Genomic DNA, 139,012 nt, shown 5'->3' on the forward strand with positions numbered 1-139,012 from the left:
CACTCCAGTTTGTCTGTCTGTCCCCTCTGAAAGTAAGTTATTACAGAGTACTGTTTTACCCCAGCATTGCACAAAGATTCTTCCAAGCAAAAAAAAAAAGAAAAAAAGCCCCATTTCTCAAAGCATCCTTTTGGTACTTAAATTAAAAGGACCAGTTACACCATGGAAGCATAGACACAACTCCTGTACACAGGCTCTCCCTCACCCCAGCACTTTCAGACACATCACTTGAGCCAGGCTGAAGATTGTTTTAACAGTCAAAAATTAATGTGGTTTTAAAAAAAAAAAAAAAAACCAAAAAAAAAAACCAAAAAAAAAACAACTAACCAAACCCCAAATTTCTGCACAGTTCTGATCCCACCCACAGACCCTCCCTGTCACCATCAGCCACAGATGTTCCAAGACTCTGCCCTACCCCAGTGACTCTGTGCACTTCTGCCCATGGGAAAAGAGGTGAAACCAGCAGAGAAAAAACTTACCAGCAAATTCCTCCTGGTGATGAGTGGAGGGAACACCAAGCCCACCACGGTTCTGCTGAGGAGAAGCTCTCATGGAGAATGCTCTCCCTGGGACAAAGAGCTCCAGCCCTCCCATCTCCCCGGGCTCCAGCAGTTCCACCTCTGGCAGCCCTTGGAGCTGTCACCAGCCCCTTCCAGCTGTGTCCTGCAGTGATTGCTCTCCAAGGGATTTGGGTGCAGCCCCATGTGGGAAGTGCCCTGTGCTGCTCAGAGCTCCAGTCTCCTCTGGCAGCACCGAGGTGCCACAGCTGCAGAGCCCCAGCCACAGGCCCTGGAGAGCCTTTGGGAGAACCACAAATCTCCTTATTCCTCAGGCTTCTGGCTAAATGCAGGTGGAAGCAGCTGAAGGGAGTCCACCCAGAGCAGAGCTTGCTGTGGCCACCAGCCTGGGCCGTGCAGAGGAGCTCCCTGTGGGCCACAGAGGAGGTCACTGTGGCCACCAGCCTGGGCAGTGAGGGAAGGTCTCTGCTTTGTTGCAGCTGGGCAGGGTTGGCAGGAGAAGCTGCCCCAAACCTTTGCTTCCTGTGTGAACCCTCCATTCCTGCCCCTGACAAGTCCCAGATTGTGCCTTCAATTCTTCATGCATTCAACCTGCAAATAATTTCAGCTTTGGAAAAGCTTTGCAAAAATCTTGGAAAATATTTTTTTTCCTTTTTTTCCTTTTCTTTTTCTTTTTTTTTTTCTTTTTGGTGTAACATTTCAACCTCTCTCCTCCCTCCAAACCTGAACAGACAAGAATCACCACAGCTTCTGCACTGCTTCTTTGGAAGGTGATTATTTCTTGGCTAGGAGAACCCAGTGATGCAGCGTGGATTCAGAGGGAAATAAAACTGCATTTCAAAATCTCTAAAAACACCAACATTTAATTTTATAACATAACCAGGGGTTTATTCCACAATATAAACTGCAACATTTGATACAAGCTACCCAAAAAAGGAGAAAGCCAAAATACAGCTGTGGCAATTACTTTACAGATTTTTTTTTCCTGTCTTCTACATCACAGGGCCCTCAGTGACACTAGGATCTAACATTTGCTGTCTGTACATCAACCAATGCTAGAAGCAACACGCTGTTCAGTTGTCATTCCAGTCACTGAAACCAGACATAGAAGTTATTGCTCAGATAAATAAACCTAGTCTACGAAAAACGAAGTGGAAAAAAACTAAAGTCTCCAAAGAGTTAACAGAGTAAACAGGGATTTCCTCAAAAGAGGATTATTGGAAAATTCATGGTGCAGGGGTTTTTTTGTTTGTTTGTTTTTGCACCCAAACCAAGCTGAATTAAATACGTCGGTAAATCCCAGAGGTACCTGAATGCTGTACAATAAAGGTGCGTTTGTCAAATGCCTTCCCAATCGGTGGAAACCCCTGCAAACAGTCAGCATCTCAAACCTCAACAACCACAAACAGATCAAGGGAAAATACAAAAGTGTCAAAAATTGTTCTGAGTTCTGGAAAATGATCCCATAAGGATAGAAGTAGCACCATTTGCAATCTGGTTCTAAAACCAGCCCCTGTGGCTTAACTGGAAAACTGGGAACCTTCTTTACTCGAGTCCTGAAGGGTTGGTGGGGTTTCACTTGCGGCACTGGGCGTCCTTGCCGGCGCAGCTGGCGCAGATGTAATCCTCCTTCTCTGCCATCTCTGGGGAGATGCCCACACACACCTGGTGGAACCACTGGTTGCAGCTGCCGTCACACTGGACCCAGTCGACCTGGTGAAGAGCAGACACAGGGGTCAGAGCAGGGCTGGGCAGTGTCCCACACTCGTGGGTCATCCTGGGGCTCCTGGTCTATTCACATGAGAAATGTCTGATCCACAGCTGCCTGGTGCTGGATATTCACTGTGCTCCCTGCTCTCCTGGGCTACGGGCAGGGTACACCCTCCTTTATCTCCCCACTGCTCTCCCACCTATCAGAGACTCAGCATCCCTCTTCTCCATTTCCAGCCTGAGCAGAGCCCCAGGCACTGCCCCCACGACAGAGCCCATCCACATCTGTATCCCAAGAGCAGCCAGGACACAGTGTCTGCACAGCAACCACCTGCCCCCTCCCATGGTGTGCAGATGTTCTGATGCCACACGGCTGCCCCAGGGCAGGTGGGGTCGGTCCTGCCCATCCCAGCTGCACAGACACAGCCCTGGCTTAGCCAGGGCCTCTCAGCCCCCTCATGAACAGCTTTTCAGCAGTCAAACAGTCCCAGGGCAGTTCCCTGCCCTAGACCACAGCACTAGGAACACCATGGTGGGTCTGCCCCTCCTGACCTCGTCGCCCTCGGGCTGGAGGCAGTTCACAGCTGGGCAGATGGCATCCTCATCCTCAGAGTCCTCCTGCTCCGAGAAGGACGTGTCTGAGGGCAGCAAGTGGCTGTCGCTGCAACGCTGCAGCTCCAGGAGCCGCTCCCGCTCTCTCTCCAGTTTGTTACTGCACAGATCCTTTGAGTGACTCAGTTTCAGTTTCTTCTTTTTGGGTGTTCTCATCTTTTTTACTCTCGCTCTCTTCTCCCCACAGAAGGTCTCTCTCTCGAAACGCCGCTTCAGTTTTCTCTCCATGTAACTAATCCCATCCTTCTTCCCTCGGCAACACTCATTCTATGGGAAAGACATTTGGCAAGGTTGGATCTATGCAGCTAACACCCATTATCCTGTTATTTCATACCCTGATTTTAGGAATAGGTTTAAGTACAAGTGCAGTGTTTTGACAGTGCTGCATTTTCAGTAGCATGAGATGTGTAAGAGGAGCCAAGGGCAGGGTCAGGCACCAGGGACAGAACTCAGAGAGAAAACCATCCTCATTTCCTGCCTGTGAGCCCACAGCTTCCACAGCAGCTCCCTTGGAAAGCCTCAACATAGGACAAGAGTCAAGTGTTCAAGGCCAGGATGGGACTTGGAACAATCTGATCTAGTGGAAGTTGTCCCTGCCCATGGCAAGGGGTGGAACAAAATGAGCTTTAAGGTCCCTTCCAACCCAAGCCAGTGTGGGATTCTGCAATTCTATGAAATCAGGACAGATGTATGTAAAGTACAGAGACTGATCATAAACACATATCTAAATTTCAAAAATGTATTAGGCCACAAATTGTATTCATTATTTTGTAACTAATTTATTACCAACTTCTTGACTCCTTTTGCACAAGGAAAATGTATTTTCATGGAAGTGCAGCCACACTCACAAAGCCCAGTAAAGCCCAAGGGCTGAGGCAGAGCCCTTCCCCAGGGTGCCCCAGCCCAGTGCTGCTGTTGGACACTTGCCTTGTCACTTGTGGCTGTGCTGGGTGACCTCTGCTCTGGCTGCAGGGCCGGGCTCTGCTTCGTGAACAGGGCCTGGTACAGCTCCTGGATCTCGGGCAGAGAAACCTGCAGCAGCTGGGCTTCCATCATCAGCTCGTCCAGCTCGGTGCTAACCACTAGTGAGAAACATAAGAGACACAGCAGCAATTCTTCAGTGACAAGAACTGCACAGATAATGAAAAATCTCTGGTATCACAACAAAAAATTGTGAAAGACTTTAAATCTGCAACTGCGTGAATTAGTTCTTATCTGCTCCCTCTTGACTGCTCATTTTTAACAGCAGGGGTAAAAGGAAAGATAAAGGCTTGCACAGAAGCTCCTGCACTGTGGCTCAGCACCCTGCCATGCTTCCATTCCCTGCTGATTCAAGGATAAGGCATTGCCATAATTCCTGGCAAATTCTCCTGTTTCAGGAGCTGCAGGAGTGTGACAATCCCCTCAGGACCTAAGGAGAGGGTAAATGAACAAACTGAGTGAGGCCTGCACAGGGAGCCATGAGAGGAGAGGAAGGAAGGCTGAAGACAAGCCTGATGACAAGGTCCTGCTCTATGGTCACTACCCACTGCTGCTACTGGCTCCAAAGACCCAAAGCTCATGCAGGGCTCTGAAACAGTCCCAGCTGGAGAGGCCAAAATCTTTGCATAAGTAACAGCTTATTAATACGCTACACCTCAAATATGAAAAATAAACCTGGTGACACAAAGAACTGCCTTGTTTGATGTGAACTGTAACATTCCACTGAAATGGCTTTTCTAACATGGTATGGACTGAGCTGCACAGACATGAAGGTAAGTCTAGACTTGTATCCCTGGAGCATTATGCATGAGGAGGGAAGAAATGATAAATAATTTCTGTCACAGTCATAAAATGATGCACAGCTTGTCTGTTAGAGTCTGAGGTGAGGATGGCCCAGAGTTGAATGACCCCAGCAGAGCAGAGCAGCCCCATGTCCAGTCTCTGGACAGCTGTGCTGCAGCAAAGCTCACATGGACTCATGTCCTGTGCATTATCCCATGGGCTCCAGCACCTCATCCCTGCTGTTCCCATCCACCTCCTGCACTTCCAGGGCCCCTCCTCTTTCCTTCCCCCTTCTGCAGCTGGGCTGGGGCACAGTCTGGGGGAGCTGTTCTTGTGGGAAGGGGCCAGCTCTCCTGATTCCTCATCCCATTGTGCCACAGCTTTTCATTACACATGGGAAATTTCCATCCTTGAGCAATGCACCCCTCTGCCAAGGCTGGACACTGAGGTCCAAAGCTGCTGAGGAGATGGAGGAACAGCCACCAGGGCTATGCAGTCACAGGCCTGCTCAGCCATTTCCTGGTGACCAGGACACCCTCCCTGCCCCACCAAACATGGGGAAAAAAGGAAGGGGCAGGGGGAAATCTCCCAAACCAAAGTGAAGATTACAAACCATGAAGTGGGATGCAGTGCTGTCCTGTAGAGAATGGAGAATGCAAATACATGGTTCTGTTATCCCAGTCATGAGGCATGGAGAATGACATTGCCCCAATTGTCTGTGACACCTAGAAAACAAAACACAGATAGTTTCACTAAATGTGGAGTTTGAAATGCAGAATAACTGTGATAGGATCAACACTTGTTTCTCTTACAGCTACTGAAATCTTGTATCTAGTCCAAAAGACTGCAGGGACATGCCAACAGCAATCTCTGCACCTCCTGACACTGCCAGGGGCATCTCACCAGGAACCTTCCACACCTCTGCCTCACTAGCCAAGTGCCTGGGCCCCTTGCAGAATAAGGCTCTCCTCAATCCCCACTGCTGCTCTCAAGGGAATTTCCAAACTCACCCACATTCTCACTTTGGCCAGTGTCAAAGCAGCCCAACTCCAGTGGTTACTGAAGAGCTTCTTGTGTGGAAGTGAGTGCTGAATTAGCCCAGGTGACAGGGAGAACAGGACTGGGACAGGACAGGACAGCCATGGTGAGACACCAGATTCACCAGAAAACCACCTCAAATCCATGGAGACTGAAGTTTCAGCTCACACCTGCTGGGCCCTGGCTCAGGGGGGTCCCTGAGGGACACTGAGGCACACTGAGGGACCCAGGCAGGGGGACCTGGTCAGAGGCTCTTCCACTGAGCTTCCCAGGGACCTCTGACTTGGGAAATGTAGTCACAAGGACCTGGACAAGCTCAGCCAGAAACACCCTGATTTGGAAGGTTTACTGACTTAAGGTCCAGACCCCTCAAAAATGGTTACACTGCTCTGGGTGGGAGGAACCTCACAGATCCACTCTGAGCTAACACCATCAGCCAATAAAACAAAACTGTTTCAATTTCTTGCCAAAACATCAACTTCTACTTCCAAAATCTTGGCCAGATCTTTTCAGCTGCACTAGCTAACCTAGCAAAATTATACTTTCAGACCTAAATGACCAAAAAATATCTCTTAAATACCTAAACACATTTTAATTTCTGTATCTTGACTTGTCTGTTTGAAAAATTTGGTCCACTAGCCACTGGCACAGTTGGGTGAATGAGAAGCAGCTGCAATGCTCTTGTCAGGTGCTGTGGAGGCTTGTGCTTTAATTTAAGTTTGTGTTTTAACGTAAGAAACACAGCCTAACTGTAGCTGGACTGGACTAGCTAAACTAAGGTGTTTCAAAATGTAAAACCAACAGAGCACGTTCCATTTTGGGGTGTTTCATGTTCTTCATACAGCAAAGAACATTGATTTCTGCTATTTTTCTGCATTTGTTATTCTCGGGAAAATTCTTTACCTCCTTTCCTTCTTTATTTGGGTTTTTGCTGAAAGATCTTCACTGAAAAAAGACAAACTCGCTCACTACCCCACCTGAACAGCTGCTGTGTCTAAACCCAGCAATATGAGCAGGATATTCAGCTTGGGAGGTCTAGCAGAAATGAGGAGAGGCAGCAAAGGATAAAGACACTTTGTTGAAAACAACTTTGTCTGAGAGCCAAGCTGGTAATGCACAGGACAGTTTGTGCCTCTGTCAGTAATTCTCAACACTGATTTGAATACCTGTACGAGCAGAATATAAAGACCCACTGAATAGTAAGCACTCCAGAAACAATAACTCAGCAGCTCTGTCATTAGTGGTGTCACAGCAGAACACAGGAGCTGGAAGAAGAGAGGGGAAAGCAGGCTCTTTGGGAGGAGCTGTCCCTGGACTCCAGCAGAAGGGAGCACCAAGCTGCTGCTGGGGCACACACACACCCTGACTGAGGAGCACAGCAGGACCCAGCTCCTGACAGCCACAACGCAGGAACAACCCCTCTGCCTTGTGGGGATTTACTGTAGGGAGGTACAGCAGACTGAAACCCAGAGCAGCCACCCTGTCCTCACGACCCCGTGCTCCCAGTGCCACAAGCCCATCCCCGGCCCGGCCTCACCTTGTTTGTCTCTGGCAGCTGGCCCGCCGAGGCTTGCCACCTGCTGTACAGTAATCCTGAGCCAACTTTGTCCTGGATGCGTTTTAGATTCCCTGAATACAACATTTGTTGTGCTCTGTGCTGCCAGTTCACAGTTCTCTCGATCATGTAGCGCAGGGCGTCCCCCTCGGGCAGGCGCACGCGGATGCGCTGCAGGGCCGCCAGCAGCGGCAGGATCCTCTCCAGCGGCGGCTTCTCGGAGCGCCGGCACTGCGGGCACAGCCACACGCGCGGCCCCGGCGCCGCGCCGGCCGCCGGCACGCAGCCCGTGTGGAAGAAGCCCCTGCAGAGCTCACACTGGATCATGGGAGCAGCCGGCTCCTTCTGGCACAGACACACCTTGAGCTCGGCGTCCTCCTCGCCCGACAGCGCCTTCACCTCGTTGGCGGCTCGCAGGGCGCGCAGCGCCTCCATCTCTCTCAGCCGCGCCTCTCCCAGCGTGGCCATCTGAAAGGGAGGCAAAGGATGGCATCTCCAATGGAGCACTGCTTGTCACAAACAAACAGGGTGCCCTCTGCTCCGTCACTCCACACACACATCAGTCTCCAGGGCTTTAAATGTTAGAATGAAGCAAGGATGGGGATGTGCGGTGGGGCAGCAAATGGGATTGGAGGGGCAGCACTGGGGATCTGCCATGGTGTGACTTCAATTCCCTTCCATTTTCTCATGAGGCCCTGAGAGAAAAAGCTTAACCCTTCATAAAAAAATAGCTCCTAACCCCTTCTCTCTTCCAAGCTTTTGTGTTTTGTAATACAAAAACACAGTCTGCCTTCAAGCAGCTCAAATCCTGAAGTGCAAGTTTGGATTGCAAACACTGCTCTGGGAATGTGTCTCAACTGTCTGACTTTGGATACTCAGAAAAGCTTCCTGGGCAGTTTTCACAAATGCAAACGTACCTCTCACCCTCACTTTGTACATGCTTCCCAGTGCTCAAGGCCATGCCCTGACCTATGAACTTGCTCTGGGGATTGTGAACAGCAGACAAAGTTCAGGTGTGCTGTTTACCCTCTCTGAAGATGTTCATGATCCTTTTTTCAGGAATCTTTAGCACTAGCTCCTATAAAGGCAGCTCCTATATATTTCAGTTCCATAAAGGCTGTGCAAACTAGCTGCAACTAACTATAATGTATATAAATGTACCAAAGAGGGTTTATAGATATATACAAAGTGGTTATTTCTCACACCATAGCTTTCAAGCATAATTCCTGGACTAAAATAATCTCTGGAAAAATTAGACAGCTGTGTCCACCCTGGGCAGACATGGGACTGGGGCACAGCACATTCCAATGTGCACACAGGTGCTGAGCTGGGCTGGGAGTGTGGGAAGGTTCTGGTTCCCCTCATGTGCCAGAAGCAAACCCTGTCACACTGAATGACCCCTCTCTCCTGGATGCAGCCCCTGGGACTGCCCTGGGTCTCCCTGGCTAGAGGTACCAGTCACAGAGGGCTGAGTGTGACCCAGGGCCCAGCCTGTCCCCACATTACCATGACAGAGACACCACTGCAGCTCTGGGGATCAGACAAGACAGGCCAACACCAAAGCACTGAAAGCACAAGTTTCAAGTAGTTGCCATAGGCTAAAACTTAAACGTCCCACATTAAATTACATTCAAGCCCCATGCAATGAGCCCCTACTGCATCTCATGAGCCACAGGACATCATTACCTGGCCCAGGTGGAGGCTCTGCACTAGGTCTGCTGCAATGAAGCCCTTCCCCACCAGCAACTGAGTCTGGTCCACCCAGAGCAGTGTTTCAGTGACTCCATAACTCATGAGGTTTTCTTTAATTATGTATAATGTTTGTTTTAATCATAAATGGTGCTAGATTATTGTGTTCTTTGAAAGGATCACACTTGGCCAAACCCTATCCCATTTTTAATAAGGTTTAGGTATGGGAGGGGAAAACAGGTGTCCATTTTTTGTTTTCCTGTGCTTTGCTCAGCTACAGGCACTGCCTAGCAAACCATGAGGCTGCTTAATGCACAAAGCAACAGATGTTGTTTCCACTGAAGGCAATTTTGGGAAGTCTGAAGCAAACACAGCAAAGTGCAGCCTGCAGAGCAACACAGCAAAAACAGGGTGGAAGCCACACTCCTGCACAGGAGGCAAACAGAAACAAGGATTCAAAGAACTCAGAAGAAATCCCAGTTAGGAGAGATGTGACCACATACCGCGGATGCAGTGTCCTTGCTTTCAGAGAGTGCCCGCTCCAGGTCGCTCAGCGTCTCCAGCTTAGTGCTTTTCTTCTTGCCACTTGGCACTGGCTCCTTCAGCTTCTTCTGCTTCCTCTTCAGGCTGAGCATCCCGATGTCACACCAGGGACACAGCACCTGAGGGACAGAACAGCAGTGTCCCACATGCAGCAGTGTTACACCTGCACTGCTCCTAACGCACCTTCCTGCCTGGATGCAGCCACAGGCAACTGGTGAGAACTAGAGTTCCTGCAGTTATTCCATCAAATCTAAGGGATTAGGATGAGGTTATCTGGAAGGTAGGGAGAGCTGGAAAGTTGGAACTTCAGTTTTGTAAAAGGCCCAGACCTAAACAACCCTTGTGTTTCACCCAGACTGCTGGGAGAGAGAGGGAGAGAGAGAGCGAGTGCAAATCCTGGGAAAGAGCAGAGATTCCAGGGGCTGCCCTATGCTCCTGTCTGTCCCAACAGGAGGGGGCTCAGAGGGCCTCAGTGCTGGGCAGAGTGTACATTGCTCATGGACTGCAGCTGTGACACAGCCACAGCTCCAGAGGGGCAGCACACACAGCCCCAGCTTCACCCTGGCACACCTGAACCTGAGGAGGATTGAGCAGGCAGGAACCTGCTCACCTGCAGCTCGGCCTGATGCACTGGAGTTAATCCAGTGCCACAGATTTGTCACTATTGCCACATTCATATGGAAAATGTTAGACACTGGCACTGCCTGCTCTTGTTGGCCACTGATTAAGAAGAACAGAGAAAACATAGCTAAATCTTAAGCATTTTAGAAGTTTAAAACTATTATTTAGAAGTATAGGTCACTAACAAAAGTTCTTATTAAAACAGTGTAATCCTAAAGCAATTCTGCAAATATACTTAATATTTACTGCTCTGCCCACACAGACTCCCTGCACCATGCATGAGCGAGCAGGCTGATCCCCATCCAGGCCTCTCACCTCCAGCAGGGAATACGGAGAGTTCTCACACAGGAACGTGTTTGCTGCACACTCCTTCCACGCCTGCACTTCGGCCACCAGGGCCTCCAGCCTGGGCAGCTGATCCAGGTGCACTGGGATGGAGCGGCCCCTGGTGACCAGCTCCACCAGCGTGTCCAGCACGGGCACGCGGCCGCCAGCCTGCGGGGGAAATGGAGATGCTGGATGCACAGCACACAGCACTGCCAGGGCACAGCAGGCACTCAAGCAGTTCAGGGCACAGCTTGTAAAAATGAATTTAATGCTCAGACAGCTCAGTGACCTGCACAATCAGTCCAACATTTGTGCTGCTTGTGCACTTAGTCATTGACTACCAGACAAAACTAACAACGCATTTGGGGGTTGGGAAGCAAGAGTACACTTGCCTAGTGACCCTTTAAAAAGAAAATAGAACAAAACCAGAGACTGCCAACAATACAAGCAGTGTCCCAGTCTCACACTGCATTCATAACAGAAAATCAAAATAATTCTGAAGTAAAAAAAATTCTACAGTTGTATTAACATTGAAAAAAGATCTCCAAGATCAATTTCAGCAATTAACCCAGCATTGCCAAAGCCATCACTTGTCCCCAGGTGTCACATCCACATACCTTTTAAATCCCTCCAGAGATGGTGACTCTACCCTGGACAGGCTGTGCCGGGTCCTGACCACTCCTTTCAGCTAAGAAATTTTCCCCAACATCCAACCTGAACCTCCCTAGGTGCAACTTGAGGCAGTTTCCTCTCATCCTGTCCCTTGTTCCCTGGGAGGAAACTCTTGATTCCCTGGCTCCAGCCTCCTTTCAGGTACTGCAGGGAGCTCCAGCACCAGAAGACAAGTTTAACCCAGGCTGAGCCATGCCAAGAGTGAGAACCACCCCCAGTATCCCGTGTGCCACTTGGGAGCAAGCTCTGACCTTGGCACATTCCCTTGGCACCACACAGCTCAGGCAATGCAGGTACCACACACCCAGAGGTAAAGCAGCACAAGAGTAACTCTAGAGGTAATTTCTAGAACAGGCAGTTGATGTGGGACTGGGGAAATATTCAGCAAAATAACCCCAACCTCTCTAGCAACTTCAAAGTCCTGATGCCAAGAGCTTCCTGCAAGTCACAGTGATTGCTGGCATTTAACAAAACATTCACAGAACCAAAGCAGAAGTTCTTGGCACAGACAAAACTAGTTTTCCATATTCAGGAGGCAGAATTTCAGAGTCCAGACCAAGAGATTAGCAAATGCCAAGAAAAAAAAAAATCACTCAAATTCTTTCAAGACAGCCCTCAAATGAAAGTTAGTATTACATGAATTTTATTCCTTAAAAATATTTAAATCCAAGAAAATTAGTTTTTAAATAAGAGCTCAAAATAAATTTTTATTGGAACCTGAATTTAGGCCAGACAGGCCTGAAAATACCCCTAAGTTAGATAGAGCTCACTTTATAGGAAAAAAATGAGGACAAATGAAAATATTTGGCAATTTACACCAAAAAGTGAAACCAGAGCTATCCCAGTGCCACCCTAGTCTGATCTGGGCAGTCCCACTGACCCCTGGCTTGAACACTTGCAAGGCTGAGCCAGGAACTACTTCTGTATCACCACCCTATACCTCAGTGTGGCACAAAAACGTGATCAACGAGGAGTTGTTACTCAGCAACTCAGAAAAAGTGACCTCAAGGTGAAGTTCCGCAACCCAGTAACTTTTTAACCTTAGATTTTTGCTAATAGCTGTTTTATAGATTTTATTGCAGGCAGCTAGTTGCAAAGGTGAAGGAATACAGACCAGAAACAGAAGCAAAAATCAGGGCAGTGAGTAGATGCTCCATGGCTGAGGGAACCAATGTCCTGGACTGGTGCTCCGAGTCAGAGGGACACCGGAGCCCTGGAGCACACATGGGGTGTGGGGTGGCTCTGGTGACACGAGCAGGGTCATTGTCCCTGCCCAGCAGCCAGGCTCACATACCTGCAGAGCCTCCACCTCCTGCAGCCAGTCCTTGGCCTTCTGCACTGCATCCTTGAGTGCTGCTCCATTTGGGAGGTAGGCTGGGATCTCCTCCAGCTCCTTCACTGCTGCTGCCAGGCTGCTCAGGGACTGCCGGGGCCTGGGGGAACACAACAGCCCAGATGGGAGATGCTGCTCTCAGGGGGGCTCTTCAATCACCTGAGATGTTAAAATCAGAGGGCCACACCAACTGATGATGCTACTGATGATGTTCAGTACTGGTTGCACCCAGCAAAGCTGGGGTGTCAGGAGCAGGGGAGGTTTAGAAATGTCTGTTTGCTTACTCCAGCCTCCTACTAGAAATATTCTCACTTTTGGACTTAAAGAAGATGTACCTTTTATTAACTTTTGGATGACAAACCCCAGACCAGCACCAGCAGAGAGATTCTGCAATAGGAGGTTAAAACCCTGAAATGGGCTTTTCTGTATTTCCCAGTTTGATTCTGAGGTTTTAGAGAGGTACAAACACAACATAGCTCCCTATCAAATGTTGAACCCAAACTTAGTCAGTAATGTGCTATATGAAGCTGTTTTAAAATACTGTGGTTAGTAGTGGGTAAGAAATGTTCCAATACTTCAAGTATGACAAAATTTAAAAAAATAAAGGAATCTTGAGGGAAGAAACGTGGCACATAAGTTTGTGCCATGTTCCTAATTTTAAGTACACAGTGCTCTCACCTGTTTTACTTTATAAATCAGAAGGTAAAAACCACAAGAAAACTTTTCTTAGTATTTGGCTTATTTCCTTCTTCCCTGCACCAATTAATCTGGAAAAATCTCCTCCTTGTTACTTAGAAATAGTCCTACATGGACCTCTATAGACTATGAAGTTTTACCTGCTGGTGGTACCTATCTGAGCTTGATCTGAACACGTGTCCTCCAGCCTGAAACTGGGGAGGGGAGAAGGTGGAAAAGAGGAAAAGGCATCTTAAGCCCCTTTCCTGTGGCACAAGGAGAATTTACATAAGATGGTTGAGCAACACAAACACTACAAGGCAACCCCGACACCTGAAACTGCTCCATCCCTCACCCCCCCTCTCCAGCCCTGTCCCTTCTGGCTGGCACAAGCTTTGCCTTCATGCTGGGAACTTGATGAACAAAGGGGAGCTCCTCCAGGAGCCAGGGCACTTCCATCTGAAACAACTCTGAAACAACACGCAGCAGTGAGATTTAGCTCTACCTGGCCTTGATCAGGTTCCTGGCTTTGTCATCCCAGTGCTCGGACACGGTGAGGAGCTCCTGCAGCTTGGCCATCGCCTTCTCCACCGCCGGGTAGGGCGCGAGCCCCACGCCGGAGTCTATGAGGCGCCTCATGTCATCCAGGGTGAGGGAGCCCTGCTCGGCGCAGGCCAGCTGCACGTCCTCCAGCCAGCGCGCCTGCTCCAGCCGCGCCCGCAGCTCCGGCAGCTGCGGCAGCTCCACGTCGAAGTCAAAGCTGACGTCCAGCAGCTCCTGCAGCTCCGCAGCACTGGGCATCTCTTCAGAAAGGAGCTTTTGGCTTTGCTGTTGGAAAGCTTCCACACGGTCAAGGAGATCCTGAAATACACAAATGCAACGATAAATCAGATGAAAGTCCTCTGCCAGGTCACTTGACCATGGAAGCAGCAAAGTTAACCATGGAAGCACAGGGTCAACAATGGCAGCACAGGCTCCTGGCAAACCCCCTGCTGCAATGCCACAGTGCACATGGCAAATTATCCCAAGGGCTGAAACACTACAATAGTGTCTTCAACACACTGTGTTGCCACCACTTCCTCGTATGTAGCATGGCCACAAGCTTGGGAATCCCAGAACAAGGCAAACCCAGTGACAGGGTGTCAGAAAGAGGGCTCAGAAGAACAGAAAGGATGGAAAGGGAATTTGAGCACTCCATTGGTGTTGCTGTTTAGCTTTGTTTTGGAATGGCTCAGGCAGCTGAGGAACAGCAAGGTGAGGATTATGAAGGCTTTGCAAAGCACTGGGAAGGACACAGAAGTTCTGAAGTTCATTTCTGCTGCACCACTAAGGCCTTTGAGCTGCACCCCACAGTCCCAGTGAGCCACAGGCATTTTACTCTCTCATGCAGGGAAGCTCCTTCTCTCTCTCCATGCACTCAGCAGCTCATTACCCCAAAAGGTATTTCTGGGGCTGTTTGCACTTTCCCCAGGATAAAGGACAGTCATGCAGAGCTATCCCACAGTGAAGGATGGGATTATTCTGTATGAAGCAACCTGACCAGTACTCCCAGTACTGCCTGAAATGCTGTTCCTGCAGGAAGTTCTTCCCTCACAGCTGACACCTCGGCATTTTGCCAGTGAGGCTGTTTCCCAGGGTGGGCAACCTCCCTCAGCATGGAATCAAACATTTTTCAGAGATAGGCTGAATTATGAACCCATCTCCAGTAATGCTGGTCATTTATATTAACAGCCTAATTTGCACAATGACGTATAATTGAGGCTTGTTGAGGATGATACAAAGGAACACTCTGACCATATGTGTTTGTTATTCTCCTGTTCAGGAATGCCAGATGGAGAGGAACTGTTTGCATGTCTGGCATTTACAAATTTCTGCTTTTCAACCAGCAAGAAAACCTCACAGCTTCAGTGCTATAAACAAATAACTGTAAATAGGACTGCATCGAATCTGATCCACACACTGCAGGGCAGATAAAGCTTCCAAAGCAGCAGTCAAAGCTGAGTAGAACTGGTTTATTCCCATTCATTTTCATGGCACCATCTGGTGTCTCAGTGTTGTGTGGATACTTGAGGGATGGTTCAAGAGCTGGACATGGCATCTCCTGGTTTCAAGTGTCACAAATATGCAAAGCCCTTCTCCTTTAAGACAGGAATTGCAGCTGCACAGAGGTTGGTTTTTTGGTGGTTTTTTTTTGTTTTTGTTTTTTTTTTTTTTGTTTGTTTGTTTGGTTTTTTTTTAATTGCCCCTCAGTGTGATATGGAACATTTTGGCAAATTCTGAAACAAGATCTTGAATTACTTTCAGCTTGCCTTGAGGGCTTATCATCTGGGGAGCACAGAACCAGCACAGCTGGTGGTGGTGGTGGGATTCAAAGTGATCTGACTCCAGCCAGCAGCAGGTTCTCTGCTAGAGAGAGGAACTGGCCAGCCTGAGCTGGGTTTGGCTGGAGTTATCTGTGGGGTTTCCTGGAATGTGGGTTGAGAGCACAAAGAGGGATCTAATTACAAAACTGAGAAAGCTGATTCTGGATTAACAAAAAAGGAAAGTAGTAAGAACGAGAGAGCTGTCCCTCAGAGCACTGGGGAGTTTGAATGTTCTCAGATTAACCTGGCTTTACTCATAAGAGCAGGCCAGTTAACTGACCCCAAACTGTAACTTGTAGTTACCCAAGTCATCCTGCTCCTTCTCCTACAATCCTTCATACAACATGAATGGTTTGATTTGCCTGTGCACTATAAAACTCTGCTGACCACAAACAGCAGCTGGTCAGAGCTCCTTTCTTCAGCATCCCATGTGCTTAAGTCACCCCAGCCTGCCAGTGGCCAGGTATTAACAAACAGCAAGATGGGAGATGAATGCAGGGCAAACCCATCACTCTGCAAATGCTCCTGCTCCCTTCCCAAGGCTGCCCCAGCTACCTTCAGCAGTGGTGTCTGGCGGAGGACACAGGGCAGGGCGTAGAGCTGCCTCACGAAGAGCCGCAGCTCGTTGACCGTCAGCTGGTTCTGGCACTTCCCTCCCCCGGAGCGGTACCTGCAACGACACGTTCGAGTTCTGGTCATCACTGGGAAAACAAACACCCAGCACTCAGCTTCCAGGCCACGCCGGACAGGGCTTGGCAACCTGGTCTAGTGGAAGGTGTCCTGCAGGGAGTGGAACAACATGAGCTTTAAGTCCCTTCCCACACAAACATTCTGTGATTTATTGATTCCCTAACATCTGCTTATGATTTCATATCAGCCAGGCCTTCTTCAGGAACAGCAGAATATTCACAAGCATCCAAGCAGCCCAGGGCTCACACACGTGGGAAAACTCAGTCTGCCACTGCAGAACGAGCTATTGTTGAAACACTCATATTAAATAGGATTCTGGAACAACTACTCAGGCTTGGAAGGGCACTGGTTATTATGGAATAAAATTAAGCTCTTTTTTCCAGAACACAAAGCAACTGTGGATAAACTATTCAGTTATGTTGCAGTTGCTATTGTAGTCAGCTCTGCCCATGTCCACACCAAAAGAGAACAAATCCCAATTCTGAATGGGTTTTGTATTGACAGGTTGTGTAGGCACTTCTGAAAAATCCTCTCTACACTGAAATCAGCATTTTTATTTTTATCTAAAAGCTTTGTAGCAAATAAGTGGCTTATAAGTGTTAACAAATTGCCCAATATTAAAAGTCTCTCTAAACTCAAGCCAGTATTAATGAGATCTGAGAACCCTGAACAGAAAAGGAAAGAGATCCCTTACAATGCTGGCTCCAATTGAATCCACAGTGTGTTATTTATACAAAAGAGGAGAACAGCCCAGCAGGATATGCCAGCATGACTGGAATGTGAACACTATAAAATAAATTTTAATTTACCATTCTGGTGTAAAAATAGGTATTTTTAATGGATACACAGGATCACATTCAGAGTTCCAAACCCCACAGTCAGCTGAAGAATAAAATGAATTCAAAGCCTCAGGTACAACACAGGTTTCTTTACATGCTGCTTTGTTCTACTGGTTTTTGAGTAAGCTCCACAATGTCTTCCAAGAAAAAGCACAAGTTTTTAAATACATAAATATTTATATACATATACATACACATATCTAAATGGCATAGCTGTCACAAGATGTTTTTGAAAATCAGAAATTACATGAGCCTAAGAAAAACCATTGACAGAAGCCAAACCCATGTCCATGCAGGGTTATTAATCACAAAGGTCTCCAAGCACAAATCTTCAGAGACCCTAAGGAACAGAACAGGTTTCAGGAGACCTAGAGAAGGAAGGGGATATAGACAGGAAAAGCATGGCAGCAGGGCAGGAACACTGTTGCCTTCCAGTGCCAGGGGAACAAGGGCCACACTGTGCTCTGGCCCCATTCAGATGTTCACAGAACCTCTCCAAGCCAGCATCTGTGAGTGTTTAATCCCCAGCACCAAGAGAACCTGAGGAAATAGGGATGTACAGTCCATTTGCATCTCTTCAGGTACTGCAGAGGAGCTGGTGAGCAGGAGTCACAGGATTTACTATGATTTATTACCTTCTGTCCTGGTCTACTTCCCATGAACCGCTGTGTTTACTGCACTGGAGAAGATCCCCCAGTGTCACTGACTGCTGTGACTGACAGGGACAACCTTCCTGCAGGAGACAAGTCTCCTGCATGACTCCTCCAAACTCGGGATCAGACCAAAATGCCCAGTCCACAATAGAAAGTTTGCCAAAAACACACATAAAATTATAGGCAGAATAATAATAATCCTTCCTAACCAACACCTGGCACTAGGTGTGATGGAGGTTGTCAAGCATCCTGCAGATGTGAGCTCCAGGCATATGAATCTGCATGTGATGTAACATGTATTAAGATTTTAAGCAGGTAATTATCTTCTTTATATTTTCCTTCAAAAGCTGTGAGCATTCCCCACTTCAGCCTTTTAAGAAAAAAAAATAATCAAGTAACATGGGTTTTAAAACAACTAAAAACTATGAAAACATGAAACTGGACTTTTCACAGAAACATGTCAAAAAAGATTCAAGAAGAAATTTTGAGAGAAGGACTAAAACCTCTTCTAGAGCAAATAAGAACCTCAATGCAAGCACTGCCTCAACACTGTTTACAGCAGCAGCACAGGGTCAATTACTTGTCACAGTCTGGGATGCTGCAGGAGCTGGCAGACCCAGCTGTGTGGAAGGCTGAGAGCCTCTCATGGTGAGAAAAGAACAGACCTAGTCAAGCAGATGAAGATAAAATTTGCTCCCAGTTCCTCCCAGGCCAAACAAAGTCAGGGACACATTCAGTGCAGGAAGGACCCATCTGGCACAGAGGAGCTGGAAGGGCCTGGCTGCTGCTCCCAGTTCAGCCCTGGGAGACCTGAACAAGCACCAGGGATGGGAGAACACAGACTGGGGATGCCAGATGGCTCAACACCAAATGAAGGAGCAGATCAGAAGTGGACAAGTCCTTTGATGATGGTGCCTAAAATCTCTAGGTTGGAAGTTCCCTCTGTGGCAGAAATCATGCCTGTGGGAGTGCTGAATTTCTCATTCCCTGTTGCAGTGTTTTTATTTTGCTGTTACAGAGGCTTCATCCTCCTGTGTGTGCAGGACAGCAAAAGTGAATTTTTATCAAGTTCGTACTACAAAGGCTTACAGAGGGAACACCAGGAAGGAAGACAAGAATCACATCTAAGTGTGACAGAACATTCAGCAACAGACAGTGTGACAGAACATTCTGCCCCCAAGGTCCTTCCAAGCCAGTCTTCACTGTAGTGCAAGAGCACAAGAGTGAGGAGCTCCATGACCCTGCTGAGACAGGTGAAATGCAGGAACCACATGTGCACGTCTACCAGCACAAAAGGCAACTGCTCCAATAAACACCACGTTGTTCAAAGCAGCAGAAATGGGTGAAAATTCTCCAAATGGGACAAATAACAATCGATTTTTTCTGAAGTACATCACACCTAAGATTGGTGGACATGAGCCATACTGTTCTCCACATACATAAACCCAACATTTTCTTAGAAACCACCATCCTGCAAGACTCAGTGTGCCCATGGTGAGTCTGGGTGCCCTGATCAATGGCTTTAAGCTGAAGGAGGGCAGAATTAGATGGGATGTTGGGAAGGAATTATTCCCTGTGAGGGTAGTGAGGCCCTGGCACAGGTTGCCCAGAGAAGCTGCAGCTGGCCCTTCCCTGGAAGTGGCCAAGGCCAGGTTGGACAGGGTTTAGAGCAGCCTGGGATAGTGGAAGGTGTCCCTGCACATGGGGTAGAATAAGATGAGCTTTAAGGTCCCTTCCAACCCACACCAGTCTGGGATCTATGGGTGAAGAATGACACAACAGAAGATAGTAATTAGAGAATCCTGAGAGAAAGGCTCTTACATCAATACAGGCACAACTAGACTTGTGCAATGAGGAGAACTGGCCTTAAGCCCTCTGTTCTGGCTCTTTTCAGGTAATTTCAGACACGGAGTGCCAGCAGGACTAGGTAGGCAGCTCACAAAGAACATTGCCTTACTTCAAATCCCTTGAGCAAATAACCTGTCAAAGGATTCAATGTAAAGAGCAGGTATTTTTTCAGAGCTCTCATACAACATTCCCACCAGCAGCAGCTCAGGGAGTTAAGGCACTTTGTTTTTCCACAGCACAGAGAGTAGTGAATACAACAACACCTGCACTATGGACAGATTTACAGTGCCCACAGCACAAAGACAAGGGGACTGTATCTCGCTGAGTGTTACTCTGTCAGACATACCACACCATTCTTACTTTTCAGGGAACACTTGAATGAATTTACAGACTAACTGTCAAACACAGAGGAAGAAGAGATTTGAAAACTCAGGATGTTTAACTTATTACATATAGTAAAGCTGAATTTCCCTGTCAAAGATGACTCTGCTGAGGAGACAAAGATTCTTTTAATTTTTAAGTCTTGCAGAGCACTGGCACCCACCACTGGCCACTGACATCCCTCTCTGGTGGTCCAGTTTTGCTGCAGACATGGAGTGGCACTTACCTGGTCTGTCTCTTGCCATTCAACAGCTGCTGGGCCACCGAGGCACATTTGTCCGCGTCCTGCGTCACCAGCCGCAGGTGTCGCAGCAGGTCATTGTCTGGGAACTTTTTCATTTCTGATTCTTCTATCAAAGCCTTGAAACTGATGAGACCTGTTGGGAAAGGCATGAAGTTAAGAAGTCTCCCTTTGTGATGGATTTTCCATGATAAGGCTTAGAAACACAACACATTAAATGTATTTCTATTTCTACGTCAGTTACACTTTGTGTCAAAATGATTTACAGTCGTGTCACACAGAGACAGCTTAGCATCATTTCTGGGACTGTAACAGCTAAAATATTTACTTAAAAACATGAAGTGATAAATGATTTCTTTTGATTATCACATAAGAAAAAAGTTACTACAGTTTGCAAACTAAACACTGGAAAAATAGTCCTTTTAAATGATGTGCTACAGGCAGTAGGTAAAATCCTCACTTTTTTTGTTGTTGATCTTCGCCTCCAGGGCCTCGTTGACATTGGAAGCCCACTCGTTGTAGGACTCGGCGCGCATCTTGAGCGCGTTCATCATCGGGTACAGCTCCTCCAGGGTGTAGCGGTACCTGCGGGCAGCACACGACTCAGACCTGCAGCAACACCACGGCAGCAGGAGGGTGGAACGAGGGGCACCAGGATGAGGACCCAGGCTGGATGGGGCTCAGGGCAACCTGGACTGCTGGAAGGTGCCCTGCCCATGGCATGGATGGAATGAGATGAGCTTTAAGGTCCCTTCCAGACCAAACCATTTGGTAATTCTAAGATGTGTTGGTCCATACAACACAGAAATAAGCTTCTGTGCACTCAGGGTTACACAATTAAGACCTTACAACCACACCATGTTCCTTTTGAGATATTTCAGTGTTGTAATTGCTTCAAAAAGCAATTTCTACGGGACAATTAAGGAATTTGGACACTGTGTCAGAGTAAGCTACATTCATGTTGGACAAAAGATGTACTAAAGAGCACAGAAAAGTTAACAACGGGAAGGAAAGCTCCAAAAAGCAAAACAATACTCCTTGGCATGGACTGGATCTAAGGGACAATGACCTGGTTGCTATAAATAAAAATGCAAACTAACTTAGCCAGCAATTTTTGCCATTATAGAGCAAGAAGAGCTGAATGCTGAAGAGGCTTTGTGTGTGAAAACAAAACAGTCCCATTGTTGTGGGGGCACTGGATTTGCAAAGGACTGAAACAGAAACAGAGAGCAGCCCCACTGGCAGCAGAGATTACCAAATCACAGTACCTACGGACAATACTATCTCCAGATCATGGTGTTAGTTACCACCTCAAGCTTACCCCAGTTTATATTTGTAGGTGGGACAGGAGCAGAGGTCCTCAACGTGGTACAAGCACACCAACAACCCAGGTTTGCAGGGACAATAAACTGCTGACATGAAGCAGGTGGTTTTACACTTCAGGCACTGTCGCTCATCATCAGGGAACAGCTCAAACGTCACCCTCTCCGAGTCTGTCACTCCCTGCAAGAATGTCACATCAAAGCCTAATGAAGAAGTGACTGTTCCAAAGAGGAGGCTATTCCAAGCTAAAACACCAAAAGGTAACTTTATCAAAAGAATAATGAAGTTTAGATACAAGACACTCAGCCCAGGTAGACAGAAATCTTGGTTAATGAAAAAATCAGCTTTTCTGACCAAATGACTGGAAGTACAAATATTACCTTTAAAGTGACATTCTGAACAACATTAAAGGGTAGGTACTAAAATAAGGTGCATGATCAACGATTCTTTACCCAGGTTCTCCTCTAAAATCCACAACTTAGGAAGGGACTAAGTACCTCTAAGCCTCTGACACCCCAATACCAGAACCAGCATGTTCTCATATCACTGTTTCAACTGTTACTTCATTCATTGTAATGAATTCCATCCCTCCAAGTGCTGAAGCCCAGGTTGGATAGGGCTGGGAACAACCTGGTCTAGTGGAAAGTGTCCCTGCCCATGGCAGGGGATGGAACAAGATGACCTTTGAAGTCCCTTCCCACCCAAACCATTCTTTCCTACAACTCACCAGTTTATCAACCTTCTCACGCAACCTCTTCTCCTCTTCAATCATAATAGCCATATCTTTCTGGACTGTAGATGCCACCACAACGTCCAGGACATCTGCTTTGGAAGCCATTTTACAGATCATCTCGTCGTGGGAGAAGACGCAGTAGCGGTTGAGCAGCCGGTAATGCTCCACGCACTGCCGGCCCAGGGGCAGCTGCGGGGCAGACACGGCATCACAGGCTGCACTCAGGAAAGGACACCCAGAAACTGCCCCAAGGAGAGGCCAAGACAAGTCCTTCCAGCAACAATATTCATACTTCAGAGAGTAAAACTAGAGAAATCAAGACCCCAAGTTGTGCATACCAGGAATGCTCTTTCCCAGTGGACTCTATGGGTGTGAGCTGAGGGAGGTGCCTTCTCTTGCAGAGGTTGTAATTAAAGACTACTAAATCACTAAACCACAGTGGGCTCAGAAGATCCAAGATAAAAATGCACTGAGGCCAAGGAAGTATCCAAAGGACAAGTACATAAGCCTGGCCTGTACCCACACTCGAGGGATGCCCCATCCCACGCAGGGGCAGGGCACCCTGGGCCTTCTCCCTGCTGACATGAACTGTGCTGCAGCACGAGAAACTGCTGCCTCAGGGAGCACTGATGTCCCTAACTGGCTGCAGGCAGAGCAGCTCATCCTGAGCTGGGCAGGTCACTCAGCTCTATTTTAAGAGCAGGCAGACAGGGATGCTCAGAGTACAATGATGTTATGTGTTGGGTCCAGTGTGAAACTCATGGAAGGACAAGAGGAAAACCAAACCAAACCAACTGACATGTGAGCACAATCAAGTGCAGAAAGCTTTCTTGGCAATATTAGTCAACTCCCTCTTCTAAGTAATGTTTATTACATCTAGCAGTGTTTTAGTTGGGCTACACTTACAAATAGCCAAGACCTTTTTGGGGGGGAAAAAACAATCACAAGAAAAGTAACTGAAATATCAGAAGCTTAGAAGAACCTTTGTGAGATCAGACAGCACTATGTGTCTGAGTCACTTCCTGTGAAGGTAAAATTACTTGTAACTTAGGAGCAACTGTCCTCCATTTGTGTTTATTTTTAAAAAGACAAAGATCTTATTCAAAAACTCTGACCTAACAACTGTAATGTGTGCCCATCTCTGCCGGTTCAGTGAGCTGAGTGAAGCTTAGTGGGAATGATGCACTGCTCTGTAAACCTTCCATCTGAACTTAAGAACTTTCTGCTCTCTTCTCATTAAGGTGCTCTTCCCTAAAAACCTAGAGCACCTCTGCTACCTAAGAGGATGCTCTCACACTTGCAATTCCTACTTTTTCCCCCACAAGAGGACTATCAATGTCTTTAACTATTAGTAATGTGTTACATGTATTATCTAACTTTATCACAGAAGCTAAAGCAGAAAAGATATCCAAGTTTGATATGGTTTCCAGCTGCAGAAAGCACCTCTTAGAGAATTCCCAGTGCAATAAACCAGAAAATTTCATCATTACAGCTTTTGTTTTGAGATAGAATTTGGGGACACAAAAATAAGAAAACTCTAGCAACACTGATGCATCTCATACTCCAGGCATGCACAGGACTGTGCCTCCCTCCTGCTGCAACAGTACATCAGCCCTGATACATAATTCCAAACCAAATCTTCAGAACCAGAGGCAGCCTGCAGTTCAGTGCATGACAAACCTTCAGCAAACACCATGCTGCCAGTAACAGGCTCCTTCTGATCTGTGGCCTAGATGTGTGCATCAGCAATAAATCAGAGCTATACACCAGCTTTGGAACAGTTCACTTAGACAAAAAACTGGTTTGGAACATACCCAGTCCACGGTGCAGAAGTTCACAGCTTCAGCAAAGTTGAAGCCCTGGTTGAAGCCGCTGTGGTAAGCTCTGGGAAAGGTGATAACAAACTCCCCAGCACACTGGTTGGTTCTGTACACCTGGGGGGACAGACAGGCCAGTGTCAGCTCACACCCAAACACAGCTGGTGAGGACAACATGGATTTCCAACTCACAGTAACTTCTGTGAGGACTTCTGAGAGTTTTAAACCACAAGCCCAAGAATGACAACTGGCAGCTGACAAAGTGTCACATAAAACCCTGGAAAGCCAAGGGTTCCACTCAGGCACACCCCACTCTGAACAGTTCTAAGCTGGCTGCCTGGACCTTATGCTCCTCACACCTCAGGGTTAGGGTCTACACAGATCCAGCTCTCTCCAATGTGCAGCTGAAGGGGAAGAGAAATTGGGAACCTTAACATTCATATTATTGTTCATCTAAGACTGTTGGGGCCATACAGTCAGCATGAAAGCAGGCAGGTCTTCCTGCATTCTTCCATTTTGGAGGCTACCATAGGAGACACCACAAATTTTGCTACTTTTTCCAGATTTTCCTTTAAGTCCCAAGGTCAGCTCATCAAAAGCCAATTAACTTGTAAAGGGACATAATTCCCATGAATAACCTAGTATGGAATAAGATGAAATCTGATGAAAAAATGTTTTTTAAATACCTAAGGACTTATCCAGGAAAAATAAGAGAATGTGGATGACAAAATAAAGGAAGAATGGGGTTTGGGGCCTTGACAGAAACTCTATGCCAAAAAAACAGTGTCTGATTGAACAGACCTACAAGAGCTCCTGCCATTGTTCCAAAGGTAAAGCCTAAACCTTTCAGCTGAGACACAGAAATAGAAATATCCAAGATGGATGTCCAGAAAAGAGTCTGCCAGTAGATTCCAAAGGCAACAATTCCATTGCCCATCTGTTCACACTGGCACATTTTAGTGGATAAGGAAGATGCAACACACATGGAAACCACCACACCACCTCTGTAATAAAAGTGGCTTCAATTATCAGCTTTAAGTAGGGTTCCAATCAAAGGGGGTTGGTTGGGGGAGTAGCACAGGAGTCTGACACATACAGGCACCCCGTGGGCCATCAAAGTGTTCGGGTTCATTATGGTGACAAGTTGGTGCAAGAGATCTGGCTGGGACTCAAATAGCTCTGGAGCAAGTTTCTTCATTACATCCTCCAGCTGCTCAGCTGCGTACCCTGGGGCTCCATACCACGTTTTAGGCTCCCCCCTGCAAGATTATTAAAAAAAGTTAAATATAAGCAAACTTTAAGTTACATTTTTAGTCTTCTGCTTTAAAATACACCATGTCAAAGGAAGGGCATATCACCAGGAAGGAATGCAAAGGTTCTGTACATTCCTGAATCTTCACATTTTACACAGGTCCCTTTTCTCCAGACCTGTTTTTAAATGCCTACACTTCTGAGCAGGTACTTCAAATATTGTGGGGGAGGGAGAAAAAGTCTGAAGAAGTCCTCAGTGAAGTTCTGCTGATTCCAGTGCAACAACAACATAAGCTGCCTGTCGTTTCCCATGAACACAAACTCCCTCTTGGGTCCAACAACCAAAGCCAGTTCTTTCTCTCTTATGTATAACTGCCATAAAAGCAACACATAAGAAGTAGAAATCAAACTTCCAAATTATGCAAGACTTCAAGGGAAAAAAAAATCCATATCCAGAGTAGGAACAAAGAACTTTCAGCACTCAATGCAAGCCAGCTGAGAGAATTAAGGGGATGCAGATGTGTTCCAGCAGATACTGTTACAAGCTTACACTGACACTGGCTCACTGCAACACTGAGACAAAAATGCCTCCAGGGCCTTAGCAAGAATGAACTTAGAAAAGGTATTTAGAAAGGAAAACAGACAAATCACCTTATTCCAAGACTTCTGAAGAGTTGGCAGATTAAAACTGACCCAACAGTGTTATTTTCTTCCATCAATCTTGAAGCAATTGGCAGGATTCCAAAAGATAAGAGTGAGGTGTGAATCCAGAAGTCTATCTCTCATCCCTAGGAGCTCATTCCTGTACTTACACAGCCCCTGTGTCAGGGGAAGAGGACAGCCAGTAGGATGGGCTGTGGAGGGGCAGTTACAGGGAGTTACACACAAGGAGTTGTTACAGAGTATTAAATGACTTTGCAGCCTTGGACCTGGCCATCATCCTGGGACAACTCTGCAGCCTTGGACCTGGCCATCATTCTGGGACAACTCTAGGAATCCAGGAAGATCAGCCACAGATGCAACTAAAAACCATTCTGTTTCTGGACTGGGCTAGTCAAGAGTTCTGCTCCCTGATAGATGCCAGCACTGAGGAATGAGTAACATAACAGATAAGAACTATGCTAAACTTGAAGCAGGATATTGGAACTGGGGGTCTCTGGACCTCAGGGGAACAAGTAACAGACATTTCTAATGCAGGTGTTGAAGTGCCAGCAGCCTGAGGGAGCAGCAGTGGAGGTCACAGGTCTTTTTGCTCTGCTTCCTGACTGCTCCACATCCCTGCCTGTACAAACACTAGCAGCAACGATGGCAATTCATCCTCTGGCCAGGGCTGACATCTTATTTATTTCCACGCATCTTCAGAGCAAAGGTTTGGGGTTTTTTTTCCCTTTTACCATTTCTAGAACGAACACAGAATTCAGAGTTCCATAGGAGGACTACTGTCTTCAACCCTAGGGAAGCTCTGCTGCAGCCTGGGTCACTTGGGATTAGCTGCTCACAACACTGCACCAGGCAGGACACAGGCTCCTCTAAGGCACATGGGAATGCTGAAGACAGACATGCCATCCCTAGGACTCTCTCAGAGTCAGTCCAGCTTTTTGAAGAACCAGTCCTGATTTTTGGAGTCTTTGATTCAGAGTTTAGAGCACTGTCTCAGCAGAAGCAGGATGTTCAGACTGTTCTGGCCAAGAACAGCTTTAACCTCAACTGCACATTGCTCTCCAATGCAGACTCAAACCTCTGCATTGAAGAGAAATGAAGAAGAATATCTGCAAATGAAAGGATATCAAGGACTTTCCGGATGGAGGATAAATAAACTGAAAGCAGGTCAAGAAACTTTTTATGTCTGGATATATCTCGTGTATGGACAAGTACACATAGGCACACCTTTCTGGCCTCCTGCAGACAATAATGCAATTGGGGGCACACTATGGCTTTCTGTCCTCCATTCTAAGAACAGTGAGAGGAAACTCTCCTAGGAGAAATGAAATCTGTGCTGCAATCTCCTCTGCCAGCCACAGTTTTCAGTCTGACTGAAGACTCAGACAAAGAAAAAAAAACAGTAACACATGACAAGAAAGATTGTTTCTATCATGTAATACTGTCACTCCTTTGCTCATCCTCACTCAAACATTTGTTTTTTTAACAGTAAGCACCATGAAAGCAAGTGAATTAAGTTACTGGCTCTTGGGCTGCACTGCAGAAGCTGCTATTTCATGGAACAGCAACTGAATAACCAAGCAAAAAGGACTCACTGAACAGCAGCTGGGATTGGTTTTACCATTCTGCTTGAATACTCGCATGAACTAGGAAAGAGAAAGAACTTGACAGGCTTCAGGAAGAGTGACAACCATAATCCAGGCTGTAGAAAAGCTGTTGTAAGGTGAGAAGTTCAAGGAGTTCAGTCTATTTAGAATATCAAAGAGATGGCAAAGATCTGTCCTGATTACAGCTGACAGGTGTTGGCTTGATGAGAGGATTTATGACAGCATGATCCATCCAACAGACAAAACATGCCGGAACTGAGTGCTAGCTGAAGTTGGATGATTTTTAAAAGAAAACTCGCATGGTTTTTAGTTTACATTGAGTATAATAAAACATTTGATGGAGTATCTGCTGCATCTTTCATGGATTTTTTAAAACTGGGAATGGATGTCTCTTTCCAAAACATGACCTCTTGTCCAAAAGTAAATCAATGTAGGAATTACACTGTCAGATTTGACCCTGCTGCAACAGGACAGCAGGTTACTCTGGCTGAGCTCTGTGCATCTGCTTTTAGTCCACTAATTAAGGAGAATAGGGAAGGAAAGGGTGATTGTTTCCTAGACTGGGTTTATTCCTCAAACTCACCAATGCAGATAGTTAATGGAATAGCTCCAGTGGTCTTCTATATGCCAACAAAATGAGGAAAAGCACATTCCTACGTACAGCCAGGGCAGTTTCATCCCACAGATGTCCGCAGTGATGTGAGCAAGCACAGACTGCTCCATCACAGGCATGTTGTTTAAATTCCAGCCACTATCAAGGTATTCCTGAAAGTTGAACAGAACAGTCACAGGTTCATACAACAGGAAGGGAAAAACCCAAGAACATAAAACTGCTCAAGAGCAATAGAAGAGAAGCACTTTTCCCAACTGATGAATATAAGAAACAGGTCAATGACTCAAAGACTAAACCCTCCACTGTCTTTGCCTCTCTCACAACCCTGACCTGACCTGCTTTATTAAAATGAGACCTTTTTCATTTGGTTTGGAAGTTATTTATTAACTACTAGAATAATCCTATGAATGGCTTTGAATGGCTGATCACAACAAATTTTATTTATTCAAAATCCCAATGTAACTCTCCTATTCAAATACTCTGCCAGATACACAAAACAAACTCTTTGCAATCCAGTTCAATTATTGTGCTCTTATCCAAGGAGAGCTATTCCATGAAAAACTGCAATAAAAACATCCACAGTGAACTCAAAGACCTACCTCTTCTTCTGGTCTAACTTTAAACTTCCCACCTCTAACAGGGAAGCCACTGCCAAACTCCTTCGAAGCAATGTCAGCTCCATACTCCACTGTCACATCCTCCTCAATGGTACTGACAAGTCTCCAAAATTCTTTTTCAACCAGCTCAGTGGGGACCATCTAGGTATGAGAAGAAAAGGGAGTATGTACTGAGGAATCAGTAGATGAGAAGCACATGCATCAAAGCTGTCTCAGGGAGGAACCTCCATTAGCTTGAAGCTTTTCCCCATTTTAAAATTGTTTCAACAAGAGAAAAACAACTGCAGCAGACATGTGGTTCCAGCAGATGCTGCTGCCCTGTTCTCTCAAGAGTGCCTGACTGTCACCTTTCTCTTCCCTACAGACACTTCTTCTAAAGTGGGAAAAACAAATAAAAACACAAGCATGACACCAGCAAGAACCAGGACTTGGCGATGTAAATGAGAACCTCTGATTTGGGATTTCATCCCACTTGAAATCAGAATCCCTCCCTTCCTCCCTCCCTAGAGTTATCTATTTTAGCTAACCACACAAGATGAACTCTCCACAACACGAGGATAAAGCAGGAACATACGTGTACTGGCATGTTAAAATAGTCTGACTTGAAGGCATCAGCCATTTCCCCAAACGTGCGCAGGGTGTAGTCTCGTGCTGCTTGTTCAAACCCAAAGGCTTCTTGAGGCTTGTTACACTCCTGCAAGTGAAAAGGTAATGGTTTCTATAACCCATTAACAGAACACTGCTCAGATGTACACAAATGGGCTCCTGTAACAGTTTCTGAGCATAAGAAGGTAAGAAGGAAGGACACCACTGCAATGAAAACACTCTTAAACGCAGAGTCAGAAGAAGAAACTCTGCATGATTCACCAAATTACAAAATTTATTTATAAGTCTGCATAAATATTAATGAACTAATATGCCTAATTTCTCCTTACTCTAGTACAGCTAAGCAGCATAAGATCCAGAAATGACCATAGTGAAGCACCTAGTGAGACTCCAATTTTAAGTACACAGAAAAGGTGTCAGTCAAAATCCAAAATGTTCTTCAAAGGCACACCAATTTTTGGCTCAAAACATTAAGTGTCAGCTTTGCAATATTAAGCATTCCCAGTCTTCACTTTAGCCTTACCTCTATCACCTTGTTTGCCCAACCTTAAATAACAACAAATTGTATTTTCTATACCTGTGATCAGTTTAAAAAACCCAAAAAATACAAATTAGCCTTTGGCCTTACTGCAGTGATTTGTGAGATTACCTGAGCCAGACACTGGGGACACCTCCAGTCCCCTTTGGGAACATCATGGAGGGGTGGAATTAAACAGAAGGTGTGGTAACTGTCATCACAGCCATCACACAGCAGGAGTCGGTCCTCATCATTCCCACTGCCACACAGGAGACACACATACAGATCCACCTGCAACACAAAATTCCACAGCAGCAATGGGAGAGCTGAAGCTAACTCAGGGTGAAAGCAGTTTGGTAACTCCCATCTGTGACACTTCCCAAAGCTTATCCTTATTTTATCTCTGTAATGGAAATGAGATAAACACACCCTGAATATTCTTTTAGAAGTTTAAATACCTCCCTCTGTAATTTAAGTGCAGACCAAAAGAGCTGCAAGCCCTTCCATGCATTTTTTTTTCCCAAATGGCAGAAGACTTGACTGAGTGCCAGGACAGCTCACATCAGCAGCACTGTGGCCTTGGCAGGTATAACCCAACACCTGGGGCTGGGCAGGAATAACCCAACACCTGCTGGGGGCTCACAAACCCAGCACGGGATTTCCCACGTACAGCCTCAGGTGTTTCATTCCCCTCTGAAACCAATTGCACTGGAAGACAAATCTGGAGACAAAGGAGTTCCTCTTGCTGGGGATGTTCCTTATTTTCTCCAGAGAAGACTCCAGCCTCCCAGAGGAGCTTCGGGTAGGGGGGCAGTTCTTAATTCTGACAGAGCAGCTCCCAAGCCCCCAGGAACAGGTACAGGCACTCCAACCTGGGATGGGCTCTCTGCTGCCTGTCCTACCCAACATTCACCAGCAGCCTGGAAGGCTCTTCCCAAACACAGAACAGTCAAGAGGACAGGCAGAACCTCTTGCCTTAGGTTGTTAAATAGCAGCATCTCCTGCTCCTCCCCACAAACTTTTTTCATTTGGGGGGTGAGGGTGTCAGGCTTCTGGTATTTGCACCCTTCATTCTCAGGTACCAGCCACAGGTGTGGATTGAACGGGAACATGTCTGGATTTAGGAGGGACCCAACTTGTGGCATGGGCAGAAAGAATCTCAGCATTATCTTCTCAAAAGTGAGACAACTACCACTGCCTTCAGGTGGGGGTTTTGGGGGATGTTGGTGGCGTGTGGAGAGCTGGAGCAGGAACAGGAATAGTTTTTAAGATGCATTTGAACAACAAAGCTTCCAATTTAATGCTGTAATTGTGGAATTAGGGGCAGGTCTGTGAAGTGCCATGTGCCACAGCCTGCACGGAGGTTACAGAGCAGTGGGGAGGGATCAGCTCACAAGAACCACTTTCACTGACTATGCTTTCAAAATGCTTATTTTGAGACTGTACTCTGGAGACAGAAAACAAGTTACTTTAGTTATAGATAATGAAACTTAACCATCCTGTCATTTCCAGCTCTGTGAAGCAGGAAGCTTTGGCAGTGTGGATGTTCCAGCAGGCACAAACACTGCTGTGCTTCAGCCTGGGGCTCCAGGAAGAAGACAGGAGTCCTCCATGTGACAAAGTGACAGCAGGTTTTACTACACACCCTAGAGAAATCCAGACATGTCTGCAAAAAATGCAGCTGCAGGAAGGCAGGGGGTACTCACAGCACTGGTGGGTTTTTTAGATTTGACTTTGGATTTATCCTTCTCTGGCTCCCCAGAAAGTTCCTTCTTCTCAGGGAGTTTCACCACACTACGCATTTCCTTGTCTGGGCAAAGGAAAAAAAAAGAGAGTGATGCAAAATGTTTCAATGCTTAGCATTCTTTGTTATTATTTGTTTTGTTTATTGCTTGTTAGACTGCATCATACCAAGGTGTTTGCTGAATTGTTATCCCCCCAACACTTGTTTCAGTCAGTGTAGGGCAAGACTTGAACTCCTGCAATGCTTCCAGCAGCCAGTGATATCCAAAAATCCCCACACACCACCACAGGACAGCAGTGGCTATCACAGCCCACAGGCTTTCAGTACTTTATATGCCATTTCAATTCATTTAAATTGAATTATGAGCAGGTTTATCAGCTAAGGTTTTCTTTCCATGTGGTGTTAAAGAATGTTGTCAACAGCTTTTTCCTTCTAATCTTGGGGGAGGGAGGCTAGTGCTTAGAGACTCTTTGAAGAAGAAAAATTCAAATTACAAAACACCATAATCTAAAGAAATTGTTGAAATAAAGGTTCTGAAGGAACAAATGAGACTGACAGATTGCTCAGGTAATTTCAATTATTGAGTATTTGTAAATGGTTCCTGTATTTATTTGGCTAAATTATTTATCAACAAGTTTACTCTTCTGTTTGATGGCATTAAATATTGTTTCTCAGTCTCAAATAATTATTTCTTAAGGAGAGAACTGCTGAAGCAGCAATTTAATCATATTATGGAAACTTTATCATTAAACTCAAAACAGACTACCTTTTGCTTTCATGAGTTAAATTTCTGGATTTCAAATCTAAATTCCTTCCTAAAAGTATCTGATCTCTGATAGATTCTTAAAGGAGTTTCTTCTATTTAAACTTCATGTACTGATGTTATTTAAAATACAAAACAAAACCATTGCTCCAAACTAATTTCTGATTGTTTCAGAAGAGACAATCACATTTGAAAAAGTGTAAGTCTTTTCCAAATGAAAATATCATCTTCAAGAAAACTCAACCACTTACAACAAAATCCCCCCCAAAATACTTAAAACCCATAAAAGAACTTTTTATCAAAAATCCAATTTTAAAATTAACTGAAAGTTGGGATTTTTTATAAAATACTTTGAATAGCTCCAAATGCTGATTTTAGCTCTGTTTTAAAACACATTTGTGCAAAGTAACAGAAACTGCATTTAAGCTGTGCTTCACTCACCACCTTCACTCTTTGGAGGGGCACAGCCCATTCTGCGTCTCAGATTGTGAGTTCTGGCTTCTGGAGGGTCAGTCTCACTTTTAACATTGGTTGCCTTTAAAAAGGGAAAAAAATAAACAATGAAAAACCCTTCAGTAATGTCCCTAGCTGGAAGACTCTGGTTTGCCACTTGTGTTTGGGAAGATGCTCACTGCCAGCTGATCTGGCTGCTTGCCCAAGCACAGAGAGATGAGTTTGGAATCTCCATCTGGCTGTGGAAAGCCTGGCTCTGTGAGTCCCAACTAAACATTTCCTGAAGTCCCTTCCAATGCAAACCATTTCATGATTCCTTGGTGTGAGATACAAACACCTCTCTGAGTACCACAAGGGTTCAAGACTTGTGACCCGCCTTGTTCCACGAAAAAGGCAGACAGGTGAGAGTCAGAGAGACACTCCAAGGACTTCAGTTAAACTCAGAACCATTTGATACTTACAAACCACTAAATCTAAACAGACACCTGGAGTTCTGAAATACTTGTCTTCAATTATTTACAAGTAGTTCAGAGAGAAACGATGCAGGGAACAACAGGGAAGATTTGAAAGGAAATCCTCCAAAAATGTCCATGCCAATGATACAAGGATTCGGGTTTGCTTTCAGTGGGACCCATTAAGAAGCAAAGAACAAGGAACTCAGTGCTTTCACAGATTTTCTTGTACTCCTGAGGAGCAGAACCTGCTCCAGTCTTCAAAGCAGGGACCTTTGTTGGTACATCTTGGAAATTTCACCACAGAATAATGCCCTTCCATTTAATTCTTACATTTCTTCCCTGTCATTTTGAGATGGTGGGAGAATAATTCTCAAATCCCTCAGTGTTACAAGAGGTTTCTCCAACACTCTAAGGAAATGAGGTCATGCAACAAGACAGTCATTCTCAGCCACTCTCTGAAGCCCAGAAGATGGGATGTGGGGATCAGGACTAAGGCAGGACTGGACACAGCCCCATGTACTCCACAGGATGGGAACTGTTATTCAGTCTAGGGCACTTTGGTTGTTTGATTGACTTTGATTTTTACAGAGCTGGCTTTGACCTTATTTCCTAGTCACTTCTCGTGTTTTCTTTGCCCAAATGTCTCCATCAGACCACGCAGAGGTCCCACTGCTTAAGATGTCCACCAAGAGAAGTTGCTCATTATGTGCAGCAGTCCTGCCTCAGGGTCAGCATGCCCTGAACTCCAAGTGCAGGGACAGACACCCAGCTTCCACACCTTCAGCTGCTCTGAGGTGTGCCTTTTGTGCTTCAGCTGATACTGATCTCCACAAGAGCAGCTCTTGGTCTGCCCTTAGCCTTTTATCACATCAGGTCATCTCACTTTCACCTCCCCTCATTGTTGTGGTCTTTCACACTGAACTGTCTACATCAAGCACCTAAAGCTTTTGCATTTCAAAACCAGCCTAGACAGTCATTGCCCTTTTCCTTTCTCATTATGAACATTTTCTCCTGACTGTTTACTCACCAAGTAGGAAAGGGCAAGGAAAATCTGTGTGTGTCTCACAACTGCAAACTAATGCTTATCCTACAGGCCACAATAACTTACAGTACTTCCCTGTGGCTCACTTCTTCGAAGTGTTTATGGTCAGCCTTTGAAAAGCAGGAAACATCAAACTGGCAAACATGAGAATGAATTTAAGCCTCACAGTTTAAGACAGTGACAAATCGTTGTGTATCTCATTAAAGCAAAAAATTGAGATGTGAACCAAACATTACTCTTTTGCAACCAGGTCAGTGCAAATGCAAACTGCTTGAAACTTCAATGTTGAATAAAATGGATTTAATCACCTTCTCTGACTGCACTGACATGGAACAGCAAAATTCAAATTCACAAATCTTAATTTTAGGAAATTACTGTCTTAAAACACTACAGCTCCTGGCTAAGCCAGCCAGTCCCTCTTGCTCAGTTCAGCCTTAATGCTGTGTGTTCCAGTTATGTTCTTAATTATGGATTTTCTTTCCACAAAAATGGAGTACACAACATCAGTGGTGCTTGGGGCAAAAGCTGAGAGGGCAGCCTTGCTTTTTGGCTTAGGATGAGCAGTTGGTTTCCCCCAAAATGACAAAAATGTGCTCTCTCTGTCAGTGCCATCTGAAACCACTGCCAGAGAAACAGCTGCAATTTTAGGGTATATTTGTCCTACTGTCAATTCTTAAGGGATCCATGAGAACAAGTATCCTTCAACCACAGGCAGATATTTCAACTGGAAAGTTTCAGCCCAAACTACTGAAGTTTGCTCAGAATTATAAACCCACTTGTAACCAGTGGGAAAAATAACTGTAACTCATTAACCAAGCATAATTGCAGGCAGAATTTGCAACAGCTAAGCTGTACTATTAGTACTAATAAAGACCAAGGCCGGAACAATGGGAGTTAATAAGAGTCTGAAACAAACTGTGACCTTCCTAACTCATGATGTCACCACTAATCAGACCCTCTCCTGGGAATATCCTCCTCTACTCTTCATCTGCTCAAACAAAAGAAACAGGAACTCTCTGGAGAGAGGATCATCAGGCTAGAAAGGCTGGAGCCAAAGCATTGCTGTTTTCCAGCAACAAAGGAGACACATGATCTCCTAAAATACTGAGATATAACCAATATATTTCATGCTTATCCAAATAAACATTGCTTCTTAGAAACAAGTAAGATCATATAAAACCACATTGACTTGATGGTATACATTTTTTCCTTATATTGCAAGGGTAAATTAACACAAACTGATAGAACTTCAGAGTGAAAAATTAATTACAACAATGCTAACGTTATAACCAAAATCTTCCCCACTCTAATAGCTGCCTTCAACTCATGAGAGATGTACAGAAACCTCCTGGTACATTTAGAGAACAAGGATGAGGAACAACAGATCAAAGCTGCTTCATTTCCAGGATTTGCCAGCTGTATTTTAATCTAAGAGCCCCACAGTATCTACATCATGCTGAAAGCACAACCCTGCTGTACACCCTCACCAACAGCCCCCACAGCAGAGCGTCCCAGAACGCCGAACCTCAGTAACACGCTGGGTAAAGTATCAGACAATTCTTACCCGTTATTTACAATTTCTAAATGTTTAGTAGCTCTGACACAGCTGTTCCCAGGCACACACACACACACACACACACACACGGAGGGCCCTGCTCAGGGAGCCCTCTGCCCCAGCTCACCTCGGGCGTCAGGCGCTTGGCGCGGCGGGCGGGCGGGCAGCTCTCCGAGGGCGGCACCGACTGCCGCTGCGGGATGTCGTGGGGCTTGTACTCCTTGTCCTTCGTGTCGCTGCTCAGATCGGGCTTCTGCAAGCACTGAAGTGACAATTTGATTACTTTGTTTCTGCCTCTCCTTGCAATACAAACTGTGTAGAATAATTTCCTGGCTCGTGGAAAGAACATAGACAAGGCCCTAATAATTCCTGTGCTGAGTTAATAAGCAGCATGTATGACAATGGTAACATTACTTATCTGAACAGGGCACAACATCACTTTTTCTCATCAGTTTAATGGCTGCAATAGCCATAATAATGGATCTTAAATAAAGCTGAAGTCATCCTTTAAGTGTTAATGAGCACCAAACATTTCTCAGTGTGGAATACCAAGCCCAGCTCTTCTAGCAGATGGGGCTTTACAGAATGGGTCACCAGCACTCTGGAACTGCTGAAGTGTCCTGAGGTTGAGTGGCTGTCATGCTAACACACAGAACAATATAAAAGTAAATTACAACCTATCAAACATCCCTGTCCTAACTGAAATACAGCTCTGTACTACACACATTGCAGGAGCTCCCTTCTTTCCATGTTTTGGAGAGGACAACTGCTGCTTGAATTAAGGGCAGAAGGGAAAATATGCAAGAATAGTTTTAGTTCTTTCAAGCTGCTGAATGAACACACTTAATTGCTGAAAACTGTGCATACCTCTGGCAAGAAACAGAATAATTAGTGACAATTCCCCGTTTGTCAAGCCACACAACACTCAGTAACTGCAGACAAAATGTAACAGTTTTTAATGAGTAAACAACAAATCCTACAGACAGAAAAAAAATATCTCATGTTGCCAGGAAGTAATTCATGAAATTGCTGGATCCACATTTCCCCAGTTCTGTTAGTCTGTTCCCATCACAAGCATTTTCTCAGCAAGAGAGAGCAGTAAAGGACAGAGAGAACCACTGCAGTGGTGAGAGGATGATGATATTCTATAGACAGCACAGAAAACAGACTTTCAGAAACAAATGACAGCCAGAAGGGGGGAAGGGAAAAGGAGAAAGAAGTGTTATTTTAGACATGAGCCTGGTCCCTTAAAGCTCCCACTGGAACCAGAATCACAGGATTGCAGAAGGATTTGGGTTGGAAGGGACCCTAAAGATCACTTTGTCCCATGGGCAGGGACACCTTCCACTAGATGAGGTTGAGACCCATCCAACCTGGGCTTAAATGTTTCCATGGATGAGGCATCTACCAAAGGTGAAAGATGATGTGATATCAACATCAGTGGAAGATAGCAAAAAAAAAAAAAAAAACCAAAAAACAAAACAATTTCTCAGAACAGAAAATTGACAAGCAGAAAGAGCAAATGAGCAGGAAAAGGTTGTAAATAGGAGAACAGAAAAGAAATTCTATAAAATCTGGGTCCTTGAATCATTCATTTCCTCCTGTGAAAACCAAAATTATCAGAAAAAAAGTTTCTACTGCTTCTGGTAATAGAGGACATATGGTTCTTGAAAATAAAGATCTAGAAGGCAAACAGCTTTTCCTAAATAAAAGCGTAAGAAAACCTTGAAAACCAAGATATTGTGCCTCATTTCAGTGCAGTGCCCAAACAAACTGAAAACATAAAAAACCCCAAACCAACCAAACAAAAAAAAAGCCAAATAAACCAAAACATCCCCCAAAAATCCAAACTAAAAAACCCCCAAGCCCCAGCAAAAAAACCCCAACCCCCCAAAAAAACCAACAAAAAACCCACCCACAACCCCCCCCAAAATAAAACAAAGAAAAAAAACCACCCCAAACCCCACAAAAAAGAGCACTCACTGTTCCTTGAAAAACACCAGAAGACATTTCCTAAATAATGATCTTTCACCGCCTATTTAAGCACAAACACTTCCCAGTGCCTCTCTAACCCGAGGCAAAGGCAGTGGTATGGAATGGCTGTTAATTCACAGCATCAGCTGCACCAAGAGAACACCTGGAATTGTTAAATTGTAAGGATGAGAACTCCTCTGTCCCTCCTTTACTCCTACACTGACGATCAAGTGGCTCCAACCAAGGACACAGCTGCCATCTCTCCAGTCCTCCCCTCTTCCAGGCTTGGGTGAGGTTGTGCTTCTATCAACATTTCCCCAGAAGCTCATCCCACACACTCTGACCATGATCTCCTTATATTCCAACAAGATGGTTGCACACATGGTACTTGAAGCCTCAGCAGTGACAGAGAGCAAGTTAAAACCCCTCAGCTGAAGCCACAAAGGAGCAGCTCCTTTAGCAGGCAAAGGACAACTCAAGAATGGTCACAAGGCCTTCAGGAAGTCAAAAGATTGGGGGGGAGGGAAAGAGATACAATTGATCTCCTCCAGGTTTAGACATTTATTAGTAGTAATTAAACTGGTAGTAATTTACACAAAAGCCAGTCAGTCAGGCTCTCTGTACTTGCAGAACACAACTGGTTCACCCCTGCTACACATCCATGAAGGGTAACCCCCACCAAGCTCTGGAGGTGTCACTGCTCTCCAGGAACAATGAAGATGCCAGAGAAATGTCTTACACTGAAATATCTTTATCAGAGGCACACACATAAAAATCTTTGGAAATATGAATCTCACTAAAGCCACTAAAGCCTTAGTTTGGAAAAGAGACCAAATGCACAATTACTGAGTCAGCTGGATTCACTGAAAAACAGAAGTAAGACCACCTCCAGGCCCCCATAATGTAGCTGCACTTTAAATCATGAAACATCCGGGTAATGAACCACAGAAGATGCACTGACATAAGATTCTGGACACTTCAGTTCATGCAGGGGACACTTGTCCCTCTAGGCATCCAGTGTGACTCTGGGATGACACACAGTTACTACAGCTGGGAAGGAGAGGTACAGGTGGCAGGAACCAGTATCTGCCTACAGGTTCACTGCAACTACTCTAGAGACACCCAAGACCTGTCTAGTCCAATTTCAAAATAAGAGGAAAACAAATACCCCCTGTGGAGATCTGCTTTGGGTATTAGAAACTGGCTGGTTTAAGGAATTTTTGCTGTTGGACTGAACACGAGCTTTAATGAAAACATGCTATTCCGGTCTATTCCCCTCTGAACAGCTCCAGAGTGTTTCATTGTTTCACCATGTAGATAGAAATATCTCCAGCTGGAATATCTGTCAAAATAACTCCTGAAGCCAGTTTAACATGTGTTGAAGCCACACAAACAGATAATGCTATACACAGATCTAGAAGGGATTATGTTATGGCACAGTCATTAGTGGAAACTACATAATTTCATATTTTTGGCTTTTGCAGGAAAGAAGGCAATGACTATTTCAAGTATTACCAAATAAAGAAAAACAATATCAAAAGACTCAGTGAATACAAGCAGTAATCTTGTCTGGATGATCACCAGAGCTGACTGAAGAGCTTCTCTAACAGGCTGTTGAAGGAGGAAGCACATCTCCAACTGACAGCTGCCACATTGAGCAGCCACAGCTTCTCCAAAAACACAGCTCAGGTGCTTAGATTACCAGGAAAACACTGAATAGAAACACAGTAACAGACACCTACGCAAGAAGCATCTGGGTAAGCACCACTTAATAAGAACACGTGAAAGGAAGCCAAAAAGAATCTCATTTGACATGATACTCAAAAAACGTATTGTAAAACAAACTCACTTGAAAGACAACACTGTCAGGAAAATAAAAATCAAATTAAAGTGAAAAGTGAGCTAAACCCAACTTACTTCTGTGAATTCTCTCAGGTCATTAAAAAATCTGTGTCTGCCACATACAGGAGGGGAGTATTTTAACTGCCTGGGGAGGGGAGGAGCTAAAAAATAAGTTAACCTTACATGCATCACTTGTCTAGAACTGCCTCCACATCGGTTTGGACAGATGTCAAGTGCTCATTGCAAGACAGAGCTTGAAAAGTCATTTGAAATGAAGCATGTCCTCATCTAAGGAGGTTTTTCCTCTTCTAAAAGAGTTAAATACTGAGCAAACCATGAAGTGAGTGTTAAGTGTGTGACAGACACTCTCAGGAAATTTCTATTCCCAGGATACTATGGAACCATATTCGCTGTTTTACAATTTCAATCAGATCTTTCCCTGTGCAATGGCACCTCAAAAATACGGCAGCAAAGACGGGTGTAACAAACACAAAAGCTCAATAAAAACCCAAAAAGAAATCACAGTTTTCAGACCTAATGCAAATGCCAAGTTTTCAGTTAAATACCTTTAGAAAATGGTGCTGCTTTCCACTAATTAACATGAATGTTTGAGGGAAGCCAAATTATTTTTGATCCAGCAGTTTCCTTAGCATGAAGATTTTTATCTTCAACTCTATTTTGTTCTTATCCTGTTTGCAAAAGACCCCTTTTTTCTGAAGAGCCAGCAGAATTTAGCTGTTCTTCACTGAGAGGTGATTTTTTCTGTAGGTAGTGACAGTCTAATTCTAACCTCTCTGGACTTACATCAAATCCCTTCCTCATTTTGATAGCTTTGTGTAAAGGCCTGTGTTGATTTCTGTACACAGAGATATTGCTTGTAACAGGATTAGGGCATTTATTGCTTAAAAAAGGTCAGCGCTCCTGTCTTTGAAAGATCATCACGGAAAGAGCATTTCAAAGAAACAAAAACGGATGTTGGCAACTGCAACCAATTTTGGTTTTCCAAATAAATGACTGCTGCTCTAAAAGATCAGACCTATTCCTCATTAGACATTATGTGGCCTCCATTCTCAGTCAACCCTGAATTTTGGTTTAATGGCCAAATCAAAGATTGATGACTAGGAAGAATGAAGACTTAAGCTAGAAAAATATCCCAAGTCACGCTGTTAACATCACTACAGCAGCCAGGAAGCTTTCTGCAACTTGTCTCCCTTAGTGAACGTGCCACAACCCTGCCACGGCTTGGCACAGTCCCTCAGTCACTCTAGGCATGTGCCCACTCAGGCCCACAAGACTTTCTGTAGCAGAGAGATGACCTGGAATGTTCCAGAATGTAGCAGTACTTGGCCTTACAGAAATCATCACAGGAACATCCCTTATCATGAGGCTTTGGAAAACTGCAGAGAGACACTGATGCAAACAGGAATCAGAGGTTACCTGGGAGTACTAATGCTAAAAACTTCACTTCTAATGACAAGTTTGCCCATGGCTTTCTGAACTGCTGAGCACAGCATCTGGTCACCTGCATGACACCAGGCACAACATGCAGCTTCACAAACATTCCAGAAACAAAAAGAACCCTCCCAGACTGGCTGCTACACAAACTGAGCAGTTTCAGCACAGCTTACCAAGAGACTCGCCCCCGACTGGAACAAGTTGTAGGGGTAGAGAATTCGCTCGTAATGCGCGCGGATGTGTGAGCCCACGGCTTTGCCAGGAGCAAAGCCCATCCTCGTGGCTATTTTGGTCCATTTTCTCTCCTTGCAAACCACATCAAATCCTCCTTGTTCTGCAACTAGCTAAAAAGTGAAAATAAAATGGTCACATATTTAATGGTAAAACTACCAGTGTTCAAGGAAAAAAGCAGGACAACATCCCAATTGACATTTTAAACCACAAAAATATAGACTTAAAAAATCACACACAACATCAAAGTTGTTTTAAGGCAATAACTGGAATACATCACATATAACCTATTCAGGAATTACAGACTTGTTTAATTACTTTACAAAGAAATCAGCACCTATGTTCCACTCAGCATACTCTGAGAACTTATTTGGCTGCAATTTGTCACTTTGTATCCCAACACAATTTTCTAGCACAGGACACTCAAGTTCTTTTCACTGAACAAGTGCTATAAAATAAGCTCAAAAATTCCCAATAAAAACTGCCCTAAACATAAAAAAGAGATAGAATATATCTTATTGGAGAATCCTATCTCTTACTATCAGTATATATTAAGTTCTCCACAAGTTAAACAAGTTTCCTCCTAAAAGGAATTTGATTTATTTTCTTCCATATTTCTTATGGAAAATTTTTTTCTCTCACTTTTGTCATTGTTCAGGAACTTTCTCCAATTAAGCCTAAGTTTATTCTTGACCAGTACACCCAAGCTCAGTTTTAAAGAAGAGCAGCAAATTTAAGGTGATCTCCTAGCTCACAGGAAAACTTCCATAATAATGTATTACTTACAGTCTTTCCCTGACAATGTATTCTTATTCTTACTGTCCCATTAGCTATGTTAGCTTAAACAGAGGAATACTTTTTTCAGCTTAAATATACCCCAAAACCTCCCATGACCCCCTGTGGTACCATCCCAGGAATTGAAGTAACACAGCAGCTCTTCAGGAGCCATTTTTCCATAATGGTCTTACTCTGTTAAGCTGAAATAAATCCAAAATCTTCCTCTCCACATGTGGAATTTTCAGTGTGCATCCTTGAAGCTCCCAAAATTTTGCAATCTGGTCCAGAAAATTCAGCTTTACACGAGTTTGGGCCTGAAACCAATCAACCAAACAAGTGAACTGCATGCTAAAAGCAGATGCAGGTTTTGTATCAGATTTACAGCACTGCAGCTGGAGCTGCTTGCCCAGCTGTGCCCTCTGCAAGAGTCACTTTGCATTTTTCCCTCTCATCATCTGAAGAAAAATAAATTTGGATAATAATGCAGATATCATTGATGGTATCCGTATCTTTCCTTGAGTCACTTTTGTTACCTTTTACTGCACTGTGAAAAGTACTTTGGGAGAACAGCCAAACAGTAAATTATTACTGCTAAAAGCTCCCTAAACCAGCTGCATTGTCAGGATTTATTACATTTACTACATTAATCATTGCAATCGTTTATTACTATTTAGTTTATTTGCAATAAGCCAAAAATAAATAAGTTTTGGGTTTTTTTAATCATTACAAGTTTTTTTCTGTTACCCCTTCTCACTCACAACTGCATTTGTTTCACTTTTAAAGATACAAATGGGTCAGGGCAGGGAAAGTCTGGCTGGTTGCACAGCAATTACCACAGTCAGATCACTGCACTGCTGCTATGTAAGAGCAGTAACTTAAATTTGGACATATTTTATTTTCAGCACATTTTCTAATCTTAAGGTAAAAACTGGCCACGTCGGTACAGATTAGCTTGTCTGCAAACTCCAGGGAGCTCTGAACAGCTTGTGGTCACACAAATCACCCCCTTAGCATTCTAAGCCAGCAGCTGAGCCCTTCCCCAGCACTTCACATGATCACGTCAGGGCCTTAAAAACCAAGAATCCGGAGAATAATCAGGCACAGAGTCACCATCATCCCAAATGGCACCAGCACTGAGCCAAGCAGGACTCCTCACACTTCCCTTTAGTGTCAATTCATTGAAGCAATGAATGAAAGTGCTTGTGTACAGCAAATTTCCACAAACTGAATCCAGATTTTGCAATTGTTTCTTCCAAAAGGCTGGCTATTTTTAAAGCACTCCAAGTGTTTCATCTCTTTTCCTTTTGAAAGATGCTGTATGAGTACAAAATACAGACACAGATCTATGGCCCTGGACAGTTTAACTACTTTGAAGCACCTGTGTGGAAAAGTCCTAAATTATGTTCCTTTAATGAGCATTAACATTACTTTTATGCCTGGAATGTTTCTAACCAGGTTCTGAAACAGATGAATTTCCGTGCTAATTAAAAATTGCTGTTTGTGGTCCAAAGTACTGTCAGCTCACGGCCAACTCTGGCAAACATCACCTCCCAAAAACACAGACACATTTGGAAGCAGAAGTTCTGCTCAGCTTTCCCGTTTACCTCCAGTTCATTGAGCCTCTGGATCCTCGGTGTGAAGTGAAGCTTGTCGACATCGCACGCGAATGGAGGCTGCCAGTCCTGGAAAACAGAAGGGTTCCATCAAAAGATCAGGAAAAGGAAAGGAGTTTCTGTGACAGCCAGGGGAGCCCGAAGCATGAAGAGGCTCCAGTGGCCCCCAGAACCTCCTCAGCCCCGCCAGAAGATGGAACTTGGTGCAGAGGGGACTCAACAGTCACAGCCCAACCTGTCATGGAGCCAGGGCTGCACTGACACCCAAATCCCCTCACCAGAAACCAGTCCAGAGAGCAGCAACGGAGTGAGTGCCATGGTCTAACCCTCAAACACTTCACTGCGCCTCAAAAACAGACAATGGAACCACAAAATCTGTTACATTTTGGAACTGAAGACCTGCCCTGCTCTGTAAGCCTCCACAGAACAATGGAATCATTAAGGCTGGAGAAGCCCTTTAAGATCATTGAGTCTGACTTTCAACCCAGCAGCACCACCACGATCACCACTAACCCCTGTCCCCAAGTGCCACATCCAAACATCTGTTGAACACTTCCAGGGATGGTGACTCCACCACTGCCCTGGACAACCTGTGCCAATGCTTGACAATTTCCTTGGCTGCAAACATTCAGGAAGAGCTGGAATATGACCAATTTAACAAAAGATTATTATTACTTTGATAAAGTACCTGCAATTGAAGTGTTATTTATAAACACAACTACAAAGCTGTTCTTTATCTTTTAGATCTCTGACATCTACTGCACATGCTTGGTTTGGCAATACACAACTTCACAAAACCAAATTAGATTTGATTTAAACTTGACAGGAATTTATTATATATAAAGTTATCTTATTATCACTAATTACAGAATGAAGATAATGCACAAGTGAGCTACTGACACTGGAGTAAGACAGAGCTTTGCTTCAGGAAAATGAAAACCTTTCTTCAGTATTGGGTGACTGAGGTAACTGAAGTAAGACCAGCATTATAAACACAGTATTTTTTATTTTAGATTCACAGAGAACATGAAAACTGGAGTTAAAACCAATCACACATGATTTCCAAAGCAGTTATCTTACAAAAAACCAAGTAACAAGATTCACCAAGAGTGTGGAGAAGCTGAAGAGCAAAGAGGGCCACCAATCCATATATTTTACCAAGCTTGCATTGATTAATCCAGACCTCAAAATCAGTAATAGAATTTTTCTGATCCTGCAAGGGATTTGCAGCACATCACAACTTGACGACACCATTTGGAATTAACATTTGAATTGGAAATTAGACAATGGTAGGGGGGCAGGATGACAAATTATCCAGAGAATACTCAATCCTTGACCAGTGGGACACATTTCTCAATTATTTTCCTGCTTTTAACCACAAGACTGCCTGGTGCCCAAAGAGAAACTTGATAACACTAACCCTTCTTTGACTGCCTATTCTCTATGCCAGAAAACCAAATGCAATTAAACCACCACGTCTGAGGAAGAGAGCTGACATTCTTTTCTAATATCCTGCTGTCTGATGAGTCATTTAGGGCCCTCAAGCTGTAAGATGAGAAGTACAACTGGGAACAACTGGGCAGGATTTGAAGTATTGTACTTCAACAGGACAAATCTGACTCTCAAGCTGAACCAACTGGTTACATCATGAGTCACAACTCCAGAGTCTGCTCTGTACCAAAGACAGGGAGACAGGAGATAGGCACCAAGACCCTTGAGACACTGGGGACTGAATTAAACTGCCCAGGGAAGAACTGTAGGGAGCTTTGCTTAGGCTGAGAGTAAATGAAACCAAGAGGGCTGTGCTGCCTCCGGCTTTGCTAAGCAGTAAGCCAAGACTGTTCCCAGGTGGACTGTGCATTACCCCAAACCAGACCCTCTAACAAGGCTCTGCAAGGGGCAAGAACCAGGAATAAGATGAACAGGGGCAAGAATTCAGCTCATGTAGGCAGTGACACCATCTCTGAAACTGTCACCAGTCTAGGCTGTACTTCAGGCCCATCACCTGCAGTTACTGCGCTGGCAACACATCAGGGAAGCCAAGGAAGGGGAGGGCACAGCACAGGAGACTTCTGGTCAGGCCACATGTCTGCTGGCACAGGCTGCTGCTCTGGGCAGAGCCCAGAGGAAAGCCTGCATGCCACTGGGCACAACAGGAGGAACAGGATCTACCTGCTCCTACAGGCTCTGGCTCATGCTCAGACTAAAGAAATCCAGCTCCAAGGGTGCCTAGGGCAGACACAGACCCAGTCCATGTCAGACAGCACAGAGCTGGCTAGCCCCCTCTGCTTATGGAAGCAAATGAGGAAGTTTATGTGCATGATCTTACAGAAACACCTCGTTCACAGCTTGGCAAGCGAAACATCCTGCTCCAGAATTAGCTGATTATCTCCATGATCTCCATGTGTCTATTTATTACTGTCTGCTGCATGTTTGGGGACAGTCTTTCCTGTTTGGCCAAAGACAGTGGCTCTGGCAAAGCACCAGTCACCTACTGTGTTGGAAGAGTAACATGACTCCAGACCAGACAAGCTGCCACAACAGGCATTTCCTACTCCTGCAGTTCTGAAGTTCACCAATGACTGAATGACCAACGCACACACCAAGGCGCCCTGACGGCACGTCAGCTGCTTCTCAAGGAGAAGCTTTGGCAACTCCATTTATTCAACAGCACTTTCAGAAGTTGACCTGTCAGCCTATCAGGCAGAGGGGTTCATCAGCCAGAATCAAACATTTAACAGCCTTAAAAGTGTTTAATTTTCAGTAAGGAGAAAGTCATTGCAAGAGCTTTGGCTGGCTGATGGTAAATTGGCTTAATGAGAGGCAACACAGGATTAACTCCAGCTTCTGAGGTTTTTATGCAGGTATCATAGAATATGCTGAGTTGCAAGGGACCACCAAGTCCATCAGGATCATCACATCCAATTCCTGACCCTGCACAGACAACCCAACAATCCCACCCAGTGTCTGGGAGCATTGTCCAAACACTTCTTCAATTCAGACAGGCTCGGAGCTGTGCCCATTTCCTGGGGAGCCTGTTCAGTGCCCCAGCACCCTCTGGGGGAAGAACCTTTTCCTAACATCCAACCTAAATGTCTCTCAGCTCCAGCCATTTCCATGAGAGGAAATAGATCAGTACCTGCCCCTCTGCTGCCCCTCATGAGGACACTGAAGACCCCAGTGAGGTCTCCCCTCAGTCTCCTCAGCTGAACAAACCAAATGACCTCAGCTGCCCCTCATGAGGCTTCTCCTCCAGACCTTTCACCATTCTCATGGCCCTCCTTAGGATGCTCTCCAGTGACTTCGTGTCTTTTTTATACTGTGGTGCTCAAAGCTGCACCAAGGACTTGAGGTGAGGCCACAGCAGTGCAGGTAGAGCTGAGGGAAAGAATGCCATATATAATATATCACATTAGATTATTATAAAAACACTCCTGGCTTTACAAACACACTACAGCACATCCCACTGAACACAAACTGTGTCAGAAGACACTGTTGCAGACCCACAGCCATTCACCATCCGGTGAAATGACAGCAGGTATAGCAGACAGTCCATCCTGACTGTCACTGAGTCATTTAAAGTCACAACAAGTTTATTTTGGAACATCCAAACTACTCAAAGTTGATACAACAAATAAGACTAATATTTATCTTTCTCTATTCCACAGTATGGCAAGTTCCTCAAGTCCTAAACAAGATGCTTTCAACCCTTCTTTAATAAGTGTATTACTTACTCAACAAAAATCTTGGACACATTTTGAAGCACAAGTTACCAAGGCAAATGCGATGCTCACAGGCCCATGAAAAGACATTTCTGTGAGACAGAAACGCCTTTATGCACTGGAAAGGCAGCAGCACCACGAGAGGGAGCTTTATTGTGCAGAATTCACTTGCCAAGCTGCTGAGCCACATGAGCAGCTTTGCTGAGGAAGAGACCAGCTCCCACCCCCAACTCTCCAGGCCCTCTTCCCTAAAGCTCATGCCTGGGAATCAGTAAGACTTGCCCTCTCAACCCAGCTCCTCAAAGGAACTGGTTTGGATTTTCCTGTTTTAAAAAATGAATTTAAAAAGTTTAAGAAGTTCAGTTTGAAGTGTCTTCCAGCAGCCATGCTGAGTATTAAGATCGTTAAGATTAAGTATCTACAGAGAGCAAGAAAATTCCAATTTCCTAAAAAAATGAGGAGTTCTTACTCCACCAGGACTCTACATCTGAAATTACTTTATTGTATTCTCTTGTCCATCCCTGACTGTTACAGGCCTACAAGGGACAAACAAAATCCTGTGCTCACCTTAGCCTGCAATTGTTATAAACCTGTCATCAAATCCAGGTAAAAATGCGACTGACTTCAAATTTCCAAACTCTTCTATAAACTTAAAGGAGAAATCCAGCCATGCAGAAGGCACGCTGTAAGGATCACATAAATATTTCAAGCAGTAATGCAAACTACAAATGGTCAGCAGAATTATTTCTGAGATTTCCATATTCCAGCTCCAAACTGAGCTGTTCCAGGGATGTCAGGCTTCAGAGCACTGCATTTCAGCTGGCAAACCTGCACCTCACCCAAACTCACTAATTAAAATTTAACCACCCCCACGCCTATGAATTCAAGTGAACAAGAAATTACCAACCTCCCTGCTAAGCTGTTCTACAAGTTAGTTGGCTTCAGCTTTTCTCCTTCCCTTATCCTCATGTCCTTTATAACCAAATCCCTTGTCTACTGGCTGCCAAAGCAGCTATTCCTGAATCCTTCCCGGAAGAAATGTTTCAAGACATTTTTCAATAAACAAATACATTTTTCCTTCTCTTTATAGAACCAACCTTCCAGTCCTGCAAATAAAAGGTTTTTTTTTTTCCCTTGGGCTTTTTTCTGAAGTCTCTTATATTTTTTCAACATCTTTTGAGAACTGTAAGTAGTGTTTTACTTGCAGTCTCTCCCATGTCAGACACCAAAAAAAAAAAGACAGCTCTTTCATTATTTTGCTAGACAGCAGCTCATAGTAAGATCCAAGGGAATATCTTAGCAATTCTTGCCAGAGAAACACATTCATTCAGTAAACTGCAGCAATTCCCCCCTTCCTGGGATGCCCACCCTGTGAGCCTGACCTACATTCTTTGTTCCCACATCTATGATCTTGCCTTGCCAAAGGTGTTCCATGATTGCTGCCTCTGACAGGAAGGGAGCACACTCAGTGACTCAGGAGGTCCCTTTCAGTCTCCTGGTTAAAAACATTACCAGTGCCTACATTAAAAACACACTTGGAGCTCAGATGGCAGAATCCACACAAACCCATTACCAGGCAGCAGTGGGTCAGCCACAAAGCTCCTGTCTAACGGGAACTAATCCCTCTGTGACCCTGTTAAAGGCTAACATCAGCTGGGAACTCCAATCATCAGCTAACCCAGTTTGTGATGAACAGTCCTTCCTTGGTCGCTTTGAATGGTGCAGATTTTTTCATCAAACCCCCTGAATTCCTCCTTGTCAGTAAGGGACCCTGGGTGCACTAATCCACCTATGTGCAGAACTCTCCAAAAGGAGCCTGGTAGAGTATTTCTTATTTGAGACAAAATTGGGCTCTGTTATGTATTGCACACTAGCAAGGGAGAACAGACCCAATCACAGATCCTTCCCATCTGAGAACCACAGCCAACAAAAATGAGTGTACAGTGGGAATCACCTCTCCAGATTCCAGTGTTTCTGTGCCAGCTCCACACCTGGAGAGAAATAAAGGCTCAGGTAAGCTGGAGATGATTCTCAAGTGTCAGGGCAGGCTTCTCCTTGGGGCCCAAAGGCAGAGAGGACAGAAAAGACATACAGGGTTTGAACCTCTAAGCACAACAGGCAGCTGGGCTCACACACAAGAGATGCCAGGCACTTCTCCATGGAGGCACCTGCATGCAAGGAACAGATACCACTGAACCATCAGCACTGCAGGTACAGCTGGGGATGGATGGGGTGTTGGGATCAGCAAATCCCAGACCCCTAATTCACTTCAGAGCATTGACACAGAGCATCCATCAGGCTGGGCCAGACCCAGCTGTGGGTATGTGAGGCCACCAGACCCCAAGAGCTGCTGCCACCTCCCCTCAAGGCACAGTGTATACACAGAGGCCCCTCAAGGCCTCTGTGTGTTATCAAATCTGAAGGACCATGGACAGACCGTTGCTCTGATCCCCAGTACATTCCCAGAGTGTGTGATAAGCACAGACAGCACACTCTGCTCCTCAGGCTGTCCCATCACAGCCCTTGCAATGAGTCCATACCTTCTTCAGAGCTTTAACTGGCAGATTTCAAACCTCAATTTTACTCTCAATGTAATCAGATTAGGAAAAGACCTGAATTTCACAGCTATCCAGAACAGCTATGGACAACTCCACCAGCCTCAACCACAAGCAGCTGCAGATCCTCAGCTGCCCAGGGATTCCCTGTGGCTCCCACCATCCACTGCCCTGGCTCTCCACAAGATCCTCCCTTTCCAGCTGCTCAGAGTCACCATCCAGGTAAAGCCCCCAGGAAGACCTTTCACTCAGGCACTCCTAAGGGCAGCAGGCTGGAAGATCCCACAAATTCTTCTTGACTTCTAAAAACACTCAGCCTGGTCTCCTGGACAAGGACACAGCATTCCCAGTCATGTGGGATTGAGAGGAAGCATGTCCTCATGGATACATGGCATGGCTTGCTTCCATCCACTGGCAGTTTTTGTTTCATTGTGGGCAAGGGAGCCATGTTTAGTTTTAAACTCATTTTCAGCTATTAGCTATCTTAAGTTAAACAAAAAATGACAGAAATTCTACCTATGTTATTCTTGCCCCATATGGAAATTTCTGGACTAAATTGTTTCATCTTAAATTTTCAATGAGCTGAAGAGAGTGTGTTGAAAATCCCTCCCTGAAAGAAACTGAGGCAAGGAAAGGAAATTCTTATTGTTTAAGCCTACCATAATATTTCAGTGTTTCTAAAGAACAGAAACCACTCATGGTGACCACAGCAGCCCTGTGCATGGCCACTGTCATTAGTAAAATAAATAATAAACTAAAAAGAATTATTCTTTTGCATATTTTCTTGCTAATTAGAGATCAGTAAACAACCCACTCTGAATTTACCTGATTCCACAACACAACCCCTGTGATGAATATGACAAGTTCCTCATTTAAAGCCAACATTTCCTAACAACCTTTGGTAGCAGATCTATTTTTCTTCACATGAATTGACAGCAGGGGAACAGGAACCTCAGCACTAAAATATCTCCTCCCCTCCCAAAACCTCATTTATTCTTGAGCCCAAAATTCCAGAAAGCAGCAGATCCACCACTTTCCACCTCCACCTTCCCCTTCCAGCTGATCCTCTCAGTCAGAAATGCCCTTTTCCTGATTCACCTGAGCCTGGCCCCTGCTCAGCCAGACCAGGGGCTCAGGCTTGGCTTGCCAGGACAGACAGACGTGGCAGCACCTCTGGTTTCTCCCACTGAAGCTCATTTACGTGTTGTAATTCAGTTATCTCCATGTTTTCTTTTTGATAAAATCAACTGACTGAGCCTCTGTGTACTATCAAATCTGAAGGATCATCACCATCAACTTCCTGTTTCAGACAAAGTATCACAATTCTCTGCATTAATTCCTGTTTTAGTGGTGGTTTGTTTTACAGCTCCAGGACTAGTTTGCCAGAACCCTCAGTCAAGCTGCCCCAAAACTGAACTGGTTTTTTGTTTTGTGTTTTCTTTTTCTCCATAAAAATGAAAATAAATCAAGCAACCAGATGAATGAGAAGCCTAAACAGACCTTAAGAGGTCTAAACAACATTTAAATCAATGTTGCTCCTCAAAATATGTCCCTGGAGGAGCAGGTCCATTTCTCCCAAGCCCTGAGCCTTTAGGTTTAACCACTCAGGCTCTGCTAAGGTTGAATGTTTCAAAATTCATTATTTCACGTGCCAGACTTTTCTGATGCTTCTCTGTGTCCTCTCCAGTTGTCAAATATTTTTAAAATTCTCCAATGAGTATGAGATCCTGAATGCAGAATTTTCTACTCTCGTGCTGCCACAGAGGTAAAATCCCCCCATTCATCACTGAGAAACTCCAGAGCTGCATGCACTAACTTATCCAGAGCTCCCACTCCACCATTACACTGCTTTCCACAGGGATCCACAGTTATTTTTCTACACTCCTTCCTCCTCTAAGATGCTCTATGCTCCTTTGTTCCAAAGGTAAACCTTCTCATTGAGTCCTACTTAAGTGATTACTGTTTCATAATATCCATTGTTTATTGGGCAACTGGGATCCCTCTAAAGCAACGAGCCACCACCATAACTCCATTCAGAATCACAGCTTTTGCTCCTCTAGAATTATAAGGAAAATTACATACCCTTGGCTTGAGGTTATGAGACACCATTAGAAAGGGATCCTTCACTACAAACAATCATTAGTAGTTAAAATAATTTGTGATTTGGTGTATTAATTTTGCACAACAGTCATTTCCGTAATTAGAATACTGAACACAATTTTTAGATCTCAGACAACAATAACACACAAATACATGGAATCATGGAAAAAAACCCAACTAATTTGACCACATCAGTGCCCATACAATTGTATTCCACACTATCATCTTCCAAGTTCCTACCCAGGACTGTTCCAGACATTCTTCCACTTTGGAGCTAGAGGGGGTCAACTCTTGCACCCCCAAAGAACTTAAACCACTAAGGAAATTAATTTTCCCCATTTTCAAGTTCACCAGTATTCCAGGATTTACTGAAAACTGACAGTCAATAATTTTGATAACTCCAGTGTCAATTCCTTCAAAATTCCAGCTCTCCTAATACAGACTTTCTAACCTTTAAGTGCTTGGTTTAAGTTACTTGGAAGCCTTAACAGTGCTTCTCTATAGTCACATTTTTTAAAGCAATGAAATTTAGCTTGGATGTTCTCAATTTTCATGCTCGGCCTTGTGAAAGTTATGATGTTTCAGGTACATTGTACAATACTGTGTATTTTGAAAAGCACTTGCATGTTAAGTAAGGCTTAAGTAATCATTATTTATTATTTCTTCACAGCAGCAAAACAACAATGCAATGAAGGAAGAGGCCATCTTCAAGAAAGGCTTGGAGCATTTGATACCACTCTTGTTCCACAAGTTACCATTCACTCTTGAACCTAAGCTTCACATTTGTGACACTGTTTCCTTCCACTAATTACTATTAACTACCTACCTTGAAGAACAACTCCATTCTCAAGCAATTCTTCATTTGACCCCCTACATGCCCCCCATGATTTGCAGAGCTATCACAAGCTTCTAGAATATAAGTCCACCACTTGACACAGCAAGTTTTGGAGTAAACTTAATTTATTCCAAACTGTCAGATACCATTTAAATGAAGAAACACTAATGAAAGATGGTTTTGGTTCATAGAAGAAAATTCAAACAACAAAATGGCACATGATGGACTGCAAGCAAGTTGTACCCCACCCACTTTCCTGCATCCAGCTGCCCCTTCCCCCGCAGATCTGCAATAGACTCAAATTTAAATCTCTACTTTATGCAGCTCATTAACTACCAGGAACAGCCCTCATCAGAGCACTCTGCTGCCAATGGGACTCTCTATTCATACCCCACATTGCTGACAAAAAGCCACAGAGAACAGTGCCAGTGAGCTGGTTATTGCTGCACTCTCCACCAGTATCTTAGAATCCCCAAATGAGAGCAAAACTCAGTCATTGGTGATGGCTGGAACTAACTGAACTGGAATGAAGGGGAAGAAAACTCCTTTTGAGTGCTCAACTGGAAACTGCCATGCAGAAATTGCACCTCCTGTTATATTCCTGAACGTTCTTTCATCTTGTGAGCATGCAGTGATCACCCCGAATCCTTTGTCTTCTACTCAGATGTCTTCTGGACATCAACGACCTCGATATCTCCTCACTAAACAGGCCACTGTCCTCCAAAGCTGCTACACAAGAAGCCACTGTAGGTATGGTTTTCTCTGGACCCACCTTGTTCCCAGCTAATGTCAGCAGAAAAGGACCAGAGAAAGCCCTGCTGCTGGTCATTCAAAGCCCAGGCAGCCCTCCTGTGCATGCTCAGGTGCTGGAGCATCAAAGCCAGCTCTGGAGCAAGGCCTTGTTCATAAGCAAGTGGAAAAGCTACAGCTGGGCACCACCAGTCTCACACAACATTATTCCATTCTGCTGCTCATATACAGAAACACAAATTCATCTGCTGATAACTATACAGCAGAGTTTAAGCTAAAATAATGCCAGCCCAACCATCAAATTTTCAATTCCTCTCTCGGCACAGATCCTGACAGTTCATGGTGCTGCCTACCTGCTTCCCGGCACGTAACCAGACTGCGCACGCCGGCAAGAGATTCCCTTGGATGCAGGAGGATTCCAAACCTCAGCCATCACCAAACAAGGCATCCGGCTGGAACACACACCCTGCTGTGCAAAGGGCAGCACAGTCTCTAGCTCACGGTGTTACAGACCCCTCGACTACACCAAAAGAACAATAACTGAATATTCACTGCGGCTCCTGATCGCAGGGGGAAGGCCAGGAACTACGTCAACTTAAAGGGTTTTCTGGTTGCTTTGGAAGAGCTCCCTCTATGCTCCAGGCCGCTGAACCAACCACGCACTTCACAAGTCATCCCAGGCATTATCCAGGGAAGATAAAGCCACGGGAGCTCAGCTCTCCCAAAGCCAGGCTCCACAGAACTAGCCGTGCTCAGCCCTCAGCAGCTCCAACTATTTTCGTCCTGCTTCCAAATACGCTCAAAGAGCTGATCACACGGCCAGGCAGGCACAACACCTGGTGTAATATCTGGTACAATACCTGCCCCTTCAGGAAGGGGAGATGAGAGCGGCTGAAAATGCAGTTGCAGTAAGTAATTCAGTCCTTTGGAGGGCCGTTGATTTATGATCTCCAACAGATAACCTCCTACAAGCAGCTTTCTGATAAGGTTTTGGCTTTTTACACAAGCAGCTGAGACAGATGGGATTTTTTTAGACTAGATGTTTCCAAAACAAAAAGACAACCCCCTCAAAAACACCTAAACAAATGAAAAAATACACCCCCCCACACCCCCACACCCCCCCCAAGAAACCCAACCAAACAAAAAAAGCAGTTCTGGTCACAGTTGCTGAAACATTGTTGGCAACTTGGCAACTTAAAACTCCAAAACATCTACTAAAAAGTACTACAAAACTTCAGTGGTGACTCTGTAACAAAAACCATCTTACCCTCTTAACTCTGAGCATCTGGCTGCCCTGCATGAAAAGAAGTCCTGGCACATTCTACCGGGACACAAATTCAAGAGCAGTCTTCACACAGCAATCGGGGATTATTCCTCTAGAGAGCTGGAACACCTTCCTTCCTCTCCAACAAGACTCACATTATTCACTCTGCTACAAACATTTCTGCCACCTCAGACACTAACTCAGCAAGTTACTACTATTTTAACTCAGAAGGAAAAGAATGGACACAACAGAAGTCCCAGTAACAACGAAAACACAAAAGCGAGGAGTGTGTGTTTCTGAACATTATTTCTTTGAAGTCAAAGTCTCACTCGCAAAACTTCAGTCTACAAACTGTTCAGTCAGCTTCTCCCCTTGCTGGAGGAGATGTAAGCCTGTTTAACATTCTAGCTGTTGCCGTCATGTTAACTGCCTTACCTGGCTGCACCACCCCAAGACTTGCACCACGCTCCACTTAGGGGAAGAGCAATTCACTCAAAAGAAAGATGATTCACACAATGTTTAATTAGATTTTTACTTCCAGAAGCCCCTCTCCTCACCAGTGCGGGTGTTCATACCTTTAAACAAACTAACAATTCTGACTACACAAAACTATGGTTCTAAGATCGTCGCAGCATTTCTTAGTAAATTGAGTCGACGAACAAGGGGAAATCAGAATTTATACCCTAATTTTGAGCTTACTACACCATCGGTCGAGATGATGATGATGAAGATGAAGGCTTACTACTTCTTCCCACTGTGGATTGCATTCTAAAATGGTGGCCATGTCTGTCTAGGCTTCAGCTCGCACAGCCACCAGCTAAACTCACGGCTGCGGAGTTTGGTCTTGTCCAACTTGAGAAACAGTTCCCTATGCTAAGAGTGCGCCGAGGCCAGGGAGGCCGCGGCGGGGCCGGGGGCTGCGGGGAGCGGGTCCCCCCGGCCGCACACCGCCACAATGCCAACATGGAGGGCAGCACCCCGGGACCTCCTCCGGGGCTCGGCGGGGCCGCTGCGGGCGCGAGGCCCCGGCCAACCCCTGGGGCCGGGGAGAGGCCGGGCCCGGCCGGGGCAGCTGCCCCCCGCCCCCGCTCCCTTCACGGCCGCTCCGGAGACTCCCCCACCGGGAGCTCCGACACTTAGGAGCCACTTCGCGGGGGAAGCGGTAGCTTCCTTCGGTTCCCTCAGACCCAGCCCAGTGAAACTTCTGAGGGGCAGCGCGGCGGGCCCCGCGTGCCCGGGGTCACCTGCGCGGCCGCGGGCCGGGGGGAGCCGGGCCGGGCCCCACACAAAGGCCGCTCCCGGCGGCGCCATGCGGGCACTCACCGGCGGCGGCCGCACCTTGCAGATGCCGGTCTGCTCGGCGATAGGCCGGATCTTGTGGATGAAGGCGAAGGGGTCGGCGAACTCCTCCCAGCTGGGCTCGAAGACGGGGCACTCGGGCGGGGGCAGGAACTCGGCCATGGCCCGGCCGGGGCGGCCGCTCCGCTCCGCGCTCCGAACAATCTCCGGAGCCGCCGCGCTCCGTGCGCGTCCGCGGGGGGGCCGCGGCTGGGAAAAGAGTCCGCGCGGCCCGGGCAGGGGAGGGGGCGCGGCTGCCCCGCCCCGCCCGCGCCTTTGTGCGGGGGCCCGGGGCCGGCCCGGGGCGGGCCCGTTGGGGGCGGGGGGAAGCGGCAGCGGCGGCTCCTCTGGAGCGCGGCCCGGCGCGCGCGGCGCCGGTGCCTCGTCCGCTACCCGGGCCGCGGCGGAGAGCGAGGCCCAGGGAGCGCCGCTCACCGCGGCCCCTGGGGGTTCCTCCCGGTGTCCCCCGCCCCGCCGGGCCGCAGCCGCGCGCCCGCCGCTCCCGCCGCCTTTGTGCGCGGCCCCTCGCCCCGGGCGCGCTGCGGGCGCTCCCCCCAGCACCGCTGGTTCGGGGAGCCCCCGGGCCGCGCTCCCCGCCCGCCGTGCCCCGCGCCCCGGCCGGGCCGTCCCGCCCCCCCGCGCGGGGCCGCCGGCGCTGTGTTTACATGCGCGGAGGGATCCGCACAGCTGACAGCGGGCCACGGCCGGCGCTTCTTTTTTTAAAGAGCCTCTCCGCGTGCCGCCATTGGCTGAGCACGGGCCGCGTCACGAGCGGGGCGGGGCCGTCCGCCTCCGCGCGGCCGCATTGTCTGGCCCGGCCCGGAGCCCCCGCGGCCCCGGCCCGGCCCCTTTGTTCGGGGGGAGCCGGGCCATTGTCCTGCGCGCCGGCCCGGGCCGCGCGGGGCGAAGCAGCGCTGCTGCTCCCGAGCGAGCGCCGCGAGGTGCCCCCCCCTCGCCCCGGCGGTTACCGGGGCCGCCCCCGGCGGGGGTCCCACGCTGGGCGGTCCCGGCGCCGGTAGCGGGGCCGGGGGGCGGTGCCGGGCGGGGGAGGGGCGGCCCCGCCGCAGCAGGCGCCGCACGTAGCGCACGTGCGCGGGGGGGCGGCCCCGCTCCCGCCCCCGGGCCGGCCCCCGCCCCGGCACCGCCCCCGGGACCCCCGGCGGGGACCCCCGCACCGCCGGGGCCGGGGCTGCCGCAGCCCCCCAAGGCACAAAGTCACTCTCGGCTCTTCTTCTCCAGAGCGGAGCCGAGGCGGGTGCTGTCACAGCCGACAATGAAACAAACAACTGCAACTTTTGAGACGTGCCCACAATGCTCAGGGTTGTCATTTCTTGTAAAACTTAACTTACCGGCTTCAAATTTCCACTAAAACTCAGAAAGGCGTCCCCTGTTAGCTGCCGTGGCTGGAGAAGTTACACCGAGTTGCAGAGCCAGGGGCTCAGTTTACCCTCACGGGCCTCAGTTTACCCCAGAGCAGGGCTGCTCACGGAATCGGTCCCATGGCACGCAGCCGCTCCCCCCGCAGAGGAACACCTGCCCCAGGAGACGGGACGAGGAGGAAGCTGTCAGCTCTCCACTGCTGCTCACGGTTACAATGAATCGAACATTTCCACAAAGTGCTCAGGGCCAGTTTAGGACAAACCTAATTCTTCTCCCCACTTAAAAATGGAGACAAAAAGCAAGCAGACACAGCTTTTGTAAAGCATTTGTGCAGGCGGTGTCACAGGGAGAGATCCTCCCCTCTGAGCTGTCCCTGCTGGAGCCTCCCTGGGGGGTGAGAGGAGCTGGACCCACACCCCGGGGCTGTCCCTGCCAGGGGCACAGGACAGGGCAGCACGGGCTGCTCTCCATCCCTGCTGGGCTGCGGTGCTGTGCTGGGCCAGCGCCGGTGCCAGGCCGAGCTCTGAGTCAGCACCAGCTCTGATGGTCCCACCCTGCAGGGACAGGGTGGGCCTGCAGTCACACCCAGCTGTGGCTCCAGGAGATCAGGCAGGCTCAGCTTCTGGGAGCCCTGGAGGGTCTTCAGCCAGCAGGAGCATCTCCAATTTCCATCCCCAGCTTCCAGGAGGCTCCTGTCCTTTCCTTGCCCAAGTTTGACCTATCTGATAGAAGTCACTATACCCCTCTCCTTGTACAAAAAGGTTTAGACAGGGAGCTTTAACTATAGATGTAAAATGCACCATATCTGTTTGTATTTCTGTTTACACCAAGAGACCCTACAGTACAAATCACCAAATATCAGCATCTGGAGAGAAAACTGAGCTGGTTCATCACCTTCCAAAATTGAGGGGCTCTGGCAGGGAGCAAAACACTACCTTTGAAACTTTGGGTCTGAGTGTCCCTGAGGGGCAGGGATGTTTGAACAACAGTGGATTATGGTGTTCCACAAATAAATCCATTTCTGCAGTGATTCCCTGAGGACTCCTTTCATCAGAGCTGAAGGACCACATTCAGCAGAACTGTTTCTGCTACTTCTGTCACATCTAAAGACCTCCCATGGGGCTGTGATGAAAAAACCACTCAGACACAGGTGTTTTACTTAGGTAGTTCTGATGGAAGAAAAAAAACCACTTGCTACAAAGATCTGAAGATGGGCAGAGCAGGGAGATCAAGGGATGACCTAGGGATAAAAAACAGGTGCCTTGAAGGGAGGGCAAAGTGGCTCAGGGGTGGATAAGATGGAGATATAAGGTAAGCAGGAAGCCCTGGAGGGTCTGTGCATCCCATCAAGCATTTTACTTGTCTTTCCTGCTAACCTTGCTACCTGCTAATGAGAACACTTCATCACCACAAATGCGTACTTTTGCACGTTGCCTTCTCTGTATCTTCCCTCTGCTGTGACATCTGCAGTATTTGTTCTGTTCAGGGGATTAGTGTGGCACAGCACTGTCTGGCTTAGAAACCCAATTCCCCAAGTGTTAGAGGCACAAGCTGCAGGAAGAAAATCTGATTTCCCTCGGCTGGAATGAGAGTGCAGATATTCCCTCTTCATGGTTCAGTTGACTGCCATTAATTAACCTTTTATTAGATGGGCTTTCTCCAAGCCTGTTCTATTTGTGCCCTGTGAGCAGAATCCCCCCATTTGCTGCAGCTCAGTGTTAACCCAGGAGCAGCTGCAGGGCTGGCAGGGACCGAGCAGGGACAGTGAGAAATAAGGGAGCAGGACTCCAACACACAGTGCAAAGGCCACCCAAAAGGGTTGGCCCAAGGTGAGGAGTGCCAAGGCTTCCAACTGAAGCCAAGCATTCTTCACCACATCAGGGATTTGTTCTTGGCAGCTCCTCCATCCTCGCCCAGCTGTGAGCTCCAGAGTATGTGTCCAGAACATTCACATCTGAGTGTCCCTTTACACACTGCTGCAGCACAGCTCTCCTCACACACCATCTGACTACAGGAGTCCCATCAGCCTGGAGAAATGTTTAGCAAATCTTTTGTGTTTTCTTGGATGGGCATCATACCCTGAGCTTCCCTTCTAGTGCAAACCTCCCCTTCATCCTCCTGCACCAGCCATCACCTGCCTGGAGCACCCTGTTCACACAGCCTATACTGACTTGTTTGCATTTATGGATCTGACTCACTGCAAGGAAGATCACAGAATCACAGACTGATTGGGTTGGGAGGGACTTCAAAGCTTATCTTGATCCACACTCTGCCATGGGCAGAACACCTTCCACTACCTCAGGTTGCTCCAAGCCCTGTTCTACCTGGCCTAGAACAATTCAGGGATGGGGCAGCCACAGCTCCTCTGGGCCAGGGCCTCAGCACCCTCATAGGGAGGAATTCCTTCCCAATATTCCACCTAACCCTGCCCTTTGGCAGTGTGAAGCCATTCCCTTGTAAATGGGCTCTCCTCATCCTTTCTGTAGGCTCTCTTCAGGTACTGGAAGGCTACAATTAGGTCACCCCCATGCTCAACAATGTCAATTTTCTCAACCTTTCTTCACAGAAGAGGTGCTCCATCCCTCTGATCAGCTTCATGGGTTCCTCTGGACTCACTCCAGCAGCATCACATCCTTCCTGTGCAGGGGACCCCAGAGCTAGATGCAACTCTGCAGCTGGTGTCTCATGAGAGCAGTGTAAGGATAATGAAGTTAATCTTTCCCCCTTCTGTGTACTTGCCCTTGCCATTCTAGACCAGGTCTCCTCTTCAGACAAAGGTTGGCTACCAGTCCCTTGACCCAGCACCTTCCATCCCAGTCTGGGTCTCTTTGGTTTAATTCTGTGTCACAGCAAGAGCTGCCACTGCAGCCACTTGCTCCAGCACCCACCGAGTGCTGGTGCCATTGGCCTGGCACAACAGCCACACTGAGAAGAGCAGCTTTAGGAAACACCATACCCTGGAATTTTGAGCAGACAGAAGATACCTGCTCTTGAGACACTGGAAAAGCCAAACAAACAGCTGCCAGAGGCTCTGCAATGAACAATACTCAGGAAATATGGTCACATTCCACACGCTCCACTCCAGAATAACCCAGAACTGAGCTGGAGATCCTGCCCAGGAGGTGCACTACCATGTCCAGGGACCATCAGCACCACTTGGGTGTTGAAATTCCACTGAAGCCTTCATTTCATCAGCACAGTCTGGCCTAATTAAAGCTCTACATGTTTAGAGGAGTACAGGGCAGGGAGAGATGTGCTGAGCTTCTCTGCTCTTTAAGAAAATAGGTTCCTGGGAACAAACAGATTTAGTGAGCAGAATCTCTGACAGATCAAACCAAACCAGTTTTCCTGGGCAAACCAACAGCCTGCACAAACCTGCAATGCAGGCCAAGTGTCATCATCAAGGCTAGAGAAGGGGTTTACATTTACCAGCTGCTCCCAGAGATGGTGATGCACATCAGTCCTTGAGAAACAGGGCTGTTAGTGACAAGGCACTGTGATCTTGGGATCCTGGTAAAAATTATGGAGTATTCTGAATACACCAGGCTCCAGACATTTACAGCATAGCTCCCAGCTCAGACACAGCACTGGATCTTGCTCTGATGCCAGGCCAAATCGCCTGTCTCACATTGTGCCCTGGGTGAGACTCAGCAGCAGCACTCAGATGGGGAATTAGGGACTTTGCTGGCAACTTCTGCTACAACAGAACCATTGGTTTTAATCTAGAGATGCCCTGGTATGTCTCTGCCTTTCCTCCAGAAGCTGCCCCTCTCCACACTGCTCCCTGTGATCCCTTCTGCACTCCGGGGGAGCCAACGAGCCCCAGCAGCTCTTAACTCCTCGGGCTGGAGTTGTCAGTACAGGAAACCCTGCTGAGGGGCCTGCGGAGGGGGCAGGCAGGAAACCTGAGCCTCGGCTGTGGGCTGGAGCAGAGTGGCCCAGGACAGAAGTCCCCCAGCCGCACAGAGGTCCAATGGGGACTGTCAAGAGCCAGGTAAGAACAGCTGGTGAGCATGTGGAGTCAATATGGAGGCTCCCCTGCAGTTGTGCAACTGCCTTCAGCATTACTTTTATTAATAAAATTCTGTAAGTCCCTTACCCTATCATTAGCTGCTATTAAAGCTGAGTAAAGCCTTACTCCAAATCCTTGCCCAGACTACCCTAAGAACAAGGATAAGCAAACCACAGCTGTTGGAAGTGCTGGAAAGGCAGAGCTGAGGTGCTGTTTCACACGCCTCACCTTGCTCTGGGCAGTCGCTGACTCACACTCCAGAAATGTGGGCTGTACCTTCCTGTGCTCCAGCACGCAGGTGACACAGCGTGGGACACAGCCTGCTTCCAGGCAGGACGTGCAGCGGTGGGATTCTCATGGTGTGGAGGCTGGCAAGGCACCTGGCACCAGTGCAGCGCTGACAGGCAGTGAGGGTGAGGCTTTGAAGTTCATTATCTTAAGGCAGGTGCCTAAAATAGGTCAGAGTAACCTCACCCAACCCCCCCTGCTGCTCTGCGCAGGGAGCCTGGGGTGACTCGCTCAGCCCCAGGCCTCGGTGCTTGAGAAAGTGAAGCCCTGGCAACAACAGAGCAACTTGGGAAACACAATTTGCCACAATGTATAAAACCACAAAAGCCTATCTTTTTTCTTAGAAAAAACACTAACTGAGACATGAAAACGCAGCTCCTCTGCCCCAGCCCCTTGATTGCAGTGAAATAAAGTACCATCACCACTGGTGCCCCAGGACATAAACTGAGCTGTGGCTTCTGCCAGGGCGAGCAGCAGCAGCACCAAGTCCCCCACAGCTCGTGTGCCAGCCCTGCACAGCCCTCTGTCACTGTGTGTGCCACCTCAAATGCACCCCTGCCCCTCCCACGGAGCTGTGACACCCCCAGGCCGCGGCAAGGAGAGAAGCTGGTTCTGCAGAAAATGTTTAATTAGCAAATCTTGTTCCTAGTCAGGCTTTCTGCCTCTGCTACAGCCAAAATCCCCCTTGGTTACCCAGACATGCTCCAGGACTCGCTTTCAGACACACCAGGGGTGGCATTACCGAGACAGCCAGGACACTTCATCAGCTTGGGCAATGGCACAGGATTCAGGGATCCTTGTACCCAGGTACCTGCACCTGCATTCCAAGGGATTTACACTCTCAAACTCTCCCACCAAGCTACTAGCCAGGTTTCGATCAGCAAGTACACACAAAGCCATCTGTGGATCACTTAAAATACACTAAAAATGGACACTCCAAGGCTGGACAGACAAGGAGCTGTCTGTTAAAACCAAAGTTAAAACCTGGGTGTTAAACCACTCATTCACTGATAAAGAACCATGCAAAAACTGCTCCTAAAAAGGAATTTAAATGTGCAGAAATAGTTGCACTTGAGTAAATGGAGAATGTGCAAGAGCTACATTGGTAGCAGGTCCCTTGCCAGCCTCCACACCATGAGAATTAAGGCAGAGAAGACATTTCAGTCAATGCTGATGGCAAAGGTGACAACGTCAGCAATGGAAAGGTGGCAAGAACCCACATGAATCATACCAAGGAAGACTGATAATGAGTATGGAAGATGGCACACAGGTTCAAAGCAGCTGGGGAGTCAGCAGGCATTCAAAGGGGAAAGAGTGACATTAAACAATGTCAATGGAAAGAATTTAGGAGCTTTACAGTCAAAAAATTAGGTCTCCAAATGCAGAGTTCTGAGGGAGCTTCACAAAGGAATTTTAGCTTACTGTCTTCATACCTGGAACCACACACATCTGAGGAAGAGGATATAAAAAATTCAAGTCTCCAACAGACATCAGAGCATCTTTCACAAGGAAGTACAAGACCAAACAAGAAAAGCCTTTAGTGACCACAACAGTAAGAGTTACTCTTCATCTGCCAGCACCTACAATTAGCAAGTAAAAAAGAGGTGCATCAACACACAGGTGCTTCAGAGAAGTGCCTGCACTGATCATGTATGAGTGTTTGAGACAACCAGTCCAAAGTAAACAGTCTAAACCAGTATGGGGTCAAGCTGCCCCCCTCAGCCTCATCAGAGATCCAACACATGCAGACACTCAGCAGACATTAAGTACTTGCAGGCAGTGACAGTAACGAAGCCAGTGCACATATGCTCTAATAGACAAAGCTGGAGCCAAAACACTCTGCCAGGATCTGCAACAGCAGTGAACAAGGAAAGAAACAGGCACAGAATTTGAAAACACAGAGAGGAAGATAAACACTAAACACAGCAACAAGTAAAACAAGAAACAGGAGTACTCTGCATGGAAGTGCCAGTAACTTGCTGGAATGATGAGGGAAGTTAGGAAGAGGAACCCCCATCTCTGGGTGCCATATGTTCATATGTTCACAGCAAGGCATTAACAGATTCAAAAGCATTTGTGGACAATGGCAGAAACTGTTCTATAGCATACTGAGACGTGACTGGGACACTTCCATGCACGCATGGGCCCTGCCTTCCACATAAACACATCACAGAAGTTGTGAGGAAAAAAGACAGAAACCATTCAGTCCCACTCAGCAGGGAGCAGAGGAGTCTGTGGGTCCACAGCAGCTGTAGCTAAGCCCTGGTACCCCAGTTCCCTGCTCCAGCATCCAGCTGGTCCTACACTGAGTTTGAGGGAGCAAAAGAAAACTGGGCCCTTCTTGCAGGAAGGGATTTTTTTTTCCTCCAATTTAACACAAAGCTCAGTGCCAAGGGCAGTGTAAGAGTGAAAACATGATTGCATCTTCAGGGACAGTGATAGCCAGCAGGTAAGATATAAAAGATACAGATTTATGTGTGTGTATATATAATATATACCATATATAAAAAAAAGTAACTCAGCATAGGGCATTGCTGTGGTAACTTGTGAAGAATTGCACAGAATAAAGTCCTGAACTGCTGGAAGACAGCACCAGGCTCAATGTGGGACATCACAATCTCTTGAGAGCACTGCACACCAGCAGCAGCCACCCAAGGCACAGTCCACAACAGGGTTTGGAAATAACTGAAAAGCCACAAAGATCCCCACTCTCAGCAGAACAAGTGAAGTGCAGCTTTTGCAAGTGGTGGTGAGGTAAGAGCATGAAATGCATTTGACAGTTGCAGCCACAGAGCTCTAACAAAAGGAAAAGCAACACAAAGATGCTGAAGGTCTTTGCAGCCTTCTTGAAGAACACTGCTTGGAATGCCTCCCTAATTTGAAGTTCTGCAACAAGTCCCTCACAGCAGCCACCTCTGAAACAGGAGCTGGAACACTGACAGCCAGTAACCTCAGGGGCTCTTGTCCAGGAGAAAGGACAGATGAAAACTGCAGGGTAAAAATCACAGAAACATTGAGACTGAACAAAACCAGAGTCCAACTGTTCCCCCAGCACTGCCATGTCCACCACTAAACCATGTGACACACCCAAGTGTCACATCCGCAAGTTTTTTGAACACTCCCAAGGATGATGACTCCACCACTATATTGGTCAGCCTGTGCCAGTGCTTGATCTCTCTTTTGGGAAGACATTTCCCCTAATATTTAATTTAAATCTCCCCAGTGCAACTCAAAGCTGTTTCCTCTTGTCCTGAGCCTTGTCCCCTGAGAGCAGAGCCTGACCCCACCCTGGCTGTCCCCTCCTGTCAGGAGCTGTGCAGAAGCTCCCCTGAGCCTCCTCTTCTCCAGGCTGAGCCCCTTTCCCAGCTCCTTCAGCTCTTCTGAGCTCAGTCTCAGGAAGTTTGAGCCACTTCAGACAGAAGAATTTGTCCCAATTTAAGCCTTCTGAAGCCAAACACAAGTTCTGGGCTTGACAACAACAGGCCCTTGCTGCCTGGTGTGTAAGGAGCAGAGACAGGTCTGCAGAGAGAGCCCAGCCATAGCCTCTCACCACTTCAATCCAGAACTATTTAGAGATGAAAGGACTGCAGCTTAGGAGGAAGCCACAAACAGGCCCTCAGCACAGCGTGATGGCAGCTCAACATCACCCATCACCTCGTGAGGGGAGCAGAGCTGAAGGGGCAGAAATGCCTAAAGCAGCATGTTTGGGGCAGCCTTTCTGGAGCCCTGATCAGAGCCACATGGACACAAACCTAAGTCATCTGGAATTTTTTTTTCAACTTCTCTCGACATCTGATCTCCAGTCCCAATCCTATAAAATGAATTTCAATATTCCTGCCTGTGATCAGGACGTGCTTGCCACTTTTTGAAACTCAAAGAAAGGCTTAAAGCCTTGTTCCTCCCTCAGCTTTGTATCTGACGTATCAAAATCGCAGCTGCACATATTGAGCCAAAATTGAGAGACCACTCACACACTCACTCGTGTCACACAGAAGCCTGGAATAGTTCTTAAAGCCAAGATGAGCACATCCAGTGGGCTGCAATGCTTCATTTTAAAGGGACTCAGAGCCACCTCCTTTTTTCTCATAAGGAGTACTTCACTTAAGACTTCCCAAGTCTCTCTGAATTTCTAATTAACTCTTCAGCATTAGAAAAGAGTAATTCCTAAATGTTTCCAGAATGTTTTCTGGATCTTCAAACATAGTATTTACAGCTATTGTTTTCTAGCAAACATTTGAAAAGAAGAATTTAAGTTTTTGTGCCCAAGCACTCCAAGCTCCTGACACAGACCAGAGAAAACAAAATAATGCTGTAGAAAAAGTGGGCAACCTGCTCCTGAAAGTTGGCTGGAAGGTTGCGAAAATAGGGTAGGATCTCAAGGTCTAAGAATATCTTCAGACAACTCAACACATTTTATATCACATGAAGCTGGCCATGCAAAGGAGGGTCTGCAGAAAGCCAAGAAACCAGGACATGACATCAGAAAGATGGAGACCAGGGTTTAACTGACTCAATTCACTGAAAAGCTCCAGAGACAGCACTGCTCCTCATGTGACTCTTGCCCTTTTTATTTTTTTTTTTTTAATTTAGTATCTTGGTATTCTCAGCATCTAGTCAGCCAACACCTACAAAACCTTCAGAGCAATGTAATTTTTGCCATTTCATCATGCTCTCATTCCTCTCCCCATTAACAGCCAGTTGAGACACCACATCTTTAATCTACTTGCCCAACTTTTAGGAGAAATCTGTAGATCAAAGTCTCTGCACAGCCTGAAGTTACACTGTTAGTCCTCCTTCTAGTTCAAACCCAGATAGAGCCAAGGGATTAATCATTATCACCTCCCCAACACACACAGAAACCCCTACAGCCCTTCCAGGGAGTCCTGCAATATGATGGAAAATTGTTCCTTAGCTCTTTACTGCTGAACTTACTTATAAGCCCAGTCCTTGTTTTTGGAGTTCAAAAGAAAACACTTTTTTATTTGAAGTAATTCCTTATAAACATGACAAAACAGGCAAGATCAGAAGTCACCTAATTCAGGATCTTTTTCCTGACAGAAGACTCTTGTGTTTTCCCAGCCCTAGCAGCTCACAGCTCCTATGCAGGATATGGCATTTCCATATTTAGTGCCAAGCTCGTTTTTCTTCCTACATTTTTGGAGTTATAAAATAAATGTAACTTCAAAGTTATTGCTGTGAGGGTGGTGAGGCCCTGGCACAGGGTGCCCAGAGCAGCTGTGGCTGCCCCATCCCTGAAGTGTCCGAGGCCAGGCTGGATGGGGCTTGGAGCAACCTGGGATAGTGAAAGGTGTCCCTGCCCAAGGCAGAAGATGGAGTGAGATGAACTTTAAGGTCCCTTTTTGTTGCCACAAAACTACAGCAAGGCCAGTGAAAAGCCCACCCCCAGCTGAAATAGCTCTGCACTATAAATAGTGACCATGGCAGCTTTGTTTCTGTGCAGCATCTCCTACACACAGGAAACCAAGGCCTGCTGCAGGGGCAGACAGGTTTATCTGGCAGAACAGAGGCACTGGGCACAGGGCAGCACTGCTGCAGCTCTCACACTCTCTGCTGTTACACTGCTCACAGAGACTGGCCTGCAAAGCAGAGTCACTACAGAACCATGCCAGCCTGGCTGGCCTTGGGGAATTTGCCAGAGAGGAGCAGGATGCCAACAGGAATGCCAGCAGGTCTAGCAAGGCTGAAGGCCTGGGACAAAACAACCAAAAATTGTGCAAAAATGGTCCTGTAAGTGGGTATAAAGTAATGGAATGAGTGAGTGGGTGAACCTTGCCTATTTGACACAATTTTAAAGTTCTTTCTGATATTGCTTGAGATCAGTTTATCTGTAGTAAGGAGGCATGTGTAGCTGTGGGCTTATGTTACCTCTGCTGCCCAAATGAGATTTTCATCACACAAACATACTGTGGCATGCTTACTATAGAAATTAGAAATGTACATAATTATATATATATATATAATGTAGATATTAGCACATTAAAGGGGATTCAGATTCCTTTTTCAGAGAGGAGAGTGGGTGGAAAACAAATTCTGCTGCATTGCATTCTCCTGGAACAGCACCAGAACTATCCTAGAACAGATCTTACAGATAACACCAGAATTTACCACAAAGTTCACAGTGACCGCCATGGCTCCAATTCATTTCCTCCTCCTCCTCCACCTCATGACTCACACAAGTTTTTCTGTCAGGTGAGAGCTATTAATTGCCAATCTCAACACTGGAGAAAGCTGTGTCACCACACAGGTAAAGATATATTTAGTTACCACTAGATAATGCCTGCACTTCTGCCAGTGCAAACAGGCACATGACTGGGCAAAGCACAAGTATGGGCATTTCTTATCAAACAAAACAGCAATTAAAGTACAGAATTAGAGGAAGGCTTTCAGAGTGCAAAGCAAGCAATTTCTTTAAAGTGACAGCTAACATCAACCTCTGCAAGTTTCAGAAGTTCACACTCTTAAACCAAATTTTAATTTAGTGCAAGGTCTCCTCTACATTTCAGGAAGCAGATGAACCACACATTTGCTAATCCAACCATAGAGTCAGTAATTAGAACATGTTTAAGGATTTCTGCAGCTCACTGAAGCAAGAGCAGTTTTAGCAGGATTTTCCTGCTGTAATTGGCTTCATATCTGAGAAAAACCCTATCTTATCTTAGCTCAGCATGCACATGCCTACACAGAGAGCAGCTGCCCACTATCTAAAGCAATAGGGTTTCTTAATACTAATATGAAGTTTCAAGTATGATGTAGGCTGAAAATGTATAATGTGTTTTCAGCATCAGTCCCATGGCTACTAGGTGACAGAGTATCTCTTGTGAAACCTTCCACCCATCATGTTGCAGATTACGTCTTCTCTAAGTAGCATTACATGTTACTTTTAAAAATTAAAAGCATAATGCTTCTCATCTAATGCCTACACAGAATGATATTCCCAGGTTTTCAGAGCTCAGCATTCCATATGTACAAGGATTTTACATGGCTGCTGAGTGCCCTGCACAGCCTCATCACAGTACACACCTGGGTAAAACAGACACACCATGAGCCAACTCCCACTGCAGAGGAAGTGGCCTCCACACAAGTAATCCATCAATGCAGTAAAAATCAGACAGAGAGTAGGCCAGGCTTCAATGAAACCAAATTCCTCACAGAAAAGCCAAATCACTGCTAAAAGATTCCAACTAAAGGCCAGTTCAGAACCCACAACTCCAGCACAATTAACTTCCAAAGGAAATCATGGTGCTGCACTTGTGGCACAGATCACTCGCCATGATCTGCTGGCAATACAGGATGTTCAGGGTGAAAACCTGACACTTGCATGGCTCCAAACAGCCCTGTGCACATTTCTCTCTGGAAACTGCCATCCCATTAAAACCTGAATGATTGCCAACATGGAGTCCTTCTGACTGGAATGAATGTGTCTGTCCCTGGGCCCCACCAACACATTTGCTTATTCAACCAGTAAGCAGGAAAATATCAACACGATTTCAAATTCGTGACAGTTATGTCTACCCTGGAACATAAAATCACAAGGAAAAACAAAAGAGAAACTCACTGAAACACTGGCCACACTTAGCTGTGCTGAATGGCAGGAGGTGTGATTGCCACACATCCTGCACAACAGCAGGGCTGACTGTCAGAGACAACCATGGAGGTGAAAAAGCACTAATACTGTTATCCCCATCTTTGTAAAACTGGTGACTTCCAGCTCCAAATCAGATTGACTCAACACAATGGCTGAAAAACCACAGTGATCAAGGACAAGAGGAGCCAAAGCAACTCCTAGTCAGCTCTCACAAACCAGGTTGTTCTGGGACCTTCCATCAACAGCAGCAGCCTGTTACTCTAAATTCCAGGTGACACCCCTACCTAGAACAAGTCCAGCCAACTGGGATCAGGAAAAGAGCCCCACTTTGTGAGGGGATGTCAGATACTGCAGCATTACCTGAGCAATGAAGCTTCCATGCAGAAGGGAGGTCAGGAATCTTGCATACTCCAGCTGAGACTCCTGCCAAGCCAAGCAGGTGTGCACATGTGCAACTAACAGATTTCAAGGCTTGGCCTGAATCATGCTCTGCTATTAAGTTAGAAGGAATATGAGTAAGTCTGAAACTGGATAGGGAAAATTCTCCAGCCCAAATCTCACCTTTGAGTCAGACTTTGGTATCCTGTAATCACATTCAGTATTCAATCTTAAGATTTAACTATTCCACCTTTGGCATTGCTGTGGGGGAGATTGCACAGTCATCCAGCTCTACAACAATGAAGTTATTTGGTTTGTGGTTCACTGTGTGCCCAGGCCCCCACTCAGTCGATGCAGAAGGTTTCAGACAGAGGCTGTTCACATCTAAAGATAAACCTGATTAGCTAAATCCTCTCCTGTTCCATCAGCTTACACAGAAGGATGGCAGCATTCATATCTGAACCCATGGAATAATTACTTCTGCAAAAGACTTAGTTTTAGGGAAAACTAAGATGTTTAGCTGTGGCCAGTTAACCCAGAGATTTTTCTCCAGACAGCTTCAGGCGAAGTCAGACTCTAGAGAGCTGCAGACAGGGACTGGAGCTCCTTCTGTGGGAGGGCACAGCAACACAAGGGCAACCACTGCTCAGGCTCTGGCTACAGTGGCAGGTCCATCATGCTATGGCACACCTTCCTGGACATCTCCTGCCCATCCAGGTTTTACTGCATCTCTAAGTTACTGGCCCTCTCTAAGTCTAAGAATGGGAGACAACTAACCCAAACAGCCTTCAGTTTTGAAGGTCTTGCAACTTTTATGGGTGACACAGTTCCTTTTGCCTCTTGTGACAACAGCTCTAGAGTCTTGCAAAAAATATACCAAACACCCTCCAGAAAAAGCTCCAGCTCATTCTAGTCTCGTGTTTTGGGCACTAATAGCTCTTCAAATAGCAATGCCTTAAGGACAAGAGCTGACTGAAAGACAGCATGGTTATTTTATTCAGCTACCTTCTTCAGAAAGGAATTCCATCTCTTGGACTGCTAACTGCATGTAGTTAATGAGTGTACATAGTGTTTGGACACTACGAAAGTTCTTGATTAAAGTTGTTTATTCCAATCAGTTGACATGATTTACATTGCTACTAAAGAGGCAGTAAAATGGCAAAGACTTGCAATTCACTGTTGGATTTAATATTCTTCTCCATCTTCTCCATCCATCGAGTCTGTGCCCACTTCTTCATAATCTTTCTCAAGGGCAGCCAAATCTTCCCGGGCCTCTGAGAACTCCCCCTCCTCCATCCCTTCTCCAACATACCAGTGAACAAAGGCACGTTTGGCATACATCAGGTCAAACTTGTGGTCCAGGCGAGCCCAAGCCTCAGCTATGGCCGTGGTATTGCTCAGCATGCAGACTGCCCGCTGGACTTTGGCCAGGTCACCCCCTGGAACCACTGTGGGGGGCTGGTAATTGATGCCAACCTACAGGAGATGTGGAAGAGACCATGAGTTTCTTTGTGGTGTTTGACAATGACAATAATCAAAGTCAGACAACAAAACAGCCCCGCATGAGAACCTAAATCTCCACATCTCAGAATACAAATCAGGTACCTACAGAATAGCTCAGAGCAAACACACTCCATTGTGGGAACATGCCATAGTTTTCCCCACCTAGGCTGAAAGAGAAGACTTCCCCCATGGTGCTGTGCAGCACTATTGCCAATCTACATTAGATTGCTTTCTCCATTGGCAAGTTGACCCTGCCCACCCCAGCTGTTCACCCCTCAACCCCCTACAGGTTGCTGCCCTTTGCCCTGCCCCTGTGCTCTCAGGTCATTGGACACTGACCCCACACAGAAGCCTGTGCACAGCACATGGTTGTGTCTTTGTCCCTGGTCCCTTTGGCACGGTGGATGCAATAAACCTTCATTGGAATACACCATACAAAGACCCTTCCTGTCTTTCCTCTGCTGAGTTATCTGTGGTGTGTGTGTGTGTGCATGGACTTGAAACGGCTGCTCTTGTGACCTTACTCCGAGTGGCCTCTGAAGGAGATGCTTTAAAGAAGGTTGCAGCATTTCTACCACCCTGCCCCATTGCAACAAATGGCGCCCAACACCCAGGACAGTGAATGAGAAGTCTAAGAAATCATGGTGGAATTGAGACTTGCCTTAAATCCAGTAGGACACCAGTCCACAAACTGGATGGTACGCTTGGTCTTGATGGCGGCGATGGCGGCGTTGACGTCCTTGGGCACCACGTCCCCGCGGTACAGCATGCAGCACGCCATGTACTTGCCGTGCCGCGGGTCGCACTTCACCATCTGGTTGGAGGGCTCGAAGCAGGCGTTGGTGATCTCGGACACGGAGAGCTGCTCGTGGTAGGCCTTCTCCGCCGAAATAATCGGGGAGTACGTCACCAGCGGGAAGTGGATACGAGGGTAAGGCACCAGGTTAGTCTGGAATTCCGTAAGATCCACGTTTAAGGCACCATCGAACCTAAGGGAAGCAGTAATGGAAGACACGATCTGACCAATGAGGCGATTGAGGTTAGTGTAGGTTGGGCGCTCAATGTCCAGGTTCCTACGGCAAATGTCATAAATGGCCTCATTGTCAACCATGAAGGCACAGTCAGAGTGCTCCAGCGTGGTGTGGGTGGTCAGGATGGAGTTGTAGGGCTCCACAACAGCTGTTGAGACCTGAGGTGCAGGGTAGATGGCAAATTCCAGCTTGGATTTTTTCCCATAGTCAACGGAGAGACGCTCCATCAGCAGAGAGGTGAAACCAGATCCAGTTCCTCCCCCAAAGCTGTGGAAAATCAGGAAGCCTTGCAAGCCAGTGCACTGATCTGACTGAAAGAGAAAATACAGGTGTTCAAGACATTGTGTGCATCAAGCTCAAGAAAGACAGCTCTGAATTCTGACACACCCCAACTGTTCAAGCTTCAGAAATACAGAATTTATCCACCAAGAGTCAAGGTGTCCTAGGAAAAGCAGTATTCTTGGTTGGTTTAAACCCCCTACCTATTGGATGCCAATCACTTAAAATCACTAGCTTAAAATTCCTTCTACCCCCAATTCTCAGCTGAGGCCTTGAACAACGAGCAAGAAAAGCAGGAATATTCAAAGACCTACAGACTATCTATCCCTTACAGTTACTTGGTATTCTCTAGCTGTACCAAGTGGAGCAATCCCCCATCCCAGAGCTACTGCTGTAATGCTGCACGAGTGCCAAGTGGAAGTGAGCTGTCACAGCCTATTATAGCGCCAGTCCCATTCACTCCACTCAGAAGACAAAACTTGACAGCTCTGTCCTCACAAAGAGGTGCCACATGATGCTCAGCTCCCAGGACTAACAGGGACTGCCAACAGCTTGTACAAAGAAATCATGACTGTTTTTCAGGTCAAAGTAAAGCCTGCTGCAAACTTATCATTGCTTTAATTAAGACTGTGGCAGTCAAGTGTTGAGAATAATTCCAGTTGTAATCTGCAGAAGGTGAACTTTACACTAAGACTCACTTAGCATTCCATATCAAAGCATCTGGGTTTTGTGCCATGAGAATTCCTACCTTTGTGACACAGACTGGGCAATGGACATGCTTAGCAGCCCTAAATAGGGAACCTGAACCTCCTAAACTGCCCCCTTCACAAGTTTGCAATATAACTGAAGAACTGGGGAAGCTGAAACATCCCAGCATACTGAGATTTATTCTTTTTCTACTGTTATTACCATAAAATTAATCCAGAAATCATAATAGCAGGAAATGCAAACAATAGTCCAAACCACTGAAACAAGCACTCTTATTTAAAATTCCTTGAAAGAGCCACAGCCAGAGACCAATCCTTCTCCAGCAGGAACTATGAAAATAATTTTTGGTTCTGGCTTTCTAAACATTAAACTATATATGAAGTTTTAGGTGCTTCATCAGCATTTTAGGCCACTTGAAAGCCATATCTGACAGGAAAAATCCAAGCACTTCCAGCTGGCTAAGAATAAAAGCAGATGCAGACTAAGTCCATAGATTCTCATACCACAAAGAAATTAAAGCACAGTTTATGTATTTGATAACCTCATTTCCAAATCCTGTTAAACAGATGTTTCAGAGCCTTCAGTGGAGTCTTACCAGCTTCCTGACGCGCTCTAGGACGAGATCAATTATCTCTTTCCCAACTGTGTAGTGACCTCGAGCATAGTTATTTGCAGCATCTTCTTTACCAGATATCAGTTGCTCAGGATGAAAGAGCTGCCGGTATGTCCCATTCCTAACTTCATCTGGGGAGAGACAAGACATATATAATATAGAAATATTTTAAGTAAATTTTGTATATAGACCAGCTTTTTCAAACTTCTAGAGGTGTCCAGAATAATGTCTTTAAACCTTTTGAGATAAAAGGCAACTACCAATCAGCAGGTCATTTCCTACAGCCTAAATGCTGAAGAACTATGAAAAACTAAATTATTGCTTAGGAAACTGTCCTATTTTACACCAAAGTTTAGAATTTTGACCTGCCAGAGCAATTAAAAACTGGACTATAGCAGAACCATTCTTCCAGTTTAAGACAACTTAAGGCCCATTTTGCAGCCCAGCAACTGAAACCCAATTTTTCCCCTTCACTTCCCAATCCCTCCAGGATGCTTCTGTGGGCAGGCAGAGCCAACTCTGCTTACATGTCCCTTTCTCTTCACTGTACTTTCTGCCAAAGGTAGAGAAGGGTTCAAAAGGAACAGGAGATGCTCTTAGAGCAATTATCTAAACCCTGAGCTGTAAGCTGTAGCACACACATCTCCCAGCAGTCACACATTTAGAGCCCCTAGCTCCCAGAAATATGCACTTACACCCAAGCAGTCTAAAGCTCTGTCCTACCAGAAAGGTACAAAGACACTCAACAGAGCTTTGTCTCTGGTTTAGCTCAAGTCACTCTTGAGTTGTGTGCTATTGAAGTATTGCATTATTTAAGTCAGGTGGACAGCAGAGAGCTTTATTAAATACAGCTGAAGTTGCCTGTTTGCATGTATTTGTTAATCTGAAATAAGCAAGAAAAAGTAAAACTTAAGACAAAAATATAGTTAGCATTCAAACCAGTTTAGGCTGAGCAGCTCCCACTCCACTCTGCAATCCAACAGCCTAAAGACTGCATCAAAATAAAACAATTTGGAAAAGTTTACCATCTCAAATACCCATGTGTCTAAGACTTCCTACAATACCACTCCACATTACAAGGGACAAATATGGGTAATAAGGGAAAAATATGGAACCAAAATAAAATGGTTCTTTATCCTATGCAGACAGGGGTAGCATGAGCCAGAACAGTCCTCAGGAAGTAACAAATCTTGTAGAGCTCAGATCAGTCCCTGGACTACAAAAGTGTGCCTGGAACAGAGGACTTGGGTGAGGGGACAGCTAAAGCAGCTTGCCCCAGACATAATGTCCTTCATGTTTTCAAGTCTAGCTGGGGTAAACTGTTAAAGACACTTGTGATGGATTCCCAGATGTCACTGCCCTATTTTGTGGTGGAAAGTTTGACGGTGTTTTACCACCATATTCACAGAGGTGGTGCATATCCACCATCCTGCTGCTTTCTGCAAGAGCAGCACTGCTCTGGAAGGACAGAAATCCCTGTGCACACATGTGGCAGCTGCACAGCTGCTGCATGCACAAAGATGGCTTTTTCATTAATTCAGTGCATATGGGCTTGCTGCATGAATGGGGAGACTCATGAGCCCTGCCCAGGAAACTGGGGCAGTAATTTTCAATTAGCCAGGGAGGAATAACAGCTATTTCCCAGAAATGCACGTGATGTAACCTTTAACAAAAAGCCCTACCTTTGAGTATTACCAATCTTACCTATCTCCCCACTCTATGCCTGCATCACCAACAAGCACTAGAACACTCACTACTTTTTGGCATTTGTTCCAAGACTCACCAGTTCCTCTGCCCTCCTCCTTTGCCACCTGTTCTCCCTCATCTCAATTCTGAGCTGTTCCTGGTTGCTCAGAGCCACCACCTGGCCAGTGCAGAGGAGACAACAGACACAGGGCTCAAAAAAGCACAAAGCCAGATCTGCAACAGCTCCTGGGAATATCAGTGTATGGCCAAGGGTGCCTGGGCCTATTTCAAAGTTATAGCCCAGGACTTCCACCCTGAAACAGCCACACAGCCTTCTGCTCCCCTTAGAGGCTCATTTGCTGTGTTAGCCACAAGAAGGGTCTGGTGTGTTACACTTGAACAGAAGTTAGAGAACAGCCATGGTTTGGGTACAGAGGAATAGCCTGAGAACAATCCCACATTTCCCCAACTCTGTATTGCAGAAAGATAAAACACAGCAACTGCATAAGCACAGGCAACACAGACCTCTGTTATAACAGCCCCAAATCACTACTTGAGGCAAGATAGCCCAAAACCAGCTCCAGAAGAATTATTTCTGGCACACACTGGTAAAAGGAAAACCAGGATTCCTGACACAAGGGATGAAGGTCTTGTGAAACCAGGAGCTCACATTGAGCTGACAATGCATCCACTGCCCCAGGATGGAGGACTGTCAGCAGCTGATGCTTGGGATCACATCTGGACACCAAGAGCCAGTGTTGCTAGAGCTTGGAACAGAACACTTTTTCAAGATTAGACTGTTTCTCAAAGATAAGGCACCAGGAAGCTGAAGCACTTGTTCAGAAGTCCCTGAATTTAGGCCAGCTATGGGGACTCATTTCTGCAAGCACTGTTCAGCTTCCACAGATTGCTTTGGGAAACTACAGCAATCATTCCCGTGTACAATAAGGAATCTTCCTAATGATATATATTATGTCTCTTAAAGAGGTTCTACTGACTGCAGCACACATTATGGCATCCTGTTCATGGGGCTGTAACTGCCCTCGCATAGCAAAAAGCATGTTCATGAGACCCATTTAACTCCACAGCCTGCCAGAAGGTAATGCTGAAATTCTTGAAAGCTCCACAGAGTACAGTTGCCAGTCTCAATGAAAATAAAACCAAGTATTTTTCCATCACTACGAAGGTGTAGGCAAGCTTCGTGCACTAAAAATGTAAAGCCCCAAAGCATTTATCAGGATGAGAGGAATGGATCCCTTAGCCAAAACCAACAGTCTAAAGTACTTATGTGGCAATAACGTGTGGCAATGTTCTGCAGTGCCTTGCACTGTCACTGTTACCTATGACTGCGGGTTCAAGGTCCACGAACACGGCCCGGGGCACGTGCTTGCCGGCTCCGGTCTCGCTGAAGAAGGTGTTGAAGGAGTCGTCCCCGCCGCCGATGCTCTTGTCGCTGGGCATCTGCCCGTCGGGCTGGATGCCGTGCTCCAGGCAGTACAGCTCCCAGCAGGCATTGCCGATCTGCACGCCCGCCTGCCCCACGTGGATGGAGATGCACTCGCGCTGCGGGACAGAGACCATCACTCAGCACAAACACAACGCTCTTGTTTAGCAAAGGCTCAGCACCCCAGGGGGACTGCCAGCCCGCAAAGCCATTAAAACATTGGCCTCATTGTCTTGGTGTTGGGGGCATTTGGCACAAAACATAACAGGACACAAAAGCCCCTTTGAGACATCATCAGCTCCACCCAGCAAAACCCTTTTGGACATTATCATTTCTACAAGCTCATTCCTCTTTGTTATTCTTCAATCAGACAGGAAGAGTCTGATCAACTCTTTCAAGTTCTTCAGCCAATTTCTCTCTTCACACCAAACCCAATATGTAGAAAAGCTGATGATCACACCTCTCACTGGCCTAAGTGTCCAAAACAGCAACACCCAGACCCAGCCCCAGGAGCACAGCCACCAGAGGCAGCACAATCCTCCCAGGAGCCGGAAGTACTTCATTTAATGCACACAAAAACAAAAAAACACACACAAAAAAACAACCTCTGGATCCCTTGAGGAAACTTTGTCACTCAGCAGGAAAGGTTTTGCCTAACAAACCCCGTCATAACCCTCCATGAATACAGACCGATCAGGTCTCAAACAAGGTACTGAACTCCTCAACAACAGATAAAACTACCTCATGACAGCCATGCAGAAAATAGTTAATGGCAGCAAAATTATCTGTTCCCACCCATTTCTGGATTCCCATGTTCCCTTTGATGTCCAGAGCATAAACCCAGTTTCTTTAATATTGCAGCACAGGACTTCAAATGGTAAAGCCAAACCATAATAGAAGCATTCTCCAAATTCCAGGTCCATCTATAGCATTTTATATTCAACATCTAGTTTTGAATGTCAATAAGGCACATTCTAGAAGAACCTACATAGACTTCAGTTTAATGTGACTATTACCCAAAACTATGTTCAGATCCAATGACTAGATGGGACAATTTGGTTCCCTGGAATTCCAGGATAAGCAGGAGTACTTTCAGGCACAAGTACAGGCCAGGCAGAGAATGGACAGAGAGCAGCCCTGGGGAGAAGGACATGGTGGGGTTGGTGGATGAGAAGCCCGGCGTGCCCCAGCCCCGAGCTCTGGCAGCCCAGAACCCCCCTGTGCTGGGCTGATCCCCCAGCCTGGGCAGCAGGGCAGGGGGGGATTCTGCCCCTGTGCCCTGCTCAGCTGAGACCCCACCTGCAGAGCTGCCCCAGCCCTGGGCTTCCAGCTCGGGAAGGATGTGGAGCTGCTGGAGCGAGCCCAGAGGAGGCCACAGAGCTGCTCTGAGGGCTGGAGCCCCTCTGCTCTGGAGCCAGGCTGGGACAGCTGGGATGTCCAGCCTGGAGAAAGATCCAGGGAGACTTTAAAGCCCCTTCCAGGGCCTAAAGGGCCTCCAGGAGAGCTGGAGAGAGATTTTGGACAAATGGAAACAGTCTTAAAATACAGGATGATAGGGTTAGATTAGACATTAGGATGAAATTCTTCCCTGTGAGGGTGCTGAGGCCCTGGCACAGGCTGCCCCTTCCCTGGAAGTGTCCAAGACCAGGCTGGATGGGGCCTGAAGCAACCTGGTCTGGTAGAAGAGATGAAGCTGGACGGTCTTTAAGGTCTCTTCCAACACAAACCATTCTGTGATTCTATGACCTGGAACTGCCTAGTCCACATCCATAGTCAATGCAGAAAAGCAGGAGTACAGTCCTTTCAAACTCATTAGGAACCCCATGAAATTAAAATTTGTATTTGTCAAAAAAAGAATCACCTGTTCTCAAGCACAGCACTGAACTGTTTCTAAGCTCCCATCCATCCAAGCTGTACATTCAAAGTCCAGCCCACATCCCCTCTGCAAGCAGCGTTACTCAGAGCTGCTGCCACCCTTCTCCTCTCCAAAGCCACTACACCATCACCCTCCAGGCTGGAGCACTGAGCTTGTCCAGTGCTGCCATGGCAGAGAACACACAGCCAACCTGCCCAGTGTGAAAGAGTGACAGGAAAGCTGGCTGCAGTGCCACAGAGACCAGACCATGGCAATGACTCAGGGAACATCCCTTTAGGAGAGCAGGACAGCCTGAAACTTTTTTGTAGGGACAGGAGAGCAATGCAGACCACCATGTCAGCCTGGAACCTCACCTGAATGAGGTCCTACCAGTGACCTAAGCCTTGCTGGAGAAACCCCCAAGCAGCTGGGAAAGGTCACTTAAAGGGTGTGTAAGGACAACACCACACCACAGAGACAGAGGGTGTAAAGAAGGGCATGTGGAGCAGCTGAGGCTTGGTTATCGAGGAGAAGAGGGGAGATCTGCTCATGGTCTAGAGCTTCCTCACAATAGGAGGCAGAGGGCTCTTTGGTGACCAGTGACAGGACCCAAGGGAAGCTGTGTCAGGGGAGGTTTGCCTGGATATGAGAAAAGCAGCCTCCTCCCAGAGGAAGATCAGACAATGTAATAGGCTCCCCAGGGTAGTGGTCACAACCCCAGGGCTGACAGAACTCAACACTCAAGCAAAGAGTGGGATTCCTGGGGGTGTCCTGTGCAGGGCCAGGAGCTGGACTCAATGGCCCTTGTGGGTCCCTCCCAACTCTGAATGTACAGCTTGGCAACACAGCCACAGAGCAGGTGCCACATTGAACCATGGCATGTTTACTTGGACAAAATACAAAGTTCAACACATTGCACAGTGACTCCCTGCACCAGCACCAACAGCAGTAACTGAGAGGGAGCCCTGCTGCAAAGACCCTTGGGGCTCCCACAGAAACCAGCCTGAATGTCCCACAGGGTGCTCTTGTCCTCAGTAGGGCAAGCCACATGCCAGGGAACAAAAGGAGACAGGGACTGCACAGGAGAAGGCTTCCCTCTGCTCTGCACGTGCCTCCAGGTCAGATTCTCAGAGGTTGCTGCAAGGCTCAGGCTGGTGTTAGGAAAAGCCTCCCCAGTGGAATGGTGCAGTCCTGCAATAGGTCACTACAGAAGTGGGAGGGGATCTCCATCCTTGGAGGTTTTCAAAACTTGGCTAGACAAGGTCAGCCACAAAGCCTGGCCTGGTGCTACTGTGAGTCCTGCTTTGAGAGCTCTTTCAGCTGCTTTCCTACAACTCTACTAAGGACTTTTAAGTAGTATGTGGCTATTCAATGAAGCAGAAACCTTTGTCAGACACTAGCAGGTTCTCTGCCCATTTTGTGCTGCATGGCCTTTTCACAGCACCAAGAATACTGAAGAACAAGGCTCAGATTCTCTTCCAAAAGCACCAGCTCCAAGCTGGAATGACAGGCAAGAGAACTGCCACACTCATTATAGCCTAGGGCCTTAACACATCACTGATGAACTTCAGAATAAGGATTGAATGTATACAGACAGCACTGGTAAATGCTGTATTCAAGCCACTGCAGAATCCTCTTATTTACTTAACACTAAATGCTTTCCCCACACTTACATACATTATTTGCAAGCACACAAAGTTTCAGGCACAATTTCTCCAGCCCAGCCTCTGTTTCCTTTCCCAACAGGATGTGGCAATAGGGCACTGGGCTGTCCTGTCACTGCCCTTCCAGCAGCTGCACACTCAGCCCCTTGCTGCACTCACTGCTGGGCTGCAGCCCCCCGTGGCACTGCTGGACCAGGCTCTTGGTCCTCTGCACTCCCCAGCACGGTGCTCAAGGTCCAGCTGCACCTGTGCAAGGCTGGTGGAGAGCCAAGCTTCCTGAGAACGGCTGTGCCAGCTCAGACCAAGCTTATCAGCACACCATACGGAGGAACGCTGCTTCCCTGGCATGGGACTCCAGGGAACCTGCATCCTTTGCAGAGACCAAGGGCTGCATTCATACTCTTGATTTGACTTTATTTGAAAACCGTGACAATAAACAACCCCCAAGGGAAGGGTAAGAGCAAGAACCTCAACACATCCCACCAACACTCTAACTTACAATAATTTTCAGCTCAACAAGTATTTCTCACACATTCACAAGCCTACAGTAGCAGTCTTGCTACATTTGTAAATCCATGTAATCTTTTGACAATCTCCCTTCAGAAATGTAGGAAGACAAGACCCCCACGAGGAAGAGCCGAACGCTCATCCCAGCCTCCAGCTGTGCTGCCCAGCTCAGCACCTGAACCCTGTCCTGTGGGACATCCCGGCCCCGTCACACCTTTCGGACTACCCTTCAAGGTGACTCAACTTAGCAGCTCGTTCTCGCCAGCCAGTATCACAAAGTCCTTCAGGAGCCCTCCCCATCAGCCCAACCCCCGCGCTCCCACCCCGGGGCAGGAGCGGGGAGCGGCTCCTCGGCAGCACTCAGGGCGCCGGGCCGGGCTCCTCCCTCCGGCCCCGCGGGTCGCGCTCACCGTGCGGAGCTGCCCCGGCTTCGCACGCCGCGGGAACCCGGCGGCTGTCCGCGCCGTGCGGGCAGGGCGCCCGCGGCTCGCACCGACAGCCGGCCCCGGGGGCTGAGGGCGCCCGGGACGGAGCTGCAGCCCTTGAGCCGGCCGGGGCTGAGGGTCCCGGGGGCCGCCATGTTCTCGACGAGCCCGCCACCATTTTGGGACGAGACGGCGGGAACGACAGGGCGCGGGACGAGCCTCGGCTGGGGCAGCGAGACCCACTGCCCCCCGCTGCCCGGCGGGGCCGTCCCGCCGCCCATCCCGTCCCTCCCTCCGCCGCTGCAGCTCGCGGAGCGGCGCTAGGCTACCCCGTCCCGCCGGGCCCTCGCCCCACTCACCATGGCTCAGGAGCGCCGGGACAGACGCGCAACGTGTCTGAACAGCACCGCAACAGCAGCGGCTCTCACCGCGCTCACCTTATATAAAGTGAGGGGCGGGGCGCTCGGCTCCCTGCGCTGCGCTCATTGGCGCGGCGTGCGCTCACCTCTGGGCCATTGGGTGATAGAAATGTCTGTCACCATCCTACGCGAGCTATTGGCTGATTCGTAACAAAGGGCGGGGAGGGGGCGGGGTTTAGTCTTCCCGCCAACGAAGAGCGGCACCTTCCTCCTCCTCAGGGTCCGCTTCAGGCCGGGGCCGCTGTGGCTGAGCTGGGATCGCTCTGTCCCGGGCCGGGGTCGCTGTGGCCGAGCTGGGATCGCTCTGTCCCGGGCCGGGGTCGCTGTGGCCGAGCTGGGATCGCTCTGTCCCGGGCCGGGGTCGCTGTGGCCGAGCTGGGATCGCTCTGTCCCGGGCCGGGGTCGCTGTGGCCGAGCTGGGATCGCTCTGTCCCGGGCCGGGGTCGCTGTGGCCGAGCTGGGATCGCTCTGTCCCGGGCTGGGGTCGCTGTGGCCGGGCAGGGATCGCTCTGTCCCGGGCTGGGGTCGCTGTGGCCGGGCAGGGATCGCTCTGTCCCGGGCTGGGGTCGCTGTGGCTGAGCTGGGATTGCTCTGTCCGGAGCCAGCGGCCGAAGGGCAGGGGCTCAGCACTGTCCATACCCGGGTGTTGGCCAGGGCTCCGAGCTCAGCCTGGGGAGCCCAGAGTCAGCGGCTGCTGCCCTGGGAAGGAGCCCTGAGGGACCGGGCGCCGCTCGCGGCCTCGCACCCACGGGTGTCCTGGGTGAGTGCTCTCCCTGTCCCAGCTACGCGCACTGAGCCCGGGGAAAGCCACCGGTGAAAGGCGGGGCAAAGCTGGGAGCGAGGCATGGCACCCCGGGATCCTCTGTGGGACAGCCCGAGAGCCCCACATCTGCCCGGTGGGCACCCAGAGGCCCCGGTCCTCCAGGCGCTCTGGGTGCTGCCGCTGGGCTGACAGAGCGGGGTGTGGACAGGTCCCTGTCCCAGGAGGCTGGAGGCAGCTCCACGGTGTGCCTGTGCCAAGTGCCACTGCTGGGATGGAGAGTCACACAATGGAAAGGACTCAAAGCTGAAGGGCCAGGTCAGAACCTACGGAGAGCCACATAGGTTCTACAGGAATCAGATTTAAATACCCCAGCTGAAGTTGGATATTAAGTAAGAACCATAAAAACCATGTGGTATGTCCTAAGGGTTATATTAACAGAAATATTCCTGCAATTGCCAAACTCACTCCCTGGGTAAAAGTAGCTGCTGTGTGTGCAGGTCTGATATTTGACACCTGGAGTTCCATCCATCCTTCAGGGCCTCAGCACCAGCATCAGTTTCAGGAAATTCCTTCCTGCTTTTTTTTGCAGCAGGAGAGGGATGTGAAACAATTTTGAACAATAACAAAGTAGGTGATTTTTCCTCTTCCTGTATAGATCTCCAGCTCTGCAACCAGCCTGGATAAAGGTGGTACTTTTAACGTGGGTGTGGTGGAATTGTGCCATGCTGGATCTGTACATGGAGGGAAGGGATGAACTGATCCCCAGGGCAGGGAACTGACACCTGCTGAGGATGCTGCTCCTGCTGTTATCAACCCCATTGTGATCATCTGAGCCCAAGGCATGGAATGAAACCTGTGTGGGTGTACCCTGAAAGGACAGAAAGGCAAAAGCACTCTGGAAAGCAAGAACCAGAGGATTGAGAGAGGGTCAGAGGTGGAAGAAAGGGAAAGAACCCACAAATAACATTGATATAATTGTTTTTCCAAATAATAATGCCAAGTGTAATGTGTGACTAAAAAACAGGTGGGCTGTAAGAAAGCACTAAACAGTGTTTAGGGAATTTGGCTGATGCCTTAAGTTTTAGCTTTCCTATTTTCCAGATTCTGTACTGCATTAGTATATAGCTCTAAACTTCATATAAAGTCAAGTCAGCAAGTTCTCCTCACAGTTTAGTTAGGCAAAACAATCCTTTTCCAGCCCCAGAACAAAGGACACCACTGCAGCTTCAGGCCCTAAAAGTGTAAACAAGAGGGAAGTGAAGAGAGCACACTGGGACAATTAACCCCAATATGGAAATGGACCAAAACTTAGAAAACTGTGAGAATTAGTGACCCATCATCCATCTTGGGTGTAGCCTCAGCCAGGCTCTTATGCTGCCCAGGGTATATCCTTTGATGGCCTTTTTAATAAATACCTACTTTATTCCTTTAACACTGCCTAGCTCTGTTCTGGGTAGCCTCCCAGGGCATCATGGCCATCCCCACACCAGAGTGGGGAGTGATCACACAAATGAGTACCTGTGAGCTGGGTGATGGACACCAAGGGACAGCATACACCAAGGTGTGTGATGGTTTTTTTTAAATATAAGTCTTCTCTTTCATGTTTTGATCCTCAACAAGCCCAAATTCTTTGCTTAGTGCTTTCAAGCCGGTATATATTTGAAGAATCCAGTCAATATTAAGCTTCTAATAACTCCCAACCTGCGCTCCAAGAGACCTGAAAGAACTTATCTTCCTGTTTTTTTGCCCTCATTTGTTTTATCCTAATTGCTTGGCCTAACCTCACTGAGGCATGACATTGGCTGCAAAGTGCTTTTAGCTGTGACTATCTCCTTAGTGAAGTTGTTTAGTAAAGATCAGGATAGTCCTGGTAGTCTGAGACAGGAAGAACTGAAATGACAGCACCATGGAATGGTTTGGGTTGGAAGTGACCTCAAAGCTCATCCATCCCACCCCTGCCATGGCAGGGACACCTTCACTGTCCCAGGTGCTCCCAGCCCCATCCAGCCTGGCCTGGGACCCTTCCAGGGATCCAGGGGCAGCCACAGCTGCTCTGGGCCCCCTGTGCCAGGGCCTGCCCACCTCACAGGGAAGAATTTCTCCCCAGCACTGAGTCTAAATCTCTCTTCTTTTAGTTTAAAACCATCCCCTAGTCCTGTCACTCTCTGCTCCTGAAAACCTTTGTAGCTGTTGATGTTCATGATCAGATAGGAGGGATCCCACCTGCAGTGGTCATGAGTTATTGGAGGATGAAAAGATAAATAGTTACAATATTTTAGTTTCTTTTTGTTCTTTTTTTATTTAAGAAAAAAAATCCCAGTGAGATTTTTTAAAATAATCTGTTGTGGTTTTCTCAGTTGGAAAAAAAATACCAGCACTACATGTCTAGTGGGACCTTTGCAAGCCCAGATTTGGGAATACTTTTCCTGTAGGTTAAAAGAGAAAATAGGTCATGTTAGATTTAATTCTTCTACTTGTTGCTATTGTATTACAAATATTTTAGTGTTCTCTTTTTTCCCTTCTCAAAGCCTCCCATTTTAGACACCAGGTATACTGTAAGAATTTTGTTTGCTCATTCAAAGCAATACATTTGGTTCTGTTGTTCCAAATTACTAAGGAAATATTCAACTTATGAGCAAAATTTAATCTAAACCGCACAATGTATGGAAAATAAGTGCCCACACTGATTTAAAAAATCATTATTTTTAAACTAGTTATAAGACTTTAAAGATTTGATTTATGCTTTTAAAATGCTTTAACCTGAAATAACACTCACACTGCTCCAACTGTCCTTCAGCTCTGCCACTGCAGTTGAGCAGTGGGGCAGGGCCTGCATTGCCAGTGGTGCAGTCACATATTCAGAGGGAATTTTATTTATCCCATTTTATTCCCTGTTAGAAACATTGCAGCACCACAACAGAAGATGGGCCAGACCCCTTGCCAAAGCAGAAAATTCAGGTGGTATTGCTCTGAGTGCAGTGAGTATTTTTGGCTTAGCTGATGAAACCAGAGATTGGGCTGGGCTGTGGTGTTAAAGGGTGCCCTGGTCCAGTTTCAGCTGAAGTTTTGACACATTTAATTCCTGTATTCAGTACCTGCTCTGACTTGGGCACCTGCAACCTGTGCTGGCATTGCCTCAGCCCCACTCCCCTCGCTGTGTTGGGTGTCTCATGTGGCATCAAGGGCAGGTTCACGTTGGACACCAGGAAGGATTTTGCTCTCTGAAAGGGTGATTAAACACTGTAAGGGGCTTCCCAGGGAAGTTTGGAGTCCCCATCCCTGGAAGTGTCCAAGGAACTACTGGATGTGGCACTCAGTGCTCTGGGCTGGTTGACAAGGTGGGGTTGGTCACAACTTGGACTTGATGGTCTTTGAGGTCTTTTCTAACTCCATGGTTCTGTAATTCTGTGAAAAGGACATCATGGCAGCGATTCCACATGTTTGGGACTTGGAGATGAATGTGCCTCAGTTTCCCTCAGTGTGCCCTCCCACAGCTGCTGCACTATTAAGAAGTCCCCTAGTCCTACAGAAGCTGGTGCTGCTGCACACTCCAAAACTCAAAAGTCTCAAGGAATTTGAAATGCTTTTGATTTAGTTTGATGAAATGGTCATGTCAAGTCCAAGGGGCTATTGAGAGTTTCTTCAACACATTCTTTTTTCCTGCTGGAGACCAGTTCTGTTAACAGCAGACGTTTTTTGTTTCCCCAGGATTTTCCTGTGCCTGGCAATGCTATCATGGCTCCAGGCACAGACTTTGGCTGCAACCTGTGTGTTCAGTGAATATGACACCTTCCAAAAATTCTGGACTAGCTGTGTATCTGTGATACAGCCTCTGCAGCTGCACTCTGGGCCCGGGGCTTCTCCAGCAGCTTGGATGAAACTTCTTTGAATGTACAACTCTACAGCCCTTGCTTTCTGTGCTTTCTCAGAAGAACTGGATAAATAATGTGGGCACATTCACTTCTATCACTGAATTCCCAAAAACACAACCGCCTTAATCCTGTACCTGCCTGCTCTGAGTACTGGGATGATCTGGGATTTCCATGCACATTTCCCAGCACTCAGATGGACAAGGGCAGCCTGCTGTCTGCATTTCAGCCAGGTATTGACTGAGGAGTGGCTCCTCCTCATCCCCAACTCACAGGACACATCCAGGTGTGGGGATTGCTGAGAGCAGGTTTATGGTGAGAGTGAAGCCATCAAATTGCACCACTCAGGGGACAGTGCTTCACCACAGCTCCATTGTTTCAGAGATAAGGTTTATCTCCTCCTCTCCAAGTGCAAATCCATCCTGTTTCACACATCCATCCTCAGTCCTGTGTATGCACTCTGCTTTTAGACCTGGCTCCTTCCAGAAGTGTAGGGCCCCTCTGACTGGATCAGCAGGGAGTGACACTCCCTTCCAAGTGCCTCCTTTGTGGAGGCCAAAGAACCCAGCCCAGATGCCTGGCTGGACGATTCCTACACAGGAGCCTACACAGGCAGCTGGGGAAGGGGGACTGGCAGTGAGTTTGTGAGTTCTTCTGCTCTGGTTTAAGCTGTATCCCACAGCCACCAGCCTTACACCAGCCCATCGCAGGCTGGATCAGGGGATACCTCAGCAGTGGGGACCCTGCTCCTCAGTGACAGGGTTTGTTATCTGGCTCTGAAAGACCCTTTCTGTCTCTAGTATATTTGACTTTATTAATGATTTAAATTTTAGATGGCAGGACCTGGAGCTGGTCATGGACATCAGCTGGGAGCTGGTGAAGGGATGTATCATGCTCCAGCAGCAGGAAGGAACACAGCCCAGCAGCCAGTTCCTTAACGTGGATATCACTTTCTTGTAAGGAGAACTGCATAACCCAGGTGGGTGAGGACGGATCCTCTGGTGTGCCTCAGGGTGGTGTGGGCAGGGCCCTGGGAAGGACAGGGATGTGCAGGTGGAGGTGCTCCTGGGATGCACCAGGGAGAACCAAGAGCCCAGTGCACATCACTGGGCTGTGGCTGCAGAGCAGGATGTTCATCTCCTCACACAGACCTGCACATTTGCCCTGGTGTCAGCCAGGACAGGGTGTATTTTTTTCCCAGCAGCCATGAGGGGCAGAGCCTGGAGCCGTGAGGGTGTGTCCAGATTGTTATTCCATACCATGCTCTTCACTGCCGGGGTGGGAAGGTGGCTGTGAGGGACTCTCCCTTCCAGGGAGACAATGACATTCCCTTTTGGTGGGGAAAACGTGGTGTGGTCCAGAAGAGCTCTTGGGTATTGTGGTTCTCCATGTAAATAAATAATGCCTTATACATTGTGTAACTAATATTGTTGCTATTACTGGTCGTTTTCTTATCTTATAAATTGTTAAATTGTAAATTGTTCTTATCTCAACATATGATTTGCCCCTTTTGTGCCTCCAATTCTCAATCCCATCCCCTCCCCAGAGCAGGAAGGTGGAGGGGAAGGGGGGCAGTGAGAGGCATCTGGTTTGGGAGAGTCTTGGTGGAGACACTGAGTTGGGGAATATAATTTCTAAACCACACCAACCTTCTATCTCATCACGCAGATCTGCACATTTTGTCTCAAGTGCTGCACTGCAACAAATACAGCAACAATTCGGGGAGAATGCTTAATCCACTGACCTCAGGCCAAACCTTGATGGGAGGACATGGATTCTCCATAAGGGTTTTGGGAATGTTTGCTGGGTGCCAAGATAAATCTTTCATTTAGAGCTGAAAACTATTCATAACTAGACAGCACTGAATTCATTCCTGTTCCAAACAGTCCTGATCCAGATGGGCTGGGAATCCTTAAATACAGGAACTACGAGGCAGAAGGCATAGCCAGAGTGGTTTGTAGGGAAGGCCTCCAGAACCCTGACAGTGTGCAGTAGGCGTATCTCTAGTTATATGATTAAACCCTGTTTGTACCTGATCCTGCCCCCGCAGGGAGTGTCCAATTAAGTGGCAGGATGTGCCTGAGTTGCCAGAGTGGAACCCCAAAGGGCTGGGCTCTGTTTTTGTTTGTGAGGTTCTTTCCGTGAAGCAGTGTCTGCCCACAGATTAACATTTCATGAGCAAGATTAATATCAGCATTCTCTCCCTTGATCACTTGACTTTGTAACCTCACCATGCTATTAGCCTGGCTTCTTGGAGGTAATCCTTAAATAAGCGCCTGGTTTAATGACCTTAAGTACATTCTCTGCTTTTAAATCTTAGATTATTTGTTCATTCAACCGTTTTAATCCTGCTCCTACAAGCCTGGACTTCACTACCTGCCCTATTTTTTTTGTTCTCTGCAAGCCCACATTGCAGAGGCTGCTCCCATTCCTGCTCACTTTAAATATTGCTTCAGCCCAGACTCTTTCAGTGCTGCTTTCCTGCCTTTCCCTGCTGCTCTGTGGTACCAAACCTCCACCTGCCATTTGTCAAAGCTGAAACAGCTTCTCTAGCAAGTCCAGTTTTTTTTAATTTAGAATTCAAAGCCCTCCTGAGGAACTCACCAACTGGGCCATGGCTTCTCTCTTTTGGGGTGCTGTGTCTGTGCTGGATAGTGCCCCTGTCTCAAATGACCCCAGACTTTGGTACCTGCATCTGTACCAGGTTCAGTTTGTTACCTGGAAGTAAACTGTCCCTAACCTACAAATTTTGTCTTCTCCACACTAACTTTTGGTTTAGGTACTGAAAACATGTCTTGTCTTGCCCTGCCAGAGGAATTGGTGTCTCTTTTAGGGCAATTAATTGGCTTTTTTGGGGGGGTATTCACCTGGAGAAGGAAGGCTCCAGGGAGACCTAGGGTTCCTTCCAGTGCCTAAAAGGGCTCTAGGAGAGCTGGAGAGGGATGTTGGACAAGGACTGGAGTGCCACAATGAAGGGGAATGGCTTCCTACTGCCAGAGGGCATGGGTGGGTGGGATACTGGGGAGAAATTCCTTCTGTGAAGGTGGGGAGGCCCTGGCACAGGGTGCCCAGAGTAGCTGTGGCTGCCCCATCCCTGGGAGTGTCCCAGGCCAGGCTGGACGGGCCTTGGAGCAACCTGGGATAATGGAAGGTGTCCCTGCCATGGCAGGGTTGGAAACAAGATGAGCTTTAAGGCCCTTTCCAACCCAAACCATTTTGTGATTCTTTTAGTGTGGGTAACCAAAATCACTCATTCAGCCAGCTCTCTCTTACTGTGCAGCTTCCCCTCCCTGCTGCTCAGGCAGCAGCACCAGGGCCCAGCTCATTCCCATTCCCAGAGCTGGGACATTTCCACCTGTACTGACTGTGTCATGGGGTCCTTCTGCCCATGGAACCTGGCAGAGGTGCAGTGAGTGAGTGTGGCAAACAGCTCACATCCTGTAGGGCTTTGGGCTGGGGCAGTTACAGCTCTCCACAGCACCTTGTGGTGCTGTTTGGGATCTGTGCTGAGCACAGCACTGATCCAACAGGGATGATTTAGCTCCTGCTGAGTCAGGAGCTCTTCTGCCCCTCACCCTGACCCACCAGCACTGGGCCAGGGGTGCACAAGGAGCTGGGGGGACACAGCCAGGACAGCTGTCCCACACTCACCACAGGGATATCCCAGACCATGTGATGCCATGCTCAGCCCTGAAACAGAGGGTAGGGGGATGGCGGGGTCTGGCCAGGCTTAGGGCAGTTAGTGATGAGCAATTGCTTTCTTGTATCACTTGTTTTTCTTGGTTTCTGTTTTCTTCTCTTTGTTGGTTTTCTCCCCTTACATTTTTTAAAAAATATTTTTCATTATTTAACTGTCTTCATGTCAACTCACCAGTTTTCTCACTTTCACCTTCCACTTCTGCCATTACAGTGTGGGGGAGAAATGAGGGGCTGTGTTGGTGCTTAGCTGCCAGCTGGGGTTAAACCACAACACATCCACAGTCCAGACTCCTCCATTTGTAACGGCCAGGCAGCAGAGGCTGGGGGAAGTGTCACAGATTTGAGTTGGTTCTTGCTACCCAAAGTGCACACAGGGTGGCTGTACTGAGAATCCTGTGGATTGCTGAGCAGTAAAGCAGAACAGAAACTCCTCAGCCCACTGTCTCAGATTTGAGACCCTCTGGGAATTCATGGTGATACCCATGGGTTAGAGCAGGGCACCAGGACAGAGCTGAGCATTCATGTCCCCATTAGCCCTGAGGAGCTGAAGCACTGTGGGCACTGACCTGGCTGGAGAGCTCCAGGTGTGCAGTGACCTGCACAGGGATGCACGGACAAGGCAGAGGTGCTCTGCAGGTGCACTGCTCTACAACCAGTGCACCCAGTTCTGCACTGGCCTTGTGGTGCAGCTGCACGTGGCAACAGCCTCTTTTCACTGGCCTCTGTGCCAAGATCAGTTTCACATCAGTTTAGCTGGATCAGCAGCACAAACTAGTTGTCTGTGCAAGCAGGGAGGGGGTGCCAAGGAGTGAGCCAGAGGGTCCCAGTAAACTGCACTTTATGTTGTGCTGCCCTGAGTTTGTGCAGCACTGGGTACTGACTGGGTACTGTGGCATCACCTCTCCCAAAATCAGGAGCAGTTGTCTTGAGTATCATCCAGCTACACACAAGACATTCCCTTTTGGTGCCAGCTTACTGGGTTTCCAACAGAAATCCCTATATCCTAGCAGGGGCCTTGAGGAAAGGGATGGAACCAGATTCCCCCGAGCAGCGCTGGCATCATGAGGGCCCGTGGAGTGCTGGCACCAGAGCCAGGCTGGGACACCTGAGGCTGCAGCAGGGATTGAGCTGACCAGGGCACAGAGCCCCAGATTGCTGCTGATGCACAACTTCAGCCCTCACACTTCGGTGTTCCTCATCAAGAGAGATCCCTCCCTCTGGAGCCCAAAGCTGCTCCTTTCTCCAAGCACTCTTTTCTCTTTGGCAGTTGGGTTCTATTTGCCTTTTTTTGGTGCCAGCCCCTTGGACTTGCCATGGCCTGGCAGAGAGAGCCAAGTCCTCCAAGAGAACAGGAAAGCACGAGGCAACAAGTTCTTGAAGCCGTGTCCTGATGTTCCACTGCCAGATATTCCAAATAACCCGGAGATTCTGCAACAAGCTGTGTTCTGGCTGTTTGCCATGGAAAGAGCACGTTCACAGCATTCCAGGCAGCGTGCAGAGCCAGCTGCTTCAGGAGGGGAAGGATACCTGTGCTGACACGGCTTTGCTCATTTTCCTTTGCTCTCAGGGCATCTCTTCCAGCTGGGTTGGAACAATGGCACAGGGTACTCCGGGCAGCAAGCAGATGGAGCGCTCTGCCTGTGCACGCACAGTGATTACAGAGACTGTCAGCCTTCCCGCAGGGAACTGAGAGCTTCCTGGAAGATAAGGAACATGAAAGGGGGAGCAGAAGCCCAGCTGAGCGTACACACGCTCCTGCAGCTTCCCCAGCGAGGAGAGGCGGGACAAACACATCCACGAGGGAATCCTCCCAGCGCAGCTCTGCCCCGGGGACACTCGGATCCCATCAAGACACAAATTACCCTGAAAGACTTGTGAAGGACAGGCCCGGCGGCAGCTCTGCCCTGTCCTGCCGCACACAGCCGGGGCTGCTGGAAACGCGCGGCTCTGGCTCTCTGCTTCGGCCTCCTGTGCGGCTGCTGTGGCAGCACACGCCCCGCTGCATTTCTGGGCTCTGCATTTCTGTCCAGCTGCATTTCTGGGCTCCAAACCTGCCCCGAGCTGTCCCGCCCAGCTCAGCCCACACTGAGAGGCAGGTGCCCTTCCCTCCTTGGCTGGATTTTCTCCAGGCAGAAGCTGTATCTGACTAGTTCATGTCTTAAGCCCCCAGAAATGGCCCTGGGATGCTCAAGGGACAGATCCTCCCCCAAGTGCTCCCACCCCTGCAGCTCTCCCGGAGTTCGATGTGCAGCACTTGAAAAGCCAAACTGCAGCAACCACTGGGATGGACTGTGCCACACTTGATTCACTTTTATGAAAGAAACGCTTTTTCCAGAGCTGCTTCCCCCTCTCAGAGGATGGAAATGTTATCTCAGCAACCCTGGAACCTGCTCACTCTTCCTCAGGGGTTGCACGAAGAGAGCCAAGCACTCGATTTTCACTTTGTGTAAGACTGGGTCATTTTCGGTGCTGGGGCACCCACCCCAAAGCACACTCCTGTGAAAACTAGCTTCTCTCCCCCATCCAGCCCCACAGGCCAGTACCTCTTCCCTGGGCTGCTGGGCTGCCATCTCCCTCTTCTCTGTCACTGAGGGGCCCAATTGTGCTCATACCAAAGCTGCACCAGAGGGACCTGGCTGCCTCACAACTCAGCACTCAAGTATTTATGCTGAAATGCATAAAAGTGTTGGTTGAAAGAGAACAAAGCTGGCTTTGATAAAAGCCCTCATGCTCTCTCTGCATTTTTATGGCCAGTTCCACTCATCTGCTGTGGTTTCCTTTTGTGTCCCCAGCCAGCTTCAAAATACTTGGTGGGTTTTCGGCAAAATACTCGGTGGTTTATTGTTTCTTTGATTCTGGAGCTTGGCCTGTATTAACCTGACTCTGTGGGAGGTAGGGTTTCTTTCCCTGCACCAGTTGTCCAAGGACCCTGAAGCTATTTCATCTCAACTGTTTCCTTTCCTCCTACTTATGTTCCTATCAGGGAGTGTAAGGTCAGATACGTAAAATGACCTTCAGGGAAATTCATAACACATTTCAGAAAGCCCTGTTCCCCCAAACACCTCCCTGTGCTGATGGGGCTGTGCCCGCTCACACAGAGGTTAGGGAATGCAGCAAGGTGAGCTGTGCAGGACAGAGAACACTACAACCTCCCTGGCCAAGCTGGCCCTGCTTTCATCAGCCACAGCTCTTCTCTGAACACTGCTGAGCCATTCCCCTCCACACCTGCAGGCAGCAGGTCCCACAGACACACTGTGCAGGTGTAAACAATAACTATCTGCTGCTGTGGAATGCCACAGGTGCATCTTCCATTGGTCCATGTGGATTGTTTTCAATTAGTGACCAATCACAGCCACCTGTGCCAAGGCTGTGAGCAGTCACAGGATTTTGTTATGCATTCTATTCTATTCCTGTCTTTGTAGCCTTCTGATCTTTTCTTCTCGCTCTGTTCTTTTAGTATAGTTTTAATGTAGCATTTTAATGTAATATATAACATAATACATCGCCTTCTGAGAAAAATGGAGTCAAGCCTCGTGTCCCCACACTTGGAGCATCCACCACAACACCTGCTGGGCTCCTCTGGGAGGCCTCAGCTGGATGGGAGAGCCCTAGGACACAGCAGGCAGCAAACAACAAAGTTCTCCAGGCTACTGCTTCAAAGTCCACACTGTCACCACTGCCCTGCTGCAGACTCCCTCAGTAAGAGGTGAGGAATCAAGGAGAGGCCTCAGGCCTTGGCAGGCCCAGGCACCCAGGCCTTTTGCTGACTTGCAGAGCTTGGGAAAGAGGGAGCCTTGAATCCCAGCCCCTGCTCCATGCACCGCTTACCTGACTCAGTGAAATGTAACTCATTTAGGGAAGGAAGAGTGTGATTGTGATCTCTGTGCAAGGCATGGCTTGTGGCAGTTCCTCAGGGCAGCTCAGCTGATCTCACAGCCTGCAGTGCCAAAAAGGAGGGATGGCCTCCTCCATTGCCCCTGGAGTGTCACAGTCTGCATGTGTCAACCCAGCAGCCAAGAAAGGAAGCTTTAGCCTAAGTTACCAAATTGAACATACAAAGAGTTCAGCAGCTGCTCCAGTGGGAGGTTTGGGTGGGAATGGGAGCAGAGAGAAGCTACAGGAGGTGCCAATGTCAGCCAGACCCACACCACGGCTCTGGGCTGTGAACCCATCTCAATGCCAGAGCCAGAATGCAGCAAGGTCTGCTTTTAACCATCCTAAGCACATTTAGGGCATATAAACACCTGACCCATAAAACCAGGCATGCAGGCACTAGAGATCCTGCCAAATCCACACCGGGAAGCAATTAGACAAAATTGTTCTTATTTGCCCCCTTGAACCTTGCTGGAGGGATTGGCTGGAGCAAAGGAGGCAGGTTTGTTGCTGTTGCCTCTCGAGGCACTGCTACATCTTAACACAGGATGGTCTCAGGAGTCACATCTATGCAGACATTAAATAGACTAATAATTTTCAAATTGAAGTGACCTACACATGGAAATAAGGGTTTCTGCACTGTCTTGGTGTTGATAGAGAAAAATGGGCTGCAAGATGAGCTTTCCCAGGTCCTGTGTAAGTGCTTCCCATGAATGAGGGTTGTGTACCCTTATTTTCTAGGAGTTACCGCAGGCAAGTGGAAAAGTTTTTCAACATGCTGGATAAAAAGCAGTGAAAGTATTTGTGAGTCTATGTGAATTTTTATTAGCTCTCATTGACACAGGAACGGTGCAGCTTCAGCAGATCCCAAACCTGGGGATGTGTCCAGTGGAGCAGCAGCAGCTCTTCCCCCAGGCCATGTCTGCTGACTGGGGCACTCCTCCCCCAAAGCTCCACTAACAGCACAGCAGAGCTGCCTGAGCTCAAATTCCACACGGTGACACTGCCTTCTCCCCACCTCCTGCCCACCCCTGAAATTCTCAGTCACCTCTGGGAACATGAACCAGCCCAGGTGCTCACTGAGCTGGACTGCACAGCTGTCCCATCACCTGCCCCAGGTCTCTGCCCGTGCCACCAGCACTGCAGGGGTGCTTCTCATGGCTCTCCAAGCTGCAGCAACCCAAGGCCCTACCTGAGGCTGAATGATGCCCAAGATCTCATGGTACAAAAGCTTCTTCCCAACAATTCCCACCACACTGTTCATTTCTTCTTATAATTTCAAGTCTATGTGATCCTATTTAGTATTTAAGAGCCAGCAGAAAGCACACCTGGATGCGTGGAGGATTCAGCTCCCCTTTACCACCAAAGAGGAGCAGGAGCTCCCAGCACTCTGAGGGCTGTGCTGAGGTGGATTTCAGCTGCTGCCATTCCAATGTGAAGGCTTTGACCTGAGCTCTCCCATCTCTCCAGGGGTGTTCTACTGACTGGGAAAGCTGCCACCACCCCCAGCTCCTCCCAGGGCCACCCTCTACTCAGGAATCCACAGGTACCATTTCTTGGAGGTCATTTACTCAGCATTACTCAAGCTGATTTCCAATCTGTTCTGCACAGTGGCTTCTTCAAAATGAGGCGTGAGCAGTGCAGCATACTTAAGTAACATGGACTGTAACTGGGCTATTACAGATCAGAACACAATACCTAAGAGACAACAATCCAAATGAAAGGGTGAAATTAGTGATGTGATCCCACCATTTTGCCATGCCTGTGCAGAACCCAAGTGAAGCTCTCTTGTCCTTTGAGGCACATCTTGATGAACCTGTGCAGTCCCTGGGCTTAGGGCTAAGAGACAGGAAGGGCAGGAGGGAAGAAGCAGTCTCCATGACAAATGTCCATCTGACACATTAACAAGAACACAGGACAGGATTTTCCTCCTGCCCCAGCGAGGCCCTCAGCCCCCAGACCCAGTTCTGCCTCTCTCCCTGCTCTGATAAATCCTGACTGCCCAGCAGAGGTTCCTGACAGAGCACCCCAGAACAGGCCACACATTGAGGCAGTGTCTCCAAATCACAGAAGTGCAGGTGCTCAAGCACTGCAGGAAGAAGGGACTTGTTTCTGCCCTCCTGCTGTCAGGATGCCTCTCCTGGGAGACTCATCTGAGGCCGTGCCTGCCCTACAGAGCCCTGCCAGCAAAATTGTTTCATTACAGGGGCAAGAGAAAGGTTCTTCCCACAGCCTTGGGGCAGCACCCTACACCCCACCTTGAGTTTGGTGGCACAAACAGGTCCATCACCCCAGCACGGTGACAGCTGTGCCCTCACAGCTGGGTTAGTACCCAAGGGCTTATGAGCAGAGGACAGGGAGATGTCCCACAGAGAGGCACAGCACCAGGGAGCCCAAAGCATCCTTGGAGAGCTCTTCTGTCACTCTTTCATACAGGGCTCAGCAATGGAGAATGAGCTGGGCCACGATTACCAGCAGTGATAAATGCAGGGAGAACCACGGCTGCTGCAGCCTCCTTCCATCTTTAATTAGCTCTGTGCCCAGCTTTTAAAAGGCAGAAACCAAAACTGGTCACAATACCCCAGATCACTCTCACCACCAGCTTTTACAGAAGAAAATTCCTTCCTGACATCACTGTTTAACACACACACATATGTTCTGACATGCTTCAGCACTGCCTGTCCAATGATTCAGGTGCTTTCCAGGCTGGAATCTCTTCACTCTTGCTGCCCGAGAGCTCTATGGTCTGGCACATTTTCTTTGTTTGCTGCTCTATCAGCTTATGCTGTCTGCACATTCTACCTGTGTTTTGCTCCCAAGTACTCAGTTAATAGGACTGCACAGGTTAGTTGGAATGCCTTACACTCACTTCAGGTGCCACAGCTGTCAGGTGGGATGAGGTTTTGGAGAACATAAATGTAAGAGCTTGGGGCAGCGAACATTCCTTCTGAAAATCAACAGAAGATTCAGCCTTAAGCCCTGGAACTGCTGCGGCTGCAGTCAGACAGTTTCAGCTGCCACGACTCAGTGCAGGAGTCCTGCCAGTGCAGTGCCCTGTCCCAGTGCCCCCATTTACATGGTGTCACAGGGCCACCAGCATGAGAGACACCTCAGCCCCCTGGAGCAACAGCAGCCACCAGGGACGTGGAAGAGCAGCCAGACTGGGGCAGACCGGGCTACGAGGCAAAGATGTCAGCGTGAGCTGTCCCCGCAGGGTGCAGGGACCCTCCCACCACCAACTCTTCCCGTGTGGGTGCAGGTGAGGAGCTGGCTGTGCCAGGGCTGCAATTCCCGGCGCTGCTCAGCCTGTGGATCTGGGAAGGGGGTGGCCAGCGGAGCTGTGGGTCAGTGGCACCGGGGAGCAGGCAAGCTGTGCTCGGTCGGGCTCGGGGTGACCAGCCGCGGGCACTCCGCAGGGCTGCCCGGCCCGGGGCCGGCCTCACTCGTGGGCCACGCGCTCCAGCGCCACGTAGAAGCTGTCCTTGTCGTCGAGGCAGTGCCAGCCGATGGGCCCCGCCTCGCAGTCGGCGCACACCAGGAACTTGACGTTGCCCACGTCGCGGGTGAATCCCACGTTCTCGAAGGAGAACATGTCGCGCACCAGCCAGTGCTCCCGCAGCACGTCCCCGCCGCCGCCCGCCGCCGCCGCCGCCGCCTTCTTCCTCATGGCGGGCAGGAGGAGCTGCGGAGAGACGGGCCCGTCACCGCCCGGCCGGCACCGCCCGCCCGCCCTCCCCCGAACCCCCCGGTACCTCACGGCGGGCGAAGGTGGCGGCGCCGGGCAGCAGCACCCGGGAGCCGCAGCGCTGGCACAGCACGGCCCGCAGGTTGCGGCCCTGCGCGCACACGAGCCCGGCCGAGCCCGGCGCGGCCGCGGGAGCAGCGGGGGCAGAGGCCGGAGGCGCCGCCGGCTCCATCTCCGCGCAGGGCGCCGCCATGGCCAGGGGCGGGGCCGGCGGCGTGACGTCAGCGGAGCGGCGCGGTGACGCCATTGTTGTGACCCCGCCCCGCAGTGGTGGCCCCGCCCCGCTCCCCATCCCGGGAGGGTCCGGGAGCTCCGGGCTGGGAATCTGCACTGGAACCCTGAACTGGGATCCTGAACTGGGATCCTGCACTGGGATCCTGAACTGGGATCCTGCACTGGAACCCTGAACTGGGAATCCTGAACTGGGAATCCTGAACTGGGATCCTGAACTGGGATCCTGCACTGGAACCCTGAACTGGGAATCCTGAACTGGGAATCCTGAACTGGGATCCTGCACTGGGATCCTGCACTGGAACCCTGAACTGGGAATACTGCACTGGGATCCTGAACTGGGAATCCTGAACTGGGATCCTGAACTGGGGATCCTGAACTGGGAATACTGCACTGGAACCCTGAACTGGGATCCTGAACTGGAACCCTGAACTGGGAATCCTGAACTGGGATCCTGAACTGGAACCCTGAACTGGGAATACTGCACTGGGATCCTGAACTGGAACCCTGAACTGGGAATCCTGAACTGGAACCCTGAACTGGGAATACTGCACTGGGATCCTGAACTGGAACCCTGAACTGGGAATCCTGCACTGGAACCCTGAACTGGGATCCTGAACTGGGAATCCTGAACTGGGAATCCTGAACTGGGATCCTGCACTGGGATCCTGAACTGGGATCCTGCACTGGAACCCTGAACTGGGATCCTGAACTGGAACCCTGAACTGGGAATACTGCCCTGGGAATCCTGCACTGGAACCCTGAACTGGGATCCTGAACTGGGAATCCTGAACTGGGAATCCTGAACTGGGATCCTGCACTGGGATCCTGAACTGGGATCCTGCACTGGAACCCTGAACTGGGAATCCTGCACTGGGATCCTGCACTGGGAATCCTGCACTGGAACCCTGAACTGGGATCCTGAACTGGGAATCCTGAACTGGGATCCTGCACTGGGATCCTGAACTGGGATCCTGAACTGGGAATCCTGCACTGGAATCCTGCCCTAGGAATCCTGAACTGGGATCCTGCCCTGGGGATCCTGCACTGGAATCCTGCCCTGGGAGTGGGCTGAGACCCTGGCACAGGCTGAGACCCTGGCACAGGCTGAGACCCTGGCACAGGCTGCCCCTGCATCCCTGGCAGTGTCCAAGGCCAGGCTGGCCGGGGCTTGGAGCCCCCGGGGGTGGTGGAAGTTGTCCCTGCCATGGCAAGGGGGATGAGAGGAATTTTAGGTCCTTCCCACCCAAACCAGTCTGGGATATTCTGGTCCCCCAGGGATCCTGGACTGGCAGGAGTTGGCAGCGCTGTGTCTGCCCACAGGGACCATCAGGGACAGTCACTTTCCAGGCACGGGAGTCTGGAGATGCTTGAATTCGTGGTTGGGGAAGGAGCTCAGTTGATGCTGGACAAAGGGAAATTGTCTCTCTTAAAAGCCTCCATCGGTGGAGACATTCCAGAGCCATCTGTGTGCAATCCTGTGCCCTGTGTCCTGGGATGGCCCTGCCTGGGGACCAGAGGAGCCACTGGGGTCCCTTCCCACCTGACCCATTCTGGGCTCCTGTGAAGCTGCAGCTCCTCACGTGCAGTGATTGCCTCAGGATCTGGGAGCGCCGGGGCTGCCCTAGCAGCAGCCCTGTGGCTGCCTGGCACAGAGAGAAGCCCCTCTGGGGAGGGCAGAGGGCCCTGGAAGGGGCAAGGGCACACTGGCAGCAGTGAGTGCCCCTGGAGAGGAAAGCAGGGATCAGCCTGACCCTCCGAGCCTGGGCAGAGCAGGGGGCAGTGCCAGGGCTCACTGCTGGGGCCCAGGTGACTGCTGCTCCTCACTGGGCACCTTTGAGCCCCTCTGGCTGTGTGCTGCTCTGGGCTGCTGCCAACGCCCCTCTGTTGGGGCTGAAAAGATTGGAAGAGGCCTTTTGATTGAGCCACTGCTTCTTTAGAGGGTAGGCCAGATCCCAGAAGAGCCCTGATTTGGTGCAAATATGCCCCATCCTCCTGCTGTCTCACTCCTGACTGTCTGCTGCCAAGAGCCCTCAGGAGAAGCCAGAAATGGGAACTGATATTCGAGGTAAAAATTCACTAAATATTCACTGATATTCACTAAATAAAGGTGTAGGATTTCAGCAGTAATCCAGCTGCTCACCTCGGGCTCCAGCCTTGGGCAGTGCTGACACGGGCTGGGGTGTGAGTGGAGCTGGGAGACATCACCCCCTCTCCGGGGACCTGTGCAGGTGTTTCTGAGGCTGGGGCAGTGTTTGGGGCATTTGACCTCCTGAGCCCTGTAAAAAACACCAATCACTTGTTTTTGAAATTTTTAAAGTTTAATAGTAATAAAATGGTTATTAAAATAGTAATATAATTAGAATAATAAAATTTGAACATTTGAGATTAGAACAATATGAGACAATAAAAACAAAGAGATATGGACGTCTGGGTACCTTTTTCTGGGCAACACAAGCTCGAAAAAGGACACCCGTTAACAGAGGATTAACCCTTAAAAACAATTGCCTGTTGCATATTCATACATCTCATACGTGATGCATAAATTCCATTCAAACACAGGATTCTGTCTGGTCACTGTCAACTTCTTCCTCTTAATCCTCATGCCGTCTTCCAGTCTGAGCGAGGTGGGAAGAAGTTAGTTTTCTGCTGATAAGGGAACAATAAATTCCCTTTCTCAGAAAGATTTGGGTGTCCTGTGGCTCCTATCTGGTGCGAGTCCTTTCTTAAACAAATATCTTGCATAGCATAGTTTCTATTTTAACATTATGTTATAACCTAAAACTATACTTAATACACTACTTAAGAAAATTAATATAGCATAACTTTCTAGCATAATACAATATTCATTTTAATACTTGCGAAAAGCCAATCATAAAATACACACTTTTCACAGCCCTGTCTGGGGGTGAGTGGAGAGCCAGAGAGGGGAGCAGATGTGGAGCTGAGCAGTGCCCACTGAGCAGCCCTGAGCCAGGCACAGGCCAGGGAAGGGAACAGGGTCCAGCCCTGTCCTGGGGCTCAGGGAAATCACAGAACTCTCATGCCTGGAGATGCTCTGGACTCAACAGGACCTGATCCAAAGTGGATCAGGGTTACAGACCATACTGAGACTATTTGCTAGGTTCTTTTCCACTCACCTCTGAGGCAAAATGAAAACAAAGAAAAAACACCCAAGAATCACTGGCAGGGAGAGGTGGTTTGAACATTGCGCACTCGCCTCCCCTAATCCCCGGGAGTCACCCCCACCCAACTTCAGGGTACCCCAGTCGGGTCCATCCCGGCCACTGGAATACTCACGAAACCAAAGATTCTTGGAAACGAAACTCTCGGAGGTGGTCCTGGATCCAGGGAAAGCTCCTCTCACGGCTGGAACGGAGAGGGTTGGCTTTCCCGCCCGCCGGGAGCCGCAGCAACCAGAAAATGCGCGAATTCACCGGCGGCGATTGACGGAGCACGAACTTCACTCGGCAGGGCCTTCCGTGCACCCTGCAGACAGTCCTTCCCCTGGGGGCTGCGCCTCTCCTTGTGCGCCAAAGTGACGCTGGCCCCGCTCACGGGAGACGATCGGGGCCCGCGTCAAGAGCGGCCGTGCCCTGTCTGTGCCGCCGGCGGGCAGGGCCACGGTTCGGCTGGCTCAGAACGCGGGTTCAGCGCCTAAAGGATCCATGGCAAAGGAATAAAGAAGGGCCCGGTGCTTGCCTTTCCTAGCTGCTTTTATTTCTCTCCCGCGGGGACAGCGCTGTCTCTGTCACCACTCGGCTTTTCTGGTGAAAGTTATTGTTAAATTTTCTAATGTGGTTTCTTTCTTTTATATTCAAGGTGACATCCATAGCGGACATGTGGAAACAACGGAACATCTTTACAGAATGGAGTTTGTCTGCATGGATGTCTCTGTCATCAGAGACATTTGTTTAGTTGTGTTAATGCCGTGCCTAATTTCTGTTGTTTCTAGCATTTGTAGAAAACTGTTGGTTAAAAGTTCTCGGCCAGCTCCAGCCGAGAACCCTCTCCCCCTCAGTGACAGTAGAAAGAATATTAGATAACACTGCCACTGCCATCATCCCCTCAACGCTACCATAAAAATTAAATAAAAAAGGGGGAATTGTAGCAGTGGGGTTTTGGGGGGTTTTTGAGACTGTTTGTACTGTTTTGAGGCTCAGTTACAGTCTTTTCTCTTTGCTATTGGTTTGTCTTTCCTGCCTTGGCTTCTGACCTTCCCCCCGCCCGACGATTTCCTGTGCTCTCCTCCAGAACAGCAGCAGTTTTCTCTGCCCCCTCACTCTCTGCCCCTGCCTTCCCCTTGGAGCTGCCGGGCCCCGCGCTCTCCGGCACAGCCACCGCGGCCGGCGCCCCGCTCTGCTGCGGAGGGGACACGGCCCCGCTCCTGCCTGCTCCGCTGGTGCGGTGGCTGCCCCGTGGCTGCGGTTTCTGTGGAGGGACCGAGATGGCCCCGCGCGGCTCCGGCCGCCCCGCTCTGCCACTGCCTGTGAGTGCTGCGACACCTGCCCGGCCCGGCGCTGCTGCCCCGCGGGAAAGCCGCGCTGCCAAAGCCGAGCGGCGCCAGCACCAGTGCCATCCCCAGCAGGAAAGAAATAAAAGCAGCTGGGAAAAGTAAGCACAGGGCCCTTCTTTATCCCTTTGCCACCAATCCTTTAGGCATTGAACCCGCGTTCTGAGCCAGCCAAACCGTGACCCTGCCCGCCGGCGGCACAGACAGGGCACGGCCACTCCTGACGCAGGCCCTGATCGCCTCCCGGGACCGGGGTGCATCATCAGGTGCTCCTGACGAGGGCCCCAGCCCATAAACCTCGAGTGGCACCCCAGAGCCACTTGATGTCTCCAGCTTGTGGCCCGAGGCTGCTGGTGGGCTGGGCTGGTTGGTCAGGGCTGGAGTGATGTCTTTATTGTTACAGTCCTTGTTGTTATATATATATATGTATATATATATAAAATTTGTGCTGTTCAGAGTATGAAATCAATATAGGTTATGATGTTTTAGAAGGAATACATATAGATGATTTTAACTTACATGCGGATTCCGAGAAATCCCACAGGCTATAGGAAGACCACATACCTGCAGTCTTAAGCAGGAAGGGAACTAATTTGCAACCGAGAGGGTCTAGCCAGGATGGGGACCATCTGCACATATGTGAGATCAGGATAGCGAGGACCATCGAGAGAATTGCCTCCAAATGCAGCTATTGCTGTTTGCCCAGAATTGCATTGTAAAACACGACCCGAAGCCTGCGTTCATTGTTCATCGGTGGACAGGAACTGTATTCTTTGGTTCATCTCGAAGGAAGGAGGCAGCATGAATATGATTTACTATGAAAAGAACAAGACGAGACCCTGCCTCAGGCCAGAAAAACAGTATAAAAACAGACTGTACCACACCGCAGTTGTGAACTGTGGGGGATTTGGTGTGATAGAGGCTGAATCTGTTCACCCAGCTCCGATGCCAGGGTTGGTGTTGTCCTTGATTGTTGGCTGTCGGGACTGTATATCGGTCACAAGTAAATCTTATTTTTACTTTTATTAAATTGGTTGTATTGATTTTTACATATAAGATTGTGGACAGTCAAAGAGGTAAATAAAACCCCCCTAATAGGATCTTTGGCCAATTCTTAAGTCCTGGATGGGAGTTTTCTCTGTTGAAAACTCACCCTTAGTTCTGCCTTTTAGCATTTTCTGCTGGATCATTCATGAAGAAAAGCCTCACTCTTGCTGGCCAGGGAGAATCATACCAGCTTACTCCCAGGCAGAACGTTTTATCCCTTTGTTTTGCTTTCAGCAGGAGCCTGGACATTTTCTCGTCTCCAGCACCAACATGGAGCATTTTGAAGATTTATGTTGTGCATTACCTCCTTGGAAACACCAGTTCCTCTTCAAACCCTTCAGTACATCCTGTTGTGGAAAGGCAGGGATGGGTCTGCTGGCCGCTCTCATGGGGTCACATCCTGCTGTGACCCAGTTCTGCTGCTGCTGCTGCTTCAATCTGCCCAACCGCTGAGCTTCTGCCCAGCCACACACTGGTCATGTCACTTTTGGAGCGGAATCCTCCTGAGCCCTCTGCAGAGGAGCAGGGCTCATCAGGGAAGGGAGAGCAGCTACAGACAGCTCCAAGGTCAGCATCAGAGCCTGGGAACTCTCCCTGCACCCTGCAGGTGTCAGAGGGGCACAAGTGGGGCAGAGCCATGGATGGCACCAGTGAGTGCTTCCTCGTGAGTGCTGCACTCCCGAAACAGGGCCTGTTCCCTTCTTTGCTTCCCCACTTCTCACTGGCTAAAGAATGATGGAGCAGTTTGGGGGCAGGTGTCAGGAGAGGCTCCTGAACATCTGGAATGAGTGGTGAGCTGTTTATGGGGGGATCAGGTAGCAGGGGGAGGATTTGGAGACATCAGAGGCTCCTGGGGCAGAATGCTTCAGTTTGTCCTGAAACCGAGAGAATCTGTGTTTTGCACATGGACAGATGAATTAATGCTGGGCTCCATTCATCCCACCCGGTGCAACAGTTTCAGCTTAGCTGATCCACAGTATCCTCTGAGGGTGTTGTGTGCCGTTTGCTCCCGTCCTGTCTGAATTATAGCCTCTTCTTCACCGGTATGAGGCTTCGATTTGAGATTCCCTCTAAACCTCAAATCTGTTCTTCTGAGTTTTCTTTTTTAACGCGACAAAAAACTCAGGTGCAGGCCTGCTTCCCCAAAAACGCAAATACCAAGGAAAATTGTCCTATTTTGATTGAGGTAATCAAAAATTCCTAGACCATCTTCCTCAATATGAGAAATTCTGTCCAGGCGCCACGTATTAAGTTCTGTTTTGTCGGGCCAGGGTTTTATGAGCCTTTAAAAGGGAACTTAATACACCAAGGATAGCCTAGCTATTACCTTTGGAGGCAAATAATGAGCAGGATGGCTTCTGCTGCAGTGTTGGAAACAAAAAGGTTTAATAAAAGGAAAAACAATAAACAGAAAATCCGATCCAGGTACAGAGGTCTGCTCCTGGTAAAACACCTTCACAAAAGCCTCGTGGTTCTTTTGTCCTTTCCTTTTCTACCTTATGGCCCAGGCGGGATCTTTTGGCTCTCATCCAATTAGGTGACCCCAAGGTTTTAGTGAAGTCTCTGGGGTCCTATAAGGCGTCTTTTCACCTGATCGTTGGGAGAAACTTCTGGGCTTCCTTCCTTTTTTGGGGGACAAAGGCTAGTTTGCCCCTCTCTCATTGGGGACATCCCCCTACACTCCTTCACTGAAACCGAGAGAATCTGTGTTTTGCACATGGACAGATGAATTAATGCTGGGCTCCATTCATCCCACATGGCCATGGTGGACAAAGGAGCTGTAATTTTTTGCAACTGCAGCTCTACTGTAACAGTATTAGAATTATGGAATTGATTAATTTGGAAAAGGCCTCTAAGATCATTGAGTTCAACCATTTCCCCAGCACTGCCACGTTCACCACTAACCCACGTCCCCAGGGGCCACATCCACAGGTCTTTTGAACACTTCCAGGGATGGTGATTCCACCACTGCCCTGGGCAGCTGTGCCAGGGTCTGGTCAGCCCTTCAGGGAAAAGATTTTCCCCAATATCCAGCCTGAACCTCTCCTGGCACAACTTGAGGCCATTTCCTTCTTGGCCACCTGGGCACACCTGGGCTTGTGTTCAGCCCTGATGATTCATTATTGCTGTTAACTGTAACTGTAGTCTTTTCCTCCTCTCTGCTCCATGCCCTTCTCCAGCAGACCTTGCAAGAAATTCCCTCATTAGGCAGTCCTCCAAGCCTGGCTGGTCTCTGTGCCACAGATCTCACAGCTGGAGCAGCTGTTTTTCACTACGGGGCTGAAGCTGCAAGCAGAGACACACCTGAGGGTAGCTGCTCGTCTAACACAGGGTTTGCACAAACCCTCCACACAGTAGTTAGACATATGTCTGGAAGGTAGAGAACAGAAGCTAAACTCCTACTGGCTCAGGAAATATTTTATTCTTTATACTTTCATTAAAAAATAAACATAGGAAACGAAACCACAGAACACTTGTGTGATAGAAACAAACGCAGAAGGTCAGAGCATTGGCTGAAAGTGCATAATTAGGTCATGCTACCACGTCCCTGATCCCACCCTGTCCCCAAGCAAGGAGTCAGCAGGAAGCTCAACGAGCAGCACTACATGGAGCCCAGGCACTGTGGGGCCAAGCTGATGGCAGAGGGGAGCCCGTGCTCCCAGGAACGCAGTGAGGCAGGACATGCTGAGCAGGGAGTGCTCCACAAGCTGCTGTGGGCCACTGGTGGAGCCTCACCTGGGCTCATGGGGCAGGCCAGGGATAGCAAGTGTCACAGGATGTGGAGTTATGAGACAGGGGAATAAACAGCTGAGAACAAAGGGCAAAACAGAATCCTGGATGTCACTCCAGAACAGCCCTGGAAGCAGAAAAATCCTAGATAAAAGGAAAACCAACACAATGAACTTGAGTGAAAGGCTGCCTTGGGTGTGCTGGACTCAGGCCTGTCTGGGGACAAACCCCAGTGACTCACCCAGCAGGACCTTGGTGGGCAGCAGCCACTGTGTCCCTGCTCTCCTGGCCTCAGCTCAGGTGGCCTCTTCACAGGGTGGGGCACAGGCACGGCCAAGCTCCCGGTGCCACACATCATTTGCAGCTGGAGCTGTCAAGCTTTTTGAGGAAACACGATGTGATGAACCTTGCTGAGCACCTGATCGAGAGCACAAACACTGCAGATGCTTCTGTGGCAGGCAATGAGCTCCTCCCCTGCCTCTGTCCCTGTGGCCTCAGGCTCTGGTCACAGTAGCTGACAGCTTTAACCTTCGACTCCTTTGCGTGCAGCGCTGCAAGGACCCTGCAGACACAGTGACAGTGCAGGGCCCTCACTCACGTCACCCAGCCTGGCTCTGCAGCCACGTGTGCTCAGGGAGCACGTCGGAACATTCAGGATGTACACGATGATTTGAAGCTGGAACATAAGAGCAGCTGGACTCACCCTCACACATCCACACGGCTGAGAGCGACCCGAGGACCCGCGGGGTCCTGCGGTGGCTGAACAGGTGACCCAGGGCTATGTACATGTCCTTGGGAGGGGTCACCAGGCTGGCTGAGACCAGGCTGGGGCAACTCTGCTCTGCCCACAGACTGAGCCACAGGAACAGCAGAGAGTGCAGCTTCTCCTGACCCATTCATCCCCTTCCTCCAGCTTCCCACAGAGCCCCTGATTTCAAATGACTGCTGAGATCACACAGTTATGCACATGCTCTAGTCACAAGCAGCACAGAAAGCTGCTGTTCTGGTGCCTATTCCCATAGCATCCACAACTCTCAAGAACAGTCACTGCAAATCATTTTGGGACTCTTCCTCCAGCCGAGACATTTTAGAATGTTTTTCTTTGCGAGTTCCCTCCTGATCACTTCTCCCGAAGGACGCAGACCCCCGCGTCGCAGCGCTGCATGCCCAGGGAGGTGACCACTTCCCAGCTGTCAATGATGGGGTCGTAGCACTCGATGCTGCTCAGCAGGGAGTTGCCATCGTATCTGCCAGGACAGAAAGTTACACATGAAGGGTGATGCTGGAGGAAGAGGCTGAGGCATTCAGAGCTCTTCCTGGGAGGCTGGAATAGCCCAAATTATAACCCCTGCATCAGGCTGCCATTGCTGTCTGCTGCCTGCCTGGGCCCTGGACCTTTTTTGCTGCCTGTTCTGGCTGGGCACAGTGACCCTGTGGGTGTCTCCTCTCACAGAGGAGAGGCCCATGGAAGGGGCAGCAGCTGTGTCCCCGGGGGTCACTGGCTGAGCAGGCAGAGCTGCAGGGCCCTGGGCTTACCCGGCGATGGCGTAGAGCCGGCCCCGCAGCACGGTGGCCCCCACGTAGCAGCGCGGCGTGGTCATGCTGGTCACCGTGGTCCAGGAGTCGGTGCGGATGTTGTAGGCCTCCACCGAGGAGAGGTGTGCCGTGCCATCGAACCCGCCCACCACGTAGATGTGGTCATTGAGCAGAGCCACGCCAGCCCCTGCGGAGGGAAGGTGGCACAGTCACACCCACGAGTGACACGGCAGCACTGGGCTCGCTGCCACAAGGTGAACAGGTCAATTCCTCCCTCTCCACTGGACATTTTTTACGCTTGTACCTCCCCAAAATTGCTGATAACTGTATTTTCTGTTGTTGTTGTCTCCAATGTGAAACATGAAAACATCTCACTCCACTGAACACTGGTGAGTCTGAGGCATGGGGGGCTGGGCAGCACTGCAGCACAGGAGGTTTACCTGGGCTGACAGCTGACCACAGGTGTGTGAGCAGAGCAGCACCAGGCCCGCTCTGCTGGCAGGCAGCTGGCTGGGGCTGTCAGCCAGAGACAGGGTCCTCTGGTGCTGCTGAGTCCCTGGTGTCACCCAGCTCCTGGAGAGTAGGGGCACACTGCTCCATGCAAAGCTGGAGGAGGGATTTCCCTGACATTACTCCTCTGGAAGACAAAATGAAAACTGGTTTCTACATTGTTGTGGAGGCAAAGGTGGCTGGAGCAGCTGCCTGAACAGGTGTTTTCACAGTGAAAGCAGATCATAATATGCTGCTCCCACTGGGAGTTTATGAAACCAGAATAACCCCCACCAGCCTTAGTTCCTCCTTGGCAACCCCTCAGGTACAGCACTGGAGGACACTGTGACATTACCATGCACTCAGTGGCCTCAGGGGCTCCTGCTCCTGCACAGTCAGCCCTGTCAGGCTGTCACCACCCACATGGAACTCTTGCACTAATGAATATCCTGAAGGAAATGAGCCAGCTACCCTGGCATGGATCTGTTTCTTTACAAATATAGCATAAGAGACCTTCTGTTCCCCTAAACACATCCTGCCTTTGCCTGCCTGTCCTTGCTGAGAGCCCCAGAACAGCTGGGAATGGCCAGGCTGGCCCAGTGGGCTCTCCAGGAACTTTGGCTGAAGAGACCAAACCAAGGCCTAATCAGGGAAATTTGGTTCAGCAATGCAACGTGGCCAAGGTCTCTGAGGTAGCCTCTCTCCAGAACCTGTCCTAAGAGATTTAAAGAAACAAGGAGGAAATTATCTCTGTGAATAAAGCTAGATTACTCTTAGTCCTGGTCTTGGAATTCAAACACCTGCACGTGGATAAATCTTAGAAGGTTTTTTGGGGACAAAAGAAATCCTGCAGGGTCCAAGGTCAGCAGCACTCACACCTAAGATGTGAGTAGTTGGGGTGTCATTACCAGAGTGGCAGCACAAAAACTTGAGCAAAGAAAGGCCCTTGGGCACACCCACATTTCAGATCTTGGTTCTCCAGGTCACAGTGCCAAGGAAGGAACCAGGTGAACCAGTACTGGGGTCAAGAGCCTCACCAGGTTCCTGCTGGCTTGTGGCACCAAGGAGCTCATGCTGCAGCCAAGGCACAGCCACTAAAGCCTCCAGCTCCTGTGGGGAGCACAGACCTAGGAAATACCTGCTGTAGAAAGCCTGAACTCTGCTTTTGGTCTTGTCCAAAGTCAGCCTTCTCTGGTGCCCAAAGCAGGCCCCTTGAGGAAAGCCATCTGATCCTCAAGCTTCCTACAGATTCATGGATTGACCTCACACAGTGCCTCTGACCTAGAAAAACCTGCAGATTTTATCTGTGTCTTATATGTATGGCCTTCCTGGATGTGGAAAGTGCCCAACTCCTAAATAAAATCCATTCTTGGCAGATAAACCAACACTTAGCAGGAATATCCCTGTCACAGTAATAAATATTTAAAGATTGGGATTTTGGTGAATGCCACTGCAAGCACAAGAAAATGGAAGTGGTTTTACAACAGAGCTCAGTTTTATTGAGTAGCCAGTACCTGTCCCTAGCCAGGACCACTGCACAGGGATCACATGGAGCAGTGCTGCCCAGCCTGACTGTGAGGGCCAGTTATTGAAAGAAGCAGAGAAAAAGCAACTTCAAAAGGGATTTGGAAGAGGGTCCAAGCATGTAACTAACTGTAAGCACTGGGAGGCACACACAGGTGTGCACACACAGGCAGGGCCAGGGCAGCCCAGCAGCATGGCCTGGAGAGCAGGGCAGGAGGCCTGAGGCACACAGCAAGAGCAGGAGGTCAACACAGGAGCTACAGGAGCCCCACGACAACCCCTGTGAGAAATGAAGGAGGATTTAAACAGAAAGATACTCCAAAAGCAGGATTGAAACTGCATTTTTGTCCTAGATACAACTGCCAACTTAAAGCTTGGATAGAACACCAGGCAGAGAGACAAGTGAAGAGCTGGTGGGGGATAATTACTGTGTGACTGCACCATTTGTGTAAGGCCACTGCTGGGTGACACTGCTCTGGCAGTGCTGCCCTGGAGCAGGGCTCAGGTGAAGGAGCCTGGCAGGGCACACCTGCCCTCACCATGCCTCATGCAGCTGATGAGCACTGACCCAGTACTGTGGTCAGCTTGTGCCCTGGGAGCTCTTCTCCATGCCAGGCACTGCTCCTAGCTGTGGAAGTCACCCAGCATTTCATCTGCCTCCCTGTAACCTGTAACCCTGCACTGCATTCCTCTGTACACACCTTGGCCTGGGATGGAGGCATGTGAAAATTAATATTTCTCTTGGGAATTCAAGCCAGTAAAATCATCCTTTCTCAAAGCCAACCCACCCACTGGGGCCAGAGCATCCTCCAGGGCAGCAGAACACAGCAGCAGTGACTGCTGAAACACACTGACCTCAAGGCACTGTGGGTGTGGATGTGACAGTCTGGTCAGAGAGAGAGAAAGCTAGACAAGCTTTCCCATGAATTGGTCTGAGGGAGCTGGAGAGAAAGAATGATAGTCAAATACTAAACAATCCACAGGTGATGTTTGTAATAAGTTGTTTTCCCATAAGGCTGTTTATAGATGGGTGTCCTCTTAATTAGCCAGTGGTAATGGTGTTTTGGTTAAAGGACCAATCAGGTCCACCTGTAGTGAGCTAGAGTATAAAAAGGAATGGGTTCCTAATAAAATTGTTATTAGCCCTCTGAAAAGGCATGGAGTGTGTCACTCATTTATCCGTGTCATTTCTGACTCAGCGGTGACACTGTGGGCTCTTACCTGAGCGCTTAGTGGCCATTGGGGTGACATTTGTCCAGTGTCCAGTGTGGGGGTCATACCTCTCGACAGAATTCAGGATGTTCAGCCCATCGTAGCCTCCTGAAACAAAACACAGGAGCAAACCATGAGGCTGACCTGGGGAGAAAGATTTCTGTGCAGAGAGCAGTACCATGGCTGGTGGGCCCTGAGCACGGCGTGGCACTGCCATCAGCACAGCCCGTCCTGGTGGGGCAGAGGATCCTGCAGCCAGCCCAGAGCCAGCTCTGCCCCCACACTGCACTGGGCCATGTGGGAGAGCATCACCTCCCCAAACCAGCAAACCAGGCCAGCCCCATGGAGCTGCCTCAGCACACTGAGGCCACTGCAGTGCAGCCCTGCAGATGTGCAGCTCCCAGGTCTGTGCTGCAGCTGCACAAGGCTGAATGGTGTAGGCTGGGCTCTCTCAAGAGCAGTTTCACAAGCAGATATTAAAATCTCTGTGCAGCCCCAGCAGAGGAGCAGTGTGCTGCCATCCACCCTGGAACAGCAAGAGGAAGAGGAATGAACGTGGTTGGTTTATTCAAGGCCAGGTAGGGCAGGGCTTGGAGCAATCTGGTCTAATGGAAAGTGTCTCTGCCCATGGTAGGAGGTGGAATGAGATGAAGTTCCTTCCAACCCAAACCATTCAGTGGTTCTATGAAACCAGTGCCAAGATCTGTGACTCCCCAGGAACACAACTGCAACAGAGGTGGGTGCAATGCTGGGCCTAGAAGGTGATCCACAGAACAAGCTTCAGTGTTCTGTCCTCTGGCAATCTCAGTATATTCACAGCTGGTGTAGTGCTCTGAAACTGAAATGCACGCTACAGGAAGAAGCTGGAGAACAGACAGCTCAGGATATGTTTCTGGAGCACTACAGCCACCACTGCAGGTGCACCCTCTGTCCCACAGCTACCTGCTTCATCTCTGGGCATTTAGACACTGCCTAGGCCACACAAAGTCTCAGTTGGCATTGCTTATCCTCCCCACTTCTGGCATCCCTCAAATGCAGTGTGTGTAAATTGTGTTTAATTTGCAGTGTGCAGCATTCCCTGCAGTGATGTGGCAGCTGCAGTCCAAGCCATTGTGTAGGCACAGTGAGGTCAGGCAGCCCTCACTGAACAGCTGTGAGTGCCCAGTGAGTTAAACCTCTTCTAACACGGACCTGAGAGGTTGGGGCTGCTCAGGCAGCCCTTGAATGGTCACTTGGGTAAAAGGCAGGCTGTGCCCAGCTCCCAGAGGTGCTGAGGGTACCTACCCAGGCAGTAGATGACTCCATTGGCCACCACGAGCCCCGCTCCCTCCCGTGCTGTCTGCATGTCTCCCAGCATGCTCCACTGGTCGATGTTGGGGTCGTAGCGCTCCATGCTGGTGTGGCGGCGGCTCCCGTCGAAGCCACCCGAAACGTAGATCATGTCTGCAGGGACAGAGGTGGGACCCAGCCATCAGCCAGGGGCACAGAGCACCAGGGCCCTCACACACACAGCAAAGCTGCAACACGACTGCAAACCACAGCAAACAGACCGGGCACACTGGGAGCCAAGATGAACCCAGGCTCCTCAGCCTGGCTCACAGGCCCAACAAACACACACAACTTCCATCTGGCCCTTAAATCTGCTTCTTGCTGATGAATGAAAGAGAACACACACAATCCAGCTATTTTTTTTTCATGCTGCAGAACCACTGAAACACTGCCATGCCCAAACCCAAACCCTGCCTGTGGCAAGCCTCATGTCAGTACCTCCCCGAAGTATTCACTCCTTCCCTGCAGATGTTCCAGTCACTCCAGTGCTGGATGGTCACAGCTGTACTTGGTGTCATGTGCTCAGTGTTGCCCAACACTGTCAGCACCCTCAGAGCTTCCCACTCCATTATGTCTCAGAGAGCCCCTTTCCCCCAGTTCACAGACACATGCTGCAGGAATGCAGCGGAGGCAGAGCTCCTCTCAGGATATGTGGGCAAGTTTTCCATTTCTGCATCCCAGCGATGAGAAGGCAGAATCTCAGGCTCCCCTCCTCCCCCAGAGCCTGCCCACTCTTCACACAGCAGCTCAGGGCATCTCAGGCCAGAGCTGAACAGGCTGTTCTGCCCCGGCAGTGACCAGGACACACCTCCAAGGGTTGTGGCTCCTGCCAGCCCTCGCCGCACGTTCATGGGAGCCACGGAGTACCAGATGCCATCCTCATCCGACGTGTAATCCAGGCACTCCACGGAGCTGAGGCGGGAGCGGCCGTCGTAGCCGCCGATGACGTAGATGCGGTCGTGCAGGGACACCGTGGCCACGTAGCGCCGCTTGCGGGTGATGCTCTGGGACAGCAAAGCAACACCAGGGTCACAGACAGGGACAGCGCTGGGCATGGAGACCACCCCCTGCTCTTCCACCCTCTGCTGCTGCTCCTTTGGGAAATGGCCCACTGCCATCCCCACCATGGATGTAAAGGACACAGCCCGAGTGACTGTGCCTGCCTCCCCTGCTGTGCTCTCTTCTCAGGACCGTGTCTCTCTGCACTCATATATTTCACTGAATGTCATTTATCCCGTGCTGCTGCATAACCTCTGATGCATCTGGGATGAATCTGTTAGCCTCCCACTGGTAATGGGAAAAAGTAGGGACTCTGAATATTTGATGAAGCTTTTAGCCTCCAAAAAAAATCAGAATTTTGGACACCAGGTGATACTGAGTCTGCCCTGACTGGTGATAGTGAAGAAGAGGCAGTTCTCCACCACATCACACAGATAAACGTGATTTTAATTTGCATAGAAATACTTCTCAGTGCAGGAATTCTCTCTTCCCATTATGCTCCAAAACACAGCAAGCAGTGGGATCATGCAGCAGCCTGAAGACTGCACTGATTACATGGTTCCTATTGACATTCCAATTATCATCACTAACCTTAAAGCTTCACACCCCTTCACTAAGAAACATGATAGTTCTCACTCCCACAACCAAGATGTGGGTCTCTGCAGGCTCAGCTGATCAGGTCTAACACAACAACCCCCTCTCCCTCAGTCACTCTGCAAGCTGAAGTGGTTTCAGCATTCTCCATGCAAATCTCTAAAGAATTTCTGTCAGAAATCCTCAGCAGATTGTACAGGACAGCCCAAGGAGATTGTTATCCAGCTGATGCTGCAGGATCAGTTTGCTCCCAGCCTGGTCAGCCCAGTGGGGGTCAGAACCAGTCCCTTACCGGCAGGAAACTCCACTCCTGGGTCTTGGGGTCGTATTTCTCCACCACATCAATGGGGGACTGCTGGCTGCCGAAGCCGCCGATCACGAGCAGCACTTCGTTAGCTCCTGAGGCACAGAGGGACAGCAAAGCCAAGTCAATCCCTTCACAACCAAAGGGTCACCTCAGGGGAACAACCTGTAGAAACTCTGAGCCTTCTCTGGCACACAGCTGCCTCTAAATCCCTGTTTTTGTCTCAGCTCTGGAGAAGGGATCTAACCTGGCCCAGGCACTCACACTCCCTCTGTGCTCAGCAAGAAAGAGAAGGGAGAAACTCTTCAGAGCATGTGGCAGACAGTTGACTGAGGTGTTAGGAGCTGGCTGCTGGAGGGCTGTTTCTCCTAACATCAGAGGCACTTTGAAAAGACAAGCTGCCTCAGAGAGGTGCTGAAGTTCACTCCTTTATATCTTCTTTTGTACCCTTTCTGCTGTTTTCCTCAAACCTCTCACCACCCCACAGGATCTGTAGGAGAATGGCTGCTTCCCTGCAGCCTCCTCACAACACAAAATCTCCTCTTGGTCTCAAGTGGCATCCAGACCTGATTTAGGGGACTTTGTTCACCATGTAACTGAGAAACAAGTCAGGCTGTCTGAAGCTTGAAAAACGAATTAAATATTTTCCCAGGAATTGTCTCTTAAATCTTGTGTATTTTATTTCAAAATTGCCTTCCCTCTATTTTCTCTGAGATGAATTCTCTGAATTTTTCTCATTTCCTCCACGACTGCTAATAACAGTGGTGACCTGGAGAGTTGTAACTTCCCCTCTAGTCACTGCCTGGAAGCAGGCTTCTGTCTCAGGTTGAGAACAGCTTAGGATCCCGTTCACTACTTGGGCCCTTTCTGGAATAAGGAGTTTATTACTAGAATTCAGGACTGTCCAGCCTTTCATTGCACAAGGACCAAGCAGGAAAAATTAACAAGACTTTGTCTGTCACAAAGCAGAAAAGCTGCCACCTCAGATGAAGAATAATATAAAAAACTGGGAAGGATTCACAAGAGCTCCAACATCTTGGAAAACCTCCCTTCCAGTAAGAAAGCTAAAAGTGCAATCACTTCAGTTCCTCCCATGCAAAGTCAATACATGCCTTGATCACAGTTTATAAGCGACACATTGCTGATATCAGATGGTATGGAATCAATTAAAAGAGCTAGGGCTGAATCCAAAGGATGAACCTCAACAATAACGTGCAGTTTTAACCTGTATAGTTAGACTAAAACAGTTTTTAATGTCTTCTTTATCAGGTGAAGTGTTTCAACTAAGAATAAAATAAAATGTGTTTTTCTAAAATCATAGAATTACAAAATGGTTTGTGTTGGAAAAAAATTTTAAAGCTCATATCATTCCATGTTCAGGGAGAGTTTGCAGTAGCCCAGGCTGCTCCAAGCCCTGTCCAACCTGGCCTTGGACACTTCCAGGGATGGGACAACCACAGCTGCTCTGGGCAACCTGTGCCAGGGCCTCCTCACCCTCTAAGGGGAGAATTTCTTTCCTAGATTTCCCCTCTTTCAGTGTGAAACCATTCCCCATTATCCCATTGCTGCAGTTTCTGATGAAGAGTCCCTTTCTGGCTTTCTTGTAGGTCCCTTCAGGTACTGGAAAGCTGATGCCATGACAGGCTGAGCTCAAGTACACTGGGACAGAAATTCCCACAAAATGTGCTGAGGCCTGGACCATGCAGGAACAGAATAACAACATTCCCTTCAGGCCAACAAAGTCTGATCAGTGTGTCTCTGACAAACCTAATCTGCCCTCCTCCTTTTGTGGTTAAACAGCTTTTTGTCCCCTAAAAGTGGCCACGAAGGGACTTTGGAATCTCCCTCCATCACACCTGCAGCAGCACACAGAGGATTCCTTGCAGGGAGAGTGGTCCATGCTGGCACCAATGGCAGTGCCCTGGAAGTGCACCAGGACACAGGCATGGCACAGAAGAAGCCAGTAAAATACTTTTCCTTCTTCTGTAGGTCAGTCCTATTTTTATGTTGCTCTTGAGTGCTCACAGCCCTAAGACAGGCATTTTCCAAACAATTCAGTGCCTGTGCTTGATAGGAGTTACTGAAATAAAGGAAGATATCATTTATTTGCCTTAACAAAACTAGGGAGAAAAAGAAAAGCACCTCTGAAGGGGAAGAGGGACATCTCCATTTCCCTCCTTGCACCTTCCCCAGTTCAATTTTCTGTGGAAACTTGCTGTCACTGTAAGGCAGCTGTCACTCACCTCACAGCTCTATTTTGGACTCTGATACCTGCCTCTTCAGACATGAAGAAATTCTTCCCACACTTCCTGGACAGCTGCATGCTGGGACAAATGTATCTGCAAGCACCAGCAACTCAGGAAACTGGTTTTAAGGCCACAGCAGGGCCTGGGATTACAGGCAATCTGCTAGTCCCCACACTGGCACTAAGCAATCGTACTCTATAAAAGAGGCACCTCTCTCCTTTGCTCCAGTCCCCTCTCTGTCCCACTGGGGACCATGGCATGACAAGTTACTGCTGTGAAGAACATCCACACAGTCACAAGGCATTAGACAAGTGCCTGACACACCTGGCGGTGCCCTGGCCCCTCTCAGGGTCCCTTCCTCTGCTGCTCACCCAGACGTGCTCGTGTCCTGGGTCCTTGCATCTGGCTCCGGAGCTCGGGCCGAAGGTGGAATTTCTTGGCTTCGTCCACGAGGTCTCTGCACTGCAGGCTGCAGCGGATGAAAGGCTGGGGAGAAACATGAGTCACTGGTACATGCAATGTATTTTAAGAAACCTCAGAAGAACTGTCCTAAAGCCAACTCTCATCAGCTCAGACAGCATGAAAAGGACTTGTGTGCGGGTCCTGGTGTAGATACTGTATGCAGGGAAATGCAAATGCAACTGAAGACCAGACTGCAGCTGAGAAGATATGGCTCCATCCTCACAGTCTGGCACTGAAGGCTCCTTAAAGAAAATGGCTGCATTGGAACACTAAGGAAAAGCCACTTCTGCTCCATTTAAGCCAGCAGAAGTATGACTAGGAAGGGGAACTGGCAGTGAAACCACACTTGATCTGCCCCACATAACTTGTCCTGCACCTGCCGTTAGAAAAGAGAGGGAGAGCACAGCACAATGAAACTGTTTAGCTGATCACTGTGCACATGGGACATGGAGTTGTGAAGAGGCAACAGGAGCACTGAGGTCTTGTTGAAGAGTGAGGGACACCCAAGGACAGCCTCATCTCCTTGCACAGTGCTGTGTAATTCCCTTCCCTAGCCAAGGGCCTGGACAAACCTCCCTTAAGCTCAGCACACATTTTCCCTTGGGTGTTGGGTGTACATGCTGCTTCAGTAAGACTCAGCCTCTACAGGCTCCTGGTGTCTGTGTGGAGGCAGCCACATGGGGCCAATGCTCCACTCTCCACACTGCCCCAAGCTGAGGATGTGCCACCAGTGTGTGGCACTGACAGACCCTCCATGTTCCCTGTGAGAGCTGAGGGCAGTACACACTCTGTCTCAGGCTGGATTTGGAACAGATCTGTTTGTTTTGGCACCAGACCCCTTTCCATTAGCTTAAATTTCAGTTTGAAAGGGATCACAATAATCTGACTGAACATCCTTTAGCTCTGGCACAACCTAACACAACAGCCCATTAGGTTGTCCTGATTTAATAACTTCCATGATCTATCACATCTGAGATGACTGTTGCTAAATCAGCCTTTTTCTGTCATTCACCATTCAGCACCTGTCAGGTGACAAGGGGTAGTAACCCTTGAGTACATCCTACCACCATCTAACCTGAAGGCTGGTTTGACCTTCTCTGGGCCTTCCTTTGAAATCTTGCCTGGGGTCACTTCCTGTCTGGAATTCAATTTGCACTTAAAAGCTCAATTGTCACTTTGCATTGTCCCCATTTTGGGCTGCCTCTGCAGCATCTCAGAACACAAAGCAGCAGCGTTAGCCATGGCTCTTGGCTGTGTGTTGGTCCAGGACTCACACAGCTGCTGTCTTTCTTACTCAGAGGTACTTGCTGGCCATCTGCACCTCAAACACCTTCTGAGGAGCCATGACGTCCCTGAGATCAATGGCAGCAATCTTCAGCCTGGGGAAGGGGACCTGCCAGCGCCTAGGAATGAAGGCAGAAAGCACTTGGAGACTGTAAGAGATGACAACAGAAAGGTGCTGTGGATATCTGCAGAGACAGCTGACTAATGGCTCTGAGAGGGCACCCTGCGGCTGTGACTGCTGGCACAGCAAACACGGCTCAGCGTGGCAGCAGCGCTGAGCAGGGACAGCTGCACAGTGCCACCAAACAGCGGCAGCAGAGAAAGGGCTCTGCATAGGTTGTGGGGGCCAGCAGAGCCCGGCAGGAGCAGGAGTGGCCCTGTACCTCGGTGTCGATGACGTCGGTGATGTAGCGCGGCGTGAGCAGCGGCATGCGCACGTACTGCAGCAGCTCCGGCAGCGACGCCTCGCGCTCCTTCTTCGAGTGCTTCACCCAGTTTATCACCGCCTCGAACACCGGCTCCTCCGAGTCCACCTGCACACAGGAGGCACGTCCTGATCAGGTGGCAGCAGAACGCTGGAGCTACTGCCATGGAGCACACAACGTCCAGCTGCTGCACTGCTTCACAGCGAGCAAGGCAGCAGGACACTTCAGCTACAAGTCCCTCAGGGACATCCCCAGAAGCACACTGAATTCCCTCACTTTCTTTTTCTTAAACCTGAGTTTGCCTTTTCCCCTGCAGCTGAGATCAGCCACGGGCAGTCCAAGTCCCAGAGCAGTGAGCAGTACGGTGAGGAGCAGAGCCTGGAGCTGAGAGCTCCATCCACTGACCAGTGGGAACTCCCAGGACAGCTCCCCCAGTTCTCTGGAGCAGGAGCTGTGATCCTGCAAAATTCAAAGTGCCATCAAAGAGATAATTAGAATCATGTTCCCTTTGCACAGCAAAGTGTCTGCCCTAGGCCCTGGCAGCCCTGTGCCCCTCAGACACTCTGGCCAGAGCAGGTACATTTAAGGTTTCAATCCACCTTTTAAAAACTACAAAGTATTTTAGCGTGCAGAATCCCAGGACATGAATGCTACTGTTTATTTCTACTGTTTATTATATTTTATCACTAGTTTATTTCTGTCTCCATTTAGGATGAGCACATGCTGGTGTTTACACCACTTCTGGGGATTACACTGACTAAATCATGCAAATTTGATCCTGTTAGAGAACCACAGGTGCTTTGGACACCTATGATTACCAAAAGCAAAAGAACTGTAAAAATCTCATACATACATATATATATATATGAGTTATATATTACTTATTACTGACACACATATATATAAATTATATATTACTTAGACTTTGTTTTCTTTTTGCAGATCTATCAGATCATCCGATGTAAAAGGAAATCAGACATAAATTTATTATCAGACAGTCTGTTAACTGAGACTAAATATGAAGATAAAAGAAGAGCCTGTGATGAAAGGACTGAGCCTTCCCACCAGCCTATGACTGGTCCCCTTTGAAATCCAGTTTGAAGCTGTCAGGCAGAATGTTTTGAAGCAGGGAGCCACAGAGGTTAATTATGTAAGGCATTCTTCTACGCCATTGTTTTATATTTGTTACAGTGTAATTTGGAATGGCCTCTTTCTCTTGGAATTACAGAGGAAGGACAATTAAAGCTCACAAAAGGAGAGCAGACTACTGTATTGTTTCCAATTTCCCCACCTCCTCTTTAAATGCAATAATCCTGTGTTGATTTATTCCCTCCTGAACTGAATGTCCTCAGATATATTTAACAGTTTTACTGCTCATTGAATCATTTATGTTTTCTGATAAATTATGAGTAACACTAAATGCAGGATCACAGTGAGGACCTGTCATTGCAGTTCTTGAGCAGCCCAGAGATTTTCTGAGGGTGTTCCCTTACCATGCTCTCGATTCCACACAGCACCTCTGTGCTGGCACAGCAGGAGAGACATCTGCTCTTTTTCCCAGACTGGTCTGGGCTGCAAGGGACTTTAAAGCTCATCCCATTCCACCCCCTGCCATGGGCAGGGACACCTTCCACCAGACCAGGCTGCTCCTGGTCCAGCCTGGCTTTGGACACTTCCAGGGATGAGGCAGCCACAGCTGCTCTGGGCACCCTGTGCCAGGGCCTCACCTCCCTCACAGGGAAGAATTTCTTCCCAACATCAAATCTAAATCTCTCCTCTTTAAAAGTGTTACCCCTTGTCCTATCACTCTCTGCCCACACAAAAAGGCAGTCTTCCTCTTTTTTTATAAGCCCCTTTATAAGGTTTCCCTGGAGCTGTCTCTTCTCCAGGTGAACACCCCCAGCTCTCCCTGCCTGGCTCCAGAGCAGAGGGGCTTCAGCCCTCAGAACATCTCCGTGGCCTCCTCTGGATCCCCTCTAACAGATTCACATGTTTCTTGTGCTGAGAACCCCAGACCTGGACACAGCACTCCAGGTGAGGACTCACAAGGACAGAGAAGAGGGGGAGAATCCCCTCCCTTGCCCTACTTGTCACATCTTCTTAAGGTACAATAGTGCATGCCCAACACACTGCCTGCTGCAAGGTCTGATCCAGCCCTTCCAATCCACAAGGAATGTCACTTTTCCTGAGCAGATCATCCAAGAAGCTTGGCTGGGTCATTCTGAAGCTCCTCATTATTTTCTGCTCTCAGCCCAGAAGCTGCTCCTAGTAGCATCGCAACCCAGAGGAGCTCAGCCCCTCACAGCACAAAACTGCAGCTTGTCAAACACCAGGCACACTCAGCCTCCCCACTGCAGATCCCTGCTGGAGCTGGGTCTTTCACCAATGCCTCACATGCTTTTTCTCAAGCAGCCTCACTAGGGGGATGTTGGCATGGCTGAAGACCAATTTCAAGGAACACATCAACAGTTCTGCTCTGGCTACCCTTGCACTGGCTTTTCAGGAATCCCACCAAAGATATCACATATACAGGTTTGCCTCCAAGCATTCCTGTTCCCCTGAACTCTGTGCAGTGATTGCTTCAAGCCTTTCCACTGCAGTGGACATCAGCTCTTGACAAAATCCACCTCAATAAATAGTCAAGCTCTCCCCTCATTACCAGGAAATGTTCAACTTATTCATAGAAAAGTTGGAAAAAATGTATTTGACACATCACAGTCACATAGCACACCCTCCTGAAGCTCACCTTCAGGGAACTAAATCTCCCTGTAAGCCCTGGCAGAGTCAGACCACCCTGCACCATCCCAGGATTCCTTGTGCTGCAGATCAGCAGGCAAACAGAAGTTAAGGCTTGAAGCTATTTCTGAAATGTAGGCATTGAGAGAACTCCAGGGAGAAGGAGGGAATGAAGGGCCAATAACTCTGCAAAGGGCACTAACTCACTGTGATTGACTTGCAAGAAACACTTGTGTGACAACAAATTCTTACAGAGAAGCTACATGGTATTAATAAAATTACAAACTTGAAAAAATAAAAATTGACACCTCCTGAAAATTAAATTTCAAATTCAGGAACTGTGTGAGGAGTCCATCCCAGGAGTGTGGACTAATTACTGACTGGTGTCAATGTTTTATTTCAAAGCTTTGCACAGTAATGGTACTTTTCAGGTTTTACCTGAATTTCATCACACTTGATGAGCTTTTCAACCTCTTCTTGATTTAAGAGGATAAACTCTTCATGCTGAACCACCTCTGGAAAATGTTTCTGGCTGAAGACCTCTGCAGCTTGCATTAGATCCACACAATTGTGTGTCTCAGCAAAATCCCGAATGCCCAAACAATTTGATGGATCCAGCTGGCTTTCTAGAAACTCACAGCAAGCTTGTTTCACACCTACGGAAAATTGGAGGGGTGAATGAGCACTGCATGCTTACTACCAATCCACTGCTTCGGCACGGGCTTCAGAAAAGAAAATTCTAAGCAATAATGAAAATCCAATCCAAATAACAACTAAAAGTACTACAGAAACATATACATGCATGTATTGCTTTGGAGACTGAAGACACTTGGAGCAGCTAGACCATGTGTTTGGGCTGGTTTGAGCTCTGGCTGTTCTATTCCAATGAAAAAATGACATCAATCTGATACTAGGAAGACTCCAATGTGAGCTGTACTCAGCTTCATGGATTATAAACCACTAATGTGTCTGCTAGTGGACACAGCACCAGATTTCTAGGTCTATGATAACCTTTATAAAGTTAATAATCTGGGTAATCTGGGATTTGGGGTAATTGTCTGGGATAGCTCCATAGGTGCATGTGCAATGACAACAACCAGACTGTTATTGACCCAGACATAATGTGATGGCAGGTCAAATGACATCTAGGATTGCTTATTATAATAATCTAACTGAGCTGTAACATTTATGGGCTATACAGCTCACAATTCCTCTTGGGAATACTCCTGCAGAAGTACAGTAGCCCAAAGAATGGAACCTGTTTTACCATTTTGTTTTTCATCCAGATCTGTTCCTCTACCAGTGAGACCACAGCGCACAAGAAAAGAGAAGTTTGACATAACAACTTATAAATATCATTCCTCCCCCAGTCTCTCTTCCATGCACAGAGGGTCAAACAAACCAAATCTCTAAACAGCAGCAATGATGCAATTTGTGCTAATCTTTGAATTACCTTTCAGCTGAAGCAGACATGCTGCTGGAAGCAATTCTTGGACGTTTTCTACTGTCACATGCACAGTTTCTGTATATACAAAGTCCAGCAGGATTTCCATGGTGGAGGCTGTCAGGCCCTGAATATCCACACAGGGTTTATCCTTCTCTGAGAGCTGTAAATTAAAAGGGAGACAACAGCTTTATTTTTCATTAATGTGATCAGAAAGCCCACAACCCTCAGCAGGTTTGAAAAGAAGATCTGTCAGGGCTTTCAGCAGAGATTTGTCCTTTCTATTCTGGTGCTCACTGAAAGGATATAGGGAAGGAGGGAATTTCCCTACAGAATTCACTTACAGAAATGAGTAAGAGACACAAGTTCTTTATGGATCAAAAGGACAGTCACACTGCACAGTAAAACCTCTGAGCTGAGATCTGAGTCAGCAGAGATCACATGTGTCACCTGTGCAAGACAATGAAACTGTCTCCTCCATGCAGTACCCCAAGCTTTACTCCAAGGGAATTCCTCCCTAAGCTGGGTGTGTGTGACATGCTGCAGTTCACATGGAGACCCCATCCAAGTGCTGGCCCAAGCAGGTTCTTTTACCCGGTGTGAAAGAGGCCAATCCACACCCAGAGTCTGGGTATTAGAGTAATTTCACTTCAGCATAGAGAGAGGGGCTGGGGGCCAAAGCCCCGAAATCCCCGAAGCCAGCCAGACTGGCAAAACTGTTTACTATTAATACACTTTATCAAACAAAGGCATTAATGTTCATTGGCTACAAGCCATCTAGTTCTCTTATTGATTAGCCTTCCATTGGTTAACGATTTCCTTGCTTATGCTAATTAGTCCCATGCTCAGTCTTTCTCCTCCTCTGGGTCAGGAGACTTCTGGAGTCGGTGGCTGTGAGTCAGCAGTCTTGACATGCCCCTGCCAGAATTACCTTCTACCCATTCAGAGCTGAGCTACCAATTCAGCACAGCTGCTGAGCTGGCTTTATCAATTTCTCCCTTATTTTGGGAGTTTTGCCAAGTGTCTCTGTGGTCCAGAAATTTGGCTCCTCTGTGCCCCCTACCAGTAGGACATCCTTCTGCCTGAGCTTTGGTAACTTCCCCCTGCGCATGTTCTGGCCCTAAACCTGAACAAGTCAATTCTACTGACACGTAATTTTCCTTTCCAACACCTGGACATCTTCACCACTCTTCTCTAAAACCAAGTCAAAGAAAAAGCTTTCTCAACTCGTCAGTTTCCTGATTAATTCTTCAAGCTTATGGTGAACTTCATTCCTAAAATGAAACAAAGTAAAATGACAGTTTGTGCACTTACACAATCCAGCCTTTGTCCCCCAACTATTTTATCACCTCTATGATTAATTTTGGAATAACTATTCTTTCCAAGGAACATTATCCTCTCAACGGTCAATCTTTGGGAACAGCAAATTCTGTGAATCCATCAAATTTGCACAAAACAGATTATATTTCACAAAGCATCAGTTTCATGGTTCAGTGCCTCCAGCACACAGCTGCTGGCAGAGCACCCAACGATTCCTGACCAAAAGACTGGCTGGGGGGCTCACTGATCACACCCTGCACGTTGCTGCCAGCTCAGCAGCATGGCTGCACCTCAAGAGGTAATGACCTTCCTCTGGCATGCTGCAAAACCAGCCCCTGACTTCTGGAGCAGTCAGCACCAAGCACAATGCAGATGAAAGCCCGTGGCTTCTCTTGCCAAGAATGAGCCCAAAGTTGGTACACCCAGCTGGGCAGAGGTTCAGGGAGCAGAAAGCATGGCCAAAGCACCATCACTGAGCTTCACATCTGCCACAGCTGGGGGAAAAGGAGGTGATACAGAAAAGAAGAGCAGAGGAAGCTACTCCTGCAGAGGCACTCCATGACACAGCAGAGATGTCTGCTGGGACTGAGGCTGTCTATCATGCAGAGATACACTTGCAGAGAAGTACATGAGGTAAAGGTGACCCTTGAAGGAATTTGAGGGAAGAGGCCTTTCAAATCTCTTGACTCAGTGAACAATCTTTATGGCTTCCAAAGCTGGGAAGGAACAGCAAATTACCCTGTCTGACCTGCTGTGTGACAGGCCAGGATTGCATTCAGAAGCTAAAACCAGTTCCTGCCTTGGGCCAGACAAAACATTCCCAAACCAAGACTAAGCTGTTTGTACCACAAAGGACACAGATGCCACCGAAGTTCAGAACTGATCAGACAAGATGTTCAGATGATTCTAATAAGCAAATGAAGACATAGACCATACATATTTAGGACCAAAGACGTTACAAACTTCTATTGCCCTCCTGCTAGTTGTAAGCATCACTTCTTCACACATTAGCCTGGAGCTCATAAAGAAGCTCCTGACCCACAATCAACCAGCCATGCACATACTCTCTTTATATTGGTGACCACAACACAAACCACAAGGAAAACACTAATACCATACAGATGATTAATTCCTGTTTCCCTTGTATTTCTGCTACACTCCACTACTTGGTTGTTATTTTGCTCAGTTTACTCACATGCTAACAATGCCTAGTAGGAAGGAAGTATTTAATGTAACTTGATCTAATGTGTGTGATGCAGAATTGGGATCCTAACATTATACCTTAAGAAGGGTCTCAGTGTGGAGACAACTTGATTCTGAACACAGAATCATGGATTGATCTTGGCTGGAAGGGACCTTCTGTGGACCCACTCTGTCAGTTTGAAGCCATTTCCCTTTCTCCTGTAACCCCAGTGAAAACTGTCTCTCTCCATTTTCTTGTTGGTTCCCTTCAGGTACTGGAAGGCCACCCCAGAGTGTTCTCCAGACTCAACAATCCCAATCCTCTCAGCCTTTCAGACTCAAGAGGACTCTTCAGCCTGTGTGTGCAGCATTAGAGAACTGCCTGCAGTGCTCAGTGCTGGGCTGCTGGGACACAAGACAGTCCCTGTCCATCCATGCAGCCACATCCTTGGACTCAGAATGCAAGATGATGGTCATACAATGCTAACCAACACACAGGCCAGGCAGCTTTTCTCTCCAAGGTGTTCACTGTTTACTTCTGAGGTTGTTCAGTGGCACCAGACACATCTCTGCTGTCAGAATGTCAGACTGGTTTCCCACTTTGTTGTTTAATATCAGAGCTCTGCTCACTCACCCTGAAGGGAGTAAAATAGCCCATACATAGGAAGCGTGCAGCAGTACAGATCCCAAAATCAACTGCAGCATCCAGAAAACAACCAAGGAGAGTCATGTGGAGGCCTCAGGAGTTTTATCTCAAGATGCCCAAGCCGCTGAAAGCTTTAAGGCAGGGGCTGCAGGTTACAGCTCTTTTGTGAGACACAATGTTGCTTTTTCCATTCCACTCATAAATCATTGCGCTGGGTTTGGCTGGGGCAGTTTATTTCCTTCCCAGTGGCTGGCATGGGGCTGTATTTTGGATTTGTACTGAATGTAGGGATGATACTAGAGGTGTTTTTGTTATTGCTGAGCAGTGCTCACAAGGAGCCAAGGCCTTTCTGCTTTTCACACTGCCAGGCTGGCAAGGGGGCTGGGGGTGCTTGGGAAGCTGGGAGGAGACACAGCTGGGACAGATGACCCAAAGTGATCCAAGGCATGTTCCAGGCCATTTGACATCATGCTCAGTGTATAAAGTGGGGGGCAGAAGGAAGGAGGGGAGGGATGTTTGGAGTGATGGTGTTTGTCTTCCCAAGTCACTGTTACGTGTCCTGGAACCCTGCTCTCTGTGCTGAACACCTGCCTGCCCATGGGAAACAGGGAGTGAATTCCTGGGTTTGCTTTGTTTGCATGTGTGGCTTTTGCTTTCCATATTAAACTGTCTTTATCTCAAGCCACAAATTTTCCAGCTTTTACTCTTCTGACTCCCTCCCTGATCTTGCTGGTGGGGGATCAAGCACGGGGCTCTGAGGGGCTTGGCTGCTGCCTGGGGCTAAACCACGACAATCACGCAGGAGAACGGGTCTAAAATTTTGCAACTCCTTTCTTACCCAAGGCTACTTCTTGTTTTTGCCTTACTAATGCAGATACACAAAAGTACTCTGGCATAAACCTCAAATTCTTCTCACAGAGGGAGAGAAATGCTGGCATGACAGTGCTAATGTGTGGCTCACTGTACCCTGGAGAGCAATTACAGCACAGAGAAGCTGACCATGTAAGAACCTGGGAACACCAGTTGTTTACTTTCAGAATAACATTTCTCTGTTCTGAGGAGAAGGAACCCTTCAATTTCTAGAACACAGCCTCCAAGAGAAGACAGAACAGTTTCCTTCTGAGGTGGAAATCAGCTCTTAAAAGATCCCAAGTTATGTTAACTTAGACAAACAAAGACAAATGCCAGTGCACAGCCAAGATCCAGGGGAGATAAAACTGCTCTGCAATTTTTACTACAAGGAACAACCCTGCAGGTAAAACTGATGGTGTTTCAGTTCTCTCACGCTGCACAGCAAAAGGGGTAAAAGAAAGTGTTGTAAAAAACTTGGGGTTCATCAGGTGATCAGTGCCTTCTTCTCATGCTGTAAAATGGGAACAGAAAATGGGAAGAAATTAATACTAAGCTAGACTGAGAACTTTTTAGAATGTTAATCTAAGTGAGAGAAGGAAGGAAACTTGAGACACAGAGAGACAAAGGCAGTTCTTTATGACAACAGTATTGCTGACAGTCTCAGTGTTGTACTGGCCATGCACAGATGTGACACCAGGAATACTGCAGCATAACCCCAGGAGAAAAGGCCAGGAATGCCATGGCATAACCCCAAGATCAATTCTGAACAAAGCCTCGTGCAGCCCAGCCTGGCCCATCAGAGCAGCCAAGCAGCCTCCAGACCTGCAGGAGGCAAGCAATGGAGTGCTGAGGAAGCCCTGGCAGGGCCTGTCAGTCTGTGACACCACACACACTCTGAGCTGCCTGGAGTCCCAGCCTGGCCAAACCCTGCACCCACAAGTGGCTGGAGAGCATCCAAGCCCTGTCCCATCACAGGCACACTTGTCGCTGGCACACACAGGACACAAGTCCACTCTGAGGTTACCAAGCTGCCCCTTCCTGGAAGGAAGCTCTCCCACAAACACTCCCTAATTGTGTGCCCCTTGGCAGGTTGGGCACTGCAGGGTTTCCATAACAAAGAAGCAAGTTTGGAAGAAACACAAACCAAGCAAAAGAAAAGAAACCCTTAAAGCAGAGGCATTGTGGGAGCATGGGAGAGCAAGCAATTCTGCCCACTGAGAACAGCTGTTTTCCCAGGAAGAATTTAATCTCCCAGGAAGATTCACATGTCTGAATGAAGGTCACCAAGATGTTACAGTGAACATGAGGGTAACGAAGCAAGGAGAGACATCTCAGCTCAGACCCAAAGCACACCAAGCCCCAGCCTTTGTTAGCAGCCACAAAGAACATTCTGGAGCACACAGAGTGAGTGGATCTCTGCACGCTGCCTAGACGAAGTCCAGAAGTCAAAAGCAGGGACAGGAACATGGAGGCAAACCCAGAGGAGCAGAGATACCTTGTACTGCTGAGCACCTAGACTACTGGAGAACAGAGTACTTCAGCCTCCAGGGACTGCATTTGCTTTGTGTGTTTTCTTCATCTAATTACATTTTCTTTATGCAGAGCAAGAGCACAAACCCAATGAATCTACAAATTTCATGAAGATATGGACAAAAAATATATTGGTCTGAGGTCAGGCCACACATGCATCATTTTGGTTTCTTTGCACAGGACTGTAAACAGTGCTGTCAGCTGCCCTGACAGCACTGAGATAAGTGGGCACACAGAGAGCTCTGCCACAGCCTTCATGCCTGGGTAAGACAAAGAAAAAATAATGCTGCAATGACTCTTGGGCTAGCAGGGAGGGCTTTAGGACCTGTGAGCTACTTAACAATGTTTCTCCCTGCTCAGGAGGAAGGTGGAAGGATAAGGAAAGCATCTTCCATAAGTAAAAGCTGCAAAGATTGACTCCAACTTATAAAGACAAAGCCAGGCAAAGCATCTGACATTCAACAGCGAGTGCCAGCTCCAGCTGAAGCCGTGCTGTCAGTGACTCAGGGAAACTGCACACAGGTAGTGCAAGCCTCACAGGAGGGGCTGAGAGCCAAGGTGCTCACAGGTGAGATGAGCTGGGTCAGCACCTGGGGCTCAGAGCCACCCCAGCCCCAGTGACACCCCCATGGCAGGGGAGCAGCACGGCCCAGCCCTCAGCCAGTGCCAAGGGCAGCCAGAGCCCGCATCAAACACCCTCCCTTGCACTGGAAGGGCTGCCCAGAATGCCCAGCACGGCTCCCACAGCTCTGCGCCAGGGCAGGAGAGATGCCCGGAACCACAGAAACCACAAATCACCACTAGAAAAACAAGTACATGTATCAGAACTGTCCGGCTTGGCAGCTCAGCCTGGCAACTCGCTGGGCACAGGGTGGTCACAGCAGACCACGAATCAAGGCCACATTCCCTGCCACAACCTCTTAATTCCCCACCAGGTCACAGTAAATGGCTCTGGGGCCACCATAAGACATGGAAATCATCTCAGAGGGCTCCAGGGGCACCAGGACAGAACCCAGAGGGCTCCAGGGCCAGCATGGGGAGATTCACAGAGACCAAGGGCTACCATGGAGAAATTCAGGGCCATTCCTGAGGCACCCACAGCCACCATGGAGAAATCCAGGGCCACCATGGGGGTTCCTGAGGCACCCACAGCCACCATGAAGGGATCAAGAACCACAATGGGGGCATCCTGAGCAATCACAGAGAGTACCCGGTGGACTCCAGGATCACCACAAGGGGATCCTGGGCCCCCACGGGGGGATCCTGGCCCAGCTGCTGAGCAGCTCAACAGCGAACAGCCCAAGCACTGGGCGGCCCTGCCTCCTCCACCCACGGAGCACCCAGGGCCGGCGGCAGCACCGACCTCGCTGGTGAACATGGCGCAGAAGTAGTCGCTGCAGGCGGCCAGGACGATGCGGTGGGCCGGGAAGTCCTTGTGCTCCACGCGGAGGGTGACGTCGCAGAGCGTGTTGCTCTTACGCAGGGCGTTCATGGCGTTGAGGATGGACTTGGCGTGGGAGTTGGTCATGATGTCCTTGGGGGGGGCCATGGCGCGCGGCACCTGCGGGCACAGCCAGCACGGCCACATGGCACGGCGCCCGCCGCCGACAGGGGGCGCTGCGCCCGCGCCGCCCCGCCCGCCCTCAGCGCCCGCCCCGCCCGGGCCCCCGCCCACCGCGACCCCGCGGCGCGCCCGCCCCGCCGACACCCGCCCGGGGCCGCCGGCCCGGCTCCGCCCGGCCCCGCCCTGCCCCGCCCGGCCCGGCCCGGCCCGGCCCGGCCGCACTCACCGCCGCGGGGAGAGGTCCCGGCCCGCACACCTCGCCTCCCCCCGCCCTTCCCTCTCCCCGCGCCGCGCGCTCTGATTGCGTCATCGCGCCGCGCGCAGAGCGCCCCGCCCCCTGGGTGCCGGGCGGTTGCCGAGCAACGAGCGCGGGGCGGGTCCCACAGCGCCCCCCAGCGGCCCCCGCGGGCGGAGCCCTGAGGGCGGGGAAGGGAACGGAGCAGCGGGAGCGGCTGAGGGGCTGGAAAGGGCTCAGCCGGGGGAAAAGGAGGCTCAGGGGGACCTTGTGGCTCTGCACAGCTCCTGACAGGCGGGGACAGCCGAGGGGGTCGGGCTCTGCTCCAGGGAACAGGGACAGGAGCAGAGGGAACGGCCTCAAGGGGGGGGTCAGGTTGGATACTGGGGGAAATTCCTTCCCTGAAGGGGTGGTCAGGCCCTTGCACAGGCTGCCCAGGGCAGAGGGCGTGGAATGACGGAATCATCATGCCTGAAAGTGTTCAAAATACACGTGTATGTGGCCCCTGGGGACATGGTTTCATGGTGAATATGGCAGTGCCGGGGGAGTGGTTGGACTCCCCGATCTTAGAGGGCTTTTTTGACCTTAATGATCCTGTGATTCCATGATTCTCCATTCCCTGCTGCGGGGCTCTGGCAGCAGAGCCCTCACAGAGCGCAGGGTACACGAGCTGCCTCCTTGCCTGGTGTGGCTCCTGCTGGGCGAACCCCTGGAATGGCTCTGCCAGGGCTGCGGGAGCCAGGCACCGGGAGCCTGCTTTAGAATCCCAGGATTTTTAAATTAATACTATTTTTGAGCTCTTCCCACACACACAGCTCAACATCTCCGGCAGATCGCCTCCAGCTGACAGCCCTGAGCCGCCTCCGCTCCCCTCCTGCCCTCCAGCTTGCTTCCAAGCCTGCCTGGGGATGAATTTTAAAACCTGAATCCATACATACAGTCAGGTACAGAGTCGTTGTCAACAACCTGAGATAAATTCCCAGCTAAATGTAGAACAGAGTGTGACTTAAGGAATCTGTACACCGAGGTTGAGATATTATCCTGGCCTGCAGGCTGATCATTAATTCTTAAGCTTCGTCCTCCAAGAACCAGGAGTCTGTTTGGAGGCTGTGCATGGAATGAGAGTTTGGAGGATTTGTTTGACCTCAGTCATGCTAAAGAAGCAAATGATTGGCAAGACCCAGCAGCTGGAGATGAGAACCCAGTGTTTGGCAAGGAGGGCAGTTTACCACTGCCTTCAGAGCTGTAGATGCTCTGCCACGGGGGATTTTAAAGTCGGTAGGCCCTTGTTCTCTAGATCCAACTCCAAGAAATTGTGCTGGAGGTAGGTACCAGTATATGTGTGAGACTGCATCATCACCTGCTCCTGTGGGAGCTCAGAGCCAGGAGGGATGTGTGACCAGAGTGTGAGAGCAGACTCAGTGCTTGGGAGATACAGCCTGGAGGAATGGAGGAAAGAGGATTTTTAAATTAATACTATTTGCCTGCTTGGTGCCCTCTGTGTACCTCATTTCCCAACACTCAGCCTCTGTGTCCACCTGGGGCTGACTGCTGGGGTCGGCTGTCACTTGTCTCTGCTCCAGCACGAGAAAAGGTGGTTCTGGGCAGGCTGCGCTTTCGAAGAAGGAGTCTGGACTCTTGCTTTTGGTCTTCAGTTGAGTTAATTGTTCCTTATCTACAAAGTTTTTCTGTCTGTCCAGCCGAGGTCTGATAAGCAAGACAGCCAAGGGCACTCTCTCCCGCCCACAGGGCGGTTGTCTCTTTTATAGTGAAAACTACGTATAAGATATTTACCTTCTATTTCCAATACTTTTCGCCCTTGCTGGCAAGTGTACCTTCACCATGAACCAATCCACACATGCCAACATCATCCTGAACATGGATGTCAAGGACAAGAAAGAAGAAGGACAGGGCACGCCCAAATCCCTCCATCTTAAAACCCCTGACCCCCATGTACAGAATTTCAAACTCCCCCTGTACAACATACAAAACCCCCCTGTACAGTGCTCTAAAATTTTTTCCTTCACCTTGTGATTTCTACTACTGTGCTACTTAAACTTTTGTGGCCTGTAATTCTTCATATCAGGTTGGCAATTTGCTCCATGAATTAAGATAGAATTTCCAGGTGTCTTTGGCTTCCTGCCAGGGCTTTGAGACATCCAGGGCATCCAGAGAGATGTCCTGGGTTCCGACAGCTGACTGTCCAAGGCTACAGATGAAACCCCTGGGAGTACCAAAGGCCTGTTTGGAGCAATCTGTGGCTCCCCTGCATGGGTGCAGCCTCACCTCAAGTCCGGGGTGCAGTTTTGGGCACCCCAATGTAAGAAGGATCTGAAGTTATTGGAGAGTGTCCAAAAGAGGGACACAGAAATAGGGAAGGGTCTGGAGGGGCCACACGAGGAGCTGCTGAGGGCACTTGGTCTGTTCACCCTGGGGCCTGAGGTCAGCCCCCACTGGGGGCTGCAGCTCCTCATGAGGGGCAGCTCCTTCCTCTGCTCTCTGTGACAGGGACAGGACCTGAGGGAGCAGCTGGGGCTGGGCCAGGGCAGGTCAGGCTGGAGATCAGGAAAGGTTCTTCCCCAGAGGGTGCTGGCACTGCCCAGGCTCCCCAGGGAATGAGCACGGCCCCGAGGCTGCCAGAGCTCTGGGAGTGTTTGGACAGTGCTCTCAGGGACGCCAGGGTGGGATTGTTGGGGTGTCTGTGCAGGGGCAGGGGTTGGACTTGATCATCCTTGTGGGTCCTTTCCAGCTCAGGTGTTCTGTCTATAATTCTGTGATTTTTTTCAAGAAGAAAAATCTGAGGAAAATTAAGGCAGCCACAGTAAAAATTGCATATTGAAATGAAACTTTATATCTCAAAGGATGAAAAGTGCAACACAATTTACTTTATGTTTGTTAATTTAGTTACTTGTTCTTATTTGAATGGTGACATATATTGCATTGCTCTCTACATTAATGTTCTTCATATACTTATCCTTTTAAATAAATATTATTGAAGTAGGAAAAAGGAACTAAAATAGAGAAATTAAAACTATCAATTTGTGTAAACAAGAGCAAGATGCATCATAGGCCTCAGAAATAATGTACAAATAAATTCAGTGCAGCAATGTTCTTTCAGAATAAGCAAATACTCAGAATAACAAAATATTTCAAAACAAGCAAATAAGTAAAGCAGGGCCTTTGAAAACGAACATGTCATCCCATCTGTGGGAATGCATTTCAGTCCCACAGTGTTGATGCTGTCTAGAACACTCTGTACAAACACACCATGCTCCAAAGACACTTACATGTACCTGGACAAGGCCCTGAGCAGCCTGATGTGATGTTGGTGTTGGCTCTGCTCTGAGTGGGGTGGGACCAGCTCTCCAGGCCTCTGATTTAAGTTGAGCTTTGGGTCTGGGTTAATGTCCACATAACCACGTTCCTTGGTTTGTCTTGATAGGACTTGTCTGGTCCTTGGCGTGTCCTCTGGGATTGCATAAAAAGGCCCCAGCTGATGTGGTGCAAGGGGGAAACTTGGGAGAACTTTATCTGTACCTTTCTTTTGGGTTTCTCCCTCAGACTGGCTTGGACTGAGACACCTCCTGCCACCAGAACAGGCCCAGCCCAGTGAGTGGAGGAGCCACCTGTGCTGTGCTTGCTTGAAGAGGCAGCTGGGATGTGGTGGAATGGCTTTTGAGCTCTGTGTTCCATGACTTTTGGGGTGGATGGTACTGAGTCTCACTGCAGCAAGGCTGGTCAGGCCAGCTCTTGTGCCCCCAGTGCAGAGTGCTCTGACCCAAACATGGCACTCCCTGGTGACTCAGGTGTTCTGCCAGCCCTGTGCTGGGACATCATGGACACAGTTCCCAGCAATTGTGCTGGCTGGGCTCTCCAAGGCTGCAGTGTGTCCTCTCTCAGTGTCTCCTGCACAAGCCAGGCTGGGGAAGCTGCTGTCACACTGCCAAGCAAACCTGGTTTTCTGCAATCTGAGTGAATACAGAGTCTGTGCCTGCAGGTCCTGTAGGTTAAGAACACTGAGATGGCCTCCCGAGGAAGCACAGCTGCTCTGGCTGTGCTCCAGCCCTCCCTCTCACTCTTTCTCTTAGAAAGACAAGTCAGACCCTTTTACTTGGGCACAGCAGTGCAGAGCCCAGATGCCCAGTTTGAGGTGTTTTGCATTTGCTGTTTTTGTGGGTCATGGCTGGAATCCCTCTCAGCCCTCCCTTGCTCTCTGGGATAGCAGTCCTTGGAGCTGTCACTGCCCAGCAGAGCAACCTGGGGAGGGTTGTTCTCCCACAGCTGAGCACTTGGGAAGGTGGTTGGTGTGGCTTGGATGAGTGCAAGTCTGCCACAGGGAGGAACAAGGATTTCAGGGAACAGATGGATGGATTTTGGAAGAGCTGAGGGTGCATCCAAGCCACCTTCAGGAACTCACAAAGCCTGTGTGACTCAGGCACTGCACTGTGGTGTTCAAGGAGTGGAGGTGTGCAAGAACTCTGGAGACACAAACCAGATGTGCCCATGAGATAGCAAGGAGAGCTTTAGCCTGAGTACAGTCAGGACCATTACAAACAGTTCTGATTGATAAAAAAAAAATTGAACTACTTTAGTTATAAAAAGTTTTTTGGAGGCTTATGTACTTCTAGACACAAGATTGATGTGTTTTATTGTTCATTCACAGAGAAAATGTTTTCTGTTGAAGTTTCTGTTATTAGAAGTTTCCTTTTTTTTTTTTTTTCCCCAGGAGTTTTATCCCTTTGGTCCCACACTAGGCCCATTCTTAGTGCTTGCAGGGCATGCAAAATTGTGTTGCTGTGGGAGAAGGATGGTTTGGGGAAGGCAGAGGAAGAAATGTTGGAACTGGGTTGACTGTAAGTCTCTTATGTCAAAACTAACACAAGTCACCACCAGGTTTGGGAATATCCTCTTGAGAACATTCATCCTCTGGAGGATAATCCTTTACCAGACAGAGGCACTCAAAGGCTACTGCCAAGTGCCTCCTGGTTTCAGCTCCTGCATGGAGCTGCTCATCTCAGGAGCCTGATTCAATTCTCAATTCCTGTGCTGCAGTTTCCAGGAGAAACATTCAGTTACTGCATTTCAGCTCCTGTTGCAAGCCCTGGGTTAAGAAATGTTTTTATTCTCTTCCAGTCCAGCTACTTAATGGATGTTCTTCAGCTGAAATGAAGGAAGAGGTGATTTCTTATATCAGAGAAACTGATATTCCTGGAAAAACAGGCCAGTGTGCACCCAGGCTCTCCTTCAAATCTGAGCAGCAGCAGGGAGCTCCAGATTCTTCCTCAGCAGTGGTTTCCCAGTTTGGGATGGGCAGGACTATTGTGGCTGTGATCATGGAAGAAGCCAGACTCTTTGATCCTCACTTCTTGCACAGTGGTTTTCAATCTGGCTGCACTGTGGAGCAAGTCAGCTGCATCCCTGTGTGAGAAACTCATGCTCACTGTCAGGGGAGTGGTGGCAGAGGGAACCAGGCTGGGCTAGTGATCTCAGATGATCTGCTGGGAATTGTTGCAGTCATGAATGGAAACATTCGTGGCAGATTCAGTTTGCTCCTCCCATGAGCTGCAGGGTGGTGTCATCTTCAGCTGCCCACAGTATGGCTGTTCTACCTTTCCATGAGGTCACAGTGACTGTGGTTGTCTCTACTTTGCTCTTCACAGCATGTAGTGGATACAGTGAATGTGACTTAACAGGGAAAACACTCAAAAATACATCACTCAGACCTTTTAATCACATCTCTGATCCTTCCAAAAGACACCGTTACATAACCATTATGTAAACTGTCTCCAAAAAATCTAAGAAATGCCTCTTGTAAAAATACCCCACCTCCATCATGGAACTATTGTGAAAACACACAGAGGAGACCAAAAACACTGCCAAGGAGCTATCAAGAGTAAGCCCAAATTCCCACAGAGGAGCCATTGTAAACCTAACCATAAAAAATGGAGGGATCATTGTACAAATCCCTTCAAAGGGCCCCCATGAGAATACTTCCAAATATCACACAAAAGATTTTTAATACTGGATGCTTTGTGGGATTTTTTAGTTGTTTTTTTTTTTATGGTCCTTTTAATGAGGTGTTTATTGCTATGCTTTGACATTACAGATCACTTCCAAAATGGCTTCTATGTGATGTTATTGGGGCAATTTTAGAATCACCAAGATGTTCCCAGTAAATCCATATGGTTTTGACTCTAGGGCAGCTTTACAATTGCCTTGATGATTTTCACAATTGTTTCATCAGTGATGCCCTGAGGGCATTTTCTAAATGTCCCTTCAGTTGGATCTCTGAGACTTTTGATAAATTTCTTTGCTGGGACCTTAGATCTATGTATTTTCATAACTGCCTTTGGCTGTGGTTTCTGGTGTGCTGTGTCTGTAGTTCAGAATTTTTTCCAGCTTTCAGAGAAGTCACAGAATGGTTGGTTCCTGGGCTGGGACTTTGGATAATTTTTCAAATTGTTCTGTCCTTTAGGTGAGAGCTTTGAGTCAATTTAAAATGACTTTGGGATATTAAGGCTGTGGAAATTGGGGGGTGTGTTCAGAAATACTGTAAGAGAAGTCTCACAAGGGTGGTCTGAGAAGCACTTTGAGAACCTCCTGTGATGAACTCAGCTTCAAAGGGCACGCGTCTGTTGGGGGGTGCATCTGTCACATGGATGGGATCTGTCAGGGACAGCCCCTGAGCCTGAGTGCCAACAGCACAGCCCTGTGCAATGGGTGTGGGGACCCACGGGGACCCGCAGGGCTGTGTGTGTGTGCCTGTGTGTGTCTGTGTATGTCTGTGTGTGTGTGTCTGTGTCTGTGCCTGTGTGTGTCTGTGTGTGCCTCTGTGTGTGTGTGCCTGTGTGTGTCTGTGTATGTCTGTGTGTGTGTGTCTGTGTCTGTGCCTGTGTGTGTCTGTGTGTGCCTCTGTGTGTGTGTGTCTGTGTGTGTCTGTGTATGTCTGTGTGTGTGTGTCTGTGTCTGTGCCTGTGTGTGTGTCTGTGTGTGTCTGTGTGTGCCTCTGTGTGTGTGTGTCTGTGTGTGTGTGTCTGTGTGTGTGCGTCTGTGTGTGTGTGCCTGTGTGTGTCTGTCTGTGTGTGTGTGTGTCTGTGTGTCTGTCTGTGTGTGTCTGTGTGTCTGTGTGTGTCTGTGTGTGTCTGTCTGTGTGTGTGTCTGTCTGTGTGTGTCTGTGTGTCTGTCTGTATGTGTCTCTGTGTCTGTGTGTGTCTGTGTGTGTCTGTCTGTGTGTGTGTCTGTCTGTGTGTGTCTGTGTGTCTGTCTGTATGTGTCTCTGTGTCTGTGTGTGTCTGTGTGTGTCTGTGTGTGTCTGTGTGTGTCTGTGTGTCTGTGTGTGTGTGTTTCTGTGTGTGTGTCTGTCTGTGTCTGTTTGTGTCTGTGTGTGTGTGTGTCTCTGTGTGTGTGTGTCTGTGTGTGTCTGTGTCTGTGTGTGTCTGTGTGTCTGTCTGTGTGTGTCTGTGTGTCTGTGTGTGTGTGTGTTTCTGTGTGTGTGTCTGTCTGTGTCTGTTGGTGTCTGTGTCTCTCTGTGTCTGTCTCTCTGTGTCTCTCTGTCTCTCTGTGTCTGTGTCTGTATCTGTGTGTGTGTCTGTCCATGACTGTGTGTCTGTGTCTGTGTCTGTGTCTGTGTCTGTGTATAGTCTGTGTCTGTCTCTCTGTGTCTATCTCTCTGTGTCTGTCTCTCTGTGTGTCTCTCTGTATCTGTCTCTCTGTGTGTCTGTCTGTGTGTGTGTGTGTGTGTCTGTCTCTCTGTGTGTGTCTGTGTCTGTGTATAGTCTGTGTCTATCTCTCTGTGTCTGTCTCTCTGTGTGTCTCTCTGTATCTGTCTCTCTGTGTGTCTGTATCTGTGTGTGTGTCTGTCCATGACTGTGTGTCTGTGTCTGTGTCTGTGTCTGTGTCTGTGTCTGTGTATAGTCTGTGTCTGTCTCTCTGTGTCTGTCTCTGTGTGTCTCTCTGTATCTGTCTCTCTGTGTGTCTGTCTGTGTGTGTGTGTGTGTGTGTCTCTCTGTGTGTGTCTGTGTCTGTGTATAGTCTGTGTCTGTCTCTCTGTGTCTATCTCTCTGTGTCTGTCTCTCTGTGTCTGTGTGTGTCTGTCTGTGTGTGTCTGTCTGTGTGTATAGAGTATGTCTGTCTCACTCTGTGTCTGTCTCTCTGTGTGTCTGTCTCTCAGTGTCTGTGTCGGAGCTGCAGCAGTGCCCGTGCACCGCGCGAGGGCAGGGGAGCTCCGAGCCCGCCCGGAGCGGCTGCTGCCGCTGGGAGAGCTCCACAAACTCTGCGTGTGTGCGGGTGTGTGTGACAGTGGCTGGAAAGAACCCTGGGATTTCTTCTGAAACCCCCAAGCAGGAGAGAAGGGTCCCTCTCACCTTACCAGGACAATATTTGAGTGTTCTGGAACCACAGAATGCTTTGAGCTGGTATGGACCTTAAAGCTCATCTTTTTCCAGCCCCTGCCATGAGCACAGACACCTTCCATTAGATTAGTTTGTTCCAAGCCCTGTCTGACCTGGACTTGGACACTACCAGAGATGGGGAAACCACAGCTTCGCT

The 139,012-nt window shown here is 48.5% G+C and overlaps 4 protein-coding genes across 5 annotated transcripts; all 4 read right to left on the minus strand.

Moving 5' to 3' along the window:
* Positions 1-1,365: 1,365 nt before the first annotated feature.
* KDM5B (lysine demethylase 5B) lies at positions 1,366-56,868 on the minus strand. 2 transcript variants are annotated; one of them, XM_064398807.1, is made up of 27 exons: positions 56,270-56,868; positions 43,712-43,789; positions 42,299-42,421; positions 41,273-41,443; positions 35,956-36,090; positions 32,768-32,858; positions 31,523-31,626; positions 29,949-30,107; positions 29,268-29,387; positions 28,676-28,834; positions 28,047-28,228; positions 25,042-25,204; positions 23,943-24,062; positions 22,123-22,317; positions 21,394-21,575; positions 20,533-20,657; positions 20,058-20,208; positions 15,976-16,090; positions 13,563-13,918; positions 12,344-12,482; positions 10,366-10,545; positions 9,390-9,548; positions 7,180-7,665; positions 5,218-5,329; positions 3,768-3,922; positions 2,781-3,107; positions 1,366-2,231 (listed from the first exon to the last, which is right to left on the minus strand). In XM_064398807.1, the coding sequence occupies exons 1-27, from the start codon at positions 56,405-56,407 to the stop codon at positions 2,094-2,096; spliced, it is 4,563 nt and encodes a 1,520-aa protein (XP_064254877.1). In that variant the 5' UTR covers positions 56,408-56,868; the 3' UTR covers positions 1,366-2,093. The 2 variants fall into 2 exon arrangements, with proteins under 2 accessions (XP_064254877.1, XP_064254876.1); XM_064398806.1 differs by having other exon boundaries at positions 32,765-32,858; positions 56,270-56,867.
* Positions 56,869-71,036: 14,168 nt separating this feature from the next.
* Positions 71,037-82,129, minus strand: LOC135286057 (tubulin alpha chain, testis-specific-like). The gene is made up of 5 exons (XM_064399007.1): positions 82,023-82,129; positions 77,109-77,331; positions 74,065-74,213; positions 72,113-72,793; positions 71,037-71,424 (listed from the first exon to the last, which is right to left on the minus strand). Exons 1-5 carry the CDS (start codon positions 82,023-82,025, stop codon positions 71,134-71,136), a joined length of 1,347 nt encoding a protein of 448 aa, XP_064255077.1. The 5' UTR covers positions 82,026-82,129; the 3' UTR covers positions 71,037-71,133.
* A 12,958-nt stretch (positions 82,130-95,087) lies between these two features.
* RABIF (RAB interacting factor) lies at positions 95,088-98,262 on the minus strand. The gene is made up of 2 exons (XM_064399029.1): positions 98,039-98,262; positions 95,088-97,968 (listed from the first exon to the last, which is right to left on the minus strand). Exons 1-2 carry the CDS (start codon positions 98,222-98,224, stop codon positions 97,726-97,728), a joined length of 429 nt encoding a protein of 142 aa, XP_064255099.1. The 5' UTR covers positions 98,225-98,262; the 3' UTR covers positions 95,088-97,725.
* A 7,960-nt stretch (positions 98,263-106,222) lies between these two features.
* Positions 106,223-130,572, minus strand: KLHL12 (kelch like family member 12). The gene is made up of 12 exons (XM_064398828.1): positions 130,457-130,572; positions 130,030-130,227; positions 123,146-123,299; positions 122,131-122,348; positions 118,915-119,064; positions 117,157-117,271; positions 114,528-114,634; positions 113,451-113,646; positions 112,598-112,756; positions 111,323-111,421; positions 108,089-108,275; positions 106,223-107,799 (listed from the first exon to the last, which is right to left on the minus strand). The coding sequence occupies exons 1-12, from the start codon at positions 130,538-130,540 to the stop codon at positions 107,673-107,675; spliced, it is 1,794 nt and encodes a 597-aa protein (XP_064254898.1). The 5' UTR covers positions 130,541-130,572; the 3' UTR covers positions 106,223-107,672.
* Between the last annotated feature and the right edge of the window lie 8,440 nt (positions 130,573-139,012).

This window comes from Passer domesticus, chromosome 25 (genome assembly GCF_036417665.1).
Source record: "Passer domesticus isolate bPasDom1 chromosome 25, bPasDom1.hap1, whole genome shotgun sequence".
NCBI classification, from domain to species: Eukaryota; Metazoa; Chordata; class Aves; order Passeriformes; family Passeridae; genus Passer; species Passer domesticus.

Bases quoted from the DNA above. Each gene is read 5' to 3' on its own strand.
- LOC135286057 (XM_064399007.1), bottom strand. The intron at 74,214-77,108 runs GTAACAGTGACA...GTCTCTCCCCAG, and splicing joins CCTTGAACCCGCAGTCATAG to ATGAAGTTAGGAATGGGACA. The intron at 72,794-74,064 runs GTAAGACTCCAC...TTTCTCTTTCAG, and splicing joins TAGAGCGCGTCAGGAAGCTG to TCAGATCAGTGCACTGGCTT.
- KLHL12 (XM_064398828.1), bottom strand. From the start codon at position 130,540: ATGACGCAATCAGAGCGCGCGGCGCGGGGAGAGGGAAGGGCGGGGGGA. The intron at 111,422-112,597 runs GTAGGTACCCTC...GTTTTGTTTCAG, and splicing joins TGGAGTCATCTACTGCCTGG to GAGGCTACGATGGGCTGAAC. The intron at 107,800-108,088 runs GTAAGCCCAGGG...CTGTCCTGGCAG, and splicing joins CGGCTCTACGCCATCGCCGG to ATACGATGGCAACTCCCTGC.
- KDM5B (XM_064398806.1), bottom strand. From the start codon at position 56,407: ATGGCCGAGTTCCTGCCCCCGCCCGAGTGCCCCGTCTTCGAGCCCAGC. The intron at 30,108-31,522 runs GTGAGTACCCCC...TTTGTGTTGCAG, and splicing joins CTAAAAAACCCACCAGTGCT to GTGGATCTGTATGTGTGTCT. The intron at 28,229-28,675 runs GTAGGTCTTTGA...TTCAACTTTCAG, and splicing joins AAGTTAGACCAGAAGAAGAG to GAATACCTTGATAGTGGCTG.
- RABIF (XM_064399029.1), bottom strand. From the start codon at position 98,224: ATGGCGGCGCCCTGCGCGGAGATGGAGCCGGCGGCGCCTCCGGCCTCT. The intron at 97,969-98,038 runs GTACCGGGGGGT...GTCTCTCCGCAG, and splicing joins CCACCTTCGCCCGCCGTGAG to CTCCTCCTGCCCGCCATGAG.